General features: G+C 41.4%; 2 protein-coding genes across 4 annotated transcripts; both read right to left on the minus strand.

Annotated features, from left to right (window-relative positions):
* Window positions 1-2,170: 2,170 nt before the first annotated feature.
* Window positions 2,171-59,691, minus strand: ZC3H13 (zinc finger CCCH-type containing 13). Of its 3 annotated transcripts, none has more exons than XM_045013411.1 (20): window positions 59,430-59,605; window positions 50,285-50,407; window positions 49,745-49,854; window positions 43,084-43,195; window positions 34,611-34,719; window positions 32,728-32,867; window positions 31,757-31,914; window positions 30,139-30,336; window positions 28,476-28,649; window positions 27,041-27,351; window positions 25,360-25,824; window positions 24,129-24,311; window positions 18,653-19,205; window positions 15,476-15,579; window positions 14,041-15,036; window positions 10,495-10,992; window positions 7,177-7,326; window positions 6,174-6,374; window positions 4,052-4,215; window positions 2,171-3,042 (listed from the first exon to the last, which is right to left on the minus strand). In XM_045013411.1, the coding sequence occupies exons 2-20, from the start codon at window positions 50,399-50,401 to the stop codon at window positions 2,872-2,874; spliced, it is 4,914 nt and encodes a 1,637-aa protein (XP_044869346.1). In that variant the 5' UTR covers window positions 50,402-50,407; window positions 59,430-59,605; the 3' UTR covers window positions 2,171-2,871. The 3 variants fall into 3 exon arrangements, with proteins under 3 accessions (XP_044869346.1, XP_044869341.1, XP_044869352.1); XM_045013406.1 differs by having other exon boundaries at window positions 50,285-50,410; XM_045013417.1 differs by lacking the exons at window positions 49,745-49,854; window positions 50,285-50,407 and having other exon boundaries at window positions 59,430-59,691.
* A 1,329-nt stretch (window positions 59,692-61,020) lies between these two features.
* On the minus strand, window positions 61,021-96,847 carry CPB2 (carboxypeptidase B2). Its single transcript, XM_045013429.1, has 11 exons — window positions 96,657-96,847; window positions 88,304-88,379; window positions 81,251-81,375; window positions 81,042-81,150; window positions 75,068-75,169; window positions 73,774-73,881; window positions 71,725-71,835; window positions 67,993-68,083; window positions 64,658-64,860; window positions 61,456-61,540; window positions 61,021-61,334 (listed from the first exon to the last, which is right to left on the minus strand). Exons 1-11 carry the CDS (start codon window positions 96,806-96,808, stop codon window positions 61,150-61,152), a joined length of 1,347 nt encoding a protein of 448 aa, XP_044869364.1. The 5' UTR covers window positions 96,809-96,847; the 3' UTR covers window positions 61,021-61,149.
* Window positions 96,848-117,674: the final 20,827 nt, after the last annotated feature.

The following is a 117,674-nucleotide window of genomic DNA, read 5'->3' on the forward strand; positions in this document are numbered from 1 at the left end:
TGGCTCAATGGGGAAGGAGGCTGAGAGTGGCACCTGTGTGCACAAAGTCATCTCAAAGAACTCCAGCTACTGTAAGGTACATTCCCTTTCTTTCTTCTTGAACTTGAACCGAGCTCTTTCACATTCCAGGTGAATGTGCTAACCACAGGGCTAGAGGGTGTATCAGGAGGTATGCTATGGCTCTCGAACTCCAGTCCATGGAGACCTTCCTGGCTGGCTCTAGAATGTTTTTTAGAAGTAATCAGTGGGAGAATGTCGAAAAAGAAGTTGGTAGCCTTGCAGCAATCTGTATTATAGCATGAAAAATAGACAACCACTTATAAGGATTCTATAAATGCCCAAAAGAAAAATTTCTGGATGGAAAGGGTCAGAAGAGTCACCAAATGGAACTAACTTTGTCACATTCCTATCTCATTGGTTGTTGCTCACACTCACTATATCTGGTATACACTACAGCAGTGGTTCTCAACCTATTTACCATTGTCAGCCCCATATGCAGCCCTCTGTGTATAACGTGGCTGCATCCACAAAATATATATACTACCTGTATAGAATATGAGGGTTGAAAGGGACCTCAGGAGGTCTAGTCCACCCCCTGTTCAAAGCAGGACCAATCCCCAGACAGATTTTTGCCCCAGATCCCTAAATGGCCCCCTCAGGGATTGAACTGACAATCCTGGATTTAGCAGGCCAATGCTCTAACCCTTGAGCTATCCCTCCTCCTCAAATGGTGCTGATTAGGCTGCAAGTGGCCCACAGGCAACAAATTGAGAACTACTGCAGTATAGCCTTTTCAGAGCCAGGATTGTTTTAGGTTTTTTTTTTAAAAGAAAAGATGCCTGAAAACCTCCTAGCACCAACTGGGTATATCATCAATAGAGTGGACTGCATATTAATAGAAATTCCAGGTTAGAATACAAATACTGTACAGTGTGCACATATGACTGATCACACCACACTGAAACTGATGGTAATGAGTCACCACTGAAAGAACTTGAGACTGCTAGAATCATTACAATGACCCACTTCTGCTACAGAAATGTCACTTCAGGACACAAATTAGCAAATACAGTTTGTAATGGCATAAAAAAATTGTTTCTTGGAACAGCAAGTCTCAAAAGATGAGAGGCTATTCTTGATACAATCCCTGATAACATTAGGAATGGTTCAGGAAGTAGAGTTAGACTAAACGTTTTACAGCCAGTGGACAGAAGTGAAATTCCCCTTCCCTAAATTATTGTAAAATTAGCTAAATGCACTACGAGGGTTTGTAACCCTCTGAATTGGCCTCTCTCAGACAGGATTCCTGGCAACTCTTACGTTCTCCAAAACCAGAGGACTTCCTCACCTATAAACACATTCACATCACTTTTTGGGGCCTGTTGTTGCAATGACTGAGATGGGTTCCATAGAACTCTTTTCAGAGTCCCTCACTGCTACTCCCAAAGCATCCAGGTTTCCTGCAGAGCACTGTAATGCACTTCTACATTCACAGGCAACGCAAAGCCTCTCCACAGCACTCACATTTCTTGTCACACGGGAAGCAAAAGAGCATACTTGATTATTAGGGTTGAATTCAGTGCTGATTTCATGCAATACCATTAGATGAAGGTGTATATATGTCAGTGCTGCATTTGGCCCTTAATGCAAACAGCCACTGAGTGAAACACGTGCCACCACTAGCCCATCAAACCTACTCTATTTTGTATTCTTTTATAGGGAAAAGTGAAAAATATTCTTCTACACAGTCAATGTGTATACAGACACTGACTGTTTTACAGGGAAGGTGAATAAAGAAAGTTCATTGTAATTAAATACCAATCTATTTTGTGTACTGCAGTCTTACACAAGACTGTTTTTAGCAATAAAACGTGTGTATTTTGGAAAAGGAGATTAAAATAGGCTTTAACACAATTGGAAGCTATGAGTTAATACATTCAGCTCAAAGGCTGCCTTGTAGTTATAAAATAAGCTAGAGCACTTTTAAAGCCTAGACAGAACAGGAACATTAACTCTTGCTCTGTTTAAACTACTGGTGTATGTTTAAAATACACATTAAATCACAGAAAGAGATGAATTGCTCATAATGCACATGGGGAAGACCCCAACAGAATTAAAGTAATATAAGCCCCCAAAAATGTTAACATGAAAGAGATAGAAAGAACGTAAGTTTTGTATGGGCCATGTTTTACTTTAATAAGCATAAAAACAAAATGGTAAAACTTATACAAAGGCATACCCTATTCAGGTATAAATATACCTACACATGTGCATACAACAAAGCTGCATATTTTCTTTAAAAAAAACAAACCATGATTCTCTAAAAGCTACACTATTAGCATTTTGCTGTGCATAACTGAAAGCTGGATGCCTGCATACTAGGAAAGCATTATGGTAAAAATTAGTTGCCTTTATGCAGAGCTACCTAAAAAAGGCTGGATTTGATTTCATTTTGATGGTCACATTGTTTTTAAGTATCTGTAATAATATATAAATGACTGGTCCCATGAAAAATTATTTCAGAATGAAGAAAAAAGATACACAGACAGTTTTCTTCTTCCTTTAATATCAGGTGATGTAATAGACTTCTAAAAATGGACATCTTGAAATTATTACACTGATGCATAAAACAAGTATATGTTACATTGTAAGATTCAATGTTATAAACGTTGAAATGAACTGAAAACAAAGATCTTTGTATTTTTACTATTAATTATTCCCTCCAAACACATAATAGAATTACCTGTAAAAACAGTCTTTTCTTCAATGTCTTACAGCTGCTTTCCAACCAAATCAGAAAGTTCAAAGGGTATAAATATCAACATTACTGATGGGAGATAAACTAGATGGAGTTCCAAAGTGGACACTGACTTAAGACACACATACTTCCTGCTGGATATTTGGTTGTGGAAGTTTACTATCTTCTGTCTTTTCCTGCCCAGGACCTTGGCACACAGTCTTGCGTTTAAATAACCGCAGACTCAACCTTAACAAGTCACTGTCTACTACTGGAGAATTCGTGTAAGTCTGTTTTGTTGTGCCCTGTTTGGATCGAGGAAAGAAAAATTAGTGGCTTTTTGACAAGTGGGCTGAGATATTAGACTAAAATATCCTCAATAATTAAATAATAACTGTATGTCCTTGGAAATGGTTCCTCCTGGCATTAATTCTAACAGTAATTTTGCCTTCTCTATTGACATGCAAAGTCAGGAAACCTAATTCAGCATGTGACAACTGACAAATCCTTAGAGAAAACATTTTACAGGAACAAATATTTAGTAACATTCCTAAACTAGAAAACTATACTTTTATAAACATTATTTGTACAAAAGCCCACAGAATCCAAAGACATCAAGGAATTATTTAAAAACCATCCCTGAAACCACATTTCTTTAAATTATTTTAATTTATATATTCTACCTTTATAAAAGCATGTTCCCGGAATTTAAATAAAATCTAGCATACAAGGGAGCACTCACCCCTAGTAACACATCTCAAATTAATCTCTTAGGCTAAAGTAAAATAAAAATCCTATGACCACTTAATACCAATGGAAGTCCATCCTCCACTAGATTTTGGTCAGTAAACCTTGATTTCACTGCACACATACAGACAAAAAATATTTCCATCAATAATCAAAAAGGGGAGAGAGGAAAAGCTGCTTGAGAACTCACTTTGATTCAAGGATATTCGTTTTGTAAGATGTTGACAACCTGTGTTTTAACGGTTATAAAACTTCAACTTTGTGAATGTCAACATCTGCTGCCAATTACAGTCTGACTTGACCACTCCCTTCATTTTGCACAACTGTGAAAATTTAAATCAATACCAATTGAAAAAATGCTATTATCCACTGACATTTAAAAAAAATAATCAAATTCTGCCAAGTCTAATTATTTGTGCATGGAGGGAGGCAAGAACAGAAAAATAGACCAGCAATAACATATAAACTATATCAGAAGAAAGGGTTATATCATTGTAGAGATATTTTGAAGGCAAAGACAATTCATGTTCTTATATTTTAAATGCTTTATGTAATCCATGCACTTGCCTTTTCATTTTTCACTAGCTGCTTGCGAATTGCAGAATCCCTTCTAAAGCACAGGGCTTTACAGCAAGGACCAAGGTTACTAAGAAGACCTGCTCTCTCTTCTTTTCGCAGTAATGCAGCCATGTTCAGGGCCCCAAGTTCATGTTCAAACAGATTTTCTGCATCTACAAAGAGATCAGCATATATAAGAATAACTTTGCCGACTGTGAAATATTTTTTGTCCCACAGAAAAGTGAATTGAAGGTAAAAATTCTCACATGTGATTTACAGACTCCCTAGTCACGTATTATTTCTAAAATTCTTGCCCAAAGTTGAACTCAGTGTTAGAGGAAATAGGAGACGAGGTGACCCTTGGCTTCTGAGAAGAATACAAACAACAGCTCCTCACTTCACCCTTTCTACTGATTGGTGGAGCAGCATTAAATAGAAGAGTCTAGAATGGGTGCGCTTTCACCTTCTGCACTGGAGGGAAAGGACTTTGATGGCAGTCATAACTGAGGGTTAAAAACTTGGGCACAGCTTTAGAACGGAAGAATAGGCTTCTTCCATGATCAGATGAATGGGTGTGAAGACAAGGGGGTTCAAAGTTGGCATTAATCAAAGTCCTATGTTCCCCTTTTGTGTATCACCAATGACCAATGGGTACACCACCATCAAAACGGGCCACAGGTGGCTAAACAGATGTGAGATGTAGAATATTTCCCCTTTCCTTAGTGCAGTTGCCACTTCTCACTCTGCAAAAGGGTGACGCAAAAAGGATGGCAAAAAGGTGCCCAGGAACCATGGAGAACAAGTCAGAAAAATCGATATTTTAACCAGCACACACTTCCTATGAGTCGCTCCCACCCCCCAAAAACTACCCTGTTAATACTATTTGGAATGGAAGCATTAATACTTCCTCTACGTTCTGTATAATATCTCTGCCAGAAGTGTCAGTGGGCTGCAGCAGCAACAAAACAATTAGGTTGGGGGAATCACAGAGAAGTGTGGATTTGGACCTGAGATTCTATCTACTCTTTTCCAGGTCACAACCTCTAACCCAGAGAACACTGCCATTAATCCAAGAATAAGGAGAGGATGTATCCAAACCCACCTCTGATTAATGTAAAAATGAAAGGATAACATATTAAAGCATAACAGTGTGACCGAAAAACTTAAGTTACAAAGACAAATGTGATATACTACATGGCCTTCGGTACAAGTCAGTGACATCTAGATATCAAAAACTGTTTTATTTGGCAGAGAGCAAGAGCATTTTACATGAAGTCTCACATATGGCACTGTAAAAAGCAAGGGACCTGGGACAAGTCTAACGGATAAAGGTTTGAAGGCTAATGCAGCGATCTAGGCAGAATGCATACAGGGACATGGGGACACATGTTTTAATCCACTTACAAAGTGATCTTTTGACCAAGCTGAGCAGGACATTTTTCAGACAAGGTAAAAGTAAAGAAGTACTCAGAATCAAGGATGGGTCAAAGAAAATAACAATGAAGTTGCCAAGACAATCCAGATGGCTAATCAGGAACTCAAGTAAATGACAGACCAAAAGGCAACTTCAAAGCCTGCCTGTAACCAGGAGTCTGCCAAGGTACCAGATGCTGTTGCTCAAAGAGCATGTTTCACAGCTAAGCACCTGGGTCCTAAGAGGAAACAGTTGTAAATAGTAGATGGGGAGAAAACAACTAAATAAAGACTAGAGATTTAAATTCCATCACTTGTTAGAAAATGGATAAACAAACAAGAATCCCAAAAGGGGTTTTCTTTCTTTTGTACTTCAATTTACTAATAGAAGCAAGAGATCCACGTACATGAATAGGTGAAAAAGTAAACACAAATCAACCTAGATCAATGGAGCCACTACAATAATACAAATATATACTTATACCAGCAAGTATCAACATAAAATCTATGTGCATCTTGAAACTAAAATGCTTACTAGTTCTTTCTTTTCAAAGACACTTTATAGAATCATAGAATATCAGGGTTGAAAGGGACCTCAGGAGGTCATCTAGTCCAACCCCCTGCTCAAAGCAGAACCAACCCCAGCTAAATCCCAGCCAGGGCTTTGTCACTTTCTAATCCTGAGATGGAATTTTATCCCTGCGGGAAATAGAATTACCTTTAGGTTTTTCTAAAACTCTCTGGCAGGTTTCTTTAATTTTGGTGACGAGTTCAGGGCCCGCCAGTCGTTTGGAAATGCCAACTCTCAACATAACAGCACATGGTGTGAATTTTAAGAGTGCCGCACCAGGTTCCCGTGGCTCTTTTGGCTGCTTTGGCATAAGACTGGACCAATCCACATCTATTACATCAACAGGATCTGCAGAAAGATACAATGGAGAATGAGCTATCACATCAACATCCCTTATTATGAATGGCTAGCTTCATCTGGTGTCTTCAAGGCAGTATAAATCAGCTGAATATTGTTCAGAAGCTCTCTCAAAAGGTGAATTCTTTCGTATTTCAGAATTTAGATTATGGTGTCAAACTCATGACGCTGGTGGTAAACTGAATTAAGGGATTCCTCCAAAATCTACGTCTCTTGCTTGTATTTAAAAAGAAAACCCAATTTCTGTTTTTAATATTCTTGAAACCTCCTGATGAAGAGACTGCTTGGGCTCTGCTGAATCTGCGGGTCTGGAAACAGTCACTTCAGTAGGCATAGAAATCATAGTACAACTAAGAACACACTACACTGGACCTGATTTAAAATATTTAAAGGTGTATGGATTAGACCTTTGGCTGCTATTCTTTGCTGTAGCGTTGGTGCAGGCAATAAAATATATCTGCTCTTTAAGGAGACGTGATTTACTGGATAGAACTGGAGCTGTGTTTTTGTCTAACACAGCAGGTATGTTGTAGCCAGCATGAACAGATCCCACAGGACTTAGCATGAAATGCCTTTCCTACTTTGGGTAGGTTGATAGGCAGTCAATCCATTAAGATACATTGAAAAATATGAATCTTGGAACCATTACAGTATCTCTAAAATTCCCTGTCCCTTTCAAACACACCAGTTCCCTAGCAATAATAATGAATGGGATACAAAGATACTTATTAATTCAGCTGGTCCAATTTTTGCATTCAACTGCTAGCAAAAAGGGATTTACTATACATTTTACCTGGCATCTTCTCATCCTCCTGTTGATCCTCTCTCTTTTCAGCATCACCTGCCAGAATTTCATCTAGTTCATCATCACTGATTGGCTCATATTCTCCAGCAGCAGACCCTAGTGACTGCACATCATCTATCTTGGCCTCGTCTTCTCCTCCTACAGAAACAGACATGCACTGTAAGCTTAAAAACTGTCATTTTTTAATATTTCAGTATCCTGATAACTAGACTACAGCATGTATAGGCTTGAGCAAATAAACCTGATAGCTTTCTTGTGGAAGCACATTCAACACTGATAGAAGTTGTTCAGTTCTGCGGGTGGTCAAATAATGTTTCCCACCTGACAGATAATAAACCCTTGAATTTAACTTGGCTCAAGTCAATTTCTACTCGTGCAATGTTAGGCAGCATTCATACTCAGGGTCACATTTAAAAGGAATACAGACTGCGGTGTAAGTTACATGAAGGTAGGTGTGTGTATCTTGCACTTTCAAGCCCCTTTCTGATAAGGTTACACCAGGTTCCCAGAAGCCACCTACTACAGGACAGGCCCAACAAAGAAAATAACAGAACACCACTAGCCATCACCTACGGCCCCCAACTAAAACCTCTCCAGCGCATCAAAGATCTACAACCTATCCTTAAAGATGATCCCTCACTCTCACAGATCTTGGGAGACACGCCAGTCCTCGCTTATAGACAGCCTCCCAACCTGAAGCAAATACTCACCAGTAACCGCACACCATACAACATAAACACTAAACCAGGAACCTATCCTTGCAACAAAGCCCGATGCCAGCTCTGTCCACATATCTATTCATGTGACACCATCATAGGACCTAATCACATCAGCCACGCCATCAGGGGCTCATTCACCTGCACATCTACCAATGTGATATATGCCATCATGTGCCAGCAATGCCCCTCTGCCATGTACATTGGCCAAACCGGACAGTCTCTATGCAAAAGAATAAATGGACACAAATCTGACATCAGGAATCATAACATTCAAAAACCAGTGGGAGAACACTTCAACCTCTCTAACCACTCAGTGACAGACTTGAAGGTGGCAATTTTGCAACAAAAAAACTTCAAAAACAGACTCCAAAGAGAGACTGCTGAACTTGAATTAATATGCAAATTAGACACAATTAACTCAGGCCTAAACAGAGACTGGGAATGGTTGGGTCATTACACTAATTGAATCTATTTCCCTATGTTAAGTTCTCCTCACACCTTCTATGGGTCATCTTAATTATCACTTCAAAAGTTTTTTTTCTCCTGCTGATGATAGCTCATCTCAATTGATTAGACTCTTCCAGTTGGTATGCATACTTCCACCTTTTCATGTTCTCTGTATGTATAAATATCTCCTGTCTGTGTGTTCCATTCTATGCATCCGAAGAAGTGAGCTCTAGGCTCACGAAAGCTCATGCTGAAATAAATTGGTTAGTCTCTAAGGTGCCACAAGTACTCCTGTTCTTTTTATCCAAGGGTACAGTTTGCTTGCCCTTGATACATTAAAAAATTAGAAATCAATGCAGAAAACTAAGGGAAAGACAATAATAAGAGTGTAAATTAACTACTCAGAACACCTGTCACTGCTTTGCAGGGAGCACAACATCTCTGGCATCATTAAAGTCTTCACTTGAAGCAAACACATTAAACGTTCAACACACAATCATAATTAAGTAATTAAATCCTCACACATTTTATGTTAGGCCTATACACGACTGTAGCCTAAACAGAACAAGACAGTTGATGCTGCACCAACATCAGAGTTGAAAGTTGTGCTAAGATACGTTCTCTTTTCTCTCCGAGGGAAATTTTTAGACTCTACAATAAATTTCACTCTGGATCTCATCATAATTTTCAGTGTCAACACTTGCATAACGAACTTCAGATTTTCATGATACATCCTCTATTTTCTAGTAGAATGCTGTACTACTGAACACACCAGTTCACATTTTTTCTCAACTACATGCTTGAGTAGAGCAGATATTTTCTGATTTTCAAAAGTCAAATGACCTCCTTATGAAACAACGTATGTGGCACACAAAATGTGCATGAGCCATAATTCAAACCCAACAACCAAAGTTATTAGGTAATCAGGAGAAAGAATGTGCATCACCCTTTTGTTTTAGTTCCCATTTAAAAAAATATTTTGCTTTGAATCACTGGAAGTGAATTATTTTTTATTGTGTGTCTAGGAAAAGATATAAATTAAGACAAAACTATGCTGTAATTAAAAAGGTAAATATAAACAGATTTCAGACTGCTAAAAAGAATACAATACAACCAGGAAAAACTGAGTAACAAAATATTTAGGGAAGGAAAGTATGTGATCCTTTGGGAGAAGGTATGGACAATATAAACAGAGCAGGAAGAATTGATTGAATGTCAGCGAGACATGCACTGAGAATACTGTTTCTTATTCAGTCACAAATTTGTGCTTGCTTTTTTAGATTTTTCCAAATAGGTTATGGAATTTTTCCCTGCTTCATAATGAACCAGACAATTGACAATTGAACTCGTTCAAGTGCAAGACTCAAGCTACTTAGTTCCGCTCTTCCTCAGTGGGTTTTAAATGTAGTTTTCAATTTAAGTGTTTGCCCTTGTCTATATTACCTTTATTTCTTAAACTGAGCACATATTTCTTCCAGAGCGAGAAAAACTAGCACATTTTCTATGTGTTGAATAAAATTACTTTTCTGAAGTTATTCCTGGACAAGACCTATCTATTTATATGTTAAGAACTATACACATCTTAAAATTATACCATCACCAGTTCTCTGGCAACTGGCTCTGTGGAAAAAAATAATATGATTGAGATCTTTTAATGATGCAACATTTTTTAAAATGTAGGAAAATAAGACTGTCAATTTTTCTTCTCCTAAAATGCTTTCTATTTTTCTACAGTTTTCCCCTTTAACTCTTCTTACCAATATCCTCCTCAGCTGTCACTCCCACACTGAGAAAAAGGCTAATGATGTAAAGGGGTGATGAAGAAAAGGGAATTTTTATTCTTTAAGCCACCTGACTATTCAGAAATTTGGTGCCTAAGCAAATTATACCTTGTCTCATTTATGTTTGTCTCAAAACTGCTTTGGAAGTACACAATTAACAAAGCACATGCTAAAAAGGCTGCTCATAGGGATTATATCTCAGGGTACCTGCTTCCACAGTGGAAAAGCTGGAGCCAATCTGCATATCAGAGAGTGACCTTTCAGTAGAAAATTATTCTAATTACTGTAGTTTGATGTTATGTTAAAAGAGGAAGGCATAAAATAATTGACACACTAGTTTCTGCTCCAGAACATCTCACCTTCTAAGCTCTCCACTTTCTCAGCTTCATTTCCATCTTCAAATCCTTGTGAAGTTCCCAAGTCCTTTTCTGTCCTTTCCTTCTCCAAAGCTGTAGTGTCCCGGCAAACCCCATCAGATTCCTTTTCATGATCCCTGTCCAGTTTTGGTTCATTGCGCTTTGTTGTCTCTGTTTGAGAAGAAATGTCAAGAGTTCTGTCCCTGTCTCTTTCAGTAGTATCAGGAAGTTGTCTCTCTCTTTCCCTGTCCAAGTCTCTTCTTTTTTCCCTCTCTCGCTCTCTGATTCTGTCACGATTCCGTGGCCAGTCTTTATCTACATCCCGGTCCCATTCTCTCTGCCTTCCATCCCTCCTTTCTCTGTCTCGTTCACGATCATGATCATGTCTATCTCGTTCTTGAAGCCTTTCTCTGCTATCAAAGGACCCAGATCTGGAATGGACCTGACGATCTGATTCAGGAGAACTTCTTCTTGAACTGTGGCTTCTTGAATCTTGACGATCTGAATAAAATATTAAAAAGACATGACTGTAGCAAGTGAATGCAGTACACATTTATCTGTATCAAAACAGACAAAAATATCCAAGTTTTTACAGACTCTGCTGTCAAAACAGATCTTTGAGGGCAATAACACCACAGAATGAAGATTTCTTCATAAAAATCACCTCTATGTATTTGTATTTGACCTTATTCAAGGGCATGACTTCTCTCTTAATTATCCCCTTCCTCCTCCCTCACTTCCCCCAAAAAACATTTTTCAATAGCTAAAAACTGCTTCTTTAAAATCAAACTGTAGGCATTTCTGTATGTGAAACAAAATAAGGGAAAACAAGTGTCGTCGTTTTGAAAATTTGCCATTCTGAAATCCAATAAAGCCATTGTTGGCAAATAAACTTGTTCTGTAATCCCATCATATGTCAAATTTAAGCAAGATGTAGATTGACATTTGGTTGGGGCCCTCCAGGATATACCCAACTGTGGCAAGAAGTTTGGCATTTTCCCTGAGTCAGTACTGAACCAATTCTCCAGCATGGTTTTAGGAAATAGTGGGTTGGTGGAGGGTGCATTCTATCCCATAAAAGAGGAAAACCAATGACCTGATCACTTGTAATCATGAACCATTTCAAATCAAGCAATGGTTTCTGCCTAATTTCCCCTTGAAATTCCATTCAGCTACTATATTCTTCACTTACAAGTATTTTGTAGCACTGCATGAAATGTTAAAACAGCTTTGCTCAAACAGACACGGCCATATTTCCACAGCAGGTGAAAATATTTTCTATACATTCCTTATCTGCCTTCAACAATCTTTAAATGAAAAGTCCTATGCATGTGCAAATTACAAAGATTGGCACATCTATAAACTAAGAGCTACCAGTTTAGCTTTCTTCCCCCACCGAAGTTAAAGACCCAGTAGAAAGGCTGACAGTAGTGTCAGGTCATCACACACAACCACTGCCCAGCAACAAGAGTACAGGATAGAGAGGACCAAGTAACTGCTGCCCAATTGTCTGCAAAACCATTTAAAGGCTTCTTGAAAGTTTAAAACAAATATTCCATTGTGTCCAGTATCACTTAAAGGAAACCATTACCTATAAAAAGCTTGCTATTGGGTTTAATGATCCATAACTTTAAATAGCATGTGTTAATGCTGTTTATTTTGAGATGTTTTCATATGGGTATATTTGTGTTCTTGACAGTATCTTATTATAAGAACATAAGAACAGCCATACTGGGTCAGACCAAAGTCCATCTAGCCCAATATCCTGTCTTCCGACAGTGGTCAATGCCAGGTACCCCACAGGGAATGAACAGAACAGATAATCATCAAGTGATTCATCCCCTGTTGCCCATTCCCAGCTTCTGGCAAAGAGAGGCTAGGGACATCATCCCTGCCCATCTTGGCTAATAGCCATTGATGGTCCTATCCTCCATGAATTTATCTAATTTTTTTTTTAACCTTGCTATAGTCTTGGCTTTCACAACATCCTCTGGCAAGGAGTTCCACAGGTTGACTGTGCGTTGTGTGAAAAAATACTTCCTTTTGTTTATGGCAAACCTTTACATATTTGAACCTGTCAGGTTTACGAAGTGTGGCACAAAGTCCATGTATTTTCTTGATGCTAAATCAAGAAGTTTTAGGAGAAGCTTGGTATGATTATTATCCTAATTTGAACTGAACTGGACTAGAAAGAGCAGAAGACAACTCCAGAGGCTTGTCCAGACACCTGAGGAAACTACTGGAAGTCACAGCCACATTTTTTCATCAGAAGATTATAGGGAATAATTTGGACAACAGAACCACCACCACAGAAAGTGGTAATGGAGATTTCACCTTAAAATGGAATCTGTAAATAAAACAATGATTTACATATTTTAACATTCTAGAGGGTTGAATCCTCTGTTCATGGTTTAGTAATTAAGTTTAACTAAAAGACCCCCCCGCCTGAGCAAGATCAATTTTTTTCAGTATAACAGCCTACCTGAAACAAAGAAGAAGAAAAATAAAGACTTGAAAAAAATACAATCTGGTCAGGGGTCAGGTCAAGTCTTTCAACCCCACAGCAGCAATCTCAGATTGCTGACTATGCCTCAACATAAAAATTATCTGCCATCTGAAAGAGTTAAAAAATAAATCAGAGTATGGGACACAGATGTATGTCTCCCATGCCAATTTTGTCCTGACAACATCCAGGCTGCTCTTGCTTCTTCCATGATCTCTTTTCACATGGAGGAACATCCACCGATGTCTCTATCAGGGAAACATCTAATGTTCCCCATTTGCCAAGTGGGTGAAAAGCATTTTCAGTACTGCTAAGTTATGTATGATGTAGTACAGGAAGCAAGAAGAAAGCTGGAGCTCTCCAACAGCCAGTTTGTTTAATGAGAACAGTAACTCTCCAATGAAGAGGCCTAATATCTTAAATAATTTCTTGCCTGTTTTCCTCACTCTCCACAGGCATAAAACTAAGCAATTCAGTTCCAATTGATTATTTAAGTTCAGGACAAAGATGATTTTCATTTGTATTATACTTTCTATTAAGGGCCGCAACCTAATGACTTCACTGCAAATTTCTCTCAGGAACCATGTTGAACATAGCTCCCTGAAACATGTAAAATGTAACCTCATGCACATCATTGCATAATTTCAATATTAAAATTTAATTTCAATTTGTTTATAATTGTTAAAGTACATTTTATATAATAAAATTACTACTATGCTCTGTGTTAGCATAAGAGCTTTTCTAATTTAAAAGTTTAATTAGTTCCAGATATGTTTTAACTCTGACAGCATAAACTGCTATTTCTTGTGCACTATTCCAGGCTCAGCAAAGGGATAATCCATCCCCATTGATGCCAAGAGTTTTAAATCATAATTTGAAGGAATATTCAATTCCCTCTAATTTTATTATGGAGGCAGAAGATGATTCAATGGATATGAAAGGAAAAGCAAGAGCTTAAAGCCATGCTAGAAGGATCTGGAAGTGGAGTCTATTTACTTTCACACAGCATGATATAAATCTGTCTCATAAGGACAGTATCGTATTACCTGAAGATGTGCTGCGGCTGGGTTCCCCTCGTTTCAACTGATCAATTCTAGACTTCCGTTCTCCGGTGATTTCTAAGCTTTTTTTCTCTCTGTCCCTGGAGCTGCTGTGCAGGACCCTTTTCCGACCTGTCTGGTCATCTCCACTGCGATGAGCAGACTCATTGGAGGGTGATCGAAGTCTGCTTGAAGTATGACTTCGATTGCTACCAAGACTGCTGCTGCGCTTCTGATCCACAGGTTTGCGATGAGGTGCGTCTTCTATAGTAACATGTGGGGTTTCTACCTTTTCTCCCCTCAGTCTATGGGTTTTTCTGTGGGATTCTTCTGTGCTTCTTTCTGGAACAATGATTTCACCACGTTCTGGAACATCTTCATCTGACCAGTCACTAAATGTTGTCTCTTCCCTTTTCGGAGCAGTTTCTACTGCCACAGCTTTCTCAGGTACTGCTTCAGCCAACTCCTCTTTTGTTGTTACAGGGGGAGTTCTTGGGCCTTTTTTCTTTTTATGGTGTGGGACAATTTCTTCATCAGAAACCTCAGAATCACCCTTTGACCTCTTACGCTTCTTCTCAACATTTTTCTTTTTTGGAACTTTCTTCGGTGAAAAGACCTGACCCTCTTCTACAGTTGACTCAGTGTACCGTTCCACTCCAATGTCATCATCTTTTTTCTTCTTTGTGGTCTTTTTCTGCACTTTAGATTTCTTCTTATTCTCCTCATGTATTCTATCAGATGCATCTCGTTCTTCAGAAGGGTGATGTCCTAAGCTCTCTTGAACCCTGGTTCGTGAGCTTTCAGTGACTTCTGTTTGTTCTCTCTGCTCTTTCTGTTTATCTCCTGAAGAAACCCTCTCTTTGAACTCCGGTTCTTCATAACGTCTTGAACTTTCCTTTCTCTCTGGCTTTCGACTCTGCCTGTCTTCTGTAAGATGCGTGGGGCTGAGAGATCGGGATTCTTGTGGTCGCACAACCTGACTTAGCAGCCTGTGCTTCTCATCTACAAGTGGAAAAGATATATATTTTTATTGTTCAGGAGGGGGAAAAAATACACATTTTGTGCATCCTGTATATACCAAAGGAAGTTTCAATCAAAACAATCCATTATTTCCAGCTACATTCTTCAATCTTTTAAGCAGCTGCCGTATCAATGGATTTTTTCCACTTTTAATAGATATGCATCTTAAAGACAAATGTTGGGGCTACTGCCCCAGGACAATACCAATACATATAACAAAATTAGCATATAGAATAAATAGTATGTCTAATACGTAGCCCCACCACTCTACAAGAAAAACAGCCTTACAGTGAAAAAAACAGAGAGATGAAGACACTTTGAAACGCTTAATCCCTCATTTTCTATTTAAGATTGAAAGGAACTTCTTCATAGTTACAGGTTAGCCTGTATACTGTGGCAGAGACAACCCACTCCTACTTACTTTTATCGTCTCCACTGTTGTAGGCATCGCTATCAGGAGAATGCTCACGGCGGCGCTTGGGTGATGGACGAGGACTAGGGCTACTTTCATTTCTGTGACGCTTCCTATATTGGACAAATAAATGCAAATTCCATGCAGATGCCTTTTAAAAAACCAACAGCTGTATTTCTTTATCAGTAACATAACAACTGTACTCTATGCACCTCTCTCAAAATACAAGATACCAAAAGATGTCCCACAATTTTCTAGCTTCATTAGCAACAAAGTTTCAAGTAAGATCAGTTTTCATTTGCACTCCAAATACTTAAAATACTTTCATTGATGAGACTTCCCAACTTTTAAACAAAACAAAATATTTTTTAAGATGATCGACTGTTTTTTAGACAAAGGGAATTTATAAACTTGGTAAGTATTGTTTAAGAGATGATCTTAATCTCAATATTTTTTGTGCTAAAGGTCCCATACTGGCCCATACAGATACCTGGAATCCTACAAATCAGCAACCCAGGCTATGCCAGAGGGGTAGTCATAACCTGCGGCACCATGGTGGGCAGTTCAGCCACACCAGCCTTAAACTCTTAGGCTATGTCTACATTGCACTTTCGTCAGTAAAACTTTTGTTGATCAGACCTGTCGGGGGAAAAAAAAAAACGCCACCCCTGAATGACAAAAGTTTTACCAACAAAAGCGTCGGTATAGATAGCACCATGTCGGCAGGAGACACTTGCCCGCTGACAAAGCTATTGCTTTGGGGGTGCTTTTATTTTGTCACCGGGAGAACTCTCTCCTGTTGACAAAGAGCGGCTACGTTGTACACCTTACAACGGCAGGGCTGTAGTAGCACAGAAGTGCTGCTGTAAAGTGCGCAGTGTAGACATAGCCTTAGTGATGTTTCAGCCTCTTTCTTCTAGATGATGCTCAGAATTCCAGTACCAAAAACCCTTTAGGACCTTTTTCTTGCCCTTGGTAAGACAACCAAAAATGACAAAGAAGTGACCTTAAAAGGAATTCCTGCTCGAGGCTGAAGAAGAGATGGTGCCAACAAGGAGCCCACACCCAATGGCCTTTGGGTGTAGAACTAACTTTCTTAGCACTGAGGAAAATCCTGGCACTGTGGACCAAACCTATTTGGTGCCAAAAGTGTCGTCAGCACCAATACACCAACAGGTTCTTGCTCGTGACCTGGCATATTTATAAGACCACCTTGGTAAGAAAGGCGCAGAACCGCCACTGCCTATTGGTCTGGGTTCCAAGTGTAAAGGCCCTCCACACCAAGAATGATCCAGGGAAAAAAGCTTTTCCCAGGAAGTACATACATACAGATGTGTGTATCTACTTCCAGGAGGAAGTTGCAGCATGATGAATACCACTTAACTCAATCTGCCATTCCTGTCCAAGTCCTTGGAGAGACATCTAACCAAGGCCCCAAATAAAAACAAAGGACCAGAGTCTGGCCCCTGTTCCCACTCCTTTGCATGACTCAAGTGGTGTTCAGGCTGCAAAGACGAGGCAGCTCAGAATTCTACTGGAGTGCTGGAATCACTGGTAATTTAGAGTCAAGGAAGGGTTGGTTGCCTGAAAACAGCTGTACTGTTGTAAATCTGGATGCAGAATGGGCCCTTGAGGGCTACTGTAACTGCACATAGTACAAGCAGCCCAGAGGCTGCTCTAACTTAGACTAATGGTTAAACTGGGCCCTAGTTTATTTTCATTTATTTGTAAGCATGTCTTCTACTTGGAAAGGAAAGCGGAAAGGTTTGAGGCAATTCTTTGTTCCTGTGGGAGTTCCACAATTGTTCCACAAATGACTGAGGCCTTGTCATTTTTTTGTCAACAAAACAGCGGAGGTCTACACACTGAAATGCTTCTCCTGCCGATGTAACTCCCCTGCTACGAAGACATAATAAAACCACCTCAACGACAGACGTAGGGCTTACGTCGGTGTAGTTAGGGCAATGCAGTGTCTGTGTAGACACTGAATTCTTTACCTTGGCTGTTGGCTGCTTGCTGGGAGCATGGCAGCCGATCAGACTCTGGGTGTGGATCTCCCCACCAGAGGTGAGAAGCCCTAGGCCCCCTGCTCCTTGGTGGGAGTGCTGAGGTGAGAAGCCTGAGGAGGCAGCGTGGCTCCCAGTGGGGCGCTGCATGGACCTGAGAGCCCTGGCTTTCAATCCCCCACATTGCCCCCCTTCAGTCGGTGGAAGTGCTCCTGGTGAGGATGTGCAACACTGACAGAAACAGGGTAGTGTGGACATCAGCCACCGCAGTAATTAATGTGGTGGCTCTAAGTCGACCTAACAAAGGTCGACTTACCTTTGTAGTACAGACATAGCCTAAGAAAGCACTGTCTCCTGCACAAATCAACGTAACCCTTTCATTAAACTATTTCATTGTGCCAGTGGAATGGAGATGACTTGAAGCTTGATCCAGAGCATGAGACTCTCTCAAGTATTGCTGGGCCAGCTGAGGATCTGGTCCTAAAAGTGAAACAGTGCAAGCTATTTCCTTTACAAACTAGCTAACCAACAATATATGAGAAATTAAAGGAGCTTTGAATAAAATCCAAGAAATTGCTTTGAGTGTAGTGAAAAGATCACAATATCCACAGCTGGCTACATAAAGAAAGGACTGAGGTTAGTCTTGTGGTCCCAATAAGCACTACTTTTAAAGACAGTTCCCAAAACTCAGAAGTGCATCCTACTAATGGAAATACAGAGATCACTCCAATGGAGAATCAAGAATGTATTTGCTAGAAGGATCTAGAAAAAGGTTAAGCACAAAATGTATATTATCCTTCTAAACTTTTTAACTGATTATTTAAATGAATTAGATTTTTTTTAAAAAATGCATTCTGTATTTAAAGAGTAAATGCCATAAATTTAGGGAGGATATGCTATGTTATTCTTACATAACAGAGGTTTCATCTCATATTTAAGCAAGAATCTCAACACAACCTCAATAAAGGATCTGCTACAGTAACATCTGAATGAGACACAGTGAACTCAGAGATTTGCTAGGGGCTCTGGAGTCAACACATAACCCTTTACAAGCTCCTACTAGCAGACATGTGCTACTTGTACCATAGCAAACACTTGGTTTACAACAATGAAAACAGAGTTTTACCCCATGAAACTAACATTTTTGGTGAGAAAATAAGTCACATGCAGAATCACTTACTTAGATTTCCTCTCCTCATGGACATCTCTTGTATTCCTTTCTTCTCGGACATCTTCTCTCTTATCTCTGCGGTCATCCCTTCCTTTTTCTTTGTCCTCCCAGTCTCTCGGACGTTCTCGTTCCTTATCCCTGTCGCGACCCCGCTCTCTCTCTCGTTCTCGCTCTCTTTCTCGCTCTCGTTCTCTCTCCCTTTCCCGTTCCTCCCTCTCTCGCTCTCGTTCTTTCTCTCTCTCCCTTTCTCTCTCTCTCTCCCTTTCTCTGTCATGGTCTCGGTGGTCTCTTTCCCGTTCGCGTTCTCTGTCTTTGTCCCGCTCTCTTTCTCTCTCCCGTTCTCGGGCACGATCTCGTTCTAGTTCTCTTTCCTTTTCTCTCTCCCTCTCTCGGTCTCTCTCTCTTTCCCTCTCTCGTTCCCTCTCCCTCTCTCGTTCCCTCTCCCTGGCCCTTTCATCTCTCCTATCATCAACCCGGTCTACCCTTCGTTCTTCTCTCCTTTCATCACGCTCAAGGTCATCGCTCCTTCCTTGGTGCCGTACTGGTGAGCTTGGTCTTTGATCTGTAAAGAAAGTCAAGTTTCATTGCCAGTGACTAATTAGATAGATACGCCTCTCACAGCACACTAATCATTTAAAATTAGAATAGAAGCTTCTGTATTCTTATTAAAGTAGGATACAATTTGATTCTTGCAGAATCCTGGAAGAAGGTTCTGAATGACATGAGGGGAAGGGCATTATCTTGAAATATTTTTAAAATGAAGAAATTTAAGTCTTTTCTACTTAAGCTTAAGGTCACTACAAACCATGGCTATAAAGGTTTTATTTTGTATAAGTCTATTCTCAGTAATTTCAAAACTTTATCTGCTTACCATTTGACAACTACTATTGCCCAAGAGCATCATCAGATATTTTCTATATGATTTCAATTAAACAGATGCTTAAAACGGACACTCATTTTAAAATGAAGTTTATCATTTGATTAAAGAATGCAGGATTTTACTTTTCTTCAATCCATTCTCAGTTCCACAGTTCCTCTAGCCAGCACTTTCAATACTTAGAAAAATATGAAATGGACTGGCCCAGTGGCTCATCATCTGATCATTCAGGTGACTCAGATCAAGAGAAGGAGGCAAAGAGGAAATATTGGACACATGAGAACTGAAATCTTTCAAATATTCCTTGCACCTTTACAAGCAAAACTGTTATAGGCACAGTACACAGGAACTGGTGGTGAGGGACGGGGGAAGAATACATGTGTAAATAGGAAATAACTAGTCTAGAATCACAAGGAAAGCCCTATTTAACTTGAATATTAGCAGCAGCAGGGGAGGGAGAAAGACTAGAAAGGAAGACAAACTCTGATGCCTAGATCATCTTTCCTTAGCAACAAAAAATATACATAGTTGCAGACATCTAAATCTCTCTTAAGTGGATATAAATTGCGACTAATTTGCATCAATAACTATATTGTGATCTTAATTCTATTTTAGTAAAGAATAATAGAAAAATCCTCCATGGTGTATGCTAAACACATTACATAAAGGGGTGGAGGAAACACTTGTATGAATAAAGGAAAATGCAGATTTGACTTTTTGTCCATTATTGCAAAGCTGACATAATGCACATCTCCATACATTATTGAGAGAATATCCTTCAGGGGCATGCATGTGGAGTTTGAACAGAACTGAGTCAATAAAACATACGTTCCCGTCAGTTTAATCAATTTTCACCTGCGAGTGAATGAATAATGACTTAATACTCCCTTGCTTCCAGGTAAAATTAAAAGTAAATAGGAATGACATTTCTGCTATGGCCAAAACAATCATTTTTTGGATATGAAACGTTAGTTCAGGCAACTCGGGTCCAGATACAGGATTCACATTCTTTATGCTGGTATGCCCACATCATTTCAATACCACTTATTGCAATAGTACTACATTGTAATTCAAGTTCTTCATTTTTAAACTATTATTTTTCCACATTAAATTGGCACGAGGAGTGGTATTAAGTATCTGCAAACCAGGGTGGATAAAAATCTGATTTTTTTGATAAAATGCTTTTTGAGGAAAAAACCTATCTAAAAGGTAGTTTTAATAAAGATACATTATAGCTCAAAGATACCTCATCATGGAATAGGGATTATAAATTCTAATTCTATAGTATGAGATGATATATTCAGGTAATGTTTAAGAAAAGTTTTGTAATGATTTCCAATAGTTCATGGATTAGGGACCCAATCTTATGGGGTTCCAGGGGCTTCTGTGTAGATTTAGGTTAATCTTTCTATCTACCCAGTGGGACTCAGTGCTCAGTCTAGAAGATACCATCAGAGATGCTTAGTTTTGCAGTTCTCAGACTGCAGATTTGTCTCTCCAGAGATAATATGCTTGTTAACAGCAAAAATGTTTTAAAATAAATAAATATATAGAGGTGAGAAACAATAGACCTCAACTCTATTGTCCCTTTGCAAATCTGTGTACAGAGTCAAACCCTTGCCTCTCTTTAAAAGTGAAAAGTTTCAAAAAGTTCAATGAATAGAAGATTGTTGGGGGTTGAATAGCTCTTGACAAGGAGAAAAGTCTGGAGATAAATGCGAGGCGGAAGAGACAGGCAATAGAAACAAAAGTGAAAACTGTTTGAGCAGCATAACCCAGAAGTCTTGAGGTCTTTCTGAGTGCAGCCTTCATTGATTTGAGATCTACCATATCATTCTCTCCCTAGAAGGGAAAACCTATAATGGCAGCAGGCTGTAAAAGAGACCCAGTTTGGGAATAAGAACCATTCAAGAAATATATGTTTGCTGATGTTTTAAAGAAAGTCACCCCAGTGAACTGGTGGAAGTCATTTAAGCACTTGGATTCAGAGACTGTTAAAGTGATAATCTCACTTTTAACTGCAGTAGCTTCTTCTGCCAGTGTAAAAAGAATATTTTCTTCCTTTGGACTAATTCATTCCAAACTGAGAAATTGTTTGGGATCTGAAAAAGCAGGAAAGCTTGTTTTTCTTTTCCAGATTATGAACAAACAGAAAAATGAAGGTGAAGACGACTGAGTTAGCTGCAGAAGCCAAAATTTTAAGTTTCTCATGTTGACCTGGCTGACAGTCTATTTTTTTTTTAAATATTTCATTTAACTATTTTAGTTAACAACTTTAACAAAAACAAACCTGATTTTAAAAAAACTTGAATGTTTAACTAAATTCAAAAATTCATATGTTTGTTTTGCTAAAATATTATCTGTTTGCTGTTGCAGAAAAAAATCCATAATGTTGCTGTTTTAGTTAAATAAAACAATTTAAATGTCTGGTGATGTTCTCCTCCTAATACAGCACGGCAAGAAAATCCTCAAAATATTAATGATTAAACTGCTGAATTGGAGATAGTTCACCTCCCAATGACTTCATAAATATCTGCTTCAATTACCTTTGGTAAATGAAATAACTAAACAATCATTCATTTTCTGATATAGCTGTAAAACGCATCTGAAAAGTTTTCAAAATAAATCACTTTAAAAATGTATAATGTGTACCTTCTAAAAATGAAACCTATGTCTGAGTTGTGAAGAATATGTATTAAGGTTATAACAACCAACAAGAATGCACTTTTATGTAGAAATCCATGATGAAATCGAGTCTTCCTGACTAGTGATTTAAATCAAATCCACCCTGTTGCAAACAATGCTTAAATGTGAAACATGACAGACATCCGGAAGTATATATTTGCTAAATACATGTGGGTATGGATGGATTATTAATTACTGTACTATACGTTCACATCTTTCTCCTTTAAAACACTATACTTGTGTTTGGAAACATCAGATTTAACTTTAAAGTATTTCCGTTTTAGCTGAATACAGGATGCCTAGCCCTGATAATTTGTATTTTAGTTTTGTATTATTTAGTTTAATATTTTAAACCATATTAAAAACGACTCCTAATGTATTTGGAAAGGAAATAAAGTTTTCTCTTACGTGTTCCCTTTTTAAAGCACTCTTAGCATTTCTCAAACTTCATGTAAATCTGTACTTAAAATTAAATCTTTGAGAAGATTTTAGTGTTAGAAAAACTATTTTTTATTTTTATTTTTTTTAAGAAACAGAGCAAAGTAAAACCATAAGAGCTAAGGAAAGATACTTAAGCCTGACTCAATTCTATTAGAGCTCCTTATAAACATTTATTGTGCATTTCACTCTAAAACAAATGGCTTGCCTCCCATAAATTTCCTTTGTTGTACTGGCATATTTACATTTAATTCTAATTTTAAGATTTTTACTTAGAACTCAATAAGACATGAAAGTTCAAACTGCACTATAATTTAATCAGCTGGTTACTGCAAAGGTGGTAGAGATAAAAAGTAATTAGAGACTGCCAATGTCCAGGACACATTCAGACTGCAGTATGTAGGCTAACGACAAGAAGGAAGATGCAGATTAGGTTCAACAAAATCCTTCCTTGAAGGTAGAAGAAAAACTAAAGCAGAGCAGCAATTAAAAAAACCTCCAGAGCTTTTCATAGGAACAGAAGACATGGCATATTATGCTGTTCTGTGGAGAGAAGAAAACTTGGCAGAGTAGTGCCTAACATGCCTTTTTAAAGGAATGAACACAGGCAGCATCTGGGATTCAATGGCCACATCCAACACAATTAAAACCTTCCCGAAGACCAAAAATTCATTTTAAGTTTACATTTATTCTCCTCACTGTCCCTAAACCATGAATTTGCCTTAATTAAGCTCTCTTGTTTTGCTAACTGAGGAAGTCAGCAAGCCAACTTTTTCAGAAGCCAACTCTAAGATGACTCTTCAGACTGAATGTTAGAACACAACTCCCTAGGGACAACTTCAGCATTCTCTCTGCTATGAAAATGAAATGTCTCATGCTAAGCCCAAAATGGCAGACCCTTATAAAAACATGGACTCTCTCCATCCTCACCAGCATTTGTATCAAGATTTATTTGCCATTTGACACTGACCACAGCAAAGCATTAATCAATATTAAATACCCAAGTCAATAAAACGTCATACTGTATTAATCACAGTATTATACTGTGGCTAACTTTAGTAGCCAGTCAAGGTTAGCCAAAGCTTCACAACAGCATATTTAAATACTAAGACAAAAATATTCTGTACAATTCTATATCAACAAGTAATATTGTATTGAAATGCAACAGTAGCCACATGCTCATGTATATAAATAGGTTATATCCTCCAGAAAAATGTGCAGTTCTTTTCAACTTACTCATTTTACACTGAAGTCACCCAAATTTGTTTGCTTAAAACATACTGAATGAATAAAAACAGCAGTGGGGGAATGCCATAAGCCAGTCGAGGCGGGGGATGGGGGGGAGGAGAATCTATTATATAGCTGTGCTAATGAGCATTTGTACTAGATATGTCAATTTTCATTAGCCTCAGCACAAGACTGATGCCAAACTCCAATATCAGGTCAGCTGTATGTTTCTGAATTAGTGCATGCATGTTTGCATACCTCTCTCTCTGTTGTCACGTCTTTCCCTTTCTCCATGTCTTCTTTCAAAGGATGAATCCCGTGCTTGCTCTCGATTGTCATAGCGGTCCCGGTCAGGATAGCTACTCCGTGATTCCCAGCTGTCATGGTAGTTGCCACTACTGCTATGACTGTCAACTTGAGACCCTCTGGTTGCCCGACTTCCTATTGAAAACATTTACACCCGCCATAAGAGTTCGCATGTAAGAAAATCCACTGACATTTTATAACAATTAACTATTTAAAATATCTAACTTCATTTAATTATACCATTGAAACAGAAGTTAAATTCTAAACTCTATTTGACATAGAAAACTGTTTCAATGCTCAACTCCCCATCCTGATGATTTAAAAGTTTATAGTTAACAAATCTGACACACATTTGTGATAATGAGACATCAACCTACCAAAACCAGAATTAAGATGCTGCACTTGAGTTCTAGGCATCTGAAAATTATATACACCATGCCCAAATACAGTACTCTATTTTCAGGAGAAATCAACTTCCTCTAGTTACAATATGGGGTTTTCTGACTGGTAATAAGGTAGCATGGAGGTGGCGGAAATTTGTCCTTAGAAGAATAAGGCTGCAGACATTGTGCAGAAGGAAATGAGCAGACCAAGCAGTCAAGATATGATGGAGGTTGTTTTAAAATTATTGGAAGCTTTTAAAAAAGAAAATAAAAAGAAAACTGTTACATTAAAACTAAGAAACCAAGGCAAAAAACATAATGAATACAGATGACCAAATGGTGATAATATAAAAGAATTAACAGTTCTTCAAATACAAATTACAATGGAACGGGTTTTGGAAAGCCATAGAAAATGTTACATATTTCATACGTGAGAAAAATGGAAGAAGTTGAACCTGGGAATACATGCGTATTTGAGGAGAAGGAAGAGGGGTGTGTAATGCATATGGTCAGAGAATCTGCCTCTGCTAGTCTTTCGTTTTGTATTTCACGGCCCTTGGGAACAGCTAAGGTTGCAGATACATTAAGCAGAGTGGCACAGGATTTTTAAATACTATGGCAAGATGCCAATGCTATACTGTTTTAATGAATGGAAAACAGAAGAGTGCTATGCATTTAAGCGACAACCGTTCTATTTTAATGAAAATACCACTTAAAATTGCTTTAACAGCATATGCTTATTTGGCAGCAATTCATTATCAAATGTAGTACAGACATTGAAAAAATAAATCATATAGTACCTTTGTCAGATAATTCTGGACCTCTGCCTCGACTTCTGCCAGTCCGGTCACTTCTACTTTCATTTCTCGACTCATTTCTGGATTCATTCCGTGTGTCAGCACGAGAATTCTCTTCTCTGCCATGGGTTCTTCCATAACTGCGTGGTTCCTCCTGATACTGGTCTTCCTTTTTATGGGTCTCTCGATTCTCTCTGTCTCTGTAGTCATGGGTATCTCGTACAGAACGCGAGTCTCTCTGATCACGGCTATCTTTATTATCTCTGCTGTAATCCCTTGTATCCCTGGAGTCTCGAGTGTCCCTGGATTCCCTTGGCTCCCTTCGGTCTCTGTTATCCCTGGTCTCCCTCCGATCCCTTCCATCCCGAGATTCTCGGTCATCTCTATGATCTCTCGAGGCACTCTGCTCTTGGTCATAATCTCGTTCCTCTCTGGTTTCCCTCTCTTTTTCCTTTTTTCCTCTAGTTTCTGGAAAACAAATTAAATGTAATATTCATCTTGATTAAAGTCTGCAATATTAGATTCTAACAATCCAAAGTAGAAAGGATATAAAATGATCCAACCAAATAAGATTTCTTACACAAAAGCCTATGGGGAGAGATTTACAAAGGCACAAATTGGAGTTGGGTGCTTAACTACCCTTGTTGCTTTAGAAAAATCTCCCCCATGGATTTGAATCTGTGATCTAGTAAGTATCACATTTCATTGTTTAGAGACTAAATATATTCAGTAACTTCAAAATGTGTTAGGATGACGATTTGCTGCAATAATTTTAGGACTAGGAGCATATTCCTTTATAGAGTACTGAGTTCAAGTACTTTTCTTGTGGTAATTTCCCTTTTCAATTCCTTATGCACCTGACAATGTGCTCAGAGTGCATCTACACCATCATCTTTGTTAAGACCTCTCACCACTAAAACATGATTTTTAAAATTATTTATTTATTCACAATATGTTCCTATTATAAATACAGCAGAACCCTATTTATCCGATCTAGTTGGAACTGGGTCCAGGCTGGATAATCAAAAATTCAGCTAATCCAGAAAATGGGAAAGTGTGAGACTGCAGCACCATCTAGCGGCCACTAGAGAGATCGCCCGCTTCTGGACTTGTGTGCACTGGTTGTTGGGTTAATATGGAGAGACAGATAATGGAAGGTCAGATAAATGGGGTTCCATTGTATTGTCTTATAGTTGGTCTACAAATTTGACAATGTTCTCTTCATAAATTTGGGGGTGATGGCATTTTTGTTCACCAAAACTGCCCAACAGATTTGACAGGCTATGTGGTTCACTGGCAGGTATTTGGCATCTTGAGAGAAGACCACTATCCTACTGTGATTGGTGCAGCCACTGCCATATACAGGAAAGGGTGGTTAGATACTAGAGAGAAAAAATGAAGGCCATTCTGGACTTTAACACATATCATACTGGTGATACCTAGTACAGTGAAATCTTGCCTACACTATCCTTCTTAAAGTCTCTCCCTTTTACACTATACCCGATACAATGGGAACAGGAGTTCTGGCACAGATGTCTGCAGGCATTTTAACCAATGTGTTGTCTAACTATTTGGAGCAAATCTAGATGAGACAATGATTAAAATAATCAGATTTTTTAATTGTCAGCTAACTACACTTTGGGGGCAATGTAAAATGTTTCTAAAAACGTATTCTTGTTCATACCATCCCTCCTTTCGTGGCGTCTATCATGCGATTGTGAAGTCCGGTCACGATCATGCCTCCCCTTCTCTCTCCCTGGGGACTGATGTCTTGAAGGACTTCGCTTCCTCTGAGGAGAGGATGAAGAGCGCGGGGGATAGGGAGAGGAGGAACGCCTCACAGGTGGGGAAGCTGTCCTTTGATAGGTTGGAGAAGGAGTTCTTTTACGGCGGGGGGATGGGGAATGTCTTTGAACAGAGGAGCCTGATTGTGATGAAGAGGAGTGATGTCTTGATGATATGGGAGAGTGATGCTGCCCTGGTGGGGAAGTAGACCTGCAGGACACAACATTAAAATAGCCACAACATGCAATTTTTTATGATACAATAAAATAAATAATAAAACCTCAATAAAAAAATCCATTAAAAAATAAAATTATTTCTATAGTCTCCGCCCTCTAGCCATCAACTGGAAAATAAAATCCTTATTTCTAAAATATATAAACTGCTCCCCTCTCCCATGCATATTTACTGTTATCTCAAAAATGATGGAGGCGGGATAGCTCAGTGGTTTGAGCATTGGCCTGCTAAACCCAGGGTTTGAGAGTTCAATCCTTGAGGGGGCCACTTAAGGATCTGGGGCAAAAATCAGTACTTGGTCCTGCTAGTGAAGTCAGGGGGCTGGACTTGATGACCTTTCAAGGTCCCTTCCAGTTCTAGGAGATAAGTATATCTCCAATTATTTATAAAGATTCTTTAAGGGTTTCTTATAACCACTCTATATTCCTAGTTTAATCTTTAGATAATATTCAAGAGCAAGTCATCCAGAAAAAAAACCCTATATATTTCAGAAAAAAAGCACCTTCGAATAGACAATGACAAGAACTTTGTTGCTATGAAACATGCAGTCTTCCCCAGCAATATAGCTATTTTACTAAATACGAGGTGCTTTCAAGAAATCCTGGTAACATGCAGCAGACAAATTATACATTTTCTTTCTTGGGTGCACACTCTAAGTATAGCTATATACAGCATCCCTGTGGCAAGTAACAATGGCTTCTTAATTTCTGTTTTTGTAATTTTCTGTTAGCTGTAAACTCTTATTAGGATATCTCTTTGTCTAAGACAATTTAGGCCCCAATCCTGCAAACTCTTATGCATATACATAACTTTCTCACCTGCATAACTTTAAGCAGATATGTAGTCCTGTTGACTTCAGTGTGGTTATTCAGGTGAGTAAAGAGTTTTCAGGACCAGGGATTCACAGCTACTCATGTTAACAGTAAAGTAGATTATTCTTTAATACTGCTACTAGGGTAAATAATTCTGTATCAAAATGCTCACATCTTTGGAAAGAACACTGATATCATGTGATCTCACCAAAGAGAAAGTGACTTGATAAGGTGGCAGGAAAGTTTGAATTGCTTAGGAAAATAAGAACTATGTTATTAACTTCCCACCTGCGAGAGGGTGAGAAAGTATGCTTGTGTGTAGTTGACTTGGCTGGAGCTCGGGAGGTTTGTCTTCTCCTTGAGGCAGGAGGTGAATATTCTCTGGAAGGAGAGGAATTACTGCCAGAATGATCAGCAGGACTAGGAGAACGCTTCTGTCTATGGGAGCCTTCTGAAGGATCTCTAAGAAACATACAAGTAGCAGCTTGTTCAGCATGCACAATATGGGATCAGTACATCTCCAATCAATTAAAGTCAACTCCAAGACCACACCTATAGTACAGGATCAAGAATTACTTCTGGTAGAATAGTTTGTTCATCATATATGAAATTATCTTCATCATACAGTGCTCAAGAATCTAATATCTACACAATCTACAAACTTGTTTAGTTCCAGAAGATCCCATTTAATATATTTTTCAATGTAATACAAAGATGGTGAAGCCTGAACCCTCTAGATTATCTGTAATTTTTTAAGCAGCTAGATGTCAATACAAAAATAAGGAATTTGTTGTTTTTGTTGCTTTAATTTAATTCTGTAAAATCAGAACCTTACTATAAAAAAGTTCAGACAAGTTTTCAGACCTTAATGACGACTTCTGAAGGAAGAAAAGGACTGCTGGTATCTTGAACTGCCATTTGGCTTACTGAAGGATCAGGAGGATTTCAAGTATTTGTTTTCAATATTAAGTAACAAAAATTCACACACAAAGGTCACTGACACTTTTATAACAGGCTGCAGCCATTGCCATGGAAGTACCTACTGCTATCATAGTACCGCACGCACACAGGCTGCCAAATACACTTCTGCTTCTATCACAACTGCACTGAGTGCTCCCCACTACTGCTTGTGACCTTCTGACACTAATTATGGAAAGGGGCATAACTCTGCCTCAGATCCAACCACCTTTCCGAGTTTTTTTACTTTATCAGCTCATGACAAAATGTAAAGGTTTTCCTAAACTCCTTAGTCTTCACAAAGTAATAGCAAACGTACCACTATACACTGTGTGCGTGAGAGAGAGAGAGAAAATGAATACGACCTACCTTCCCCACATGGACATACAGGTTTTGGGATGGATAAGGTGGGCAGGTATGAGTGTGAATATATAGAACCACTTTGGATGTAAGCATCTAAAAAAGGTAGGGACTTAAGAGGCAATTTTTGAAGAAATAGCATTACTAAAATACTAGATTTACTAAATGAGGCTTTAGGGAGAGGAGAATGCCTCCTAATGGCCAATTTGCAGAATAATAGTGTTTTCTCTTCACAGGTCCACTGACCTGATATTCTGAAGAAGTGACGTAGTGTTTCTCTACAAGGGTAAGTTCAAGGTATAATGGAAAAATTATGGCTTTAGAATGAAGATGTGAGGACCCTGGACTGGACCACCAGTCAAGGTCTGACTCACTGATGGAGAACATGACAGTTATTTCAGAAGGGCATCTCAACAAGTTATTTTTATTAAAGTGACAACTCAATTAGCTGCAGTTTATTAGTCCACTATATGATGCATTTATTATATTTAATGAATTCAGAGAAAGTTGGCAGCAAGTCAAATATAAAACCCTCTCTATTTAGTGCAATATGAAATACAGATTTAACAGAAATGCAGACAACCTAAGCAAGGTTACATTAATGCTAAAAACCTAATAATGCGACAGAACTCACCTCTGTTTCTCTTTTTTCTCCTTATGTCTTTCAAAGTCACGTCCTCTCTCTTTCCCCTCTCTTGTTTTTTCTTCTAAACGCTCTTTTGCTTTATGTTTTTCTTTATGCTTTTTCCCCAGGGGAGTCTCCTCTTGTACTGGAGGAGGTGGACTAGGTGTACGAGGACCCTTCTTTTTACTCTGGGTGCTTTTGGAACTCCTAAATGTATCAAAATACCGGAAAAAGCTATTTAAAAGGACTAAATAAAGTATCTGTTAATCTCTTAGATACTAGCAGCACCAATTTATAGAGCCAAGCGCTTTGCAGCTTTTGGGGCAGACTTCTCTATTCCATCAGCAGATAGCGGCATTTGCAGTTGTACTTGACTGAATGGTGAATACAAAGGAAAATTAATGTCAAGCTCTCCTTTGAAGTCTCCCGTGGCCATTTGAATTTATAACCCTTATTTCTGAAACAGGCTTGCAAAATTTGGAACTGCTCCCAAATGTGTAACTACAGCTTCCAACGTTACAATGCTCTTGTAAAACTGCATGCATCAAAACACCAAAATCCTTTGTATCTTGTCCAGATTCTGCAATTGAAACAATACGTCTGTGCACAATACACTGCAGGGTTAGTGCCTCAAATTTTAAGCTATTTGGGGTAAGGATCACTCATTCCTTGTATGTAAAGCATCCTACCATATTTTCAGGAGCCTTATGAATAAATATTGAACATTTTCTTTCCACCATGAATTACAAGGAAATGTAAAGATATTTCTTTATACCCATATGTATTTTTCATAAGTCAGTAACAAACAGATACAAACATATTAGTACCTAGATGTCACTGCATCTTAAAGCATAGTAGCAAGCAATCCCTTATACTAGTCTTTTACAGCAAAACCAACATTTACGAGTATTGTGCCCCTATTTAAACATCACTTGCTTCAAAGGCAATTTGCTTGGCAAATATAGGTGCCTGTTCTTGTATTAGGGTTGTAATTTTCCTCACAGCTAATGGAGCTAAACACTGATTCCCAGGTTCTAGAGTCAGCAAAGTCTTTTTTAGTTGATTGATTTTTTTGTGGCAAGAAGCCCAGTTGTAACAGCCTGTGATTTTGCCTACTTCATTCCCTCTCTTGTCTTCCTTTCCCAGTGCTATAACTCTCCAGGTCACTCCTTAATCTAGAAGGCCAAGTAGTATCTTTTGTATAGCAATATGTAGTGTCAACAGAACACCTGACTCCCCAAACTGCAAAATTTCAATTCTAGCCTAAATTAACTTGCATTTAACCACCACCAACACCCCACACCATTGAACAAATGTAATTTTATTTCTATTTAGATTTCTCCAGTGCATCTCACAGGCTCTAGGCAGTTCATGGCATTTAAAGAAACTATGTTTAACGCAAAATCTACAAGTTATTAAAATCAATGGAGACATATATATGCTGCCTTGTCCCAGGGATTTTTGTGAACTCTGCAAAAGATCGACAGTTTCAAAACTGGTACACTGAATTCACACCTGAAGGGGCAATGAAAATGAGTATCTATATCCACTGATTAGCACGAAACATTTCATAATGTATCGACATACCACCCTTTTCCCCACCCATAATGTATGTCTACCTACTGACCTCTGCTGGTCCAAGAGCGGTGAAGACACTGTAGAAGTCTTCTTCTCTTTCTTACTAACTGAAGATGAAGATTTGGGACTTGACCTTCGTTTTGGAGATTTAGACTTTCTTGGTGAAGGAGACGGTGATAATTTAGATCTAACCACCTCCGGAGAAATCTTGGATAAAGAAAAAGTTTAAACTACAACCAAAAACTCATGTGCTGTATGTGTATCCTGAATAAGGATACTAATATCATTCAAACTTTAGATAGTAATAACCACTGACACACCATCTGCCTCAGACATACTAAGCACATACTTTTGCAGTAGTTAATTACATTAGTATTAAAATATCTTAAAATAAAGCTCATCTTAAAGAAAATGGTGCACAAATGACCTACGAAGTAATTAAATGACACCTAACAGAACATTACATTCATATCAATAAAATGATTCTAATTAACACTCTAAAGTTAGCCTGAAAAATTGCACTCCAGTAAGATTTACCTTCAGCCCCAAAATTCTGGCTCTTAAGATCCCACACCCCAAATAGGAATATTCTTTCCTGTTATGATTATGCCTAATAAAAGCCAGTGTAATATGAATAGTGAGGGCAGGTGGGGGACTGGCATAGATAACATGGTCCAGACTGAAGGATATGAAATAAATTCACAGCTCCTAAACCCCAATGTGGGCAGACATGGGGAAGACCTCTCTCACATGTACTTCACAGGTTTTGGGACAGCCAGTTTGAGTATACAACGATATGTGCCCCAAAGTTCCTCTCCTATCTGCCTCCTTCCCTGCCTACACAGAAAGGCTAGCCAGAATATAGCCCTATGTTTGTTAAGTTATGCCCAACAGTCATTTATCATTTGCCCATGGTAGCACATAGCGGCTCCAGTCATGCAGGAAACAATTAGGACTCTAAGGACATAAAATGGCAGTTGATTAGTTATAAGAACATGTGCCTATTTTCAAGATACAAACCTCCTTTTTAATGACTATTTCCTCTCGCTTCTCCATGTTTTCCTGTTCCAGCTTCATGAGTTCTCTCTGAATCTTTTGACGTTTCATTTCCAAAGACAGCTCATGGTCATAATCATAATTAACTTCTCCATTATCAGAGTCTTTATTTAAAAAAAGATGACAGGCAATATATGAAATAAGTGGTCTTAAACAGTCATACTTCTCAAAAAACATCACACCCGAGTGACTTATTTATGCAGACCTAATTTTCTAATGTAGACCAGGCCTTATATTTAGATTATAAGCACTTTGGGACAGGCAGCATCTTTTTGTCCTATGTTTGTACAGAACCTAGCAAAACAGGGTCCTGGGCATAACTAGGGCTCCCAAGCAAATACACATCATAATATTCAACTACTCAAAATAGCATGAAGTATTTCATAGTTATGTAGATATCATTGAGCTTCACTGGAAACCAGGATAACTTCATAGTAAGTCAGAACAAGTCAACTGTCTCCCCCAACAAAGGGAAATAGAAGCGGTGATCTTCCCCCAGAATTGTTCCGTTTCAATCCAAAAAATAGTTGGTACAGTTTTTTAGTTAAATGAAAGCTAAAAATGAGTGTTTGTGACTGACATCCTGGACACCAAAATCCTCTTTTTGACCACAGAACAAGGAGCAGTAGCAAGTAGAAAGCTTTCTCTTGTCACCCTGACACAATGACCTATATGGGCTATGTGCAAAGATAATTTAGTTTTTGTGCTCAAATGAGACAGGCAAATGTAAAAATTGTTGTAAAATTGAGTCCTTTTTTGTTTTAAATGAGGTAAATACACCTAATTTCACTGATCAGCTGTTCATCAGCCACAACTGATGTAGGCTGGATTTGAACCAGTCACCTAGATGTGAAAGGCCCTGCCAGCCAGTCAGTGGCTGAGGGCCAATTTCTTTTTGCTTATGTACTGATCAAACAATTCTATGACTGATGTCTTGTTCGTCAAGTTTCAAAACAGATTGAGAGAGAGGGCAGACAGTAACAACTTCTTGTTTTGCATCATATTTAACTTGGAAGGATTAGATCGGGGTAGGCAACCTGTGGCACGTGAGCTGATTTTCAGTGGCACTCACACTGCCCGGGGGTCCTGGCCACCGATCTGGGGAGCTCTGCATTTTAATTTAATTTTAAATGAAGCTTCTTAAACATTTTAAAAATCTTATTTACTTTACATACAACAATAGTTTAGTTATATATTATAGACTTATAGAAAGAGACCTTCTAAAAATGTTAAAATGCATTACTGGCACACAAAACCTTAAATCAGAATGAATAAATGAAGACTCGGCACACCACTTCTGAAAGGTGGCCGACCCCTGGATTAGATTTTTAATGGTAGATGTCAGTAAATGTTGATTTCACAAGCCAACAAACATTTCTATTGATAATCAAAATTTATAGATAGGCAAAGAAAGAAAAATGCTCCTTGAGACCTTATAAAGCGTTTGGTTTAAAGATATTTACTTTGTATATTTTGACATGTGATTGTGATAATTTGTGATTTTAATGGTTATAAAGCTTTAATTTTTTTAATATTCATGTCTACTGCCACTAAATTTAATTAGATACAAATCTTAAAAAATGCTTAAATATAAACCAATAGCTATTGAAAGTATAGAAAAAAAATAAAATTCTGCCAAGCCTAATTATATTACTTGGTCCAACCCCAACCACTAAATTTGTTCCTTGTCCACAGATAAATTGAAACAATCCTTATTCATCACTAATCCATGAATAGTCAACATATCAGTCCATTGGTATGGACAAAACTTCCTACAAACTGATAATCTGTAGTATTTGGAATATTGTAATAGATTAAATGAAGAGCCTTACTTGAATTCAATTTACCTTCTCTATTGGTTTCCCAGTCTCCATTTTCTTCTTCACTTTCTGGAGTCCTCTCCTTTGTAATTTTGATGTCTTCCTTCTCTCTATGCCTTCCTCTTGAAGACTCTTTCTACAGGGAAAAAATGCTGAATTAGAGTAACAAATTTTTTAAAACAGAAGCCTGCAGAAGTAGATAAATTTTGCACAGTATTTTGTGCTTTATAGAAAGAATTAAACTAATTGTTTTCTTTAGTATGATTAGTTTTCTCAGCTAAGAAGAAATTACACTGGGAAAATATTCTAATGTAATTTCATATAATCAGTGGGTCGGGAGGAAAAACATCTACACACGTGAAGTCAACAAAGACTTAAAGGTAGGCCAAGAAAGTGATGTTTACAATGGAGACTGAAAAAAGAGCAGATCAGTTTTGAAGACCAGAAATTTTTATATGAGAAATTTAGTGAAAATTAAAAAGTATTATTAGAACAGCTAGAAAAAGAGTAATACAATTTTAAATGAGAATGGTTATGTGCATTTTACAATTTAGCTCCCGAGGACTGAACTGACAATTCCCTTAGAGGCTAAAGCCTCTGGAAAGTACCAAAAAGTCCTGTATGGAGGTGGGGTGGGGAATTAAAAACATATAATACGCTAAAGTTTTCCTGACAGCTTTACATCTGAATTACGTATTTTACTGGCCTAAACAAACTAAAGTCTTTTTACCTACTGTAAGAGCACAGAAACCCATGGATCCACAAGGAAAACAGAGTCAATCTTACAGAAATTCTAACTTCACCAAAAAGACAGCTGGCCTTATGCTGCTCCTCTCTGCTCACCCAATCCCAGTAGCCAATGACAGCTGCTCCTGAGAGGCACTCTCTCTATGTACCCTTCCCAGAGGACTTTTTTGGGAAGGCGCAGGGAGGAGGAGTATACTATACACATCCACCACTTTCCCTCTGCCCCCACCTCCTGCAAATGCGATGCCTATTCGGTCTCTCTTTATGGGCCTTCTTGCAGACTTATAGAGCTCTTGTCCAGTCACAAGAAAAAAGTTACCCAGAAACCAACTAGGACACTTAATTTCTCTCTATTGGCAGCTTGAACTGAGTTTGATTTCAGACCTCAATCATCATCTTAGAATTACAGTAAGGAAATAAGATCACATAATCACTCCCAACTGCACAAAATTCTATTTCCTGGTTTTTGCATTAATAGTTTTAAATGTTGTCTCAGTTAAGATTTTCATAGCTTCCAAGGCCAGAAGGAACCATTATGATCATCTAGCGTGACCTCCTGTATAACAGGCCATAGAACTTCCCCAAAATAATTCCTAAAGTTTATCTTCTAGAAAAATGTATTTTCTTTTACAAAAGGCACTACCACATGAAAATACTGTGAATTTGTTTGGCTTTGTGATTTCTGAAATAAAAACGCAAATATGTTTATTTCAGTGCACAGCTATCTGAAGTTTCTCTCTTTGATGCACTGTTCAAAAGTTAAGAGAAATGCTTTCTCAAATGCTATACACATTATTTCTCAGACAAATTGTTTCAAACATGTCAAAGGCAATTATCATTTAAGAACTCAGTTTAACTTTAATTAAAAGCAGCATGTGTTATATGAAGGGCTTGGTTTTGGTTTGCTTATTCATGATTGGATATCTCAAAAATGCTGGGCCACATCCTCAGCTGGTGCAAATCACAATACCTTCATAGACATAAGTGGTGCTACACCACGTTCACATGAGCTGAGCATCTGACAATAACTTATCAAGCTTTCAAAGGAAAATTGCACCTGGTCTAAGGCCAAGTATGGAACTTTTCAGCCAAAATACACATTTCTGAAAAAGACAGAGCCCTATTATAGAAATCTCTTAGCTGTGCAATTCTATGAACGAACATCATTTGCAGCCTTTTTTCCTTAGAGATTCTTTATTTTCCTAGATTCTTTTCCATCCAGTCTGCAAACACCCTCTTTTACAATGTTGGCAGCTTACATTCACCATTAATTACTTGCTATTTAATTAAGCAACAACATTAATGGAATGTGACATTGATGCTTCAGTAAAAATCTGACAGTGGATGTAACTAGCAATTTGAAGTTTGCACATATACTGGCACATCCTCCACACATTGACTCCAATACACCCCTACCTTCTCAAAGCCTATATACAAAGTAACTTGTCAATATAGCAGGTGCACTTATATGGGCTAGAAGGCCTGAAGACCAACACAACTTGTTAATATGACAGAATGTTTTATCCTCCAAAAATTAAATACTGTATGCGATATACCTTGCATAAATCTCTAATTCATGTATTGCTGGAGCCCAAATTGCATTGGTGCTATTATTGCAAATTTACAACCAAGTCTAAGCCTCAAAAACAGCTTGCTTGTATTCTTTCCTCTAAATAACAAAATGCAGAATGGTGGTTGTGACGGGACAATCTGCCTTCTAGAATACAATGGGGAACAAGAACATTTGTGAAAGCAGTTCCTCCTTTAATTACTGATAAATACAGTGAAAACAGCTAAATAATCAGTTATATAAGCTAATTTATTATTAGTCTAGTTTAAGAAACATACAGTACACCTGTAGTTATGCCAAACAGCTTCATCCTTTCAGTTGCCAAAAGAGATCAGAGCTTAGTAAGCACAACATTTAAGAAAACCCACTCAATTTATACATTCCCGTTGTTGAATATATGCATTTTTCTAGAGGATAGAATTAAAAAATCTAAGTTATTATTTCCCTAATATGTCCTGGATACCTATTACTTCCATGAGCCTTAAAACAAATTCAGTGGCCAGTCTTCTACTTACTCATTTTAGTTTTTTAATTTCACTCAAAAATACATTGTTTTTGTTCCATCAAAGTATGCACCAGACTTGCTGAAAAACCCCGTAACCTTACTAATGTTGTCCTTATCCTCCTTTCCTCAACCTTCCCCTACAGGGATCGTACACTCCTCATTATTTGGTAAACACCTCTGTACTCTGTACACCAACTGGGCCGTTAAAAGTCCCATCGGCGGTGCTGCCCGGCTAAGGCAGGCTAGTCCCTACCTGTTCTGACACCGCGCTGTGCTCCAGAAGCGGCCAGCAGCAGGTCTGGCTCCTAGGCAGGAGGGGGCGGGGGGCTACGGGGCTCCATGCACTGCTCCCACCCTAAGCACTGACTCCACTGGTTCCCGGCCAATGGGAGCTGGGGGGGGATGGCACGGTGCCTGCAGGTGAGAGCCACGAGGAGCTGCTTGCATGCAGCATGGTCTGCAGTGCTGGGACAGGCAGGAAGTCTGCCTTAGCACCCCCACTATGCCGCCAACCAGGAGCCGCCAGAGGTAAGCCTGCGCCCCAATCCCCTGTGCCCCAAACCGCTAACCCAACCCTAAGCCCCCCCAAACCCAGAACCCCCTCCTGCACCCCAAAGCCCTTATCCCTGGCCCCAGCCCAGAGTCTCCATCCCCAGCCCACAGCCCTGACCCCCTCCCGCACCCCAACCCCCCTGCCCCAACCCAAAGCCCCTTCCCACATCCTGAACCCCTCATTCCCAGCCCCAACCCGCACCCCAACCCTCTTCCCCAGCCTTGAGCGCCTCCTACGCCCCAAGCCCCTAATCCCCAGCTCCACTGGGTCATGGGCATCAACAATTTTCTTCAACTGGGTCGCCAGAAAAAAAAGTTTGAAAACCACTGGACTAGAGGACACAGCCTTAAACCAGCAAAACAGACGTCAAGCCAAGAAGTTTCATTACCTTACTAATGTTAATTGAGACAAAGTTTGTGGTTCTCCTGTATCCCACAATTCCTTTATACAAAACATCTTATGCTTACCTGGTGTAGTAATAGCCTATCAGTACATATGCATGCAATAGTAGTATAAACTGCAACATGTACACAGATTCTAAACCACAGAAGGTTTGGAGTTTAGTACAATTAAGCTTCTACTGATTGTAGCTAGAATCTTTTGGGCAAGCACAATACTCTTTAGCTTTCATAACATATGTTACACTTCAAAGCACTGAACAAACACTGATTAAGCTCCCCAGTGTGGTAGAAAGGTACTGACTCCACTTTAGAGCAGATAATGGAAGACAGAGTTAGTGACTTTCCCTAGGACAGCAAATCAGTGGTAAAACTGGGATTAGAACTCAGGTGTTTTTGTTCTGAGGCCCTTGTTTGCTGCATTATTAGACTCCTATGGTCTCTCATTCTCATGGTCAGTAATTCCATTCCAGTCACAAATGTGTTACTGCATGCTGGTATCTGTTCTCACCTCAGACATTCAGATACCACAGTGATAGAGTATAAGCACATGGATTAGATATACATACGTTTTACATTCCTCCCAATAATCTTGCCTAACTGCATGCTTTAGGACCTTCTCTCCCTCTCAGCTTCATCCTGCCTCTACTCTTGGAACTGACTCCCACTACAGTAACTCTTCACTTAACGTTGTAGTTATGTTCCTGAAAAATGCGACTTTAAGCGAAACGATGTTAAGCAAATCCAATTTCCCCAAAAGAATTAATGTAAATGTGGGGGTTAGGTTCCAGGGAATTTTTTTTCATCAGACAAAAATATATACACACACATACACACAGTATAAGTTTTAAACAAACAATTTAATACTGGTACACAGTGATGATGATTGTGAAGCCTGGTTCAGGTGGAGGAGTCAGAGGGTGGGATATTTCCCAAGGAATGCCTTACTGCTAAATGACGAACTAGCATGAACTCTACAAGGCAGCAGGAATGGAGGGAGGGAAGACAGCTCGCAGACAGAGACAGAGAGAGAGATGTGCATTTCCCCTTTAAGTACACTGCCTTGTTAATTAGATCAGCTTGCTGAGACCACAGCTGCTGCCAGCAAGCTCCCTCAGTCCTGAGCCCTGTCGTGTGTCGTTCCCCCCCGCCCCGCTCCATGGAAGATGGAGTAAGTGGGGTGCAGGGGGACACTCTGACATTAGCCCCCCTCTTCCTCCCCTCCTCCCCACACAGCAAGCAGGAGTCTCGGGGAGCAGCTCCAAGGCAGAGGGCAGGAGCACCACATGGCAGTGGGGGGAGGGACAGCTGCAACTGCTAGCCTGCTGGGCAGCTGCTGCACAGGGAATTTAGGGGAGCAGGGAACTGATAGGGGGGCTGCCGGTCCACCCTGGTTCCAAGCCCCCACCAGCTAACTGCAACGGGCTGCTCTTCCTGAAACCAGTGGACAAAGCAGACGGCTGCCAAACAGAGCATTGCACAACTTTAAACGAGCATGTTCCCCAATTGATCAGCATCGTAACAACAAAACAACGTTAACCAGGACGACTTTAAGTGAGGAGTTACTGTATGTGCAACCAAGCCATCCACACACACAATAAGTTATTTTGTGAAATTTCCCAGTATCAAGCCCCCAATTGGAATTTGTTGGCTCATACTCACATTTGAGCTGCTCTAAGTATTATACCTGTCTAAATCAGATGGTAAACACAGGGATCTTGTCCCATTATTCATAAAACATTTTGCATACACTTACTTACACTTGCATACAAAATAATTTCATACAAATATCTAGGAACATAGGATAGCCATATTAGATAAGAGCAGTTGTCTTCATAGTCCAGTATACTTTCTCTGAAAGTGGCCAGGAAATAGATATGTCCAAGGAAGATGCAAGAATCCCCAGAATGGACAATTATGGAATATCCAGTCCATATGAGAAGTTTCTTCCTAATTTCAGGCAGATATTGGTTAGCTGAAGCATGAGGATTTATATCCCCTCTAAAAAAAGTTTTTTCCTGTCTAATGCAACTGTCTAGTCCTTTTATGAAACACACTAAATTCTTGGACTGTGCCTTATGGCAATGAGTTCCCCAGGTTAGTTACATGTACTGCAAGAAAATTTCCTTATTTTTACATTTGTTGTCTTTTAGTTTCATTGGAATACTCCGTGTTCTTCTAGTATGAGAAAGTGTAAACAGGAGTGCCTAATTTACATTCTATTTACCGTTCATTATCATATACCTCTATCACGTCCCCGCTTATTTGGCTCCTCTCCGAACAGTGCCATTCTCACCTCATTGTTCACCTTCCAGACATCATCATCTTCTATTATATCTTCTTTCAAATGGGGTGACCAGAATAAAACAGTGTTTCAGATGAGGGTGGACTATTAATTTACATCATGGCATATTTTAAGAATTATTTTCTATTCCATTACTTATACACCTTAACATTTGTTTGCTGTTTTGACTTCTACTGCACATTGAACCGATGTTTTCATTGAGCTATCCACAATAATCCCAGGTCTTTTTCCTGAGTGGTTACAATTACTTTAAACCCAGTAATGTGAATGAGTGCTTTAAGGTACTCCCTTTAATGTGCATTACCTTGCATTTGTTAACACTGAATTACATCTGTCATTGTACTGACCTAAAACTGCTTCCTTTTTAGGTCCCTGTGAAATTCCTCATCATTGTCCCTAGCTTTGACTAACTTAAATATATTTTTTTTTTATCTTCTGCAAATTGTCTTCTTACTGTTCAACCCTTTCTCCAGAATCTCTTTGGAGCACCCCATTGTGGAAAACTGACCACTTCTTTCTTTCTTTCTGTCTTCTGTCTTTTGGCCAGTTTCTAATCACACCTTGACTGTTTAGTTCTTTCAGAAAGCTTTTGTTTCAAGAGAGGCTACTCAAGTCCAATTTATGTCAATCAGTTCTCCTTTAGCTGCTATTTTGTGGACAAGTTTCAATTCTAGTAGAATAAAGAAGAACAATTTTAATTGACAAGAGCTGTGCTCATTTTTCCTATCATATCATGTTCCAAAAAGTGTTTCATAACTATCTTTAATTATTTCAAAATAAAGGTTACTTGTTTTTGATTCTCACCTTCACCTCTAGATCTTTAGGGGGAAGGAAAAAAAAGAAACCCAATTATGCGACCATTCAATCCTTTGGAATAGTATCTATTATAATAAGACTGTATATTTTCGTTAACAACTCAAGTCACTTCATTCTTCCTTGAGAACTCTTGGTTGTTTATTGACTGGTCTTGGTGACCCATTGCCCTTTATCAATTTGTTCCAGCACCACCTCTTGACAACTCATTCTGTGAGTTTGCCTCATCTTTAATATACCTGAAGAGAGCAGCTATCTCCCCAACATCACTTGTGGTGAAGACTGATGCAGAGGAACAGTTTTGCTTCTCTGCAAAGTCTTTATCTTCCTTAATTGCTCCCTTTACTCACTGGTAGTTCAGTAGACCCACAACTTCTCTTGCAAGAATCCTGCTTTTGATATACTTAAAAGATTAGCTTGGGTTTTTTGTTTGTCTCTCTTCGGTTACTACAGGAATAGCAGGAATAGAACATTATGGCTGCCTAGTTAGGTGCTAAAAAATGTGCATGTTAAGGTTGCACACAGCAATTAAGTCATAATACCTTTTTATTCATGGGAAAAATACACTTTTCCCACTCTCCTTGTACTCAAGAACTGAACCGTTTTTTCTCAAACTTAAATAAAATCACCTTAGTGTAGAGAGTTGACAGCACTGAAAATTTCAGCAAGTTATCAGCAACTGAAAACGAGGTTAGAATGGAAACCATCACGTAACTTTAGTGACAGCAGTTCCTGCGGATTCCTTTATAGCAGTCTTTCAAATTTCCACTTACATGCAGCAAGTTGGAACAGACCCAGAAGAGAAACAATGCCAATAATGCTCGCAGAATTCAAAACATTCCTTTAAAAACAGAAAGGTTTTAGCCCTTACGGTTGTGAAAAATTTTTAAATACTTAAAGAGTAAATCAATGTTGCAGCTGTCATCCAATTGCAGAGGAGCTCTACCAACTTTGTCTCTCTTCAATAGCAATGTCAGTGGAGAAGGTGAAACAGACTTTGCTGAGAAAAAAATTGTTTGGAGGGGGTGGGAAGGCAGAGAACAAGAATTGGTGAATTTGTTGCAGAGATAAAAACTGATGAACTAGAGTGAATGAAGGGAGAATGGAGGGGAATTAATACATGGAGTAGTGACTACATGGGCTTATAAAGGGGGTGTTTTCTGATAAGCAAGATGGAGTTGGGGGTGAGTAACAAGTTGTGTTATAATGCGAATAAGGGTAGGTGCTTTATACATGTCAGTGTTTAAAGTAAAAATGAGCTAGTAAGTGTTTGCTTGGGCTGGTACATCTTATTGACAATTTCAAAAGGTTCTGCTATATAGTTAAATAGCTGCCAGTTTCACTCCAGAGGTAGCTGAATGTCAAAATTTTATAATACGCATTTCAGCTTGTGGATTTTGTAAAGAATTCAGGTAACTTTCATGACAAAGTACTATACAGATGGAAAATAATATTAAATACTGTAAGGCAACTAAATATTAAATTAAATATTTTATAACACATTATGTTATTTATTTAATATTAAACAATTCACAATGACCATGTTTCTAGGACACACTAACCTACTCCTACTGAGGGAGGCTGGATATTCCATGCACTCCATTCTTACCCTAACGGGAGAGGACGATTCCTCTGTATTTCTTTTCTGTGGCTCAGCCTCCACGTCCTGACGCTTGTTCTTCATTCTCTCCCGAAGATCCCCAGTGGGCCTTTCTGGTGACCTGTATAAGGCAGAAATAGATATGATGTAGCTGCTTCCTTTTAAGGAAAAGGACACTCAATTTCCTTTACTGATTTTTGTAACTAACTTTTATAGAAAAATTTGTTGACAAAATTTGAGTTAAGTAATTCAGCCATGATGCCTAAGAGCCCCACCCAGCAAAAGTGAGGAAAACTAATGAAATCTTAATGGGTTTGGTGTTACTAAACAGCTTTTGGAAATTAAGATCATGTAACAGCTTCCTAGCAGTCAAGAAAGACTGATCTTCAGGAATGGGTTATTTTCTCACTGGAAGCAAAATGACTTGGCACAATATTGTATTACTAGTCCAATTAAACTGACATATGCAGGGCAGAGTGCAGCTTATAACTCAGATGCAGCATCACTTTCACAACTGTATTCAAAATCCCAACCAGGCCGACTATGTCTGCCTTTCCTCAACTATTGTCTAGCTCTCGTTATCGCACTCATGACCCACTAAACCCTTCCAGTTATCTCTGGCCCTGTATATATTCAAAGATGCACTAGATTTAAAAGAAAAATCATACCTTTATTTAAACCCAGTGCAAAATCTTCTGTGAACACATTAAGAGCATCCACAGGGAGTCTGCACTGGTTTAACTAAATCTTTGTTTAAACAGATTTAAAGTTAAACAAGTGCAACTCTGAACATAGATAAGGCCTTTGAGCAGACATCATTCAAAATTGCCACTCACCCATAGCGTTGGCCTTTTTGCCAAACAAAAGGAAGCCTACCTGAATTCAGGTTCCAACCTCCTGCACCCTAAGGCCAGGACTACTTGCAATTTTGTCTTGGTATAACTATCCTGATCAGGTGTATGATTTTTTTTTTAAACCTGAAATAGTTATAGCAGTACAACTCCCCTAGTTCAAATGTGCTATGGTATAGAGGTGCCTTATGCCAGTATAGCTTATTTCCCCTCTTAGGGAATATCTTGTATCAATATAAGGCACGGCCTTTCAAGTTAAAAGCCATCTATTGTTCTCACCAAATAAACCTAGCTGAATACTGAGCTGTGTGTATCTGCAATGGCTCTTAATTCCTCCTGCAGATTCTCATCTCAGATAATTCTATAAGGTTATTAGCTTTATATCTTTATCAGTGTAGCTATAACTAAACTGGAAGATACTGATGAACTACTAGCTCCAGGAAACCTGTCTGATATTTGAAATAATGAAACTTCCATTTGTTTCAGGACAGCAGTTTTCAACTGGTGGTCTACAGACCCCTTGGGGCCCACAGAGTATGTCTAAGGGGTCTGCAAAAGGTGATGATGAAAATAAAGTTTCAGATCCCAGAAAAGGTATTCCATTGTTCTCATTAATCAAAACTATATGACTAACCCTACTGACAGGTCAAAACCCAGAAGTGTTGTTACCCCAGAAGTCCACAGGTTAGCATCCTTTCTCACGCTGCATCAAATGCCATGCCAAGCTCATGCAACATTTATAGTTGATTTCTGTTCAGCCAGTTTTCAGTCTAAGGTAGGGGACCACAGGTTGAATTTCCAAATGGGTCTACACCTCCATTTGAAATTTTTTAAGTGGTCCACAAATGAAAAATTGAAAACCACTATTCAGGGCATTTGTTTTTTCCAAGAGGGATTTGTGCTGTCATTAGGAATGATAGATTTCTATATTTTGTGCTGGGTTGTTTCCCCATTATAGAATACGTCTATTTCCTGTACATGCAGCTATTTAAGAAAAAAATAAAATTTGTTTCTACTTTTAAAAATTGCTGGTTTGAAGCCTTGTTATTTATGTTTCAATTTCCTCTTCTGCAATATTTTCCATCATTAAAATGTTAAACATGGCCATAAGGTACAATCTTAAAGAGATCCAATAAAAAGGACAGAGACTCCTATTTATCCTCCTCCTGCTTTTAAATATTTAACGTGCAGTAAAATTGTACACACGTCATTTTCAAGTCAGACGAAAGGTTCAACAGTAACGGGTTTTTCCATCTGCTCTTTCCCAGCAGTACTAATCAACAAAATACCCTGCACAAAAATATAATTAAAAGTCACCTTCCTAGCATTCATACTTGCACCATATTTTAAATTTATAGTTTTAAGTAAATTATAGCTCATTTTTAAAAGTAATTTTAATCCTCTAAAAAAAGTTCCTTTGAGCTGTATCAATATTTCTTCAAAGATGCTCAATATGCTACTTGTTCCCTCCACAAATAGCATTCAGCATTACAAAAAGTGGTATTTCTTTAATGTTCTTTGTGTCTATTTTATTTAAAAATCAGTTCCATCAAAAATCCCAAACTTGCTACACGAAGGAGCAGGATTTGTGGAATTGACCAAATTTCATTTACATGGCCGAGGGATTACATATATAATCTAAAGATGACATACTTTGCCCCTAGAACACTGGTTGAAGCACTGTTCTCATAATACTCTCTGTGGACAAATCAGAAAAGCAACAGAACCTAGTGAGAATGCAACTCATGTACCAGCCAACAGAAATAATCTGATGCTATTGGAATGCATAGGGCTTTCTCCTTAAGTTTCAGGATAACTGGAGAAACCCACCAAACCCACCACTCTCAATACACATTTCTAAATTGGAAAAAGCTGGAAGCCAACAACAGCTCAATTTATTTAGGCATTATTCAAAACTACTTTAAGATGAGGAAGGCCATCAGGAAATTAGAAGCAGAAAAAAGCACTGTGTGGCTGTCATATTTTATTGCTCTGGGAGATAAACACGGAGGTGAAATAAAGGAAAACCCTTTCCCCCTGCAAATAATAAAACAACATAAAGACAGTAGAAATAACTAATTTGGTGAAACTAAGTTAATAGGTTTACTCCTTAGCAGGTGGTTGCTTAGGAGGCATTGGCTGGTTTGGGTACTTTGGTTTAGGGCACAGAAAAAAACCTCCATAAACTGACTGGAATTTTCTAGTAAATTTTCTGCAGCTGTTTCATCTGGTGCACCGGAAGTTGTTTCTTTTAAATAATGTTTGCTCCTTTAAAAGGTCTTAAGTTTTCTATATACTACACAAGACAGAAATTCCTGCATTATGGACACTAAATGTAAGGTTTTTAGTTCCACGGGTGATTCCAATTAAGTGTGCATGTTATAGTATACAAAGGACTCTACAGCTGTCTCCAGTAACAATTTTAAACAGAAATTCCTAACAAAGTACCCTTTAGTAAGCCTGTATTTTCTCCAGGGACTTTTACATAAGATACACAGATGGTCCATATTTTAACTGTGTCTACACTAGAGAATTTCACCATATCAAGGTTTCACGTTGCAGCTAAGCACTTTTAGCACCATTACTTCCTGCAGCAGTTCAACATGTTAATACTACGCAAACCAAGCTGCGTAAACCAGTGCACGTGTCCACTCGCAACAGTCCTTCCAGTTGTTTTGGGCACCATTATGGCACCTATCCAATAATGCAAGCAGTTTGATTTTATATATAAACTACACACAGACATCCACAGTGTATATTTATATATAGTGTATATTCTATGTGCACATATTATGCTTGAGTGGTCGCGAGACCGTAATTAAGATTGCATCAGTTTTCAGTTCATCTCTCTCTTATTAGTTGTGCCTCTCAATACATCATACACATATTTGTACCTGTTAACCTTATGCTGTATTTGGTTTCATCAGTGCTTTGTTCCAACAATTGTTTCAAGTGGTTTTGTACAGTGTGCATAGTTTGCGATGAGCGTGAGCTGTGCCTTCAAACAACTCTATGACAACAATATTGCAGAAGGCAACCAGATCTCCCTACACTTGCTGATGGCGCTATGTGCCTGGATTCCTCTGTAACAATCCAGGATACAGAGAAAAGACATCTCTCCAGGCAAAATAATGAAGTCCAGCCAGTCACCTTGTACTTCATGCCCCAACTCATGAAATGAGCCCTCAAGAAGGTGTACCAGACATCAGGTAGTATATAAGGAGTGCCAAACAACTGGTTACTGAGGTACCATTAGCAGGTAAGTAAAGAATTAGGATTCAATTTGGGATTGTGGAGTAACTCTGATGTCTCAGAGACAGAGCTCAGGCAGCTGTCTATTGTGATGCCATCCTTGTCCCCCAGTAACGAACATCTAGTAATTTATTGATGTGTTGTTAAATTCTTAATTTTCTCAAGAGGAATGCAGTGTGTGTGTGGATGTGTCTGTCTGACGATCTATTTTATATTGTGTTTGTCATGAACAGACCAAGACCCACGGGAAGAGAACAGGGAATGTTAAAGTTCAAATAAAGTTTTATGTTAATGTTTCTGAAGTTTGAAGAAGCTAAGAAGTGTCTTGTTTTCCTACCGTAGGAGGATGGCCTGAATTGCGAAGGGTGTAATGGTCAGGACAGATATATTAAGTATCACTGTGGCTTCTTTTGGGCAGGCCTGGAATTGGAGGGGCAGGGACAGATGGCAATGTTTTCTGCTACCAAAGTTGCTTGCAAGACAATCATGGGACTACACTGAGAGGATCAACTGACCCAGTACAGCCATAACATCTGGGCTTCCCAGATACTGTAGCACTGAATATCTGAGCTGAAATAGTGCAGACAGAAGCATTTACAAGACTTACTTGGAGACAGTATAACTGTACGGGTTCTTGGAACAGATGTTCCCTGATACAAAATGGTACAGAAGATGCCAACATTCTTTAGTGTAGAACAGACACTTTTGTGCCTTGCTAAGACCAATGGATGAGTTAAAGCAAGCTTCCAAATGCTCTGGTTGCTCACTTATCCAAAGTTCTGAATCAGTAAGCAGCAAGCTATGCAATTTGACTTTCATATAACTTATAGGAGAAAAAAGTTAATATAAATAAAGATGTAAACCAGCATTATTCCTGAATACCAGTGATAAATTCATGCCTTCATGAAGCAAAAAATTAAACACAAAAAAACTGCTAGCCATTAAAAGTAAACAGCTTTAAAAAAAAAGGAGAGAGAGAGCAAGAAGGGCTATACACTCAATACTCCAAATACTGTAGCAAGGGAAAGTGACATTCCACACATAAAGGTAAGTTTAGAATCATTTACATGTAAAGCACCTCTCTTCCTTTGCTCTTTGGAGAATTCAGCACATAACATTACAGTAAGTTTCCTTGCATACTGAGAAAAAAGGTTAAATATAACCTGTATTTTATATCCCAGTTGCTACAGTTTTATAAACAAACAATGAAAGTTAAGATGGTCTTAAGATTAAGGCACAGAAATGGGAAACAGAGCCAGGAATAGAACCATAATATCCATGCCAGACATCCTGTTTGACCTTCAACAAGTCACTTAACTTCTGTGTCTCAGTTTACCCATCTATAAAGTGAGGCTAGTTTCTACCTCCAAGGGGCGTTGTGAAGCATTATTGTTTGTAACATCTTTGAGATGTTTGTATGAAAGGTGCTGAAGTGAAAATTATTAAATCATATTTTTCCCTTCAGAAAGAATGATACAGACTCATGCTACTACACAGTGCACTTTTTGAAAGATAGCACTGTGTATATAATAAGACATTATAAATTGCACTGATTTTACTTAACAACAAAGGCACATTTTTTTAATCTCTCTGCTGGACATTTGTCTGTAGAGGTAGTCATGAAACCACATTTTCCTATCCTAGCACAGTGGTTGTCAACCAGGGGTATGTGTGCCCCTGGGGGGGAGGGAGGGATGCAGAGGTCTTTCAGGGGGTACATCAACTCATCTAGATATTTGCCGAGTTTTACAACAGGCTACATAAAAAGCACTAGTGAAGTCAGTACAAACGAAAATTTCATACAGATAATGACTTGTTTATACTGCTCTCATACACTATACACTGAAATGTAAGTACTAGATTTACATTCCAATTGATTTATTTTATATGTAAATATATGGTAAAAAGTAAGCAAGCAAGCAATTTTTCAGTAATAGTGGGCTGTGACACTTTCGTATTTTTTTGTCTGATTTTGTAAGCTCAGTAGTTTTTGAATGAGGTGAAACTTGGGAGGTACATGAGACAAATTAGATTCCTGAAAGGGGCACAGTAGTCTGGAAAGGTTGAGAGCCACTGTCCTAGCATGTCTCTTCACAACTGGAGAAAAAGAACAGCCACCTCACACACCAACAAAAATACTGTTACTGGTGAAGGCAAAAGGATATGGGCTGTGATTTTGAGAGTACTGCCTTAAACAGTTGCAAAACAGCATTTTAGTAGAGGATAGAGGCAGACAGAAGTTGCAGTGACACACTACACAAAAATCCATTTATTAAAGTACTTGCATGTCCCATTTCAAGGCAGGTTAAAACACTATCATGCAAAAGAAGTTAATCTGCATCCAGAGCATTTTATTATTTTTTAAAGTTACACACACAAGAAAATCCAGGGAAAACCCACTGCATCTTGCCAAGTTATTTGTTTTCAGCAGCTTCACAATCCAATAAGGTTATTGATAAAACATACCATTAGGCACACCACAGCATTTAAAATTTTTACAGAAGACATACTTGAAAAAGCTATTTTCCTACAGCATGTGAACAATTCAAAGTGAGTTCTTGATTTACCTTCTATAACTGCTGCTATAGCCTTTACCTCGTGGTGAAGGGCCATGTACGAATCTACATGTGTTCCCATAGAGGCAGTTGCCAGTCTTCAGCCAGTTACGGCACTGTGTCTAAGAGACAGACATTACTAGGTGAATTTCACACTCATTTCTGGAAATACCATTGGTGTGAGTGTGGCAGAACAAACAAATGAGTCCACATTTACTCCCATTTATCTGAGATTTCCATCCACCAGTAATTTACTTCATTAAAAACCAACAATGAGCATTAAGTCTGCCAGATAAAAAATTTAGGTTTATAAAAATATTAGTAAATGTACATTGTTACTGCTCCTCACCAGAAGCTGGAACACCACAAGTAATTTGAAAATCTAAAGATTAATATCTTGAACATCTATGTGTGAACGTGTTCTCTTTACCTTTACTTACATCACTAATGACTGAATATTCTGTACTCATGAACAACTCTACCCCACTACTTATGTCCTGGAAGAGAAGTTGTTGGGGTGGGAAGGAAGAGAAGAACACTTTTACAACTCACCTCTGCAGTACTTCCAGTGCTGGGTCCAAGCCTTTCAAACACACTGGGTCTTCGGGATGTGCTATCGGATATGGTCTTGGTATTTTCCACTGTGACCTTCCTTCTAATTTTTGACATTTTGTACTACTTCAACCAAAAAAAAAAGCAAAACTGTAAAATCCTTTAGTTTGGAGCTATTGTCACTGAATTCACAAGTAAAAAGAATATATTATGCTATAAATTACAGGAGAAGTGACGAATAAAGGAACAGGAGAATCATAAATAAATAGAATGTACCTGACTAAAGAGATGCCTTTGATAACTAATAAAATTGGTATAAACTAGTCAACTGAACACCAACAATGGGAGCTTTTAATTTTATTTTTATGGACCTGCTTTGGATTCCCCAACATCCCCCTTTGGGAGAACATCAGATGCTGTTCTGCTCATTCAGGCAGCAAACATACAGAACAGCTGCTTTCTTTGAGCACATGTGTTTCCACGATTACCTCAGTGATTTCAAATGTAAAGAGCACTTTGAATGGTACTTAACCACTCTTTCCAGAGATGGGATTTGACTGAGGGCTCAGAGTTTGGCAATGTACGTTTCTAAGGAATTCCCATTTCTCCCCTCACTGTTTATGAGGGCTTATTGGCAGCCATCCTCTCCTCTCCCCTCCCCTACTTAAACCAGCATGCACAATGAGCATGGCTAGTAATTGTATGACTGTTTGCAACTGCTGTGCTTTAAAGAAAGAATGCTGATGTACTTCTGAAATCCTTGTGATCACTAAAAGAACTCAATACATTTTGCAAACAGATACACCTTATGCTTGACAAATCTTCCTAGCCATAATCTGTTTTACCTTGGAGCAAGGAGGGAAGCTATAAGGGGAGAGGAGGATATGAGGCAGGAGAAACAGGCTACAAAGGAAGGAGAACTGAGTCCAAAAAGATTCTCCATTTGTTTAAGTGATATCAATTTATACAGAAAAAATCAGCTTGGGAAAGCCAGTTTATGTGAAAACAATCCACAGCCAGTTTTAAGAAAAATTCATTACATAAGAAAAAAATACCACTGATGTAACCTACATTTTAGATCTGGCACCTTTGACAATGTCTCTCCATTTCTTCACTACACTAAGACTTCGTTATCTGAATCTCATGGTTATCTGAATGTTAGCTCTTTCCCTGAGCTTTGACTTCACCACAATGTTCTCTCTGTAGAAAACTATACACTGAAGTCCTTAAGCTCTTTAACCCTTCTATAAACTGCAGGAGACAGCTTAGGGTTCTGCAAGAGGCTTTCCCAGTCCCCTGACTATTTATCCAAATCTTTGCTTGGGACATAACATTCTTTCAGATAATCAATGTTCACATTACCACATTTTTATTGTATATGCAACGTTGTTACATGCTGTGAGAGAAATTAATTGTAGGATGTACCAGAGATTAGAAACAATGGTTAACATTTATTAATGATCTGAAGGGTGAAGTAAGATAGCAAAATAGTAAATCTTGCCAGTAACAAGAAGTTATTTAGGTTAGTAAAAACTGTGGAGAATATTGAGGAACTCCAGAAAGTTCTATTGAAGCTAGAAGACTGAGCAATACAACAGCAAATGAAATGTAAATAAATGCAATGTAATGCACAACGGGAGAAATTATTTCAATTTGTATATAGACGATGAGTTCAAATTAGCTCAGTCTTCTGAGAAAAATAATTAGGAGTCATTGTGGATAGCTCAATGTGCAGCAATGGTTAAAAAGTCTAAAGATAAACTGTCGAAGTTAGAGAGTGAAACATCAAGTCTAGACTAGCTCAGCTCCCTTCCAGTTCAAGGTTGTTCCCTACAGTTTATCCAGGTGTTTCGTTCACTCTAATTTAAGGTACCATGCAATTAGATCCTTGGATTTTGGGGAGGGGGGGAGGGAAGGGGAGGGAGAGACGACAGAAAACAGAATATATTAAAAAGGCATTGTATATATTAATAGTAAGACCACACATCAAATACTGCATTCACTTTCACAGGCTTCATATTAAAAGAGACATCTGAAACAGAAAAAATTAGAAGAACAGTACTAAAGACAGCATGGGAAGGGGAGAGGGTCAACATATGAAAGGTGAGTAAAATGGGATTATGTAGCACAAAAAGGAGGAGAGTCACAGGAACACAATAGAAGCATATAATGATATATGGAATAGGAACACACTGATAAAGAGTTCCCATTCATCTTGGCTTTAACAAGAATGCGCCTTTATTAAAAAAAAAAAAGGCAACAAACGGAACTGGTTATTTTTAATTTACTCTTCACTCAACAACTAGTAGACTTTTGGAATTCACTGCCACAGAAAAGTTAAGATGATTGTCAATTTTAAAAGGATAGATCTTTTATAGTATTGTGATAATAACAGTGTACTTATGAGTAACCTTCACACAAAAATTACATTTTGGACTGTAATTTCTTCACATCTTTTGAAACAAAAGAATGTTTAGTTAAATTCCATTCAGCCATTTGAGTTTTCTGAACATGGAAAAAGTGTTTTCACACTTCACCTAGGTTTTTTTTAAATGGAGTTTTGTACGCATGTGTTTAGATAACATAAGATTGATTCCATTTTTAAATGTTGGCACATATCCAGCTGTCAATGAGAATCATGTACTTTGCTAACCGGAAAAAAAAATTGGTGAGACAACCATTCCAAGTGAAACAGCATGCTATGAGCGCACAGCATGTTGCTTTCAAGGATCATCAAATTGCACATAAGAGTCTCAATCCTCTGTAATCAGATCTGCATGGTCAGACACTTGAACCTACAGTAAAGGCCTACTGACTTTCATGGGGATCCATGCATTTGAAGCCAGTTGCAGGATCAGGGCCCAGGCATGGTTATCTAGACAGAGACAAGTATATCTGAGAACTAAGTACACTGGAACACACATTTATGAAATTAAGTAGAATGCATTTATTTGAATGCACAATCACTATTTTTTTATTCTTCAACAAGCACGGAAATTAAAAGTATAAAATACAGTTGATATTTTACATGCAAGTAGTGAGGAAAATTGTTTTTTGACTATGTTTTGGCAAGAGTAGGAACATTCATTTTGCCTCCCTCCATATGCACTCTTGTGTAGGCAGAGGGAGGGAAGGATTCCAAAATTTTAAGGGGGAAGTTTTATTTCTGACTCTCTCGGCCAACAATTTAACAGATAGCCAAGAGCAATTGAAATGTAATGTCCCCATAAAATTCAGCAAATTACTTTAATTCTTCCTAAGTTTCTCTAAGAAGTGCTCTTACACTTGCTTGACCACAGTCCAAAAAAAAATCAGTCCTACAATGAACACCAATGCAGTTCAGACTCCTAATCCCATCTGGTCTGCTTCTGTGTCTCCTCTTTCAACTTTTAACTTGTTCAACAAATTTTGATTGAGCCCCAGTTAGGATAGAGCCGTAAGCACTCAACAGTTACCAACTCAGTCAATAAATACATTAAATGCACAAAATTGGGAAATATCTTTTTTAAATTAATTAGAAGGAATAATTGTTAATTATTTATTTCAGTGACATAACTTAGTAACTAAATACATTTAGGCATATTTAGAAGTTTGCAACTTCCATGACATCTTACCACTATTAATGAATATCACAGAAAAACAATAATGAATATGGGACAGGGAAATCAATTTTATAATACTTAATCAATTTACAGGGTTAACTGTATTAGTTAAACTAACAATAATATATTGCTTCCCCCCCCACACACGTATATAATATCCAAAGGCGGCACTATAAAAAAAATAAGAATACACTATCAACACCATTATACCTTATTCTCTGCAGTACAAAAGGTGACTTATTAATTAAGCTTTTTCAAATGCATGACAGATAACATTTAGTGACCAGAATTCATTGTATTACTATATTGCAAATGAATTAACATGTATTCCCCCAACAATGCATCTGTATCCATTTGTTGTTTCTTTCTTATAGTTAGAGTGTACGCTCTCTGAAGCAAGGACTGTCTTTTTGTTCTGGATGTTTGGGGTCCTGATCCATGACTGTGGCTCCCAGGCACCAGCACAATACAAATAATGATGTTTGGGTAATATTTTCCTTGACACTTCTGTTAATGATAATGTGTAACATGTGGAATGATTTAAATCAAAAAACAGGAAACCGTAATTTAAATAATCAATTTTAATGCTGTTTTGCATTTCTACTTTTTAATTATTTTCCTAAAGAAAGGTTGAGTCTCATTAGCTAGTAACCATTAAAATATGTTGATTTCAAAGTAAATACAGCCTTTACACAAAATTTGGTGCTTCCAGAAGGATACACTATATCGATACACACTTATTTAAGCTGTTACAGTAAAAGTTTTGTTATCCGGCATGTTAAGGGCCTGGGGGGTGCTGGTAAGTCAAAAATTCCAGTTAACTAAGAGAGGGAGTTTGGATGCAGGAGGGGGCTCAGGATAGGAGGTCGGGGCACAGGACGGGGCTCGGGGTGCCAGATCCAGGCGGTGCTCACCTAGGGCAGCTCCCCGCAAGCAGCGACATGTCCCTGTTGCTCCTAGGCTGAGGCGTGGCCAGGCGGCTCTGCGTGCTGCCTTTGCCTGCAGGCACCGCCCCCGCAGCTCCCCTTGGCCACAGTGCCCGGCCAATGGAAGCTGCGGAGCTGGCGCTCAGGGTGGGGGCAGCGGCAGGAGGGACATGTCACCACTTGCAGGGAGGGGCCCAAGGTGAGTACCACCCAGATCCGCACCCCAAAATTCCCCCCATGCTCCAAACCTCTGCCATGAGCCCACTCCTGCACTCAAACTCCCTCCCAGAGATACCATCCCGCATCCCCTCCCAAAATGCCAGTTTCTAGAGCTTTCCAGTTGGAAAAGTGCCAGATAACAGCTTTTACTGTATATAGTTTAACTTACGTTTATTTGGAATCTTATTTTTTACCTTTTTATGATGTTAGAAAATGGTGAATAATGCACTTCTTGTTTACTAGATGATTTTTTTTTTTTTTACTTATGAATTGTGTCAAACTATTTGGATGAAAACAAATTCAATTAAATGCAGAAAGAGCATTTTAATTTCTTTTATTAGTTTAATAAATTACCTTACAGGTACTGAGTATGTAAGAAAAAAGTTTATCAAAACATGTTTTGCATTTAGAACTGATTTATTAAACAAAGCAAGTATTATCTGTAGTTAGTGAACTGAACTGATTGCTTCTGGTCACGATGTCGTTCAAGATAGTCATTGAACTGAACTAGTTGAATAAACTAAAATGAAGAAAACATTCTCTCTACACCTACAGAGGAGACAACTGCTGTCAAAAGCTGGTCTAGTACTTCAACAAACTCTGGTTCTAGGTGCTTAGTCAGTGATTTCCACCAGTTCAGTGGTTTGACTTTCTTTAAGACAGGGCTTTGGAGCGGAGCCCGGAGCTGGAGCGTGGAGCAGCTCCAAAGCAGTGGAGCTGCAGGTTTTTGCCTGGAGCTGGAGCGGAGCTGAAGCACAGTTCCAAAGCCTTGCTTTAAGACTTCTATAGCAAACATGAACTGCTTAATATTTAAATTATTTTAATAGATTATAATAAATGTAGGCCTTAATAAAAGTTGACATAATTTCACATTTAATTTTAGTGGTTTTTTTTAAATAAGATGGCATTTAAATAAATAAAAAATCAATTTAAATAAAAATCAATTTTTTTATTTTTTTTAAATCATTTTTTTTTATTACACTCTTGAAGGAGACTACATCCATTGGGTTTACTTAAGTAACAGCAGTTGCTATACTATGATACAATGCTATGATTCAGGATAGAATAGAGTGTATATTTAAATTAATAGTTATGACATACCTATAGTTCAAAAGTAGTCCAACATTAAGATTTTGTAAAAATACGATTTCACAAAATCTAAAAGGTAACAAGAATGTTCACACGAAATGTTGATTTTATCACTGATTTTTTTTTTAAAAGGAGAAAAACCAAACACTTTCCCTTGCAATAATAACATCCTGCTTCAGTAGAAGAGCTAGCAATTGAGAATAAATGGAAACGGAGTAGACTTATTTTCACTGTCTAAGTGATATGCAAAAACTAAAAGAATAAATGATAAAAAGTATGTTAAGTGTTTAGCCGTAATACAAGGTGGAACTAACAGGCAATTTATGTGTATTGCTTGACTATACAAGTTATCATCATCTGCCATGTTGAATAGTGTCAATCTTTAAAATGCTATAAATCAGGGGTTCTCAAACTTCATTGCACCACGATCCCCTTCTGACAACAAAAATTACTACAAGACCACAGGAGAGGGGACCGAAGCCTGAGACTACCCAAGTCCCATCACTCAGGGGGCAGGGCAGAGGGCAAAGCCAAAGCCCAAGCCCCACTGCAAAGCCGAAGTGCAAGGGCTTCAGCCTCAGGCAGGGGGCCTGTAACCTTACACCCACCACCCAGGGCTGAAGCTCTCAAGCTTGGGCTTGGGCTTTGGCCCTGGCCCCCAGCAAGTCTAAGCCAGATCTGGCAACCTCATGAAAATGGGGTTGTGACCCACTTTGGGATCCCAACCCACAGTTTGAGAACCACTGCTATAAATTATGTCCCATTAGAAAACATGTCTTTTTTAAAATTGAAAATATTTTAAAAATTTAACTGTACACTGATTATGCTACAATATTCTGGGATATAGCAAACTAATGTCATTTAAGAGATAAATGACATTTCGCCACACAGAGTGCTAAAAAAAGGTTAAATGTTGTATATTAATATTCAAATGGCCAATTTTCAGATGCATAACATACAAAAACTGTAATGTCAACATAAAAGTAAAACCAAATTGCTAATCTTCAAGTTGGAAATGAAAACTTGTGTCTGGCATTCAGCAAATAATTACTCAGAGTTCGGTTTTTACTACCCTCTGCTATGAACGTGTCTTCTTATTTAAGTTAACTACACCTCTTATTTAACACAAAGCATTCCTTTATCATCTTAAATATATAAACCAGTAATGGTAAGTAATTGTTAGCAATGTGTTTACATTTGTGAATTGGGGTTAGCCAGCTATTGGTAAAATGCAACAATTCAGTCCCTAGGATTACAGAAAAAGGTAAACAAACAAAAAAAAGGAGTATGGATGCTGTCTTATATGCATGGTATTTCACATTTTGTCTGAAAATGTAGGGAGCCACTTCCCAAAACAACTTTTACCAGACTAAGGCCTGGTCTTCACTATGGGGAGATCGATGCTGCTGGGATCGATTTAGTGAAAACCTGCTAAATCAACAGTCAACCCCGTTATTCCAGCTCCCCAAGAAGATTAAGGTAAATAGACCAGAGTCCTGTCAACGCAGCTCAGTAGACACCATAGTAAACTGACCTAAACTACATCAACTCCAGCTACTACCATAATATCTTAGGTCGACTTAGCCCTGTAGTGAAGACAAGCCCTTTGTCTTTAAATGCACCCAGCCAGTTCCCATCAGGTCCCATTCAGTAGCACACAATCTACTGTACAGTAGAATCTAGACTTCAAAAGGTCCTGAAGCAGTCCAATCTAAAAAAGCAATGGTCTAGGTCTAGCAAGGATCCAGTAGCAATCCCTAGGTGTGATGCTGGGGACAAAATGAAGAATCTATAATACTAGTCACACAGGTTATATCCTCAAAGATATGTAAGCACCCGACTCCTGTTGATTTCAATGGGAATCAGGCACCTAAATGCCTTTGAGGATCTGGGTCACCAACATATACCAGTGTTTTTCAAAGTACTGGTCACGACCCAGTACTGGGTCACGGAATGTCAGGCACTGCGTCGCCTTGCTGATTAAAATTATAAAGATCATTGCCATGCAGCAGGAGAGAGGTAGGGGGTGGGCAGGAACTGGGGAGAGGAGCAAGTTGGGGCTTGCAGGGCTGCTGCGGGCCTTTCTCCCAGCCCTGGAGCTCCATTCTGTCTGCCAGCAGGGAGAGAGTGAGTGGCCCCTCGCCCAGAGCTAGCTGCTGCGGGTGGGGAGAGGGCTGGGGGGAGTCCTCTGGCCCCAGACCTGGGGCAGCCTGCCTGCACCCCAAACTCCTTATCCCTGGCCCCACCCCAGAGCCTTCACTCCCCCCACATCCCAACCCTCTGCCCTAGCCCTGAGCCCCCTCCTGCATCCTGAACCCCTCATCCCCAGCTCCACCCTAGAGCCCTCACCCCCACACACCATTCTCTGCCCTACCCTGGGACACCTCCACACTTCCAGTGTTAGTTATGTAAAGTAGGTTAAGCTGGAATATATTGCAATATTATGGTTTTATGAAAACTCTAGTGAAAAGATATAATTATGTTTGGTCACAGGCTTCAACAATTTTCTTCAACTGGATTACAAGTTAAAAAGTTTGAAAATCACTGGCCTAAACTACGGCATCAATGACAGAAGTCTTTAAAGAAAAGGCAAAAGCACCAAGGTTCAGGATTTATGCTACAAGGGCTGACAAGTCCCAAATTCAGCTAAAAAGGCTGATTACATTTCACTACTATCAGCAGAAGTGACGGGGACTCCAGTACCCTGAAGCCCATAAAGGACAAAGATCACGTGTCCGGGAGGCAATGAGAAGCCCGCAACAGGGTTCCCGTCTGTAAAGCATCGGCCACAGAAGATGGTAATCACGGTAGGATGGCAGGTCTAGCTGGCAGTTCAAGTGCAGCAGACTCGCTGGCTGATCGGTGCCCTGTCTGACCCACACCTCTCCCCCTGCTTCTCCTCACAAATCACCCTCCCACACACACCCCGTACCCATCTCAGCGCCAGGGCAGAGACGCCCCCGGAGCCTGGGGCCGATCCGCTCCCGCCTGCATCACGGATCCCCCCCGACCAGCTGCTCTCCGACTCCCTCCCCGCCGGGAGTCACCTGCCATCGCCCTTCGGCCCCGCTGCCCTCACAAGTCGCTTCCCCCGGCGGCCCCACCGGGACCCCCGGCCCTGCCGCCGCTCTGCCCGGGCCACGGGGCGCAGGGTGGCAGCGCGGGTGGGGAGGCTCGGCCAGCACCGAGCCCCTCCCGCCCCGCCGGCCTGCTCCTCGCGGCGGTGGGAGAAGGGCCTGTCCCCGGGGGGAGCCCCTCCCCGCCCCCGGCCGCCCAGGCCCGGTTTCCCCGCCGGGGCGCCACACTCACCTGCTCCTTCCACTGCCTGGCCGGTCCCCGCCGCCTCCCCCGCCGCCGCCCGGGGCGGAGAGGGTGGGAGGGGGCGAGGGGGGAGTCCGTCCTCCCGGGCCTGAGCGCGGAGCCACACGGGGAGGAAGACAAGGAGCGCGGCCCGCTCCGGCCACCGAACGGCGCTGCCCAAGCACAGGGGCTGCCGGGAAAGCAGCGCAACCAACCGGCCGGCCCCAGCGCCGCTGCCGCCGCCGGGAGGAGGAGCCTTGGCTCACCGGAAACCGCCTTGCCGCCATGATCGTGCGTAGCAGCGCAACTTCCGGCCGCGCAGGGCAACGAGACGTCGGGCCTGAAATGGGGGAGGGGGAGGGGGAGGCCTAGTCAGGGAAAAAGAAGGGGGAGGGGCCTGCTCAGGGGAAGAGAAGGGGAGGGGCCTGAACTGGGGAGGGTGGGGCCTAGTCATGGAAAAAGAAGGGGGAGAGGCCGGGTCAGGGGACGAGAAGGGGGCGGGGCCTGGTCGGGGGAAGGGAAGGGGGAGGGCCTGGTCAGGGAAGGAAAAGGGGCGGGGCCTGGTCGGGGGAAGAGCAGTAGGGTTGCCATCTTTCTAATTGCTGGTAAGGGGGCCTCCAAGGCCTCACCCCGACCTGCCTCTTCCCCTCAAGGGTCCACCCCGCTCTGCCTTTTCCCTGGAGGTTCTGCCACCTGTTCCCCCAGGCTTTGCCCCTCCTCTGTCTCTTCTCGTTAAAGCCTCGCCCTCGTCACTCCCTCCTTTGTCTCCCTTCTCCCCATCGCTCACTGGCTCATCTCCACCTCTCTCCCCCACCAGCTGTAAGTATGAGGCAGCCCTGGATAAGCAGGGACTGGCGAGGGTTAATCACACAGTACCTCCCCTGCCCTGCAGTAACCAGACTTTTGGTGTCCAGTCAGTATGTCAGACTGCACCCTGCCAGTTCCCCTTTTCAACTGGACTTTCCATAGGCATATCTCTTCAGTCTGTTCAGACGCTGGACTGATTGGGAGTATTGGACATTTGAGCTGTGTTGCATAATAGTGAGAAGTTAGCTCAGTCATATAGTGTTGTTCCAACTTCCATGGCGAGGCACCTCAACGGTGACTGCCACCATCCTGGCTGAAACATGAGGGATTAAACCCGGGACTTATAGTGCTAAAAACATAAGTGGCTACATCATGGCTACAGAGCCATTGCTCTCTAGCTGGGGTTGTAAGACATTCATACCCTCTGTGGATCTGGGTCAGGGAGGTACGTGTAACATGTTCATCAGTGGGTTACACAAGCACTTCAGGTACAAATATTACAACTTGTTTTAAAAGTTGCTTTTCACCATTGTTGGTGTGAGTGAACTGGATTATTCAAAAGTTCTCCAAAAGCAAACACTAAAGGGGTACTAAAATGGACAACATGTATTTGTTTGAATATTATTGGGCTTGGAAGGTTGCATTTGCACAGTTGTAGTTTATCTGTCACTACCCTGATCATTCTACAGCTGGCTACATTTAAGCCACATTGTGAAGCAATTTAATATATGTCAAGGTGAAAGGTAGTAAATGAAACGCCAACCTGTTGCCCTTAAACAAATAATAATTATAATAAAGCAGTAAGTAATTCCTTTTATTTGAGTGAACTTAAAAAAAAGCACACTTGAATGAATGACACTGCCCATCAGGTCACCTAAATTACCAGTTAAAGCAATGAAATGACAAATTAAAATATAGCACATTAAATATTGTCAATAACATGTAAAGCTATTGTTTTGATACCACTAAGTGCTTCAATACAAGTGGGCTTAATTAGATTTGTAGGAAGCAAAAATCCATGTGTTCCTCTGTCCCGAAGTTCAAAGGTAAAAGAATACTTAATGCCAAGATCATAAGCCCAGTCATCTGAACCTCCAGGAGCTAAATCTGTAGGAGAAAGAAAAGGAAACGGATTATTACCTGCAATCTTGGCCTCAGTCCTACACACTGCCTTGTGCTAGAGAGAATACTCTGTCATACTGATTATAGTACTAAAAATGATACTTACAGATAGTTTGTGCACCAGGGCCAGACTCATACGTTTTCTGAGTTGTTTTTCTAATAGAATGAACTACTTTATTTGCCACAGATAGCTGAAATCAATAAAATATTAATTAACTTTTATAATTTAGTAAAAGTCTTTCACACTGACTCTGTTAGGGCATTGTAACCATCCACTATGGGTACAATAAAGAGAGAAGATCTGTTTACAACATGGTTGTCCCCAGACCTGGCTGCATTGCAGTTTGTAATATGAATATGTGGTTGGCTTTAGAATGCTTACAAGATGTGGTAAAACATGGTTAGGTTATGTCCATGTTACAAATAGCATCTATGCTTCAACTGGACAGCAAACTTATCACCAAATCCATTCTGTGTAGCTGTCCTGTATTTTCCATTTCCTGTCATATATTGTTTAAGTAACCTTTAAGTATTTTAAGTTAAAGTTAGTGTTGAAGCATACAAAAAAGGATTGAATAATACACTACTCATGAACAACTGACTAGAATGAACTATTCTGTAATTACTTTACAGGATGTTACATATCTGCTTCACAGGGAAAGAAGTGACAAATCTATATTTTCTTTATCTTCTTTCACAAATACATTAGCTAGGATAAAAAAAAATTAAAAGGGATATAAACCCTTAACTTTCAGGCCAGAAGATGGTCACTAATTGAGGAGGCTTGGGAAGAAACATTCCCCTGGGGGCAAGTTATTTCATGTCGGCTACAGGATTTTTTCCTCCTTCCTGTGAAGGCTGGCACTGGTCACTGCTAGAAACAGCATACTGGACTGGATAGAGATCTGGTCTGATCAAATATGACAGTGTCTGTGTTCCTATTCTATCACTGTACAAAGCCCATTAATTTAAAAAAAGAGAAAAAAACTTCCATTAAAGAGACAGTAACAGCTAATTTTCAAAATCTTCCTTAAAGACCTTGGATCTGTGTGGCGAAAGAATGGGAGGGAATGGAAAGGTTGGAGGCAACATTAAGGAGCAATCCCAAATACCCATCACCTGTTGCTGCTGCTTGGCCCCATGCCAGGGATGCTGTGGCATAAAGAATGTCATGAGGCTGCCCAGGGAGGTTGTGGAAGCTCCTTCTCTGGAGTTTTTCAAAAGGAGGCTGGTTAGCAATGTTACCTCCAATTTTTTACATCCACGTGCGGAATGATTTTGTTATGTGTACCAATATGGAGGTGATGTGTGGCAGGAGTGGGGCCAAGGGGTTCGGTGTGTGGTAGGGGGCTCGGGGCTAGGGAAGAGGATTGAGGTGCAGGGGGTGAGGGCTCTGGCCAGGAGTGAGGCGCCTCTCCCCAACTGCAGCAGCTCTGGTGGTGCCAGGGCCGGGGCGCCTCTCCCGAGGCACAGCAGCTCCAGCAGGGCCAGGTCTGGGGGAGAGGTGCCTGTGCCACGCAGCTTAGAGGGAACTTAGCTGAATAGCCATCTGTCTTGGATGGTTTAGGCCAGTGGTTCTCAAATCCGGTCTGCCACTTATTCAGGGAAAGCCCCTGGCAGACCGGGCCGGTTTGTTTACCTGCTGCATCCGTAGCTTCGGCCGATTGCGGCTCCCACTGGCCACAGTTCGCTGTTCCAGGCCAATGGGGGCTGCGGGAATTGGGAAGTGGTGGGGGCCGAGGGATGTGCTGGCCGCCGCTTCCTGCCGCCCCCATTGGCCTGGAGTGGTGAACTGTGGCCAGTGGGAGCCACGATCGGCCGAACCTGCGGATGCAGCAGGTAAACAAACCGGCCCAGCCTGCCAGGGACTTTCCCTGAACAAGCAGCAGACCGGCTTTGAGAGCCACTGGTTTAGACCAGTGGTGGGCAACCTGCGGCCCGCGGGCCACATGTGGCCCATTGAGGTAATGAGCGGATTACCCTGACGGGCTGCGTGTGGCCTGTGGGCCACAGGTTGCCCACCACTGGTTTAGACACAACAAATCCTGGATCTTTGAAGGAGGTTAGACTAGATGACCCTTACAGTCCCTTCTAACCCTGTGATTCTATGTCCACCCTGATGATGTCCTGTGTCTCCACATAGCAGGTCCCATGGAGTGAAAAGCCCTTCCCCATTCTGTCAGCAACTTCCTACTCCTTCCCTGGTCCCATGCAGGAGGCACTTGGAGTAAAGAACCCCTGTCCCACTCCCCCATGCATGGAAAGCATAAGGAAATTGGCCAGAGGGAGCAGGGAAAGGATTCTTTACTCTGTGGGGCTTCTCATCTTACTCCTTTCCCCAGGAAATCTTGTGAAGCTCTTCAGTAACCCAAGTAGCCTAATTGGCCTGCATATATTGGCTAACTCCAACCTAGCCTGAAACTCTTTTCCTAATCTAGATAAACCCGAAGACTTGGGGGCTAACCAGTGGAGGAAAAAGAATGGTGTTCTTCACTTCCCAGCTTCCCCGGTTTATCCTGTTGATTAATAGAATGGGAGATGATCCTACACAACTCCTAGGCTCTGCAGGAGAGAGGAGCCCTGATCGTGTGGATCTCCAGAACTTCACAGGACTTGGACTTCTTTTATACAGGCCTTAGGAGACCATTAGCCCCAGGACCCCTGGCTAGCGGACAACGTCATGACCTGCAGAATCAAAAAGGATTTCTGCTTCAGTGGACTACCTGTGATCTGCTGGTCCTCCTAAGGACCTCAGGGTCTGTAAAAAAGGGCTAGTTTCCATCAGACCATTAGGACCATTTAAACATATTTCCCATAGAAAAAGATTTACTTAAGGTGCAGTAAAGGCTGCAAGCACCTATCAGTGTTATGGGTGCACACTATTCAAGAGCAATAGAGTTAAAAAAAAGCTACAGACTCAGTAGGTTCAGATATAGGGGAAAACTTACAAGAAACCTGTACTTGAATGTACTGAAATGCCGTACTAAGGTACTCAAGTTACCTTTACTTTGCCCCCTTAGCGATGCCTTGAAAATATCAGAAAGTCAGGCTACCTTATCCATCCAGAATAAACATTTTCATCTTATCAGTGTCCTCCAAAACTAGAATACTTTCTTGTAATCATATAGTGGTGGTGCCAACAACCAGCATCCTTATGCTCTTATCCATCGAAAAATCAATTTTCCCAAATCTTGAACAGACTCAAAGCCTACTGAAGGCAGTCATTCACACTTCTCATTAAATGTCCATTCCCGCAAGGTGATGAAGGTGGGAGATATAGATGAAATTTAATAAGTGGTAACACTTACCAGCTCATCATGGTCTTTACTTTTATTTGTAGTGTAGGAATATGGAAACAGTACCATCTGTGAGTAAGAGTGCATAGTTATATATGCCTTAATGTGATCTTTATGCTTTTGGAGAAAATGAGCCACAGCTTTCACTTCTGGTTCAGACTCAGGATAGGGTCCACAGTATATTTCATGACAATCATTATGAGAGGCACCTTTACCTGTAATAAGATAGAGGATACAATGTCACCTGTTGAGTTCTTATAGTATACACCGAATTGTCTCATGGCTCAGTGTCAATATAAAGCATTAGGATGGTATACAAGTGAGCATAGAAACTGGGACATCTTGGATGCATCATTACTGCATGTATCATTATTGCACCGTTAAAGCATCTGGACCTGATTCTCCACTACCTTGCCTTACGTTAAAAAAAATTGGAGAGGATACAGAAAAGGGCCACAAAAATTATTTGAGGGCTGGAGAAAATGCTTTACATTCAGAGACCTAAAGAGCACAATATGTTTAGCTGATCAAAAAGAAGTTTGAGAGGTAACTTGATTACAGTGTATAAGTACCTTTGTGGGGAGAAAACATTGGTACCAAGGGATTCTTTAATCTAGCAGAGAAGGACGTAACAAGAACCAATGGCTGAAAGCTGAAGCTAGATCAATTCAAATTGGAAATAAGGCACAATTTTTTAACAGTGATGTTGATTAACCATTGGAACAAACTACCAAGGGAAATGGTAGAACTGGAACAAACTCTTCGCATGGACTGCCTGTTGGATTATAACCTTTTACATTGATCCCAGAAGGATTTTTACAAATCAGCAGCCTCACTATCTCTGTTATGAAACTGACCTAAGACCTTTATTCATATCTCTATGTAAATGGATCTTTTAACCATAGCAACTCTCTTTCTCTTTTCTTTTTATTAATAAATCTTAGATTTAGTTAATACAGATTGGACGATAAGTGTGTATTTGGGTGAGATCTGAAATATTCATTGATCTGGTGAGCAATGTGTCCAGTCACTTGGCATTGGTAAAATTTTATATAATGGAAATAAGGTTTTTAGTAGTCCTCCCTATATTAGACTTGGCTGTCTGTGTGGGAGACAAAGGCTGGATTGCTTAAAGGGGACTGTATTTTGGCTTCTTGGTAACCAGATAACTGTTTGGTTACTGGCTTGGTGAAATCTAATTACAGAATAAACCACCAGTTTTGGGGATTGTCTGCCCTATTCTTTGTAGTTTGCCCTGAATAAGCATTCTCAGTGAAGCCCCTCCAGGCACCACGGTCACAGCAGATCTACCCTACAGACTTATGTAAGTATAATTACGTCATTCAGGAGTATGAAAAATCCATACTCCTGAGTGATGGAGTTATACTGACCTTAACCTCCCATGTAGACAATGCTATGTCAACAGGAGATCTTCTCCCTCTTGGGGAGGTGGATTAACTACACCAATGGGAGAGCTCTCTCCTGTTGGTGTAGGAGCGTCTTCACTTAAGCACTACAGCGGCACAGCCCTCAGAGTTTCACAGCTAAATACAAGGTGAAACAAATTGTTTAGCATAAGTAGTTAGCACATATTTCAAGGGACCATTCAAGGAGAAGTGGCCCATTAACACGTCTCCAGTCAGAGAGGAGAAAGGAAGGAAGGGGGGGAAAAGGCAGCTGGGTGCGTTGGAGGGGTGGAGGCATTGTTAGTGGATTGTAGATTGTTGTAATAAGCCATAAATCCAGTTGTCTCTAGTCAGTCCATGATTTCTAATGTCTAGCAAAGTTATGTATTTAAGCTCCCTGGTTCATCTTTTGAAGATGATGGGCAGATTTCCTTTGAGAATGAGAATTGAGAGGTCACATATAGAGTGATTGTTTTGTAAAAAAGTGTTCACACACAGGCAATATGGTGTTTGTCTTTTATTATTTTTCTGTGTCAGGGTTTCACCCATGTAGTTATTATTGGGCATTTAGTGCACTGGATGAGATACATCACATGTTGTGATAGGCATGTGTAGGACCCATGGATCTTAACAGGTGTGTTGGGGGTGGGTGTTGATCATCATAGCAGTGGAGATATGTCGACAGGTTTTGCATATCTTGTTCTAGCAGGATCTGGTTCTGCTTTAAGTTAGTGTGTTCTGATCCATAATGCCAGCTGAAGTCAGTTGTAGTTGTACCTGCTCAACCTCTGAAAATGAAGCCCTTCCCTTAAAGAGTGGTTCTACTCTGAAAAATACCTCTGTTAAATTGAAATTGTTGGGTGCCACCTTTATTGTTTCACAGTGATTGTTTGTCAGATGTGTTCAGTTTAAGTAAAAAATATTTTAAAAAGAATTATAAGACTCAATCATTATCGATAATGAAGAGTCTGCAGGCAAGGTTATGTTGTGAGTTGCACCTATACAATCCCATTACTTTCAATGGGTTTGCTAAGGGGTATATTATTGAAATGTAATAAGCAATTCTACTGAGGATGTCCAAGAAGAAATATAATTCAATTAGCTTTCTGATAGCTATATTGGCTTCACAAAATAGAAACTTACTTTAGTTACTGAAGTCATCCGATATGACTCAATACACCCAGAAAGTAGGTCTGTTGCATATAAAGGTGTCCTTTTTTGCCACGTGCTGGCCGCAACTTCTCGCAGCTCCCATTGGCTTGGAACTGCAAACCGCAGCCTCTGGGAGCTGCGGGCAGCCATGCAAATGTAAACAAAATGTCTGGCAGCCCGCCAGCTGATTACCCTGATGGGCTGCCTATGGGCCGCAGGCTACCCACCACTGCTCTAACCTCAGTGTGCCTGTTTCCTCACTTTTAAAATAGAGACGATGTTGGAGTTGCTAAGCATTTTAAGTGCTTTGAAAATGAAATGTGATATATAAATCCCTGCTGTAATTAATATTCACAGCATATAAATTTCCTATTAAACTCCCTCTCCAAGTTCTGTATTGATTAAGTATTTTACTTTTGATATTACTCTTAAATCTTATATGGTCCCCATCACCATAGTATTTTAGCATCTCACAACTTTAATGAATTTATCCTCACAACACTCGGTAGGGAAGTTTCTTTATTCCCATTTTACTGATGGAAAAACAGGCACAAAGAGCTTAAGTGTCTTGCTGATAACCACACAGAAAGTATGTGGCAAAACTGGGAATTGTTCTCTGGTCTCCTGACCTTCTTATAAACATTTTGATTAAGTTCATTACTAAGGTACATTATCTTTATATCAGAAATGACTCTATGACTAGGTAAATAAAAATATTTTCAAAATGAAGAACTTTGAAGGTTAAAACTGAAATGTCTGTAATAAAATATAAAGAAAATTGCATCGTACCACACCAGCCTGCATCAAAATTCCTGTTCATGTCAGTACCAATGCACCTGTTGTTGCCATGCTTTGAGCGGCTCTTCCTCCACAACCGATTCTGTGGACAGAGACTCAAAAATGTGGGTTTACATAAAAGTTTAGAAAAATGCGTATCACTATTTCATTTGCTAGTGAAAATGCAACTTTTACATTTCTAGATGTCGAGGCTAGAAACCTCCAATGAAGGGGAGCAAAATAGGAGATTTAGGGAGCCTATAAAACAATAAGCTAGTTATCTGCATAGAATCATAGAAGTGTAGGACTGGAAGGGATCTCAGGAGGTCAGTTAATCCAGTCCCCTGCACTCAAGGCAGGACTATGTAATAACTAGACCATTCCTGACAGGTGTTTGTCTAACTTGTTCTTTAAAACCTCCAATAATGGAAATTCCACAACCTCCCTAGGCAATTTGTTTGGTGTTTAACTACCATGACAGTTAAGAAGATTTTCCTAATGTCCAATCTAAACCTCTCTTGCTGCAGTTTAAGACCATTGCTTCTTGTCCTATCCTCTGAAATTAACAAAAACAATTTTTCACCTTCCTCTTTGTAACAACTTTTTATGTACTTGAAAACTGTTATCTTGTCCCCTCTCAATCTTCTCTTCTCCAGTCTAAACAAACCCAATTTTTTTTCAATCTTTCCCTCATAGGTCACATTTTCTAGACCTTAAATCATTTTTGTTGCTCTTCTGGACTTTCTCCAGTTTGTCCACATCTTTCCTGAAATGTGGCACCTAAAACGGGACACAATACTCCAGCTGAGGTCTTATCAGCACAGAGTAGAGTGGAAGAAAGCAAGTCGTGTCTTGCTTTCAACACTCCTGCTAATACATCCAAGAATGCTATTCACTTTTTTTGCAACTGTGTTACACTGTTGACTCATATTTAGCTTGTGATCCACTGTGACCCTCAGATACCTTTCTGCAGTACTCCTTCCAAGGTAGTCATATGCCATTTTATGTGTGTGCCATTGATTGTTCCTTCCTAAGTGTAGTACTTGTCATTTGTCCTTACTGAATTTCATTCTATTTACTTCAGACCATTTCTCCAGTTTGTCTAGATCATTTTGAATTTTAATGCTATCCTCCAAAGCACTTGCAACCCCTCCCAACTTGATATTGTTCACAAACTTTATAAGTGTACTCTCTATGCCGTTATCTAAATCATTTATAAAACCACTGAACAGAACCGAACCCAGGACTGATCCTTTTGGACCCCATTCAATATGCCCTTCCAGCTTGACTGTGAACCACTGATAACTACTCTCTGGAAATGGTTTTCCAACCGTTTATTCATTCACTTTATAGTAGCTACATCTAGGTTGTATTTCCCTAGTTTGTTTATGAGAAGGTCATGCAAGATGGTATCAAAAGTCTTACTAAAGTCAAGATATACCACATCTACCTCTTCCACCTTATCCACAAGGCTTATTACCTTGTCAAAGAAAGCTATTAGGTTGGTTTGACACAATTTGTTCTTGAAAAACATGTTGACTTACTTGTCGTCACTTTATTATCTTCTAGGTGTTTGCAAATTGATTGCTTGATTATTTGCTCAGTTATCTTTCCAGGTACTGAAATTATGTAATGCTAAACATGCTAGATAACAAGACAAAAAGTTGTACAGTACAACACCTGGTTGGTCTGGTATAATTATTTTGATTTGACTAGAACTTGGACTACGCAAATAGGGGAGGACTCAAAAGATTTGTCCAGACACACAATTTGACAACTGCAAATCAAAATCACATTTGAGCTTAATGAAAGATTTTGTTAAAAGACTTCTGAGGGTGGTAATTAAGAGAATTTTGAAAGATGCTGCTTAAAATAAAAATTGTACAATTTTTGCATACAAAAAGGGAAATTGTGACATTCTTACTCGGTATCTATTCAGTCAAACTCTCATTGAGGTCCATGGGAGTTTGCCCACATAATGACAAAGTAAAAATTGAGTCAATATTTTAGAATGTGGCTCCATGACCCAAATTCTCCTGTTACCTTAATCTCACTCCATTGATTTCAATGGCACTGGGCATTGTAACTAGGAGGTGAACTACTCCTAATGATAGAATTTTCATACACCAAACTCTTTTGCATGCACAGATTGAGACCCATTGGGTATATCATGTGTAAAGTCTATGAATTGTGGATGCAACTGGTAGCCTGTAAAGACTGTGTATATAAAATTGAACATACACAAATAGAGGCTGGATTTTAAAAAACATAGCCCAAAGTTTATAGAAATGGAGAAGATAGGTGGCATAAACATACAGCCAAGGGTAGCATAAAATCCCTCCTTATCCTGTAAAGGGTTAATCCCTCCTTTACCTGTAAAGGGTTAAGAGGCTCAGATAACCTGGTTGGCACCTAGCCAAAAGGACCAATAAGGGGAGAAGATACTTTCATATCTGTGGGGGAAGGTTTCTGTTTTGTGTTCCTTTGTTCTCTCCAGGTCCGCGAGGAACCAGGGCAGGAAAAATACATCTCTCTAAGCCATATCTGAACTAAGCATCCAATATTACAGAAATAGTAAGTATTAGTAAGGAAATGCGTTAGATTATCTTCTGTTTTAGCTTGTGAATTTTTCCTGTGCTAAGAGGGAGGTTTATCCCTGTTTTTGTAACTTTAAAGTTTTGCCTAGAGGGCAAATCCACTGTGTTTTGAATCTGATTACCCTGTAAGTTATCTTCCATCCTGATTTCACAGAGGTGATTCTTTTATCTTTTTTATTTAAATAAACTTCTTTTAAGAACCTGATTGTTTTTCAGTGTCCTAAAGACCCAGGGGGGTTGATCTGTTCTCACTTTATAACCAATTGGTTAGGATATTAGTCTCAAGCCTCCCCAGGAAAGAGGGTGTAGGGCTATGGGGGGATATTTTGGGGGAGGTATGGCTCCAAGTGGCCCTCCCTGAATGTTGTTTAAATCACTTGGTGGTGGCAGCGATCCCAAGGGCAAGGAAGGAATTTGTGCGTTGGGGAAGTTTTAAACCTAAGCTGGTAGAAATAAGCTTAGGGGGTTTTTCATGCAGGTCCCCACAGCTATACCCCAGAGTTCAGAGTGGGGAGGGAACTCTGACAACAGGTTTCTGCCTAAAAAGGGAATCTGGAAACTAAGTAAAAGGATAAATTCATAAAGCAAATAAGTAATTCAGCCTCTGGGAGACTTGAACCTTCTTCTCATAGTGAGTAAGTAAAATACCTGATAAGACACTGGGATGTTATCTGAGCTTACCTGTTGCTCATTCGTTTACTTGAAACAAGTACTTGGAAAACTATGCTATCTGGCCTTAGACCACAGAAAGGAGAAGTGAGTTGTTCAGTCAGGTCTTTGTGCCTTATGGTGGACTGTCATAGTATTGGCAGTCTTGCTGATGCAGCCTATCATAGTTATCACTTGACATCCGAAAGAATTAAAATCACAGAGTGGATGCTATGACGCTCCTAAGCATTGGTTTGACCTGGGATCTGGAAAATGCCTGTGTTCTATGAGTTAAAATCATATATTTGCAGTAACTATTGTGGTCTATGAAGGGGCAAAGAATAGAGAAATTCCAAGTGCAAGTTCAGAGGTTTGGGCTCAAAACTGCCACATGGCATTTTGAAAAGTATGCCTTTAAATCTGTCCAGTATATCAGCCCTCACAGTATTTGTAAATAACATGCTGGAATGTTCCACCGTCTGTCTAGAAACCTACGTACAGTGGTCCACGTAAATTCATAGCCATCTACATTCATCACAGGCATGACGTAGAAATCAAGATGCTGCAGAAGTCTTGTCATGGTCCGATCTTTCTCACGGAAGTGGGTTGTCTATAGAACATGAAAAGAACTTGTTCATAATGTTTATAATAATGTTTTACTCGCCATCTTTGAAAGGCACCTGACACGTCCTCAGTTGGCCCTTTGTAAAATAATAATGCGATGGTAGTGGCATCAGTCCAGCCCCTGAAGGACAAATACCCGCATCACAGAAGTCACCACTACAACCAAAACCTTAGTTACCACAGAGAGGCTTGGAATTCAATTAAAATGGAGATTCATCTGTCCGCTTACCCAACTGGGTGGTCACTCTAGGCCAGGACTGAGGCATATTGGTGAAGAAGCTTGTACTTTTGCTGCTTATGCAGATAAACAGTGTAAGTCTCCAAAGTTGTCACAAGCACTAAAACTGCTTAATAATAGCATTTGAAATGGCTGTTGCAAGGATGCATTGTTTTGGTTTTTAAAAATTATTAAAAATGAAATACACCCTTGTGCAAAGGGCCACCACAAGACCTAGGCACTACTTATGTCCCACCTAAGACCTATTTTGAGGGTGTAAGTGGGACTTAAGTGGCACCTATGCCTTTTATTTGTCCTCTGCATAAGGCTAAATTGTACCCTAATAGATTTAGCTGGGTTGCTAAATATAAAGAGTTAAGTTTAATAGTATCTTTTTTTCCCCTCATATGTCTTGCATTAGGCATGTCCTATTATTGTAACTTCCCCTGTCCTTTTTATTCCCTGGCAATTGTTTTTCTCTGATGTGAATATAAAGTGGCAGTCTTTATTGTGCCTAAAAACAAGATTCAAAACATCATTAAGAAGAATGTTTATTGTAGCCAAGAAACTACTATGTGGAATGTGTGTGGCTATGTCTGCGACAATTTTAATAGAAGTGTTCCTTCATAAAGTGACATGGGAATAAAGCTTTGGATTGAATTTAAAATGCTCAGGTAAATTAGATGAAGGAGATAGGGAGGCAAACAGTTTATATTTTCTCTCAACTTGTTAACTGCTTACAGATCTTACAGGTACATTTCAGTGGCATGACAGCAGCACAGCTGGTCATCATTTAGACCAACAGCAAGAGGTTAATTAGCATTAGCGCCTACGGGAGTGTTTAAGGCTTGCCTTATTCAAAGGGGCTTGATGGAGTTAGGTGCCCAAATCCTATTGACTTTCAAAGAGATTTGGGCACCTAACTCCTATAGGCTCCTTTGAAATCTCCTATCTAAACTCCTTCACATACTGCCAGCCAATTCTGGAGCCACATTGATTTCAGTGGAGTTTTATGGGTGTAACTGAGGGCTGAAGTTAGACCCTTATGTTTATTCTGATGCTTTTACTCTCTATATATCATTCAAATCCATGGTGGACAAACTGTTATTCCGCCTTCTAGTTGGGTAACTCTACATTTGGACTTTACCACCCAAATGCACTCTTAGGGTATATCTGCACTGTCAAGCTGGAGGTGTAAATGCCATCTGGAGGAGACATACCCATGCTAGCTCTGATCGAGCTAGTGCACAAAAAATAATGTAACTATAGTGGCAGGAGAGGCTGGCTGCCCTGAGTATGATACCATCCGAGATGTTAGGCAAGTACTCAGGGCAGTTAGCCCCTTCTGCCGTTCGTACCACTCCTATTTTTAGTGCACTAGCTTAGTCAGAGCTAGCATGGGTATGTCTCCTCCAACTCGAAGTGTAGACATAGGTTTGAAATACAATAACCTGTGTTCTCCATTCCTGACCATTCCATAAATATGAAAGACTTGGCCTAACTTACTGCTGATGTGAAAAATTTACCCTTATAACTGCTATACGAATTGAGCTTTTTAATCTCTGTCTCATGCAGACACTTTATTCTTCAGTGCTGTGGCATTAAATTGAATAGGAAGTTGTTGAGATAGAGCACAATTTGCAAGAGAAGGAAAATAGGATCAAGGTATTTTGTTTTGTTTTAAATATTTTAATGAAATCTACTCACATGTCCTATGAACCACAGGCAAAAAGCAGGAGCAATCCATTCCCTTGCATGGATACCACAGTCAATCCATATGGCACTTTTGGGTGTTCTGTCTCTATTAGATGAAAGCTAATAAAAAAATATGGTATGTTTAAGGCTGTAAGAAAATTGTGGATTTTTGTTTGTTTGTTTCAGGAGCAGTGGCCACAGTGTATTAAAGTGGTTTTGGTGCAGTCAGCGTGTGCACACAGCACTAGGCAGACACTCTCCTGGAGGTCTAGTCTCGGGCTTCCCCTCAACCTGTTTCCTGATGAGGAAGGAAGACCCCCTCAGGGTACTCCGACAGGAGCAGCAGCCCCGGGTGCACACCCACACGTAAGCTCTGGCACCTTCTGCCAAGGCATGCAGCCTTCCAAAGCAGGGCAGCAGCCAAAAGACACATGGTGTATCCTATTTTGCTCTCAGAGGCAAGCATGGCAGAAAAGCAGTTGGGCCAAATTTGAGTGAGTGTCATTGCAGTGTGGTACACAGGGTCGCAACACCACTCAAATTTGCGGCAACTATAAAAAGATGAAGTTTCCACAAAAAAATTGCATCCCACGATTTTCTTGCAGCCTTATTTATATTGAAATGGCACATGAGAATGGAAATAGAACAGTAAACAAAAAGAAGAGAGACAAGAAAAGGAAGTGCTCTCTCTGGGTACGTTTACACTACCCGCCGGATCAGCGGGTAGCGATCGATCTATCGGGTATCGATTTATCGAGTATAGTGTAGACGCGATAAATCGATCCGTGATCGCTCTCCCATTGACTGCTGAACTCCAGCTTGGAGAGAGGCAGAAGCAAAGTCGACGGGGGAGCCACAGCAATCGACCCCGCGAGGAAAGTCGAACTAAGATACATCGACTTCAGCTACGCTATTTTTGTAGCTGAAGTTGCGTATCTTAGGTCAATCCCCCGCCTCCAGTGTAGACCAGGCCTCTCTCTCTCTTGCATGGCGTTCTCAAGGAAAAACTGGGCTGGACTCTGATCTCACTTACTCTACTTTTTGTACCCAGTAACTCAATTGACTCACTGTAGTGCAAAGGAGAGCAGTATTTGATCCATATGCCAAATTTCAGTGGCACCCTATTTACTTTTGGGAAGGGAGGAATGGAGCATTTACAAAAATTAAAAAAAAACAAACATTTTTCTATCAAAAAATTTTTTTATTGAGCTACTAGTACCATTTTTTAAAATTCTCTCTGACAAAAACCTACACCTGTAGTTTAAATTACTAGAGAAAAAGATTGCACATTAAATCATAACTGTACCTTCAATATATAAAGTGGTCGTTTCTCAAACGAGGATCCAATATATATTTTCTGGAGGAGATCAGCATTCATCTCTGTTATTTCTTCCATCCAAGAATATATCTATAAAGATGGAGTGAATCAGTTAGCAAATATAGATTCAGTTTAAAAGTCTCAGCCCCAACTCTGCTTTCCATGCACAGGAAATATTCCCACTGAAGTTAATGAGAGATTTCGCATTTAGTGCAAGGAATGCATGGCTGTGCCTTCTTTTTAGAAAGGGAAGGAGGGATTTTTCCAAAATGCTTACATGACATAGCTGCACAAGTTCCCACCCAAAATCAGTGGCTAATTATCCATAGCCAGCTCTTCTATCCAGGAACGGCGCCAGGATTTCTGGCGCCCTAGGCAGAATTCAGGGGGCAGCATTTTGTGCGCATCTCACGGGGCTTGCAGGAGCTTCCAGTTCCGCTCCCATCACGCTGCCAAAGAAGGACCCTCCGCCGAAATGCCGCAGGCGACAGCGGCAGTCATTGAGCTGCTCAATTGCCTGCCGCTGTTTTCCGCGGCACATCGGCAGAAGGTCCTTCTTCGGCGGCGTGACGGGAGCGGAACCGGAAGCTCCCGTGTGCCCCATGGGGAGCGCACAAAATGCCGCCCCCCGAATCCTGGCTTCCTAGGCAACCGCCTAGGGTCGCCTAATGGAAGCGCCGGCCCTGCTTCTATCTCATACAATTTGAGTGACAAAAGAAGAAGAGTAAGGTAGTATCTTTTATTGGACCAAATTTGGCCAAGTTATAAGCCTTTGAAAAAATGACAGTTTGCACATACTCAGTAGAGACTTCTCTGATTTTACCAGCTAAAATCTCTGATGATTCCAGCCTCACTGAACATGCTCAAGTTTCTCATAGCTCCTTGTGCTGAAAAAGTAGTATGTAATCAGATACTTGAAGACTGTATGCTAATACATATCCACAAAGGGCCAAATTAAGAGTACACAGGAACATTAACTCTGGCATTTCCTAACTTCTGAGTGCTTGACTTTGCAATCTTAATAATGTTTTTTTAACATAGTTTTTTGTGTGGAATATAAATATACTGTATAACCTGCATAAGGGATTATCTTTATTAGGAGCCTAATTTAACACTCATTGAAGGCCAGTTTCACAAAGATTAAAACAATTTTGATCCTGATCAGCTGGAAGGAAGAATTTAATCAGAAAAATGTGAACGGTAATTGGGAATCATTTACAAATATCTTACTAGGTGCCTGTTACTGCCCAAAAGGGTCCGAGGTACTCTGCAAGAACGAGACCGACTCCACACTGAGAGTAATTGGCTTTAATGAAGGTAAAGTGACACATCTGCAACGGGGACCCCAAGCGTTGCTGTCACTGAGACGGGGACCCAGCGCCCTGTAGCTCGGCCTGGGGTGAGGTCCGAAAACAAACACAAAGCATGCTCATTTTATACAAAACAGCAGCATATCAGCTCATACATAATGCAATAGAAACTCTCCACCCTCTGGGGCTGCCCCCCTGGCCAACAGCCAGGGGCTTGCCACGCAGCAGTCCCAGCCGGTTGAGGCAGGTCAAAGCTAGCATGCTGTGTCCTACAATAACCGGAGGCTGAGAAAGCGGAATTGCCTGAGCTAAGCCATAACAAAATCTTCCAAGGTTCCCTAAACTGCTACAGTGCCCAAAAAGCTACAGTCCCACAATTGAGAGAAAAGGCCATAATGGTTAAAAGATGGATCTGGTTTAAAAAGGAAGTGAGGGAAGCTATAAAAAATAAAAACATATAACAAAGGGAAGAAAAGGGAAGCTGATAGGAATTAATATAAATCAGAAGTTGGGAATTATAGAGAATTGATAAGGGAAGCAAAGGGATCTATGGCCAGCAGACAATAAGGACAATAAGAAGGACTTTTTAAATATATTAGGAACCAAAAGAAACCTCACAATGCTATTGAGCCATTACTAGATTAAAATGGTAGAATTATCAATAATAATGCAGAAAAGGCAGAAGTGTTCAATGAATATTTCTGTTCTGTATTTGAATAAAAACATATGCTATAGTCTCATCAAAAGGTGATGGTAACACTTTTTCCATTCCACTAGTATCTCCGGAGGATGTTAAACAGAAGCTACTAAAGTTAAACATTTTTAAATCAGCAGATCCAGATAACTTGCATCTATGAATTTTAAAAGAGCTAGCTGAGGAGATGGACCACTCATGTTGATTTTTCAATAAGTCTTAGAGCACTGTAAAAGTTCCAAAAGACTGGAAGAAAGCTAACATTAGCTCTGTTTTTAAAAAGGGTAAACAGGATGACCTGGATAATTTCAGGCATGTCAGCCTGACATTCCAGATGAGGTCTCAGCTGGAATACTGTGTGCAGTTCTGGTCTCCCATGTTTAAGAAGGATGAATTCAAACTGGAACAGGTTCAGAGAAGGGCTACTAGGATGATCCGAGGTATGGAAAACCTGTCTTATGAAAGGCGACTCAAAGAGCTTGGCTTGTTTAGCCTAACCAAAAGAAGGTTGAGGGGGGATATGGTGGCTCTTTATAAATATATCAGAGGGATTAATATTAGGGAGGGAGAGGAATTATTTAAGGTTAGTACCAGTGTGGACACAAGAACAAATGGGTATAAACTGGACACTAGGAATTTAGACTTGAAATTAGACGAAGGTTTCTAACCATTAGAGGAGTGAAGTTCTGGAACAGCCTTCCAAGGGGAGTAGTGGGGGCAAAAGACATATCTGGCTTTAAGACTAAGCTTGATAAGTTTATGGAAGGGATGGTATGATGGGATAGCCTAATTTTGGCAATTAATTTTGGCAATTGATCTTTGATTATCAGCAGGTAAGTATGCCCAGTGGTCTGTGATGGGATGTTAGATGGGGTGGGATCTGAGTTACTACAGAGAATTCTTTCCTGGGTGCTGGCAGGTGAGTCTTGCCCACATGCTCAGGATTTAATTGATCGCCATATTTGGGGTCGGGAAGGAATTTTCCTCCGGGGCAGATTGGCAGAGGCCATTGAGATTTTTCGCCTTCCTCTGCAACATGGATCACTTGCTGGAGGATTCTCTGCTTGAGGTCTTCAAACCACAATTTGAAGACTTCAATAACTCAGACATAGGTTAGGGGTTTGTTATAGAAGTGGATGGGTAAGATTCTGTGGCCTGCTTTGTGCAGGAGGTCAGACTAGATGATCATAATGGTCCCTTCTGACCTTAAATTCTATGAGTCTATGAGACATTGATCCTGGGAAATATAATGGAGAGGCTGATACAGGACTTGATTAATAAAGAATTAAAGGAGGGTAATTAATGCAAATCAGCATGGCCTTATGGAAAATAGATCCTGTCAAACTAACTTGCTATCTTTTTTTGATGAGATTACAAGTTTTGTTGATAAAGGTAATAGTGTTGATGTAATAGACTTCTGTAAGGCATTTGACCTGGCACCACATAGCATTTTGAATAAAAAACGGGGGCAGGGATCAGCAACCTTTGGCACGTGGCCTATCAGGGAAATCCACTGGCGGGCTGGGATGGTTTGTTTACCTGCAGCATTCACAGGTTTGGCCGATCACAGTTTCCACTGGCCAGAGTTCGCCTTTCCAGGCCAATAGTAGCCAGCACATCCCTCAGCCTGCATGGCTTCCAGCAGCCCCCATTGGCCTGGAATGGCGAACCGCGGCCAGTGGGAGCTGCGATTGGCCAAACCTGCAGATGCTGCAGGTAAACAAACCATCCCATCCCCCCAGCGGATTTCACTGATGAGCCGCGTGCCAAAGGTTGCCGATCCCTGAACTAGAGTGATATAAAGTTAACATAGCACATATTAAATGGATTAAAAACTGGCTAGTTGATAGGTCTCAAAATGTAATTATAAATGGCAAATCATCATCAGGCAGGTATGTTTCTATTGGGATCCCACAGGGATCAGTTCTTGGCCCTACACTGTCTAACAGTTTTATCAGTGACCTGAAAGAAAAGGTAAAATCATCACTGATTAAGTTTTCAGATGACACAACAACTGGGGGAGTGGTAAATAATTAAGAGAACAGGTCACTGATTCAGTGTGATCTGGATTACTTGGTAAACTGGATGCAAGCAAACAATATGTGTTTTAATACGATTAACTCTAAATCGGTGCTTCCCAAACTTTAACAATCTGTGAACCCCTTTCACTAAAATGTTGTGTCTTACGAACCCCCTATTAAAAATGAATATTTCCAGGGATTTTCTCCTTTACCTGAGTTTAAATGATAAAAGCAGTGATCTTGGAAATATAATTTTTTTATGACATGTTTATTACACACTATTTATTATTAATTATTTATCATTACAGTATTTTTACTACATTAGGAAAACGGCAACACTCTTCCAAGATCTCACTTTTGTAGCTTGTATCACTTTGAATAAGCCTGTTATAAGACAAGGCTCCTATGTTTCATCAAGGAGTATCAGATGTGAAATAGCATGAAGGTATTTAAGAAGCCAACTCAGAGTTCCTCCTACACAAGCATTCGGGTCTTGAGCAGTCCAAGCAAACAACGCACATTACAACAAAGTTTAAACTTGTTCTTCGCAATAATTTAAAAAACAATACTAGCTGCCTATTTAATTTTAAAAACAGCACAAAATATCCACCTCCCTTTCTATTTCTTATAAGGAATCTTGAAGTTTAAATCTCCTCAGTGTGATAGACATGCTTGCATTGATCTGCTTAGTTCTTGGAAGACCAGGGGCTCCAGGCTGCTGGTCCCGGGGTGCCTAGGGACAGCTCTGTCCGCCATTAGGGAATTTTTTCCCGAGAACCCCCTGTAACATTTTACAAACTCCCAGGGGTTCACGAACCCCAGTTTGGGAACCACTGCACTACAGTACTTGTATTAGGTGAACTGAAAAATGCTATTTCTTTTGTTTTTTACAGTGCAAATATTTGTAATAAAAAATAAATATAAAGTGAGCATTGTACACGTTGCATTCCACGTTGTAATTGAAATCAATATATTTGAAAATGTAGAAAACATCAAAAAATATTTAAATAAATGGTGTTCTATTATTGTTTAACAGTGCGATTAATCGCACAATTGATCGTGATTAATTTTTTTAAATCGCTTGACAGCCCTGCTTTAAACAGGTTGACAGGAGAGCCTGTTAATATTTCTTCCTTGCTGGCTCATATCCATTTAGGATTCAGAAAAACAGAATCATCTGTAGAGTCTTGAGTTTACAAGCACATTGTCCTGCTTCTCATGAGTCCTAAGTGAAAATGATTAGAACTCTATAAAAGAATTACAGAAAACACAGGTAGACGATTAGAGATATAAAACATGTAGCAGGTCATCTAGCATATCTTTTTGCAGCAGCAAGAAAAAAGATATTAATCAAGAAAGAAAAACAAATTCCTTTCTTTGCATTTTCCCTAACCTTGCTTTCAATGAGCTTTCCACATTATTCTCACTAAACACTTCTTTGGAGTGAACATTAAATGATAACAGTTAAGGCAAATTTGACAGAAATAAACAACTGCACCGTGCAGGGTGCCTTTTCAGGTGAATTGCAGAATGATCCATTAGAATTAAATTTTCAGAAGCAACTGAAGTTATGATTGTAAACTTAGGATGTGCATTTCCATGAAATCTAAAATGTCTTGACCAAATTTCATTTTAGGTAATTACATTGCACCTACCTTAAATTTCTCATGTGGTTTCAGTTGGTGGGTAAAGTGGTTCTTATGTAGTGTGCTTTGTAAGGTGCTGGGATCCTTCTTTATTAAAGGTACTATATTAATGTAAACTATTATTGGCTAATCAATACAAATGTAATTGTTTCCCCGATAGGTCTGTAATGTAACAGTCCATATCACCATCAGACAGTCCATATCACCATCATCATCAAATTAAATTTAAGCCCTTTTTAATGCAATAACAATAAATGCATAAAGGATCACAAGAAAAATATAACATCTTACTTCATTCAGAGAGTGATATTGTTCATAATAGGATGCAGAACTGCGGGGGTTGACTGTGTCATTGATAGTTTGTTTTTTGATAACTCCTTGAACATCGTCCATCAAAACTCTGAACAACAAACAAAGAGCATAAACCATTCTTAAGCAGTGTCTCCAATTGGCTTGAATTTCTGATTTAATATCTTCACAGCAAGAAATAAGAATCATACTTGTATGGGATGGTGGATCGGTTTAGCTCAGCTTTCACATCATTTATATCGGACACATTAACATAGAAATGGACTTCTTTGTTCTTCATAATGTTTTCAGCCGAAACAGGTTGCCAGAGAACAACCTACAAAGTTTCCAAGAACATTTTTTTCACAAGGAAAGAAAAAATACTTTACCATTTAGTAAACATCCTGAACACGATCAAAACACAATACATGTCCTCAAACTACTAGGTTGTGTGTGGGAAGCAGTTTTATGTTTCACGTGTTGTGCTGTCACATCATGCTATTGCTAAAAATGAAAAGTGTGTGGGTAAGAAAAATTTATAATAACAGCTGAATATAAATTCATAAATCAAGAACAAAGGCAGGAACATCACCTTTCATGAGATAATATTACTAGTTTAATATATCTGTTTAGCTGATTATTACAATCCAAATCCTCAAATCAGTAGAGGGTTATTTTTCCTGAGGGTATTTGGGGAATTAATGCAGCTCAGACTAGTCATTGCAGTTATTGTATTCAGTGATTACTTTGATTATAGATGAACCAAATGCCAGAAGGGATTTCAAAATAAATTCAGATGAAACAGCAATATAAAGGGGCCTAGAGAGATTAAAATTGGGCAGATAATAAAATGAAATTAATTTTAGTAAAATTCAAGTTAGTAAAATGAAAGTTAATGAAATAAAATAAAACTCAGCTATTCAGTGGGAGATTGAAAACTGGGAAGCAGTAATGTTGAAAAGACTTAGGGATGGTAGTGGACTGCAAATTAGACATGAATTTATAATGCGAAAAAAGGCCAGTGCAATTTTTTTGCTGCATATTCAAAATCAACATGTCATGCTCTCCTTGGATCTGGTGCAACTACACTTTGAATATTGTATTCATTTTGGTGCACCATACAGGACTATGTTAATTACAGGCGCCAACTTTCCAATGTGCTGGGGGGTGCTTGATCTAGGGGAGAGAGGGGGAAGTGCTGATCAGCAGGGCCCACAGATGGGCAGAAGGCACTGAGGGGGGTTGCCGGTGGGTGCCAAGCATCCACAACTTTTTCCCCATGGGTGCGCCAGCCCGGGAGCACCCATGGAGTCATCGCCTATGATGTTGATGCAAACTAGGTACTTTTTAGTTCACACCAGCAGCATCCACATGGGGCAGTTAGCATCCAACATTCTGGTGTGCTCTGCAATTCATATCCCCATAGTCTGCACTGCAGTGCAATGTAGCTATAGCCTTTGGAACAACCAACATAGAGAAAGACTCTGGAGAATATATTCTAAATTTTAAACAAAATTAAGGGACAGATTCCCAAAGGTACTTGGGTACCTAGTTGCCTCTTTAGGTGCTTATGTCCACCATTAGAGGCTGGTGACATTCTCAAAACTAGTGCTTAGCTTCTGCCTAACCCAATAGGCACCTACATTGCTGCTGGTGGGCATTCACAAAACTGCCTTTGTCCTGATGCCACCCCATAGCTAATGAGCTACTTGGAGACCTAGCCCTCCCTTCACCCCCAGTGCCTCTCTCCTGCCAACGGCCCCGCCAATCGGCTCCTCCCCTTTCTCCCAGCAGCTCCCACCTGCTGCGATCAACTGTTCCATGGTGTGCAGGAGGCACTTGGGGAGAAGGGGGAGGAGTGAGGGCTGGGAAGAGTGCATGGGGGCAGGGCCTTGGGGGAAGGGGTGGAATGGGGGTGGGGTCTGGGGAGGAGTGGGGGTCAAGCAACCCCCCCCCGGCACATTAGAAAATAGGCACCTCTGGCCTGCAATGCCTAAGTACCTTTGTGAATCTAGCCCTCAATGTATAGTATAGGCAGGACAATAGAGGTTTACATTAGTTTTAAGGACTGAATGCAATCAATTAAGCTGCTAGGTCTTGAATACCCATTATGAAGGCCATATTCAAAGGTGAATCTAAATCTGGAGGGCGTGTAAACTGGTGTAACTTACACTTTCTTTCCAGCCCCCCTAAAATATATATTGCAGCAACTTACTTATTTGTTCAATAACCACTTTAAGAACATGCAATGTTTACCCCTTCTAGTACATATATCTCTAAATCTGGCCTGCTAAGTCTCAGTATAAGGAAGTACAATGAAGTCTAAGTTGGCATAACTAAGTTAGCAGAGAGTCTAGCAGGTGAATGAAGTAATACAGGTAACATAGGAATTGTCAGAATGGCTCAGACCCTTGTCCAGTAGCCTATCACCAAAAGTGGCCAGTACTAAGTACATCAGAGGCAGACACAAGAAACTCTGCAGGAGGCAGTGATGGGCTAACTTTCCTTCAGAGGGGGGTTAGCTTATGCCCACAAGCATGGCAGTTTATATCCCTTCCAAAACTCTTGTTAATTTTCAGATATTTATTAGTATAACTCTGTCAGTGTACAATGCTTTGCTGAATCCTCCAATCTCTTGACCCCAGTGATATCTTCTGGCAATAAATTCCACAGGCTATGTATTGTGTGAAAAACGATTTCCTTTGTCAGTTATCCTTAAACGTTACATATTCTGAAAGCTTTCGGTTGCAATAGACATTTTTTGTTCTTATATTAGGAGATGAACGGCAGTCGTCAGTCTATCTTCTATATACCATTAATTACTTAAGGCAGTACTGCCTATATTTAAGGTTGTCTGATATTTCCCATTATAAGACCCTGTTTTCAAATGCATTTGCTTTTAATTTTGCTAAACTGGCCTGCTAAATTGAGGTTAAATTTTCCATGCCACATGACAGCCTAAGACTGATTTTTATTTTTTCAGTTTCAGCTAAAATAGCTCAGCTGTTTCTGAGAACAAGAATTCATTGTTTTGCCCATGTTAAAAAAGTTCTTACAGCTGTTTAATTAAGAAGCTTTAGTGCCCTCATGCTTTGGAGCAGGGACTTGAAATTTAGCATGGGTTTGACCTTTGTGTCAAGGATGTGTCTTTTGGCGTCCCCATGAAAATCCACGCAAATGTGGTCAAGTTATAACCCTCTGAACATTCTCAGTTCACACATGATCTGTACAGACTAGTTAGAATTTGGCAGGAAAATTCACTGAATGGTCTACCTTCACTGAGCATGCTTCAACCCAGTACTGCAGGAGCTGAGCAAGACCTTCCCTTTGTGATGCTGGAAATCAAATGCCAGCTTTGGCCAAGGTCATAGGCATCAGCTAAGAACTGACAAACTCATAGCTGGAAACCAAACCAGTTCACCTGGATGTTAATTTTGTTCAAAATAGGTATTAGTCCTAGAAGAATGTATTTAGTGTTTAGACTCTATGAAATGCTTGTAAGTTGCTGCATGCATTAATCTCATTTGTAACATCTGCATTCCATGCTGAAAGGTAAAATATAAATTTGTTTTATAATTGTAAAATGCCTGCTCTGACCTTGTGAGCTCAGACGGGAGGAGTAGTTCCTCTGCCCATCAAGAAGGACTATGAAGACTTAATGGGTCATCTAGGACAAAAAGCTTTGTTGATTGCCCCAGCCACCCAGGAAGAAGTTACGGGCAGGAGCCCTCATCCCATTGGTTTGAATTCTGGGGGAAGGTCATATAGAGATGCTCACAAGACGAAATGGTGACCTTTTTGTTGTTTGAATTTTCACAGGGCCAGAGACACTAAACTAAGGCAGAAATCCCCAGGAGTTACCCCGGGTCTGCCCTGAAAGACATTTTGAATTGACAGATAACTACATCTCTGTCATCTTTAGGAACTGTAGATGGTAACTCAATTGTGAGTATGTTTGCTTGCTTTAACCTGTAAATTACTCTCTCAATTTTTCCCCTAGCTATTAAATCTTTAGACGGTTTATTACAAGATGGGCTTCAGGCGTTGTCTTTGGTGTAGGAACTAGGGTACCAATTGATCTGGGGTAAATGACTGGTCTTTTGGGATTGAAAACAACCTGATTATTTTGTGGGTTTTGGTGTAAGTGACCATTTATCACTAAGTCCATTTTGTCTGAGTGTCAAGATAGACTGGAGAGCCTAAGGGGTCTGTCTGTGACTCCATGGTAAGACTGTTATAGTGATCCAGGAATTCAAACTTGTTACCGGGTAGGTGAATTCTAATTACAGAACATACCACCAGTTTGGGTGTGTCTGCCCTGTTTTTGACAGTCTGCCCTGAGGTTGGCACTCTCAGTTGTGAGCCACTCCAGACAGCATGAAACCCTTTACTGACTCCTCCTGGCTTCTGGGGTGTGTGGCACCATGGACTGGAACTGCATGCAGAGAGATCGTCTTTCCTTTGCTTTCAGTGCCTCCCTCTTTGCTGGTGTCCAGCCAGTGATGAGCTGCCAAAATCATAACAACCGGTTCCCTCCTCACCCCAGGAGGGATCATGCCCCCCCATCCCGGACTCCTGCCCCAACCAACCCCCCGCTGATTTTGTTATCATCAGTAACAAAAGTGGTGATTAAGAAATATGAATTGTGCTATGCCCAGATGTTGGACAGCAACAGATAAGGCATCTCCAAAAAAGATTAGACTCAAATATAAGACAACACAAACTTATTACATGTTATGCAGCTTTCAAGTCTGATGTCAACACTCCTTCAAATAGCAAAAGGAGGGCACAAAATCTGAGGCCACAGGGAAAAGAATGGGGGACACCACTTTCACCTACTGAAATAAGCAAGGGTCCTTATAAATTATACATTACACTGCAATGTGCAATTCCAACTGTAACAAGCAACTGGGCCATTTAAATCACATATGCCAACCTGACTGGTGAAGCTGGCTATACTAGGAAGGTTTAAATCAATGCTCTATCAGGTATCACTTACATCATGAGCCATTAAAAAATACCAGAGAACCAAAGGAAGCAAACTATTTCTTAGTGCTGAACAGTCCTGTAGACATTTGATTTTGTTGTCCCATTAGAAGGCTGCATTACCATAACACTCACTCCCTCCCTCCCCTCGCCTGAAGTTGAGTGGTTTAAAACCCTGGAATTTTGCTCAACTGGCAAGTTGACCATCTCTCTTTCATTTTCAAAACAAGCTTGTGTTCACGTTTGCTGCTGCCTATATATCTCATTCCCATACTATTGGAATGCCTGAAATTAATATGAATACGGGAAGCCACCAAACACTAACGTAACCATAAATTCCTTTATTAAATCCAGAGTGATACAATTACTCTAAATATGCATAAATAATTTACTACATCCAAACTGTAACATTTGATCAAGATACTTACAAACAGGTTAAACTCAGCGTGCTTAGACCCATATTGGTCAGCTCTAACGTGGCCAGGCAGGTATTGGCAATGAACATTTTTATACTCTTCAAACAAGTGATGTCATTGCCAAGCACTGACTTCAGTTAACCAATTTCAGACAGTTCACCCTTATTTCCAGTCTTACCTGGATGAAGATCTACAAACTCCTCTCTTCCCAAGCTGGAGCCGGGCAGCCTGGGCCACCGCCACGCCCAGACTCGCGCTGCCGGAGCCCGGCCCCGTGGCAAAACAGCAGGGGCGGCTGGAGCCACGGGGCCAGGCCGGGCCGGAACTGGGGGGCCGTGTCCAGAGCCGGGCAGCCGGGTAGGTGGGGGCACGGCGGGGCCAGGCGGGGATGCGGCCGGAGCCGGGCGGCCGGGGACGCGGGGGGGATGCGGCCGGGGACGGGGGGGGCCGCGGCCGGGTGGCTGGGGAGGGTCGGGGATGCGGGGCCGGGCAGGGTCGCGGCCAGGAACGCGGGGACGGGGGGGGTCGCGGACGGGGAGGCGGGGCCGGGCGGCCGGGGACGGGCCACGGCTGGAGACCGGCTGGGGCACACGGCCCCCCCTAGTTTCCTACCTCAGGGTCGTCTTCCTGGGCCGGGGAAGCCTGCTTGCTTCTCAGCCCTCCCAGGCTTCCCGCGCGAAGAGCTGATTCGCGGGAAGCAGGGGGGGAGGAGAAGCAAGGAGGAGCATTCATGGCAGGAGGTGGAGGCAGAGCTGAGGTGAGCTGGGGCCGGGCAGCAGGGAGGGAGCGCTTGTTAAATTTAAATGCCCTTTTAGAACCAGTTTGTCCCACGGGGAACAACTGGTTCTAAAAGGGCTTCTAAATTTAACAACCGGTTCGTGCGAACCGGTGCAAACCGGCTGCAGCTCACCACTGTGTCCAGCCACACTGGAATCCAGAGTGAGGGAAAAGGGGATTACAATAGCCAGAGAGAGAGATGGGGAGAGGGTGATCCAGAGCTAGAAGGTGAGAGGCAGCAGAAGGGGAGGGAGACCGGAGCTGGTCTGGAGGAGGTGAATAGGAGCAGTTGGTGATGGAAATAAGAAGCAGGAGGGAGGGATAGGATAGGGGAAGGGTGGGAGGATGACAGGTGTCAGGGGAGCAAATTGGACAGAGACAGGCTATGGGCACAGGGGCTGTTAAGGCTCTTGTGATCAGGGACACATCAGGGATCCTGGTAACGACACTGAATAGGGAAATGGTTATGCTTTTCATTACGGGGTGCTGACTTCAAACGAAAATATGATAAAATAATGGGGAAGTGCTTTAGAAGAAATTTGGATGCCTTATTTTAATTAAACGCTCTTCCCTGCAATAGCAGATGGAAATCACAAAATCCTGCTGGTGTTTTATGAGATTATTAGTTCTAGATGAAGAGATTCTTATCATCTAAACTCTGTCTTTAGCGAAACACCACCAAGTACTGTAATATCCAATCCTGCGTGTCGGGGTCCTAGAAGTAATATGGTTAGAAATTGCATTAGCTTATACTCCTGGGACTTCCTGACAAATGATTTTATCAACCATCACATGTCAGTATTTCATCATCTTTGTTTTGTTGCTGCTAATATACAAAATCAATTACATAATTCTGAAATCGGGTGCTTGATATAATGTGATAAAACGTTATCAATCAACGGAATCTGCTCATCTCAATCAGTAGACATTAAAATAATGGAAATAAAGCATCCAGTGTGCTTCTAGAAACTAAAAATATATATAACATAAGAGAATGAAAGGGGGAGCTAAATCTTCCTCCCAGTGGAATGGCATTGGCATGCCTAAGAGCAGAATTTGGCCTAGAGTTTATAGAGAACAAATTACCTCAAAGTTGGTGGTTAAATTCTGAAGGAATTCAGCTTGTCTCTCTGATCGTGGGAGAGCCCATAATACTTGATCACTGGAAAGAAAAAGACATTCAGAAAAAGCAAAGGCTTGAGTGTGTGCATGGAAACATTCTGTATTAATGTACAAGTCTGAACAGTCCATCTCAGTCTCAATTGGCTTCTCTGACTTGGGTGCTAGGGGAGCCGAAGGAGGTTCAAGCAATTAAAATGCTGGGCCAGATTCTATCCACTGCTTGCATTGCTGAAAAGCCCCTGGATCTCCCAAAAATGGAGCAGCCCCCAGCTGATAAAAAACTGAAGTAGACAGTTCCTACACTGCTCTCCCATAGCCCAAGGGTGTGTCTGGAACCAGCCTGACCTATTTTAGAGCAGCCCGAGCCTCTAAAGGACATCAGGGCTGGTGTATAACTGGTCCCAGGATTAGGAAGCTGCAACTAGCTCTTATGCTGCAGTCCCCAGAGGATGCTGAGTGCAACAGAGAAACTGGCCCTCTCTCTTTACTTGTTGAGGTCATACTGTGATTGTGAGCTCCTGATGGCATGTCTTGGATTGCCACAAAATGTGAATATGCTCTTCCTTACACATATTAAAGGTGACCCAGCTCTCTTTTCTTCCCAGCGCCCAATCCTGTCCATCTCCCCCTTCCTTTGCTCCCCTCCCCTTCCCTCCTCTACTATCTACCTGCCTGCAGGTGGTTTGGAACCTATATACCACTGGCCTGCTCCTCTCTCTCATTCTTTACAGATACTGATACTCATCATCCTACTTGAAACCCATTGCCAGAGTGGCTAGCTATCTGTTGTGCCGATTAGTGCCCCAGTTGTTCAGTCCAGGGCTAGGTGTCCTTCCTCTGACTGTATCCCTCACCCAAATCAGTGCCTGTTCACCACTGTAGGGAGGGACTGAGACGGGAAGCAGACCAGAGATGTACACATGCTGCCAGGGCCGGTGCAACCATTTAGGCAACCTAGGTGGTCGCCTAGGGTGCTAGGATTTGGGGGGTGGCATTTTCTTCAGCACCAACCGCAGCGGCCGGATCTTCGGCTGCCCCAGTCGCTGCCGGCATTTAGGCGGAGGGAGCTGGGGTAGGGGAGCGCAGAGAGGGCCGCCTGCAGCAAATAAGGGGGAGGGCAGCACGCAGGGGAACTCCCCGCCCCAACTCACCCCTGCCCCGCCTCCTCCCCGAGCACGCCCGGCTGCTTCACTTCTCCCACCTCCCAGGCTTGCGGCGCCTAAGCTGATTGGCGCCACAAGGCTGGGAGGTGGGAGAAGTGAAGCAGCGATGGCATGCTTGGGGTGGAGGCAGAGCAGGGGTGACCTGGGGTGGGGGGGTGCCTCAGGGCGGAGGGTGGGGGCGGGGAGCTTCTGCGGGGGGCACCTCAGGGTGGAGTGGGGGAGCTGCCATGGGGGAGGGCGCTCAGGGCGGGGGCTCGGGGACAGGGGAGGGCGCAAGATGGAAGTTTCGCCTTGCATGCTGCTGACTGGGAGTTAAGAAATAACTTTAAATCCCTATGTAAGTGCAGAACAGTGGTGGTTTGAATGCACCCTTATCAGGGAGTTTGGAGAAGTTTGAAATAGTATGTGTGTATCAGTGATGCCAAGGGTTGGCTGTCCTTAAGAGTGAGATTTACAGCCTAAAGAGTCAGGTGGTCTGTTAGGTCATTGCTTAAGACAGGGACTCTCATCTTTGGTCCTTAGCAACACCCAATAGTCCAGGGTTTTAATCCAACCAGCACTTAATAGTTTGTTTTAAAATGTGCACTATTTAATATTGCATATGGAACACTTAAATGTCCTCATTCATAGTAAGTCTAGGGCATGTGAGAACTCTAGATGCAATGCAAAACAGTGGATTTTAATAAAAACAATTATTTGCTGGTTGGAACAAAAACCTGGGTGGTTGACAATCCCTGAGACATGAATTTGTCCAGTGTGGTTTAAATTTTGAACTGTATTTTGCAAAACATGCCATCTTTTGATCAAGTCCTGCTTGTTTTTTGGGCGAACTCAGATTTTTTTTGACCACCAAGTATTCACACACGCAAACAGCCTCCCCACCCCCTCCACGTAACTTCTTCTCTCCTCTCGTGTGCATATAGAACACGGGTCTATAGTCTCTATGATTACCACAGTACACAAGTTTGGAAAGTGGCTTTCCAAGCTCTAAGCCTTGTGCCTGAGGCCCTAGATATATTGTTGTCTCTTACAGTGCCTGAGTAAAAATATTTTAAATCTTTATATATTTACTCAAAATGAGTGGGATAAGGTTAGCAATCTGTGTGAGAGTGAGATAGCTTGCTAATGAATGAGTCTCACACCCAGTGAAAAAGACTTGACGTGTCTGGTGTATAGTTAGGTACAGGGAGTGGGGAGAGGTGCCAGTGCAGGTCTGAGCCCCATTTCCATTTTCTTGGAGTGGAAGCGGTTGACCCAGAAACCCCATGGAGTTGGTGACAGTGCATGAAGCAGGCTCTTGAAGGATGACTGACAACACCATTTCAGAAAATTGCCCTTAAAACAAAACAGACAGGGCTCTCAAAACATGTAGTTTTAATCTGTGGATCATGATTGTCACAACCCACTCTTGTGATTTATTTCTAGCTGTGACCTGACTGAGGCTAGCAACCAGCGATTTATCATTTCTGCTTTTAGCTGTGCTCCACACAATCACTGTTGTTTCTCAAGCAGAACCAACAATGTGCCAGCCTTCTCCACACACCCCAACCTTCATACAAGAGAGAATCAAACAGCAATCAGAGTTATGCAGCACTGGCTACTTGCCCACTTCTCAGGGCAAGTGCACTACATAACTTGTGATTGGGGTTGTTTTGAAAAGGAGCTTGTCTCCTGATGCTGCTATCTACCATGGGAGTTAATTTTACAAAAGGTGCCTGAACTGGGCTGCCTGCATGTGATTTCTTCATGTAGTTTCCATTGCACAATATAGTGCAAAGTATTAAAATGAGGTGACTGTTGTGTATTCATACCACTATCTTCTGTTGGATGGAATCAGAACTACTCAGCTGACTGTTATAGGCATTAAATTAGTCAACAGTTAATGGAGATTCTCCTATAACTTATGTTGGAGGGGCCTGTGCTTTTGGATCATAAGGATATGAGTTCTGTCCTTACTGCTGTTGTGAAATTTGAGATACTATGGTGTGCCCCCTGGAGACAATTGTGAAATCCTACTGATAGATTTGGAGGACAGGAACTGAGAATTCTTATCCTAGACCCGTTCCAATCTGGCTTCTGTCACTTTCCCGTAACTGAAACCACTCTTGTCAAAGTCTCTAATGACCTCTTCCTGGCCAAATCTAGAACTAGTACTCCATCCTCACCCTCCTTGACGTGTCAGCTACCTTTTACATCATTGAACATGCTTTTCTTCTTGAAACCCGGTCCTCCCTGGACTTCCATGACTTTGTTCTCTCCTGGCTTTCCTCCTATCTCTCTAGTCGCTTTTCAGTGTGTCTATCAAGGGATCCTCCTCATCCCCCCTCCAACTTCCTATGGGTGTTCCCTAGGGCTCTGTCCTTGGCCCCTTTCTCATCTTCCTCTGCACCTTAACTCTGGGTAATCTTATGTGCAAAGACAAATTCAACTACCATTTCCATGCTGACAACTCACAGATCCATCTCTACTCCAGACCTGTCTCCTTCTGTCCAAACTAAATTTCAGACTGTTTCTTTGACATCTCCTCGTCGGTGTCTAGTTGCCAATTCAAACTCAAAGCAGAGCTCTTAATCTTCCCCACAATCTCCTTTCTCGATAATTGTGGACACCACCACCATCCTGCCTGTCATTTAGGCCTGTAACCTGGGTGTCATCTTTGACTCAGACCTCTTTCTAGATCTTCATATCAAGTCTATGTATAAATCTTGCAGATTCTTTCTGGCTAACATATCTATGATATGGCCTTTCCTATCAATTTACACAGCTAAAGCTCTCATCCAATGTTTTCATCATCTCATGTCTCAATTATTGCAACATCCTTTTCTCGGGTCTTGATAAATGCAGTATTGCCTCACACATATTTATTCAGAATGCTGCTACAAAGATCGTTCTGCTAGTCAATTGCATCGACTATGTCAATCTTCTCTTTGCATCCCTCCACAGAGTTTGCCTTCTCTATCTCTTGAAACATGTGCTACTTGTCTTTAGTTTCAAGGCCCTTCATGCCTATGCCTACCTATCATTTCTCCTCTGATCAGCCATCATCCACTTGTTAAATTTTCAAACACCTTCAGTATTTCTCTCATATTGTCCTTCATGCTTGCAGGCTGCTCCTTGTAAACATCAGCAAAGCTACCTTATTATCCACCTTCACATCCCTCCTTAAATCTCTCCTTTCCAATGATGACTACAAAAAACTTGGCAACGGCCAGACTCTGATGTGCTGAGAGACTACTGTCAGTCATGCTTCCCACTATTGTCTCATTATGTTCTTGTACTCAAGGCCGGCTTTAGGCCGATTCCCCCAATTCCCTGGAATCGGGCCCCGCGCCTGCACTTAAGAGGGCCCCGTGCCTTAGGCGCCTTTTTAATTTTTAATTTTTTTTTACATACCCAGTGGCGGTCCAGGTCTTCGGCGGCACCTTGGCGGCGGAGGGTCCTTCATTCACCCCAGGTCTTTGGTGGCAGTTGGGCGGCGGGAGATCCGGAGCGAGTGAAGGACCCCCTGCTGCTGAAGTGCTGCCGAAGACCCGGACCACCACCGGGTATTCGAATCGGGCCCCGCAGTTCCTAAAGCCGGCCCTGCTTGTACTCCCTCACCAGTCAGTCCGTATCCATGTGTTGTCATTTATCGTCTACATAGATTGCAAGCTCTCTTTTTGTTCCGTTTGTACATTGCGTAGCATAAAGGAATCCTGGTGTACGACTAGGTCTCTTGGGCACCAAATACAAACAATAAATAAGAATAACAGGTGGCCAGGGATTTGTTACAGCTTCTTTCTTGCAGTCATGAGTGTCTTTAATCTCACTAAGTATGTGTCTTGCTTTCCTCCACTACTCATGGCTTGTATATTTGACACATAAAATTGTCCCTCATGACTAGGAATTAAGATATTTCATGACAATGGAGAACAGAGTTATGAACAATGGAGTCTGTTCCCTTCCACAAACCTTTTAGGTGTTGTAAAATAGTCTCCACCTTTATCCCCTCCCTAAAACAGTTCAGTGAGATGGACACAGGGGCGGCTCCAGGCACCAGCCAAGCAAGCATGTGCCTGGGGCGGCAAGCCGCGGGGGGCGGCCTGCCGGTTGCTGTGAGGGCGGCGTTTCTGCAGGAGGTTCGCCAGTCCCGCGGTTTTGGCGGTAATTCAGCAGCGGGTACGCTGAAGGCGCGGGACTGGCAGACCTCCCGCAAAAACACTGCCAAAGGCTGCCTGACTGCCATGCTTGGGGTGGCAAAAAACATAGATACGCCCCTGGATGGACACATTCCAATGTTGACAACTTTCATGATCTTATCACTAGTCTTGCAGTATTTGGCATTTTTCTTAAAGGCCTACCTTCTGGAATCATGCTACAGGCTTTGTGGTTACAGAGAAAAGCCTGGAAATGTGATCCCTAAATGCTCTGACACCAGTGGACAAATAAAATGTATTAGTTTTGAAATCTGTGATACAGGAAGGCCAGGGAGCAGTGGTAGAGTGGTAGAGGGGAAGTATATAAGCCCTAGGCTAATTAAGGTGTGGTTCCCTGAAGACTAGGGAGGGTTGCTACAGGTTAATTGGAGCAATTAAGGCCCTGTTAGCAACCTAATAACACTTCAGGCAGTCAGGGGAGAAGGAGAGAGGACTGGAGCTTGGCGGTGTGCTGTGAGACTTGGAAGATCAGAAAACCGGAGTACGGGAGACCCTGCCCCAGCAAGGGAGGGAGACTCCCTCCCCCAGCATCTAAGGACTGAAAGTACCTGTTAGGATATACATATTCAGGCCTGTCTGCATATGCCTATACTTTAAGAATTTAGGTGTATTCTTATCACTTAGCTAGTTATAGAGGTATAAAAGAAAGAATCAAAATCACTGTCTGTGGAATGGCCTCTCTTACTGTGACAGGCTAAGGCCGTCAGCTAAGATGTAGTTAGGGAGCCATAAGCTGGGAAGTGTATAATCACATTCACACATTCCAAACTAGTCACATTGAAATAAGGTGCTATTGGGCTTTTAGGAATACAGTCCTGTCCTGATATTCCTATCACCTCCAGAGAAAGGGAAGAGCCTAGAAGATGTAAAAGGAAAAACTTAGTTTGATAGCATCCTGTCTGGTAAGAACTCACTTATCAATAGACACAGCTGGAAAACCCTTATGTCTGTATAGATGTAGTTGTGAAATCCTCACTTCTGTATTGTTTTGTATGTTTATTTGCATGGTCTCTGTCTGGTTCTGTAATTGTTTCTGTCTACTGTATAATTAATTTTGTTGGGTGTAAACCAATTAAGGTGGTGGGGTATAATTGGTTAAATAACCATGTTACAATATGTTAGGATTGGTGAGTTAAATTTCAGTAAAATGATTGGTTAAGGAAGAGCTAAGCAAAACTCAGGTTTTACTATATAGTCTGCAGTTAATCAGGAGGTGTGTGTGGGGGAATGGGAACGGGAGGGGGAATGGGAACGGGAACAGGGACTGGGGGTGGGGGAATTGGGATCATGTTTTGCTAAGGAGGGAATGGGAACAGGGGATGGGAACAGAAACAGGGACACAGGCAAGGCTCTGTGTTGTCAGAGCTGGGAAGGGGGACACTAAGGAAGGAAACTGGAATCAGGCTTGCTGGAAGTTCACCTCAATAAACATCGAATTGTTTGCGCCTTTGGACTTCGGGTATTGTTTCTCTCTGTTCATGCGAGAAGGACCAGGGAAGTAAGAGAGTGAAGGAATAAGCCCCCTAACAGTACCCCACCCAAGGGGGAAGACGGTAAGGACTCGTAGGGGTTGAGAGGGGCTGGGACTCAGAGTGAGGAGCAAACCCAGACCCCCTCCCCTGCTTCCCCCCTTTATCAGCTTCCTGGGCTACTAGTGGGGCCCTCGGTGCCCCAAGAGCAGGAGCAAGGGGTGGCATCTTAGCCCCCCACCAAGAAAAGCACAGGACACATCATACTACATCGGCCATCTTGTCTCACATCTCACAACTTTTCAGCCAATTTCAGTGTTTTTAGGGGCCCTGACTCATGATTTTTGAACACTTGGGGTTGGAAATACTGCATTTCTGCTGACTACGTCAAATCTTAACTATTGTGTTTAAACATTAAAAAAAGCTTCAACTGGTGTAAATTGGTGTAGCTCCATTGACTTCACCCAAAGGTTATTTTAATGAGCCTGTCCACTTCCTTCCCTATTTATCCCATTGTGTATAACCAGTTGTAACCTGTATTTAGGTAACCATTGGAAAATGTGATTACAACACAAGGCAATAAAAACAATCTTGTGTTTACGGCACAAGACTAGGAGCCAGAAGACCTGGATCTAGCTTCTATTCCCAGTTCTGCCACAAACTTTTAGTGTGAACCTGAGTAAGTCACATAAGAGTGTTGTGAGGTTTCGTTCATTAATATTTGTGTAGCAGTTTGATATCTTCTGATGGTGGGTGCTATTTAATCATGATGATTTTTGTTACTGGGTTTGCTCAATATAGTTACAAGTTGCATTATCTTTTTATCTCCACATATCACAGTGTTTCAGGTTTTAAAACCAACTGAATATTAGAAAATATAATCTTTTTGGCTGTTTTTGTTTCTGGCATCTGTTTTCATGTTTTTACTAGAGCTTTTTTATTTCAGGCCATTTCTGAGGTTTATCAATAGGTAGCAATAAAGCTGCTTCTCAGATGTCATATGAGGATGAAATGGTTATTTGAAAATGAATTATGGCAGGAAAAACAATCATAAAAACTCTTTTAGAAAGAAAACAGATTGTTAGCACTTTCAGAAATGGTTTCTATTTCCACTTCAAGAAGTAATTCATTTAAAGCCTTGTTTTAAGGCAAATGAAGCAAATTATTTTTTCCCATTAAGCTTAAGTATGCCATTTAACTGCATTCCAGAGCACTGACTGAACAGAAGTGATTTGCACTTAGACCAAAAAGAATAGTTTTAATATGATTAAAAATATAGGATTTATGGTTGCAAAGGAGACATATATTAATTTCATTGCCTACGTCATCTATATATTATATTGATCTATACATCCAATTACAAATACAATAAATAACCTTAGATCTTTGTAAAATGTTTGTTTATACCAGTAGGAGATATTATGGTTCAGCCAGACAGCCTTCCATACCCACACCCACTAAAATACAGATAACACCAGGAGTTTGTTACCTTTGAAAAGTGAAGACATGTTTCTGCTGAATGCAGATAGCTAGGGTGACAAATAGAAGGTAAAACTTCATCTCAACAGCATCTGCCATGAAATCAAGTGCAGTTAGAGAAGCCAAGGGTTCAGGACCTACACTATTGATTTCTAAAACCATTATTTGAAGAGTGGTTAAAATTTAATACTGTCACTGTTCTCTGTCCCCCGCTTCCTGTGGTTGAGTAAATGTGACTTAATTCCTGTGGGAGATTCTGTCCATATTGATGAAGCAAATACTAGAAGGGACATGGTACATTTTAATCATTTTCATATTGATGAGTCACTTTGTCTTCTGAGCTTTTAAATCATTTTATTGTGGCTACAAAACTCAGGCCTAAACAAAAAAGCCACATGGATGCCTAAGTTGTTGATGTTATCATTCTATACCGCATACAGGAAATCATGGTCTAATGTGAAACGGGGATGGTGCTCTCAGTCCCAACAGAAGCAGATAGATATCCATGTTATTCTCTCACTACTTCAGATCAGGATTGGAACACATCTCCTAGACCTGCTTCAACCACACCTGACTTTGCCCACTTTTGGTGCTGCATTGGCCAACTCCAGCAGAGCGGGAACTGTGGGCTACTTGCATTGCTGCACCCTCTCTCTTGGGAGATTTTCCTTTGCTGATCCCCAAAGCCTGGATTTTCCACTGGTGGAAGCCAGGTAGTGAATCAGGCCCTCGAGGTTTAGCTTTGTGATGGAAGTACTAACTGTTTTGCATAGGATTCCTCCTGTCCTACAATCCAGAGAGGAGCACTGGTGCTTTCTGCTTTTAGGCCCAGTGAGACTGAGAGGGAAAAATATAGAAACAATAGTGCTTCAGATGAAAAGTAAAGGCCCAAAACTTTTCCTGTGTCTTTGTTAGTTGCTTCATGTAATACTTGAAGTAAGATAGGTGATGATACAGGGGTGAAGAACCCAAGAATCAATGGGGAGCAGCAGGGGATAGACTTCTGAGTTATATTCTCAGCTTTGGTAGTGGTCTGTGCCTAAGTTTACCTATATAAATACATGCGATAATACATACCTCCCTCAAAGGAATGGTGTGAACCTTAATTCATTAATGTTTCCAAAGTGCTTGAAAATCCTCAGATGAAAGCTGTATAGACATGCACAGTATTATTTAATAAAAACAGCTGAGTCTTTTAAACTAAAGACATTTCTTGAATGTATCATAAGACAAATAATGGATCCCAACACAGCCAAAAATTAAAATAAGCCAAAAGAAAATACCTCTAATGTGTCAGTAAAAATTCATGAATCATAAAAAAAGTCCCTGAATTACAAAAGAAAGGCAAGACTGGTTGAGCAGGACATAGGAAATGAAAAATAATAACTAATAATAAAAAGAATCACTACAATGCCACCCATTACTGCCTAGATTTCGAAGTCCCTTTCTTATCTTTTCTAAACTTTGTACAAATAAATATCAGCTTCTAGTAAGTTATGCAAACAGTTCTCAGATAAGGAAGCAGTGAGCACTCTGCCACAGTGGTTGATGTTTAAACCAATGGTTCAAGTGCTCCTCTGTCATAAGAAAAGCTGCCTGCTGCACTGAGACCAGGTTTCCAGAGGGCTCTGGATAAATCAACGATTTATCTGTAGAAATAACGGTTTCTCTTCATTCTGAAATGCGTAGCAAAGTAGAATATTGGAGGATAGTGCAATCTGAAGATTGAGCTTCAAAGCACATGACAATGTAGCAGAGACCCTAGGAAATAATGTATTATAGTCATCCAGATTATTAATTTATGTAATTAGCTGATTGATTAATTGATAAAAGTACCCATCACCACAGTCTCTAGTCATTTATTAGTTATAGAAACAACAACTTACTGGACAATAACACTAAAGAGTCTTATTCCACTGTGAAACCAGAGCCTCTTACATACACGCACAAACATCACTCAAAAGTCACTCCTAGGTAGGCAAAAAATTAATTTGTTTCTCAAGATTCACTTGACAATAGAAATTCTTGTTGTTCTCTGTCAATGGTTACTAGACTAACTGTACTTCTGAGCTCTCCTGGTCTTTTTGAGTGCACCCTCCTCAGGTCTCAGGCCTTAAGCCGTCTCCTCTCTCTTGGGATGGAATCATGTGATTCTCTCACTCTCAGAATCTGCCCTGGGCTGCAGTCCCCTGTTCTCAACCACAACTGTGTCATCAGGCCTGATTTATCTTCAATGTGTGCATTTCTGGCCCCACTGAGAGCAATGACAGTGATAACCAGTAACCAGACAGCCTTCTTAAAGCAAGTATCAGAGGGGTAGCCATGTTAGTCTGGTTCTGTAGAAGCAGCAAAGAATCCTGTGGCACCTTATAGACTAACAGACGTTTTGCACCATGCGCTTTCGTGGGTGAATACCCACTTCTTCGGTATTCACTTCTTCTTCACTGCTTGCATCCGAAGAAGTGGGTATTCACCCACGAAAGCTCATGCTGCAAAACGTCTGTTAGTCTATAAGGTGCCACAGGATTCTTTGCTGCTTCTTAAAGCAAGTATTTTTTATTTAGAACCAAAGCGTTTAAGAGCAAATAGATATTAAAATAATAAACCAGTCTATTGGCATGCCTGCCTTTCCCTAAGCCTTGCCATCCCCTGGATCTGGGAAAGCCCAGCTGCTTTAGAGCCTCTGTCAATCTCTGACAACTGACCTCTCCCTTTCTCTCCTGAGAAGTGCTTTTTAATTGTTTTGTGTCCTTTTGATCTCTCAGCTCCCAGTCTGGCAATACCAGACTTGCATCTGCATTGGAGACACAATATAAGATCCCCAAAGCTAATAGCTTTCCCCATTATCTTTGAAGGTGTGTTGGAGATTGCTTATCTAGATCTATTGCTGTTCTTTCCTGCTTACTCATCCAACAACTCTCATTGAGTTAAATCGATATAGGCATATAATAAACATTCCACTAGCCTCATCTAGTTTTACAGTCTGCCTCAATTACAAGGCCATATATACCACATTCATAATATTATTACACTATTCCTAGATGAATTAGATCAGTGTTTCTCAAACTGGGGTCGCTACTTGTGTAGGGAAAACCCCTGGTGGACCGGGCTGGTTTGTTTACCTGCCCTGTCCGCAGGTCCGGCCAATCGCAGCTCCCACTGGCTGTGGTTCGCTGCTCCAGGCCAAGGGGAGCTGCTGGAAGTGGTGCAGGCCAAGGGATTTACTGGCCGCCACTTCCAGCAGCCCCCATTGACCTGCAGCGGTGAACCGCGGCCAGTGGGAGTCGTGATCGTCCGGACCTGCGGACGGGGCAGGTAAACAAACTGGCCCAACCCACCAGGGGCTTTCCCTTCACAAGCGGCAACCCCAGTTTGAGAAACACTGATTTATCGCGTCTAGTATAGATGCGATAAATCGACTGCTGAGTGCTCTCCTGTCGACTTCAGCACTCCACCAGAACGAGGAGTGCAAGCAGAGTCAATGGAAGAGCATCAGCTGTTGACTTACTGCAGTGAATACACCGCAGTAAGTAGATCTAAGTATGTCGACTTCAGCTATGTAGCTGAAGTTGCGTACCTTAGATTGACCCCGCACAGTAGTGTATACAAGCCCTAAGACTGGGATACCCAAAAACCAGCACGCCACCTAAGCTAGCCAATGTCATGGTGAGGGATGTGTCCTAAGCCCCGCCTGTTTCAGGACATTTGCTGCCTAAATCTGGTCTTCCAGCCACTCATTCTGCTGCCGGCCACTCCATCTGCTCTGACATCTGCTCCAGTCCACCCCACTGATCCTCTGGGATATCTTGAAGTCCCACCACTTACCACAGCTTCCAGTAATTTCAGCTGTTAGTGGGGAAGCCTCCCTGCTGGTGCAGGCTGGGCAGTCTCTTTCACCAGAAACACTATCCCAAAGCAGGGATGTTTAAACCTGGTTATCAGTTTTTCATCACTAGTAGTCCGCAACAAAAGACTCTCAATTGAGTCTTAATCAGCTCAGTTATTACACAATGGACAGAGAAAGAGTGTCAAATGGTGCCTACAACCCTCAGGCAGCACCCATGCCACCATATACAAACTCTTGTCTCCACCCTCTCTTTTCTCTATGGGGCTTTGGCACCTCTATCCCCTGCTTAGCAAGTACAGTTCGGATAAGGGGGAACCCCTCAATCAGGGCATCCCAAAGCACAGTTCAGCTGCCCTTAATTCACACAATTAGAATAACAACTCTTTATTACCCTTACACCCAATAACAAAGTGACTTGCAATCCAACACCAGCCAAAAGTGATCATTTGGGCAAAGCAGCCCGATCATGCTGCACATCTAGCAAAGTAGATGTGTCTATGCAAACAAGGTTGGTTCATGGAGTCTTCTCCCCTAAGCTCATCACTAGATGTCAGGAGAGAGCTCATGCATACCCTGTTTACACAGTGGTTAGAGCCCACTTCTGAAAGGTGGCAGATCCCTGTTTTAACTCCCTTCTCCCCTTATGTGGACAAGGGATTTGAAGAAGGGATCTCCCACATCCCAGATGAGTACCCTAACCAGTGAGCTAAAAGTTACAATTGAAGTCCTTCTCCTCCTCACCCTCCCTTTTGTGTGCTTGCCTGTGAGGCTTGATCCAGTAGCTGTGTTCAGAGAACACCTACTAGATTGGGCCCTGAAGAAGAGTTAGGTGGACAAATGCCTATTTTCTTCCATTTCATGAATCGCTCAGGGCTTAGCCATCTGGACTCCTAGAATGAGGAACGATGTGTGTGTGCATGCTCAGAGGCAGAAATATAGGCACCTCAGATACATTTACTGTAAAAACTTAGGTGCTGAGTTTAGGCACTTACAGTGTTCAGTGGCAGCTGAGTGGGAGTTTTGTGAATACCAGTGGCATCTGATCCTGGGATTTAGGTACCTAAAGTGGAAGTCAGGCACCTTGGTGAATCTAGCCCATAGTGGAACATGTCCATGGAGATGTATGTCATGTGATGGTTAGGTGCGTGATACTATTGAGCATGAAGGCACAGAGTTGTAGAGCAGACTTCCTGCCAGTTTCCTCTTCAAGGCGCTTCTTCAATAACTCACAAATCCTTTTGTCTATTTGCAGACCTTCTTGGGTTCTGATGTATTAAATTAACGAAGAAATTCCTAATAAAGTTAAGCCCATCTGTTTTCCCTTCTCTCTCCCATATCTTTTCTGCCTGTAGTATCACTCTCAAGTTTTTCTGCCGGAGTCTACTCATACCCAGCAGCATCCCTACTCTACTCTGGTCTCCTTGAGCATCCTCCCCTTCTCTTCAGCTTCTTACTGCTCTTTATAGGGGAATCAGCTGATCCCTGCTTAGGCGTGCCTACTTAGTAACCATGACTGGGCTAAGTGAAAGGATTTTCAAAAATTTTCAAGATATCAACTTTTCATCCCAATTTAGGCTGGAGAAACCCTTTCACTCTTTCCAACTGGATGGTATCTTCTGGATTTCCAGGTAACGGCTGAACCTTTGGGCAAGAGCTTTCCAGAGTTCCTGACCTCCTTAAGCACTTTTGTTGTCAGACTGTCCTTGCCTGGAGTCTTCCCTTCTTTCATTTGATGGACTGCGTGACAGACTTCGCTGATGAGAACCGGGAGTATGTGTTCATCAGTTTGTTGAAGTGATGGCATTGGGACGTCTATATGGGATGCAAAGAGCTGGATATAGAAATCCCTGCAGAACTGGGAACGCCAGTTCCCGTTTGCATTTTTTGAGACTTTTACGATCTTCAGCAGCCTTTAGGAGCTTTTCAGTTTGAAATTTCTCTGTCTTCCTTCAGCTTCATTCGTATGAGCTTGCAGAGAAGGGAGTACTCAAGCCTGTCACTGCCATTTCTTTTCATTTTCCTCCTCTTCTCCAGTAAGGTCTTTGTATTCTCTGAGATTCTTCCACTAGCTCTTTTGAGTCTTTCACGTTCAGCTGATTTCACTTACTGTTCCAGTCTCTTGCTGAAGTTCTCATAATAATCGTCACAGTCATCCAGGAGGCTCCAGTCTTCCCTGGAAATGTTTTCCTTCAGGATTTCCTCACCGAAAGCTACCAGTTTGTGCCTTCTGTTCACCATACACAGCGCCTTTTTCCCCACCTTCACAGTGAACGTGAGTCTGGCTCTCAGTAGGCGATGATCACTACCAATGTTAAATGATGGCACTACTGAAATATCCTGCACAATGCATTGTCTATCGATCAGAAAGTAATCAATTTAATTCTTTGTCTTCATGTTCAGTGCGATCCAAGTCCATCTCCTGTTGGCCTTCTTTCGGAACCAGGTGTTACCAATGAACATTCTCCTCGTCTCTACCAATATAGCTAGTCGTTCTCCTTGCACGTTTCGTTCTCTGATACCATACCTTCCTATGAACTTTTTGCCTTCTCTCCCTCTTCCAACCTTGGCATTAAAATCTCCCATCTCAATTGTATATGTGGAACTCTGAGTGAGGGTTTTCTCCAGCTCCTGATAGAATCCTTCCACATCATCATCTTCGCATGCACTTGTGGGAGCGTAGATTTGGATGTTTGTGAGGGCGCTGTTTCGGTTCAATCGGAGGTAAAGCACTCCAATACGTGATGACTTCAAATGGCATGAGACAATTTTCAAAGACCATTCCTTGTTTATGATGAATCCGACTCCTCCAACTGTCCTCGTGCCTTCTTCTTTTCCTAGAATTACCATGCTTCCATCCCTCCAGCTGACCTCCATCTCCTTCTTTCATCGTGTTTTGCAAACACCCAGCACATCACAGGCTGTTTTTGCCTTTTCCTTCATGAGATGGTTTATCGATTCCTCCCTCATCAGTGTTCTGCAGTTATAAGTGCACACTGAGAGAGTTGTCTGGTTTCCTTTTGGCAACCTGGCACCTGAGATTCTTTTCAGCCTCTCGTCGATCGAATGCCTCTCTGCCTCCAGAGCGTGGAATGAGGAACGTGCAGAGAACTGAGACTTGGTTTTCCGTGTTGTTTTAGCCATTATTTTAAGCCACCCACTGGCTGGGCTGTCAGTGGCACATTTACCTCCTCAATTTAGCTAGTTTACAACCTCAGAAAGAAGGATTATACACCCCTTTGCAGAGGAATCAACCCTCTCGCTGGGCTGACAGTCCGACACCTTGATAGCATGGTCAGACCCGCCGGAGAATACATTCCGGTACCATCGCTGTCAAATAGCCAGGGTCACCGCTGCGCCACATTGAGGCGTCGAGGTAGGATTTGCAGCAGATCAGCATTGTATATTGCTAACACCGTTGCAAGCATCGCAGGACATTTTGGGAAGGGTCAAAGGTGTGAGTGAGTGTGGAATGGAAGATTCCTTTGCAGGTTGCGAGAGGCCAGAGGGGGAAGAAGGAAGAGAGCAAAGAACGGGTTAACTCCACGCTCCTATTAGGTCCAAAGATAAGACGCTGACTCCAGCTAACTCAAGGCCACAGACAGCACACATATGACTCTTGGCTGCCTGCCAAGAAAGAGGGGAGCCCAGAATCCACTGACCAGATGTAAGAAAGGAAGATTCAGCTGAACAGACCTGCAGAGCCAGCCCATAAGAAGCGAGGCAAGCAAAGGCCAGCATGGAGGAAAACAAAGAGGACAACAAAGCCTAGCTGGTGTGTTTTGGGAAAGTTGAGGAGACCACAGAGAGCCGGTTATGACTAGAACAAAGAGCATCAGGAGCAGAGGTCCCTGAACGGAACCCCCCCAGAGGAACCCAGGACTTAAAACCCTCCTGAGAGCTGAAGCAACAAAGAGATTACAGCAACCCCGGATGACCTGGGCCCAGGACAAGAACTCCAGTCCACCCCTCTCCGTCTTCTTACATTACACCCAGGCTTGGCCAGCCTTGGGTAGTGTGGGTGTGAGTATGAAAGTGGGTTAGGGCTTGGGGCACTAACACTTTCTTCCTTCCTGTGAGTAATGGGTGGACCCCCCGACAACCCCAGCACTTGCCGCTGTTATTTTATTATTTTATTAATGAAGCTTTAAAACTTACACACTTGGTGTGTTTCGTCATCTCCTCCCCAAACAATCATGTGACCTCAGCCTTATCACCTGATGCCTCAGGCAGATTGGTAATAGAAATCTGTCACACCAGCACAGAGTCCCACTGAGTTCAGCAGACTCCATGTGGTGCTGTGGTCCATGCTAGCAACTCAGGATGCAGGAGTAAGATGTAAGTTTGGCCTGTCGGTTGCTAATGATAAATCTATTAAAAAAGCAAACATTAAGAGGCATAATTATTATGATTGCAGCCACATTTCTCAAAACTTTTTTTTTGTATTAGCATATTCTTTCCATTGTTATTTTCCTGGTGGTAGCCTATTAGTTTTCAGCTGATCAGTGATGAGTCCCTGCAGTGGCTGATAATAGCGACAGTGGACCCATCTGATTAAAACAAATCCCAAAGGCCATACTAAATTATGTTGTTATGCTTCAGGTTGTTTATATTCAGGTTAAATTGCTAAACAAATCCCCTGGATAATGTTTACAGATTCTTACCCCCTTCCCACCTCTGGTATTATTAATTATTATTATTATTATTATCATCAGTGGAAAAATAATTATCTGCTCTCCATTTTATATGATGGAAAGGACAATGACTAAAGTCTAATTAAACTCTGATCTCCACTGTCCTCCATACTATGCAGCATAATGCTGTTGTTCGTGAACCACGGAAGGATGCAATTAGTTTAACAGCTTTTTATTATGAGTGCAGCAGAACAGAATTAGAACTCAATTTAAAAGTCTCCCTCTCAAATTCATTCAGCCATTAAGGCCACACCATCTTTCAGTTTTTCCATGGCATATAATTGATAAATTATTTCTCCCTCCACACCTCTGCTCCTCATCTTTATTCATGAATCAGTTCATCTCCACAGGATACTGTGATCGTTTACATACATGGGCAATGTCACCAACTTCTGTCATCTTGTTGAGGAAACAATTTGCAGCCTATCAAACCAGTGAAATAAGAAACTCTTTAGTAGGTCTGAATTGATACGATTCTGTAATTTACTTCTGGCTAAATCTTGGTCCTACTGAAATCAATTGGACCAGAAATTAGCTTTTACATTGGGTTGTCTGCTCCCACTACCAAGAGCAGTAGTCAGTCATTAGCAATGTGTCCTCGGAAACAGTCCTCATAGATGCACTTTTATATTTTCCCTAATTCTTGCTTTTTTCTTAATTTTTTTGTTTTGTACTTTGTATTTTTTTTAGTTGAAAAAATAAACAGAATAATCATAAATAATAGAATCAGTCTCAAACGGGAAAGATCATTTTAAGAAAGGAAAGATCTGTCACGTGACTGGGACTCGTGCAGTCATTCTTAGTGGTTGGAGCAGGAGTCTGTAGCTAGGAATCAGAGCCCAAGGTCAGTGCCAGGGTCAGAGGGCAGAGCCCAGGGTTTAAGCCAGAGTCAAGAGCCAGGAGTGAGGCCCCAGATCAGAACCAGTTTCAGAGCCCATAGTCAAAGTCAGAGATCAGGAATCAGAGCCGAGGATCAGAACTGGGTTACCTGGTGTGAGTCAAGGCAGGGGCACGTCTGGGTCCACGCAGGATGAGAAACAAGCAGGCTCAGGAGCAGTCACAACTGTGGGCAGATGCTTTGAGCAGCCACTGAACTGCTGCTGCTGCTGGACTTAAGAGCCAGTCGGCTGACTCCTCCCACCGATCTGGCACTCGTCAGGTTGCCCGGAGATTGGCTTTGCTGTAGGCCCTGATTCCTGACGAAATTCTTAGGATTCACCTCAGTGTTTCTTCTTTCTAGAAAGCTGTAATTTGAGTTGAGACTAGCTAAGAAAGGAGGCAAGGTGATTGTTGATGCTAAGTCATAGCTGGAGAGTTCCTCAGAAGGAAATAGACGTCATGGACTAATTTTTTAAAAACAGTCTCCAATTTTCGCCTGCAGTTTCGTGCCTGCTGCTGTTAGTACACTGATGCCCAGCTGCTACAGCAAGCAGCATATTAGAACTGCCATAGATACGCAATGTCTATCTTTCTGATCTTGTATTTAGCTGTGACACTCTTAGTACCTTCCCCAGACCTGAAGCAGAGCTCTGTGTAGCTTAAAAGCTTGTCTCTTTCACCAACAGAAGTAGGTCCAATAAAAGGTATTACCTCACCCAACTTGTCTCTCTAATATCCTGGAGTTGACACAGCTACAACAACACTGCATAGATATGCAGTAGACAGGTGGACGGATGAATGCTGGAGATGCAAATGAGTATTTACATAAGTACGTGACCACATCCATTGTTCAGATGGTTAGCTATCTAACTGCCATCAATTGCACCTGCACCTGTTTATATCTGTTGAAGGTACATATTTGAAGGGGAGGTTGGGGCCACTTTCAAAAGTGTGGCTCTGTGTTAGCAAGACAATCTTGCTGTCTAGGATGTTAACATTTAAAGGTATCTTCAGAAAGATTTTTAAATGTTTAAAATTTCTCCCTGCATTGCTTTTTTTTAAAAGTTTGTTTAGATTGGACATTCTTCAGGGCATGGCCTTGTCTTCCTTATGTATGAAAAGTGCCTAGCACACTTTAGTCACACCCACAATCTAAGTAAATAATAATAATATCTCGCATATAGGATCACAGTTACAAAGTTCACACTTTTGCCACAGACCCACACAAACCTTCTGTATATCCTAATGTGACCCAGGGAACCTCTTGATGCCAACTGGTTGAGGACATATGGGGTGAACAGAGATCTCCTAAGTCAGGTATATATATACACATTAGTTCACCAAAGGGTGGCATGTGAGGTCTCTACCAAGAGCCAGTGAAATGTATGTAAAGGTAATATTGAAGAAATCATGTATTGATACTGAAAATTAAGTTCTTAAGGTAAGTCAGGTGACCAGAAGGTGGCATGCCTTGGACAGGTTCCTTCTAGGCAGTGTGCAGCAGATGCTTATCTCCCTATCTGGTCATTATGTATTGTCCATTGTGTGGTTTAGCTGCAAACTGAGCCTGATGCTAATCAAAAGATTGCTAAATGGGCAACAAAGGAAGCCACAGGAAAACCCAGTCAGTGGGAGGTGCAGGGGGAAGAGAGGATGAGGGGGCCCTGTTTATGAAAAAGAATAAAGGACTGTCGTGCTATGTCTAAGGCACAAGAGACTCCCGGCATCTTTCATCAAGGAGGCAAGCTGACATTATGCCTTGTTTCATGAATGGAAGATCATATCAAGCCTGGCTGTAAATTGCTGGAAGCGCCTTGGTTGAGCATTGCTCTATAAGACATGAAAGTATCTGAGGTTGCAGGAACAAACCATCCCGATGTTTAGGAAGAGAAGTAAATATGGCAGGCGACCAGCTTGGCTTAACAGTGAAATCCTTGCTCGTCTTAAACACAAAAGAACAGCTTACAAGAAGTGGAAGATTGGACAAATAACCAGGGAGGAGTATAAAAGTATTGTTCAGGCATGCAGGTGTGAAATCAGGAAGGCCAAATCACACTTGGAGTTGCAGCTAGCCGGAGATGTAGGAGTAACAAGAAGGGTTTCTTTAGGTATGTTAGCAACAGGAAGAAAGTCAAGGAAAGTGTGGGCCCCTTGCTGAATGAGGGAGGGAACCTAGTGACAGAGGATGTGGAGAAAGCTAGTGTACTCAATGCTTTTTTTGCCTCTGTCTTCACAGACAAGGTCAGCTCCCAGACAGCTGCACTCTGCAGCACGGTATGGGGAGGAGGTGACCAGTTCTCTGTGGAGAAAGAAGTAGTTTGGGGCTATTTAGGAAAGCTGGACGAGCACAAGTCCATGGGGCCGGATGCACTGCATCCGAGGGTGCTAAAGGAGTTGGCCGATGAGATTGCAGAGCCATTGGCCATTATCTTTGAAAAATCATGGCGATCGGGGGAGGTCCCGGATGACTGGAAAAAAGCTAATGTAGTGCCCATCTTTAAAAAAGGGAAGAAGGAAGATCCAGGGAACTACAGGCCAGTCAGTCTCACCTCAGTCCCTGGAAAAATCATGGAGCAGGTCCTCAAGGAATCAATCCTGAACCACTTAAAGGAGGGGAAAGTGATCAGGAACAGTCAGCATGGATTCACCAAGGGCAAGTCATGCCTGACTAACCTAATTGCCTTCTATGACGAGATAACCGGCTCTGTGGATGAGGGGAAAGCAGTGGATGTACTATTTCTGGATTTTAGCAAAGCTTTTGATACAGTCTCCCACAGTATTCTTGCCAGCAAGTTAAAGAAGTCTGGGCTGGATGAATGGACGGTAAGGTGGATAGAAAACTGGCTAGATGGTCGGGCTCAACGGGTAGTGATCAATGGTTCCATGTCTAGATGGCAGCCGGTATCAAGTGGAGTGCCCCAAGGGTCGGTGCTGGGGCCGGTTTTGTTCAATATCTTCATTAACGATCTGGAGGATGGTGTGGACTGCACCCTTAGCAAGTTTGCAGATGACACTAAACTGGGAGGAGTGGTTGATACGCTGGAGGGTAGGGATAGGATACAGAGGGACCTAGACAAATTAGAGGATTGGGCCAAAAGAAATAGGATGAGGTTCAACAAGGACAAGTGCAGAGTCCTGCACTTAGGACGGAAGAATCCCATGCACTGCTACAGACTAGGGACCGAATGGCTGGGTAGCAGTTCTGCAGAAAAGGACCTAGGGGTTACGGTGGACGAAAAGCTGAATATGAGTCAACAGTGTGCCCTTGTTGCCAAGAAGGCTAATGGCATTTTGGGTTGTATAAGTAGGGGCATTTCCAGCAGATCAAGGGATGTGATCATCCCCCTCTACTCAGCACTGGTGAGGCCTCATTTGGAGTACTGTGTCCAGTTTTGGGCCCCACACTACAAGAAGGATGTGGATAAATTGGAGAGAGTCCAGCGGAGGGCAACAAAAATGATTAGGGGGCTGGAGCACATGACTTATGAGGAGAGGCTGAGGGAACTGGGATTGTTTAGTCTGCAGAAGAGAAGAATGAGGGGGGATTTGATAGCTGCTTTCAACTACCTGAAAGGGGGTTCCAAAGAGGATGGATCTAGACTGTTCTCAGTGGTAGAAGATGACAGAACAAGGAGTAATGGTCTCAAGTTGCAGAGGGGGAGGTTTAGGTTGGATATTAGGAAAAACTTTTTCACTAGTAGGGTGGTGAAGCACTGGAATGGGTTACCTAAGGAGGTAGTGGAATCTCCTTCCTTAGAGGTTTTTAAGGTCAGGCTTGACAAAGCCCTGGCTGGGATGATTTAGTTGGGTTTGGTCCTGCTTTGAGCAGGGGGTTGGACTAGATGACCTCCTGAGGTCCCTTCCAACCCTGAGATTCTATGATTCTATGATTCTATGACTCTCTGACTTCCATTAACCACTCAGCATAAATGTCCCCTAAAATGTGCAAAATACATGCAAAGGTCAAAATAAATAACTAGGAGATGCTAAAATCACATTTCCCATCAGTGGATCCATTTCCTATTCATTATGGGCTGGACTGTGAGTCAGATCTACATGTTAAGGACTCAGATGTGGATGGGCTGATCTAGTGGTTGGAGGAGGAGTCAGGAAGTAGAGCTGGTGGTCAGAACCAGAGTCAGAAGCTGGATACCAGAGCCAAGGGTCAAGCCAGAGTCAAAGCCAGGAATCAGAGCCAAAGGCCAGGATCAGAATCAGAGTCAAGCCAACAGTCAGAGCCAGAATCAAAGTCAGTGAGCAGGGGCAGGGATCAGCATCAGGCCAGGAAGACAGAAACTAGGACTCAGGGTGAGAAGGCAGGGTCTGATGTAGCAGCCAGGAATTCACCCAGTTGCACAGACAACTTCCTGTGCCTCTTTCTGGCTTAAATAGCAAAGCCAGACCAGTAGGTGGGGTTGGGCACTCCTCCAATCAGGATTTCTGTGAGCGGTGCCTCTGGTCAGGCTAGTGTTCCAATAGTCACTCAGCTCAGCTATTACTAGCAAGCTACCAGAGGATAGCTGTGATACAAGGGCTGCCTGGAGACCCAGGTTCAAGACCCATGGATCCTCACATCACCCTTTCCCTAGGCCACCTTCAAGGTGCCACTGGACCAGGCTTCTTAGGGTGGCTTTCATGGCAGGTTTTCATGAGTTCTTGGGCAGGAACATTCTCTGCAGGCTCTTAGCAGAATTTTTTTAGCCCGACCAAGTACCAACGCTTGACATACAATTGAGGACATCATGCACAATATACTTGTCATGATCCTGGCTGTGTAGCAATGGGAAGGAGGTTGGGTTTTATGGGGAAATGAGTCCTTTATACACAGCTTTAGGAGAGACATATGAAAGTGTCTATTCTGAAGGATTGAGGCAGGTGGAGCTGAAAACTGACAGGGTTGATTTGTCTATGGATCCAACAGGGGCTGACAAACAGACGATGCAGTTTTGTGGGTCTGTCCATGTGTAATGTTTAGCTGAGAGAGACATCTTCTGCCCTTATGGATTCACATATTGCCTGTAACATGTTTTTGCTTCTTCAAGGTAGTTCTTTAACATATCTTGGGTCTAATGGATCTATTATATCCAATCTGAGACTGCTGGGGTGGAGGAGGTCATAGGGAACTCTGGGTGGAATAGGGGATGGACCCCATAATTTGCAAAAGAAGTGTAAAGATCCATAGATTAGAACCTAAGTCTGCAGAGCCTGGACCAATTGACATTCCCACAGTGCCACAAAGAAGCCATGCAGAGCTGCAGTCAGGAAGCACTTTGGAGAGCAGATGCCACAGGAAGTGCCACCCAAGGGATCCAGTGTGACAGTACCCTTCAGTTCTCTGATTGGCTGAGCACCCTATTTAACTCTGGAGGGTGCCCCAGGAAGTTGTCTGGGCAACTGCACAGACTTTGGCCTGCTGTGATGCCAGACTTAACCTCATCTTCTGGTCTCTGATCCCAGCCTGACTCTGATGCTGGCTCTTGCCTCGTGACTCTGGTCTCCAACTCTGGCCTGATTCTGACCCCTGACTCTTGCTTACTGAACTTGGCTCTAGCAATTCCTTTGACTCCTGCTCACTGACTACCACCCCTGATGTGTCACCCCCAGCTCAGCTGTGACTGCTAGGCCAGCCCACCTACACCTGGACCCTTACAGAAAGGGCTTTTCCCAGTAGAGGCATGTTCTGCATTGTTATGTGTGAACTCCACATTAGGGTAACTGTGAGGACCAGTTATTCTGTTGATGACTGATGTAACACCTTAGGTACTACTCTAGTATTTGATTTACTCTCTCCAGCTGGCCGTTCACTTGGGAGTGGTAGGCAAAAGAGGAGCAAGAGTGAGCCCCTAATATTTGGAGAGCTTGATGCCAGAAACAGTAGATCAATTGTGGACTGTGATTGGAAGGGATGTGATCCAGGAGCCCATGAAAGTGGACAACCTGGTTAACCCATAGCTGGGTGGTTTCCTTGGAAGAGAGGGCAGGTGGGTGCAGGGAATAAAATGAGCCGTCTTTGTGAAATGATCCACAACTGTCATATACCCCTTAGACTCAAGTAGCTCCATGATGAAGTATAGAGCAATAGCCCTGCAGAATCTAGGGGGAGTCTCTAGAGGGTTGAAAGAGTCTGAGGAGTTTACTGCGCAACATCTTGGTGTGGGTGCATACATTGCAGGATACAACACATTCCGTTGTCACTGCTCTCATTCAGGGCCACCAAAAGGAACAAGATGCTAAATACTGGGTCTTAGAGGGAGTGGAAATGCCCTACCCAGGGGGAATTGTGGCACAGTTGCAACTTGTGGAAGTCCAGCAGAAACGTATATGTATTTCTTTGTGAAAGTTAGTCCATTCCCGGTGTCGTGTGATTCCTAGTTTATAGCTTCATGTTTGTCAGTGGGAGTCCCTGTGATAGTTGTGACCTGGATTAGGACAAGCAGATAATGGCTGACCATTGCGCCAAGAAATTTATGGGGCTTAAGGATGCAGGAGGTTTCCTGATTAGGCCTCTTTGGATCAACTCAGTACTCCCCTTTCTAGGACAGCATGTCAGCCTTGCCATTCCAGGATCCCAGCCAGAAGGAGATAAAGTCAAAATGGGGAAAGTATAGAACCCACTGAAGCTGCCACTGGTTGAAGGTTTTGGCCCTGTGTAAGTACTCCAAGTTGTTATCATTGGCATAAACCTGAACTAGATACCAAACTCCGTCAAGGTAGTGGTACCACTCCTCAAAGATTACTTTAATCGCCAGAAGTTCCTTGTCTAATGTTTCAGAATTTTGCTCCCCAGGAGTGAGCTTCCAAGAATAGAAGGTGCATGGATGTAGCACCTTCTGGGGACCGTGCCAGTGGGAGAGCACAGCTCTGATGGTCACATTAGGGGCATAAACTTATGTGGTATCAGGGTGGGCCAATACGGGAGTGGTAGTGAATGTGAGCTTTAGTTGCTCAAAGGCATGCTGGGCCTCCAGAGACCAAAGGAACTTGGTGTTCTTATGGAGCAGATTGAGAAGGGGTGAGACTTGCTCAGTGAACCTTGGAATAAACTATGGTAAAAGTTCACAAAGCCCAAGAACTGTTGGTGTTGCACAATTGTGAACCAGTTCTTCCTTTTTACAGTCAATTTTGAAACTCTCTGGAGACAGACTAATCCCCAGAAATTCTATGGAGGCACGGTCAAAAGCACACTTCTCCAAAGAGGCATAAAAGGCATGTTGGCAAAGTCTCTCCAGAAGGGTTCAGACATGTATGGTATATTGCTCAGGACAGTCCAAGGAAACAAGTATATCATCATGACATACTACCACATACTGGTCCAGGATCTCCAGAAATACATAATTGATGAGATTTTGGAATGTGGCAGGGGAGTTCATTAGACTGAATGGCATTATGAGGTACTTGAAATGGCTGTAGCGGTTCCAAAAAGAGGTCTTCCACCCATCTCCCACTCTGATACATATGAGGTTATATGTTCTCTGGAGGTCCAGTTCCATGAATATTCAAGTGGCCCCCACATGACCCAACAGTTTGGGGTGCAGGTGTAGAAGGGTATCTATTCCTTATAGTTATCTGGTTCAGGGCTTGGTAATCAAAACAGAGGCAGAGATGGCCATCTTTATGTTTGCTTTTGTTTTTTTTTTAAAAGAGGACAGGTGCCCTGGTGAGCAAGGTGTATTGACAAACAAGTTATCCTAGAGATACCTGCATAGAATGACCAACTCAGGCTCTGACGTGGCATAAACATGGTCAAACAGAATCTTCACCTCTGTTTGCAAGTCTATAAGGCACTTGTGGAGACAGGGAATCAGTGTTTTTCTTTTTTACTACATCAGCAAAGTCACCATATTTAAAAGGGAGCTAGGATGCAGAATCAGCGACAGACCTGGCAGGCCAGTCACCTCCACTGAAGTCCCAGCAAGGAGAGGTACATGACCCCACTCCTGCTTTAACAAGGCAATGCTGTTGGCAAAGTTCCAAGAGAAAACTGACCCTTTGTTCCTCCCAATGGACAAGAGAGTTGTGGAGGGTCGGCCAGAAGATGCCTAGGCTCAGAAGAAAGTACTGTGAGTGGATCACATGAAATTGCAGCATTTCCCAGTGCTGAACCTCAAAAGATACAATTTCTATACTCACCAGCCCTCAGGATAGGTGGCACCCATCAGTTATGTCTCTCAGGTCCAGGGCAGACTGGGTCTATCAACATATCCATAAAGTTATCAGCTGCACATGTGTCAATGAGGGTCCACTGCACAGGAAGACATCTGGACTGTCCAGAAATATGTAATCATAGACTCATAGACTTTAAGGTCAGAAGGGACCATTATGATCATCTAGTCTGACCTCCTGACCAATGCAGGCCATACAATCTCACCCATCCACTTCTATAACAAACCCCTAAACTATGTCTGAGTTATTGAAGTCTTCAAATTGTGGTTTGAAGACCTCAAGCTGCAGAGAATCCTCCAGCAAGTGACCCGTGCCCCATGCTGCAGAGGAAGGCGAAAAACCTTCAGGGCCTCTGCCAATCAGCCCTGTAGGAAAATTCCTTCCCAACCCCAAATATGGTGATCAGTTAAAACCCTGAGCATGTGGGCAAGACTCACCAGCCAGAACCCAGGAAAGAGTTCTCCGTAGTAACTCAGATCCCATCCCATCTAACATCCCATCCCAGACCACTGGGCATACTTACCTGCTGATAATTTGGCAATTGATCTTTGATTAATTGTCAAAATTAGGCTATCCCATCATACCATCCCCTCCATAAACTTATCAAGCTTAGTCTTGAAGCCAGATATGTCTTTTGCCCCCACTACTCCCCTTGGAAGGCTGTTCCAGAACTTCACTCCTCTAATGGTTAGAAACCTTAGTCTAATATCAAGTTTAAACTTCCTAGTGTCCAGTTTATATCCATTTGTTCTTGTGTTTACATTGGTACTAAGCTTAAATAATTCCTCTCCCTCCCTAATATTATCCCTCTGATATATTTATAAAGAGCCATCATATCCCCCTCAACCTTCTTTTGGTTAGGCTAAACAAGCCAAGCTCTTTGAGTCTCCTTTCATAAGCCAGGTTTTCCATTCCTCGGATCATCCTAGTAGCCCATCTCTGAACCTGTTCCAGTTTGAATTCATCCTTCTTAAACATGGGAGACCAGAACTGCACACAATATTCCAGATGAGGTCTCACCAGTGCCTTGTATAACGGTACTAACACTTCCTTATCTTTGCTGGAAATACCTCGCCTGATGCATCCTAAAACCGCATTAGCTTTTTTAACGGCCATATCACATTGGCGGCTCATAGTCATCCTGTGATCAACCAATACTCCGAGGTCCTTCTCCTCCTCTGTTACTTCCAACTGATGTGTTCCCAATTTATAACTAAAATTCTTGTTATTAATCCCTAAAAATGCATGACCTTGCACTTTTCACTATTAAATTTCATTCTATTACTATTACTCCAGTTTACAAGGTCATCCAGATCTTCCTGTATGATATCCCGATCCTTCTCTGTGTTAGCAATACCTCCCAGCTTTGTGTCATCCGCAAACTTTATTAGCACATTCCCGCTTTTTATGCCAAGGTCAGTAATAAAAAGGTTAAATAAGATTGGCCCCAAAACCGATCCCTGAGGAACTCCACTAGTAACCTCCTTCCAGCCTGACAGTTCACCTTTCAGTATGACCCATTGTAGTCTCCCCTTTAACCAGTTCCTTATCCACCTTTCAATTTTCATATTGATCCCCATCTTTTCCAATTTAACTAATAATTCCCCATGTGGAACCGTGTCAAATGCCTTACTGAAATCGAGGTAAATTAGATCCACTGCATTTCCTTTGTCTAGAAAATCTGTTACCGTCTCAAAGAAGTAGATCAGATTGGTTTGGCACGATCTACCTTTTGTAAAACCATGTTGTATTTTGTCCCAATTACCATTGACCTCAGGTCAGTACTTGAAGGCCTGGAGTAACTGGCAGGACCCAGTGAGTGTTCTGATCAAGACTGGGGCTGGAGACTTGATGGTAAACGCTGTTGTGATGCCCAAGCCAACCCTCACTTACCAAGCCTTGGCTGGCTTGTTTCCTGGCTCCCTTTGGGCTGGATTCTGAATAAGGCAGATGGAGAGACCTGGGAAAAGAGGAAGAGGATCACCATACTCTGCTGCATGGGCCATGCTTTGAACTAGAGTAAATGGTGTATTCTCTGTAACATGAAATCTTTAAATCAAGTTTTGAAGACTTCAGGTAACTCAGACAGAGATTATGGACCTATTGGAGGAGTGGATGGGTGAGGTTTTGCGGCCTGCAATGTGCAGGAGGTTAGACTAGATGATCATGACGGTCCCTTCTGGCCTAAAAGTCTATGAGTCTCTGAGATGGGGTGGCCTAGAAGCAAAGGTTGAGGTGTTGTCATTGTTCCTTTCCCTCAAGGTTAAGTTATTGACAAGCCTGGTCTACTGACATCAGCGCAGTGTGCTGAGCAGGGTTTAACAGTAGGGGCCATGGGCTAGGTGGCTGTGACAACCCTCTTTTCCTGCTGCTCACACAAACAATTATCACTATAAATAGCGAGGTCAATGAAGGCATCCACACCTGTTGGGTTTCTACTTGGGCCAGCTTGTCCTTAACCTCCTTCTGTAGGCCTCATCGGATTTGTTACAGCTGGGCCACTTTGTTCCACTCAGTGTCTGATATGAGTTGACAGAAATGCACCACGTAGGAGGCAGCTGTGCCTTGCCCTCACTGGAGTTTTCATGGGGAAGACTTGGCAGGGTAGGCACAACAGGGGTTGTCAAAGATAGTCAAGCTCGACCCTAGGAAGGCATTCCAGTTGGCTTGTACTAGACTGTCACCATTAGTAAATGAAAGGCCTTGGCCAATGCTTCCCCAGTCAACAGGCTAATTACCAGGCCTACCTTGCCTCATTGGAAAAGTAAACTTGCAGGTGAAGTAGGAACAGGAAGCAGCAGTGGTTCATGAAACCTTGGACTCTCTGATGGTTCTGGTAGCGGAATCACAGGTCTTGGATCAAAGGGCAATGCTGCAGGCCAGGTCCAAAGTGTAGATTTCTCAGTGCGAAGCTGAAGTACTTGTTCCTGTAACATCTGGTTCTCGGTTGTCAGCTGTGTAATTTGGGTCTGCATCGCTTGGTTGTCTGCCTGCTGGCAGGCTACCCACTTTAGTGATTCTGGCACCTGTGTAGTGGGAGAGCTCTTCTGCTTGCATCTTTCCCAGAAAAGTTGACCCTGGGAGGCTAAAGGTCCATGCAAACTGTTAGGGATTGGAATGTGGACAGTCTGACCTCATGGTCAGAGCAGGAGTCAGGAGCCAGAAAACAGAGCCTAGAGTCAGAACCAGAGGCAGACACCAGATTCCAGAGTCAAGGATCAAGCTGGAATCAGAGCCAGGAGTCTGAGCCAAAGGTCAGAACTGCACTCAGAGGCTGAATACCAGGGCCAAGAGTCAGAGCTGGAGTGTAAGAACGGGGGCAGGGATCAGGAACACAGCAAGAAGGCAAGAAGCAGTCAGGGAATCAGGGCTCAGGAGTCAGGTGAGAAGGCAGGGTCAATGTTAGCAGCCAGCCAGGAACTCACCCAGTTGCCCAGAGAACTTCCTG

This window comes from Mauremys mutica, chromosome 1 (assembly GCF_020497125.1).
Source record: "Mauremys mutica isolate MM-2020 ecotype Southern chromosome 1, ASM2049712v1, whole genome shotgun sequence".
NCBI classification, from domain to species: domain Eukaryota; kingdom Metazoa; phylum Chordata; order Testudines; family Geoemydidae; genus Mauremys; species Mauremys mutica.

Excerpts from the sequence above, each read along its gene's own strand:
- CPB2 (XM_045013429.1), bottom strand. The coding sequence starts at position 96,808 with ATGGTTTTAGAAATCAATAGTGTAGGTCCTGAACCCTTGGCTTCTCTA. Across the intron at positions 81,151-81,250 it reads CGATCCACCATCCCATACAA|AGTTTTGATGGACGATGTTC; the intron begins GTATGATTCTTA and ends TTTGTTGTTCAG. Across the intron at positions 61,541-64,657 it reads GTAAAGACCATGATGAGCTG|CTATCTGTGGCAAATAAAGT; the intron begins GTAAGTGTTACC and ends TATTGATTTCAG.
- ZC3H13 (XM_045013411.1), bottom strand. The coding sequence starts at position 50,401 with ATGTCAAAAATTAGAAGGAAGGTCACAGTGGAAAATACCAAGACCATA. Across the intron at positions 34,720-43,083 it reads AATCGTCCTCTCCCGTTAGG|AAAGAGTCTTCAAGAGGAAG; the intron begins GTAAGAATGGAG and ends TTTTCCCTGTAG. Across the intron at positions 7,327-10,494 it reads GAAAGTGGAGAGCTTAGAAG|GAGGAGAAGACGAGGCCAAG; the intron begins GTGAGATGTTCT and ends CTGTTTCTGTAG.